Below are 130,419 nucleotides of genomic sequence, written 5' to 3'. Positions count from 1 at the left end.
ATGACCAACAACTGATCGCGCGCGCGCTCTGTTTCTGACGCACTTCAAGCTCTCGATGGGCGGGGGACGATTGGTGAGCCGGACTTTTTTTTTTTTTGGGGGGGTAGTATTTCGAATTAATGGTTTTAAAATAGTATTATATATTTAAAAAAAAAAAATTTGTAAAAAAAAAAAAAAAAAAAAAATTCATTCTGGCGCCCCTATGGATGAGTGGCGCCCCTAGCATTTGCCTATACCGCCTATGCCGCGGGCCGGCCCTGCTCTGTGATAATCTCATTCTTACCAAAACATTTCCCCACAACATAGGCCTATCTGTTTTTGCTCACTCTCTTCATCCAATTCACAGATCACTCATATTTACACAAGGTTTTAAAACAGACAAATTAATGTACCACCTTAAATGATCATGGCACCATAACTATATCCCCAATAGGGAGGCAGATTATAAAATCAGTGTTGCTCCCTGCTGGGAAACTCCACTGTGAGAGAACACTTTGTTGTCTGATCTATTATTCATGCCTGTTCCTCAAAGAAACATCTGCACATCACACAGTGATGTCTGATCTCTGGTTTCCCGTACCTATAGGTTACAACCTTAAAAACTTCAAAGCTAATATGTATACTATACTTACATTTAAATTAATTTAATTTTGAAAGAAATGGTACATAGCACAAATAATCGTCTGATCTGCATTGCTATATTACTTAGCTGGAGTCCATAAAAGAATAAACATTTTTAGGGCTATGCAATGTATTGTGAGGATGGTTTCTGTTTGAAGAAAAGAAAGTATTCATAAACCTTTTTTTTACTTCTTACTAAAATGTTTGTGAATTGTTTATGCTGTCTACATTGGACATGAAATGGAAAAAGCATTTCTACAGGTGCTGGAAGTCTCTAAATCCAGACTCCCAAAAACTAACAAACACAGTCTGCTGAAACTATTAAATTTAAAAATAAAATTGAACAATAAAACATTCACAGTGCAGGATGGAAAGAGTATTGATTACAGCTTCTTCAACATCTTCGAAATCTGGAGTTTAGTGTCAGTTAACATGGATCACATACTTTTTCATATAATTTTAGGGTATAATTCATTCAACTTGTTCACTAATATGGTTTATTAGACAAAATGTGTGAATGAATCCGAGAATGAAAAGTAGTGCGCACTCCTGCTGCGTCGATGGCATGTGAATGTTACACCCCTCTGTAAATAGGTGAGTCATTTTTCAGCCCCTCTCTCTCTCACACACACACACACGCACACGCACACGCACACACACACACACACACACACACACACACACACACACACACACACACACACACACACACACACACACACACACACACACACACACACACACACACACACACACACACACACACACACACTCACAAAGGAGACTACAGACTTTTAAACAGTAAGTGGAGAGTAACACATGAACATAGAGTTGGCAAAATGACAACTTTTATCAAGGAGATATGTTACAAATCCCATAAACCTCATTTTCTACAAGAAACAAGTCAGGACAAAATGTCACCGTGGCTTTCATGAAAGCTTTGGTGTTGCTAGTTGCCTCTTAACTGTTATTCTTAAAGTCGGCATGAAATGAAAATGTCCCTTTCATCTTTTTTTTTTCTAAATGCATGTTATTGATCTTATTATAAACAAATCATCCATGCATATATTTTATTATTATATATTTTTTGACCTCGTAATTTTTTATTAAAATATCCAACCCAATTTCACTCCAAAACATAACTAATTTACAAGGTGATGATTTCGTATGAATTCAAATGATTCGAAAACATAGTAGGCTACATAGTAAAAAAGTAAGCATTAAGTTCCACCCCAAAACATAACAGTTCATACAGAAACGTTTAAATGAGATTTTACAAATTCATGCAAATTAGCCACCAATTTGACAAAAGAAAAATAGTTGAGAATTGACATGAGATTGTGTAATCATAACTCGATCTTTCGGTAAAACAACAGGTTTCTTTCTGGTGATGTATGCCAGACTTCTCCAATCATTTAGCCTGCATAACTTACAATTGACTACAAGGTTGGATTCAGATCTGCCTTATTCGATAGAACCAAGTCCCCATTCTACTTTTCTTCCTTTTATCGATAATGCATTTCACTCGGATGAACATCACAATATAGAAAAAAAGATCTGTCGCTACTTTCATTGCGACTTTAATATCCCATACACCAGCAAAATCATTGGCTATTTTTTTAAATATAGAAAAACAATCCAAAACTGGCTCTTTTTTTGCTTGAGTGCTGATATCCTTGTCAAAGAACCTGCTGTACAGCTTCATTAAACTGAGTGATAGTGCTCTTCATAACCTGAAATTAAACAGGTTGCCATAGCTTTCATCAGCGTTCCACGCGACTTGCTGCAAGGCCACTCTAAATATAGCTCTAAAATGCTTCTATTATATAACAATATGCTCTAAATTCAATTGAAATGGCACCATGCTGCAGTACTGAACGTATCTGCTTCTTCTGTACAATGTAGCCAAAGCAGCTTCACATTTTTGTTGAGTCATAGGCTTTCTGTTCATGAACGTTCATCTTTGACTCATGGTGAGGTTGAACTTTTTTTTGTCTCAGATCGAAAAAGCAGTATGTTATTAATTGACTTTTAATATATTACAGAGCCTTGATCTGCTGCTGTGCTGGGTGTGAGTCACAGTGTTTGTTTTCTTCTTCGGGGAGAGCTAAATTCATTTCACAGTCCCTGGTGTGTCATACTATACAGGATACATCAAACCTGTGATTGCCTGTTACTCCCTGTAATTGAAGGGAACGATTCTCTTTCATTCAAAGCTGTAATTTCGAAAATCTCCCTTTGATTGATGACGGACGAGCGTGGTTATGTGAACGTGTGTAAAGGGATATGGGAGCATTTAATCAAGTAAATGCATCACAAATGTTGAACAGTAAAAATGATTACATTTATGGGACAGATAAAGTCTGGGTGCATCAAAAAAACAAACAAGTAATCAAGTAATCCTATACACTGTAAAAAAGTTTCTGCCTTAAATTGAGTACAATTAACTTGGATGTTTAAGTAATTTCAACTTAAATTACATTAAACTGACTTAAAAAAATGAGTTAAATCTTGTATAACATAAAAAAGTTGAAAATTGCTTAACTGATTTTGGTGAGTTAAAGGGATAGTTCACTTTGAAATAAAATTTTGGTATGTTTTAGCTTACCTCAAGGGCATCCAAGATGTAGGTGTCTTTGTTTCCGCAGTAGTTTCAATTTTGATATTTTTAGGTCAAACCGTTCTTGTCTGTCAGTCATATAATGCAGGTCTGTGGTCACCACCTGAAAGAGCATGCACAGAGTCCAAATTAAAACAATTCCCCATCGTCCAAATTAAACAATCCCCATCGTAAGTACACATTGATGGCCTAAGACACGAAACGAGCGGTTTGTGTGAGAAAACAAACAGTATTTATATAGTTTTTACCTCTTGAACACAGCCACGTCCAAGTGATCTGAGAGCGCGGGCGGGTATAGATATATACACTAGATGTTGCCTTGGCTACGGTTTCCAATGAACTGCAGTAGCCATTGGTATATATCAATCTTTCCCACTGTAGGGCCGAACAGTTCTAAGAACGGTAAGGAACAGTTACAGTTACAGTATATTTCCACTTGAACTTGGTTCGGCAAGGCGTGATTACAGAATTCTCGACTGACGCTTTTGTTATACATTCCAAAGAGCCCCACATTGGAAAATGAAACCATATCCGTACTGATTGGGCCAGATCGACACGGAATGGAGAGGGTTAAGCAATGAGAACGGTTTGGTCCGGCAGTGGCAATGTGGCTATTACGAAGCGCGTAATGGATGTGCAGGAAAGAATAAGCCTATATATACCAATATTGCGCCAATAATGAGAAAATGCGTCATGTCCTATGACCGACACCAGGCACCGTTGGTTACACCGTGCAAAATGACATGCCATAATTCCGTGAACAGCAAAGAGTAATGTCACATGTTGTCATCTGGTAATTAATGTAATTTAAATGCAACATGGCATAAACGTGTCAAGTCTTTGAAAGTATTCTCAAGAACACAATGGTATCTTGTTTGTACAAGATATAAGTTCACATAGACATGGTTGCCAGACTTTCAGAAACCACTGAACGCAAAGGAGACCGCGAGGCATTCATTGTGCACTGTATGTTAATTAAAAAGAAACACATTTGATTGCTGTGCAGTTTTAGTGGCCACAGTTGACACTCTTTATCTATCGCAGACTTGCTTAAATACAGTAAGTGCTGATATACAGTACAACATCACACATCACACTGTCTTTGGCTTAATAATTGTCCTACTGGTAGCTCTCAACAAGGTGAAGAGGGCAGTGGTTTAACCTACATCTTGGATGCCCTTGAGGTAAGCTAAAACATACCAACATTTTATTTCAAAGTGAACTATCCCTTTAAAGCAATGTAAAAACATGTTGTCATAACTTCTTGATCATATCATTTTTATTACAGTGTATCTGTGAAAAATAAAGTTCTGTCATGAAGCTCTAGATAGTGCAGACAGATAGATCCTTAACTCAATCCCATAATTCTCTATAGAGTACAGCTGATTGGTTCTTGCTGTATCATAGCCAATAACGTCGCTGCTCAACCTTCAAATACTTGGTCAGCATTTGCACATTGAATAGCGGTTGCAGCGTGCTTTCAGAAACCCTCCACCTTCCCCAGCTCCACCTGTATAGATCTGCTATGGGTAATTCATGTGTTCATGTATATTTTACAGCAGCAGTGTGTCTTACTTGCTCACAGCAGTATGTACTGGCAGTAGCAAGTCCCGTACTTGCTCTAAAGCAGCAACATAGCAGATCTATTCCGCCAAGACCAATCATATCAACATTGTCCTACCCATTACCATGCCAAACATTCCGAGAGTTGTCATGATAGGAATGTTTTACTTTATGAAAATCCAAAGAATGGAAAGTAAACCTTGCTTAGTATGAATGTTGTTGGCTCTGTGAACAGTTGCTTATGTTCCTCTACTGTAAGTCACTTTGGATAAAAGCATCTGCTAAGTGCATAAGCCTAAAAGCTAAAATTGTATCATTTCATTTGTAATGTCTCGAGCGGTTGAAGTTTTGGCTTAGAGACTTTGTAAAAAGTTTCTTCTATTCTTTCTATTAGTGCAGACATCCCCTCACTTTTTGTCTCTTTTCCTTTCATTCAGGATTTTACATTTCTGTCACATTCATTTAAAACAGAGGAGTTAGAGGAGTTAAGAGGAGTTGCTAAAAGACTCTGAATCAAGCAAATTTATGTTCACTTCTCCGTGATCTTCCGCATTTTCAATGCTTCTGCTCAAGCTCATTTACCACAGCTACAGCTAACACCTACCCACACACCCACTTCTGCAACCTGAACCTCCGAGGATCCTGTAGCCATGGAGATACCTTGGTCATGAGAGAGAGAGGAAAGAGCAAAAGAGAAAGAGAACAGAGCTGACTCACGAAAATACTACATTTTCAAGAGTCAGAGTGACCCACAAAGCAAAAATAGCTTCATGGAGACAAAAGAAATAGCAATCGTTCATAGCAACCTGCAAGAAACACTCCTTTGAAATATATATAAAATACCATTTGTAATTTTTGTAATATAATGCACGTCAGTTTAGTTAAAGAATATAGATGTGTGGGCTTTCTGTGAAAGTTCATCTGCGATGACTAAAATAAACTGCAGGAGACATGTCCTAGTTGTGTCACCACTTAAAATAACTGTGTGGCTCAAAATAACAGTATATATGAAAGCGTAATTCTATTGACTGCCGTTTCCGGGAAGCAGTTATTGTTAAAAACACAATATTTTTCAATGGCCAATACAACCTCTCACTTGTCTATCACTCCAGTTCTGTCTGCCTCTCTTGGACCGGTGATTCAGAGGCGGTCTCTTCACACCATCTCCTTTGTCATGCCTCTATTTGAATCCATTTACACCCTCACCAATGGTCTTGTGTTCGGAGCTGCTGGTTTTCACGCATGCTGATGAAGCCGAGGAGGGCACCGTGTTGGCTGGGGCGGGAGACTGTTGGCTGCCTGGGGGAGGAGTATGAGGTAGGTGTAGGAAATGCAAGTAAACACATTAAGCCCACAGGGCTCCGGCAGTGTTTAAAGTGAGATCAGGAGATCAGGAGCTCAGGAGGGCCAACAGCCACCCCAAAAGAGTTAGAGCCTCTGTAAGAAACATCAACCCCTTCCCCCAAACCTTTGTCCCAAAATGCAGCTGATTGAGTGTGTGGGGACTCAGCTTTGGCTAATAGACTAAACCAAAGTAGGCCAGCTGCCGTGCCGATGTGTTTAAACGACTGCTGTGCCTGCTTGCTTAAAGCAAGCTTCGGGGTAACTGGGGCATAAGAGAGATGGGAGTTCAACACATGCAGACAGACAAAACCACAAATTGTGTTCAAAAAGAAATGTTTAAACATATAGTTCATCCACCTCAGGATGTGAAACTAAATATTATGTGCTGTTTAATTTTATGAGCAGCCATTTTTGCAATCCTGCTACCAAAATGTTGGGACATTAGGAGTCAATATCTTGATTAGTGTGACTTCATTATTCTCTAGAAATAAAAATAAGTAAATCCTAAGTAAGCTCTAATAAATGTGGTAGTTTTAATAAATTCTAAACTTCCTATATTGTGTAACAGGGCTGCAATTAACACAGCTGGCTGAAGATTTGGTATAAATTGTTACTTGTGGTATACTGTAGTTTGAGACCACATATTGGTTTGAAGTTATTGATAAACTTATATTTTTGATTTTATAATTTTCTGTTAACAGGCCTCAATGGTTTAATAAACCTGACGAATGTAGTCATTTCTAAATTTTGAAAATTCATGTTATTTCCTGTGTTACAATGTGATGGAATGTTACATTTTTAAATGTGCCAATAATATGTGTTAAGTGCACAATTAAATGTTTTAATAATTAAAATAACTTATGTTTTATTTTAATTATAAAATAAACTAGGGCAAGAAGGACAAGGGAAGGTAGGGCAGGCAAAAATTACTATTTTTAATGGTTACAGACATTTTAATAGTATTTTAGTATCATCTACTACATCTCTCAAGATGGGTTTTATGCTTTAGTTGCATTTAAAAAGTAAAGGGACACCAACTCGATCGATTTGATTTGATTGCCACGTGTTAGCTATAAGTTATGTGTCTTTCATTTTTGTTGTCTCTCATGTAACAGACACACAGAGTTAAACCACTGCCCTCTTCACCTTGTTGAGAGCTACCAGTAGGACAATTATTAAGCCAAAGACAGTGTGATGTGTGATGTTGTACTGTATATCAGCACTTACTGTATTTAAGCAAGTCTGCGATAGATAAAGAGTGTCAACTGTGGCCACTAAAACTGCACAGCAATCAAATGTGTTTCTTTTTAATTAACATACAGTGCACAATGAATGCCTCGCGGTCTCCTTTGCGTTCAGTGGTTTCTGAAAGTCTGGCAACCATGTCTATGTGAACTTATATCTTGTACAAACAAGATATCATTGTGTTCTTGAGAATACTTTCAAAGACTTGATGCGTTCATGCCATGTTGCATTTAAATTACATTAATTACCAGATGACAACATGTGACATTACTCTTTGCTGTTCACGGAATTATGGCATGTCATTTTGCACGGTGTAACCAACGGTGCCTGGTGTCGGTCATAGGACATGACGCATTTTCTCATTATTGGCGCAATATTGGTATATATAGGCTTATTCTTTCCTGCACATCCATTACGCGCTTCGTAAAAGCCACATTTCCCCTGCTGGACCAAACCGTTCTCATTGCTTAACCACTCCATTCCGTGTCGATCTGGCCCAATCAGTACGGATATGGTTTCATTTTCCAATGTGGGGCTCTTTGGAATGTATAACAAAAGCGTCAGTCGAGAATTCTGTAATCACGCCTTGCCGAACCAAGTTCAAGTGGAAATATACTGTAACTGTAACTGTTCCTTACCGTTCTTAGAACTGTTCGGCCCTACAGTGGGAAAGATTGATATATACCACCGTCACTTTGCAGGTGCAATCCTAGGTACTTAAAGCTGCTCATCTTTGCCAGGCCCTCAGCATTGACCAGGATATTGCCATCAAATTAATTGGTCTTTTCTTTTTAAGGACAGTAATTATACCTATAACTATATTAGTGTCCCCACCAGTGGACAATTGGCCTACTTACTGACCGATGTTACGCTGTGTTTAAACTGGATGCGACCATTGTCAAGTCATGCCACAACAGCTGTCTACACTGGACATGACAAGTCCATTGCAAGTCCGTTTGTCCTTCTTAACAGAAGTAGCGCAAGAGCTTGGAAAATGTCAGAAAATAGTTGAATGTCACAATAGTTTACTGTCAGGGTTTTGTTGTATCGTGTAGCGTCGCGCCAGATCCAGTGTATCACTGACTATAATGTGTTCTGTTGTCATTGTCCAGGCTAGACACAGTGTTGTGAAATAGCAGTTCCCGGCCACAGGTTTTCAGTGTTCTGCCTCTGAATGCCTCAATCTTAACCTGACACACTGGATGTGGATACTGGATCTCGCACAGTGGAAACGCGGTTGAAGACAGCTGGAAATTGAAATCCATGGCTTAGTGTGGATGTCAAAACCAAAATGACATATTATTTACCAATTAGTTAATAGTCATGTGCCTCAACAAGTAAAGTCCTAATGGTCACACTTTAGATTAGGGTTCAGTTCTCACTATTAACTAACTATTAACTACGACTTTGCCTGAATAAACTCCTAATTACTGCTTAGTTAGAAGGTAGTTGTTAAGTTTAGATACTGGGTAGGATTAAGGGATGTAGAATATGCATCATGCAGAATAAGGCATTAATATGTGCTTTATCAGTACTAATAAACAGCCAATATCCTAGTAATATCCATGCTAATAAGCAAACAGTTAATAGTGAGAATTGGACCCTAAACTAAAGTGTTGCCGTCATAACAACGATACCTTTGCAAATCATTAGCTAATGATTAATTAAAGCAGACAACTGGAAGCTGAAGTACAAAGCTTTGACCAATTGTGGTAATTAACACTATTAATTAATACTATATGTTATTAAGGAATTAATACATTTAATTTATAACCAATACTACTTAATCTATTAATCATATATAATTGTTCTTAACTGCTGATGCAGTAATCATTAATAAATGGTTTAGTTCTTCATGAGTCATACATTAACATGTTATTATCTGTGCATTAAGCATGAATTAATGCTTATTAGTGCACCAGTATTGTAAAGTGTTAACAAATTATTTTTTAGAATATAGCCTACTGTTATTGTTATAGTTATGTCTTTATTCCAAACAGTATGCCACATTATCACATTAAGAAGTCTGTTAAATATAATTAGTCACAACTGTTCATTTTGATGAAAGCCATATAACACCTCTGTTAGGAATCTTCTCTTGGCACAGGGCACCTATTACAAGTTCCTCACCACACTCCACCAGTGTGCCCCTGATGACGGATGGCATTTCACAATAACCTGCCAGGGCTCCAGTGACGCAAAGTTGTTTTGATGTTGCTATTTGATCTTTTTACAATGTGGTGGAAGAAACAGAGCAAGTTGCTGAAAATGTCAGCTCCGCATTATTCTCCACACTACGAGAGAAATGAAAAAATAGGAACGTGGATCAGGAAGAAGAGGAGGAACAAAAAGCGAAGAAAAAAAAAATCTAAAATAGAATACTGTCTACAGTTAAGTGACCTTTTCAATGCAGGCGAGAAGTTGTGGTGAGGTGATGTTACCGTCACCTCTGATAAAAGACGGCAGTGATTGGCTTGTAAAGGTCTTAAACATGTTCTACTCACAAAGAACACATTATGTCTGATCGAGTATGTCATGAGTGCTTTGTGTTATAACAAATACTGTTTATTTAAAGTTCACGGAAACTATAACTGGGAATTGAAATATTTCGTTCCCCGTAAGAGATGATAGTGCAGTTCAATGCTGAAAGTTATAACCATTTAAACATTAAAAATAAGGAAACATGTCAATAAAGGAGTACAATAAAAAAAGTAGACATCCTGTCTTAAAAAAAAAAAAAATAGACAGCCATCAGCATGCTGTCAAATTTCCACTGACCTTTAGACCATGCCTTCAGCAAAAACACACGCATACAGATTATGGTTATCCGGGATCAGGGAGTCAACTATTTCAACTTCATCATTGAATATTCAATCACTGTGATGGCTTGCATGGAAGGTCCTATCACCTACTGCAATTAGAGATAAAGATAATCATTGGCTGACACTATACTCGACTACAAGAAAGATTTTATTGTTTGGACTGATTTCAATTTTATCACATCATTGAGTCTAGTGGAAGAATGCATGTTCATTGTCTACCTGCTTCACTGCACATAGGCTTATTATTGACACAGACGCGAAACATGTTAACACAGCAAATTCGAATGGGTGAACTTTAAACTTCATAATATTCATCTATTGCAGGTCTCAGGTTTAGGTTTTAGCCTGTTTTTAACTTAAAGGAAAATACAAGTTAAGCTCAACTGTGGCATAATGTTGATTACCACACAAATATCACTCATTCCCCATTTTCTTTAAAAAAGGAGCAAAATCAAGGTTACAGTGAGGCAATTTCTATGGAAGAACATAAGGCAGATTTTGAAAGGATTTAAAAGCAGAATTGTGAAGCATTTAATGCATCATGTTAAGTTTACAAGAAAAATCTTTGGTTAAAAATGAGCAAAATTTCATTATTGAGTATACATAAATACCAAATTTGTCTTTTTGTCTTATCTAGATTTACTACGGTATACGCCTATAGTTTAATATTAGTAATCTAATATTCTCACAGAAGAAGGTAGTCAGCTTGCTGACAGTTCTGGAATTCTCAAATACATGCTATTTTCGGTGTATAAAACATAGGCTACAATACACTTCAAATGATTAACGACAAGACAAGGTGAAAAAAACCCTTGTGGAAAAAACTAATAAAGCACAGCAGCAATTGCTCTCCCCTCCACCATGTTTAAAGTTATTGCCCACCCAACTCAGGAACTTGGGTATCACAATTATCCCAGAGCTTCCCAGTAGTAAATATGACTTTTCAACTCGGAAACTCATATTTACAATAATTCCGATAGCAGCATGATTCTTCTGTTTAAACGTATATTATTTGAGCTGTAAAGACGTTCTCATCATTTATGGTCATTTAATCCATCGAATCAACATTATGCCTCGATTAAGTTCTGTTGATTAAGTTTAACTTCTATTTTACCCTGTTTGAATGCAAATATTGCTTTGAACGACTGTAATTTTTAGGATTGGATTTTCAAACCTCCACAGGGACTTTAGATATTATGTTTTTTGTTAAGCGTCTTATTCAATCAGATATTTCTCTATCCTTGTGTGCACTGACATCATGTATGCTATAGCCCCGCTATACTACTTGTTACTAGTGTCAATAATTAATGTAATTAATGGGGTTATTATTCAGTATTCCATGAATTAGATGTACATTTCAGACATCTTCGCTTTCATTAAAACCTTTAGGTTAGTTGCATTCATAGTGTTACTATTATGACATATCTTTATTCAAAAAATGGGCAATTAAATATGTAAATGTTCACATGCCTATATAAGTCACAGAATAATACCTTTCAGATGAATCTCTTTTACTGGGATTCTCCTTTGTCTGTCATCGGTTATTCAATTATTCAACTAAATTGTCAAAATTCTAATTTAAAGGTATAGCGGAGGATGTTTTACTTCCTGGTGGGTAGTCTAAACTATTGGTCCTCCTAATTGTCAATCATTCTGGTGAATCAATCAAACTTTTCAAAAAGTGGAGAGGGCGGGTCTTATCTAAAATTTGGAAAGATCCTCCGCTATACCTTTAAATAGAATAGTTGACTTACCCCAGTTGGGGGGTGTAAGAATGGAAGTTCAAAGGCAAAATTCTAAAGATGGCTGCGAGCTTGTTTCTCTGGCGCATACGGTCAATATGACTATATTCTATATTCTTTGTAGAACTCTTGAGCTAAGTAAACCAGAAAAAGAGGCTGGACATGTGGTAACAGGCTTCATTTTTTCACGCTCATGTTGAGGTGACTGGACTCATCATGAAACCCAAATGTGTGACCATCTGTGCTTATGTTGCTGTACTGCCATCTCTCTATTAGAGCCTGTAGGCTCACATAATAGTTTCCATTTATAATAGCATGTATTGTGTAACAGCATTAAAACATACATCCGCTTCACACTGAACCCCACCTCCCATGTTAGACTATATATAATATTGATCAAAAAGATCCATGAAAATCAATCTCTCACTTTTGACTTAATTTTAGAGACCTCAGTGCTAAAAATATCAGATTTCGATGGATCCACGCAGAGCATGTTCCAGTCTGCAGCCCAGTAAGTAAGGCTAGATGTTGTTTGATGATGGATGAGCATTCCCTCGGGCCAATGTCAGTGAGAGGAGGCAACACAGCTTATGTAATGTTTATGCTGTCTTTGCCAACAAAAAAAGAGTTAGTTCTATGTAAGCACCCCTCCATGTTTTGCATGTCATTTGCCAGTTCTAGAATCCTCAAAAACATTTATTATAAAACAAATTTTTCTATAGCATACCAATCTTGTTATACGCCATTAGAAACATCTTTGACCTGTTCACTGTAGCGGATAATTCGTTTTGTTTAGTTGGCAGAATATATACTAGCGTTCAATAGTCTGAAGTTAGAAGTTTATATTTTCAGAAAGGATGCATGAAATTGATTGTAAAGACAATTGAATGATTTCTATAAAAAAAAAAATGCTGTTCTTTTGAACTTTCTATTTATCAAAAAAATCTTGAAAAAATGTAGCATGGGTTGCACAAAACAGCACAACCATTTTCAACATTGATAAATTTAAGAAATATAATATAGCCTATTATAATAATTTCTGAAGGATCATTTGAAACTGAAGCATGAAGTGATGCTGAAAATTCAGCTTTGCCATCACAGGAATAAATTGCATTTTAAAAATATTAAAATAGAAAACAGTTTTTTTAAATTGAGAAAAATATTTCACAATATTACTGTTTTTACTGTATTTTTGACCAAAGAAATGCAGCCTTGGTGAGCATAAGAGAATTCTTTTAAAAACATTGACCCCAAACTTTTGTGTCTTGTAGTGTATATCTGTGAACAGATCTATTGAAAATGTGTCATTATTTATTTCTTTATTTATAATGCAGTAAATGTTTTATAAAAGCAACAAAGGCAAGTGTCGTGAATACAGTAATGGCTAAAGGGCTAGCAGGCATGACATACAGCCATCCATGTACACCTCTCATATGTTGTTATTGTTTACAGTCTCTCATGCACACCTCTCATATGTTGCTATTGTTTAAATATACTTATTTTATGAGGTAAATCAAACACGTTAATTTCTGGTAAAATTTTAATTCATATTTCCCAACACTTTCACCAATGTTATTGCCAATTATTAAAAAAAATTGTGTGTGTGTGTGTGTGTGTGATGCAGCTATTCATGTGGCCATTTCTAATACGAGCACTTAACATCTCATTCATTGAAGAGAGAAAATTAAACGTTGCCTGGCAACCACAAAGAGCACTTTCCTTAAAAAGTAGATGTTGATGTCATCAGTAAAGCCAAAAGTACTTATTTTAAAGTGTTGTGCATTAAACAGCAGATTGTCTACAAAGTGCTTTTGTTATTTTCCTCACACGACTAACCCTATTAAAGAAAATCTGGAGTCAGAGAACTATAATTCGCTTTTAAGCCAGATAACCTCTTCAGCGGGATATCCATAACTGTGCTTTCTGCATTCCCAAAAAGTTGGATTTTTCTGTCAGGCTGACAAACAACAGACTGGATGAACCAAAGTCAATGTTTTTTTTCTTCTTCTGGGTTCTGTGTGAGCCACAGAGGGAACATTCTGTCCTACAGAGTCTCTTTAAAGAATGCTACAACTACAAAGTGCCTTTAATCTAGATTTTAGAGGAAGGGGAGGGAAATAGGTTGAGAGGGAGGAGAAAAGGTTGCTAATAAGGGAGTGGTAGGCTACACCAGTGACATTCGAGACAACACTGCTGCCTACTGTTCGAAACAAGAATGGATTTTTGTGAGAAGTGTGCATGATTTGTTTCGTCAGAAAGCCACTGCTTGTATTAACTTCCAATCCAAAGGTAGGACACACATACTCAATGTTTTATTTTATTTATTTATTTAATATATATTTTCCAACATTTTAGAATAATAATAAAGTCGTCAGAAATGGAAGTTTTGTAGGTATTCAAGTAGTTTAATTCTTACTCAAAGTCGCCATCTTGTGTGTAGATTACAGCTCTGCACACACTGGTCATTCTCTCCCTCCCTCTCTCTCTCTCTCTCTCTCTCTCTCTATATATATATATATATATATATATATATATATACATACATACATACATAGATTCCTATAGATCTACCTATAGAATCCACAGATTATCTAGGGGTCGTTATCTTCTTATACTGTATATGGTCGTTATGCTAAAGCCATCCGCCATATTGGAACGGTCAAATCTGGTCGGTGAACCCTCGAGAGCACTGTGCGTCTGCAACTAGCTATAGCCTACGCATGTATGCATATTTATCTGCAATAGACTTCAGCGGATGCTTTTACTAAACTAACACAATACAACAAGACGACGGCGTTAGCAAACTCGACAATAAAAAGTTACCATAATTTAAAAGCCTGTATATTGAGTTAATAATATGATTCTTGAGGTGCATCCTGGCCTAGATGGTTTCTACGTTGGCTTCTGTCCCTTAACTATCCGTCCCAACATTCAGTTCATTTTTATTTATTTTTGTCGCTGTAGCCTATACAGGAATATAATTTGTAGGCCTATATTAAAGGATTTAATTAGTAAAATGTGCAAATATAAAATGCTAAGACATAGCCTCGTAGGCTATATAAGCATTTTATATTTGCATATTTTACAAAGTATATCCTAATTATTTCTAATTATTTTAGAAAGCATGCAAGTAATAAAAGTCACTTTCCTTGGTTGTTGTGGTCTAACAATACCTGGGGCATTCTACAAAACCCATCTTGTGTTCCTCGATAGTGTAATTGATTTAACTTTTATGTATTTTTAAACGTGGCTTCCTGAAAAAATATTAATTCTGTGAGGCCAATCTCTATTTCTATTAATTTGTGTTTTTGTAAGTTGCAAGCTGTCAATCCTGTTGCAATGATTTTGTACAGTTAACAAATATATAAGTATTAAATCGTTTAAAAAAAAAAAAAACATCACCGTTTTATTAATTTGAGTCCTGTAAACTTTCATATAGCTTATTGTATATTAGTACCTTGAGATGGTACAATGCAGTATTGGCACGTGTTTTAAACCATATAGAAATGTATTTTAAAATAAGCTTTTCAAAATGCACCTGCTTAATAGTCACTCATCATACTATATCCTTACCATGGTATTACCATGTCCTTTGAGATGCCAATAAACCAACGGGTCCAAAATATCTAAAATGAATAAATAAATATGACAGTTTCAAAATGACCATTTATTTTTTCTTCTTTTCTTTTTTGTAAAAGAACTTAAATACTGCTAGATTTGCCTTTTACACAATTATATTCCATAAAACATTTTTTTTCTTTCAAATTTGTAATAAATTAAAATGATATGCATGCAATTTTGCATTTCCATCTTCAATTTTCAACTTTCACCAAAAAAAAAAAAAAGGAAAAAATTACACATTTTTATTCTTTTGTCTGGAGCTCAGATGAAGCTGCTGTGAAACGGGAGAGAGCAGGATGATGGGAAAGGATGAACAACGTTCCGGTTTTACAGAGAAGTTCCATCTGATTGTCTCAGGCAGCAAATTCAGAGATTTCAGATTTTTTGTTTAGTCCATTTTTGGCATCGACTGCCAAATTCCTCATGTTCATTCATCCTCATTATATAATTAACAGAGAAGCATGCTCATAGACAAATGCATACAGAATGTACTCGTTGCGGCCCTTCGTTTTTCAGAGTTTAGTTTTTTCTTTAAAATGTATTCTTTTGAAAATGCACAAACTAGCATAAATCAATAAGGCGAGAATATGCAGGCGAGGAAATCCATGGTTTGCCAAGGCCTTGTGTCTGTAAGTTTCAGGTCTAGGTGTGAACTGCTTCCATTTGAGGATCTACTTGTCCTTGACCAGTCCCTTTCACCCTGAAAACGTATTATCAGAAAAACAACACTTTGCGGGTTTAGTTTGTAAGAATTTGAGATCTGGACGGCAGCTGCTCCAGTTGGCAGGGTGGAGAACAGGGTGCCAGTCACTCCTAAAGAATCAGAGCTAAACTAACCTTTTCATCCTAGAGTTACATTTAGTGTTGAGGTCTTTGATGGTATTTTTTAGAGAAAAGATTGATCTACTTAAATTACAATGTACCAAAGTGCCATCATTTCTGCTTTTAAATGATGAAAATGAATCATAAAAAGTTTTGCTAACTCTACTGAGGACTAGATCACAGCGACATTTTTGTTCTTCAGCATTCCTATGTTATGCATCTCTTTAAGCTGTCTTCCTAACTGGAAATGAATGCCTGGCAAGAAACGAGTCCATGGCACTGGATGCAGTGCGTCATGCTAAACTGCACAGATGAGTGGCTGTCTGTGGCGCAATCTGAGATTCCTGCTGTTTACGGCAGAAGTTATGTGGAAATTCCTCTGCCTAAGATTTCGAGGCTTTGGAAAACTCCAAAGATCATTGTATTTAAGATTCCATTTCTGTAACAAAAAGATAGCTGGCAGTAGGTTTGTGTTACATTATTATTGAAATGTTCCAGTTTGGCAGCCACTTTCTCTGAGTCCTGCTTATTGGTCTGTCCGCTCAAGTTATGCACTAATGACAAGGGTAGCATGCGGTCAGGTAACATGCTGGCAATAATGACATAAAGACTAACTGAGCTCCTTATTCGGTTTTCAGGGATCCTGCATACACCCTTTGAAACTCTCCGATTCTCTGCTATTGCTAGCTTCACAGAATATTTGCTTTTAAGGGCCAACCAATCATTCAATTCCATTTTGAAGTTAAATGGTTGCTTGGAAGAAGGAAAACCTGCCTTTTTTCAACAGAATAGACAAAACGAAAAGTCAACAAGCATATTAACATGTGAAAGCATAACAACTGTCTCCAATTGCATGTTAAAAGGTCCTCTTTCCCCGGGCAGACACATTGAGCCTCGAATAAGCAGGTGGAAATGCAGGCTTTGGTCAGATGGCGAAGGTTCAGGAGGGGCTAAACAGTTTCTGCTTTGTAGCTCACGAGACCCTAACAAAAGGAAAACATAATGGAAGATGTATACAATTGTGGACAGAAGCCATCTTGGCTCGGTGGCTCTGTGGCTCAGGCTTGGAGGACGAAACGGGGCAGGGTGGCTCAGAGCCGGTGTCGTGAGTCCTGGCTGTAGCTGCCTGGGGAACTGCGGTTGCGGTGGGGCTTGTAGGTGTCCTGGTAGGGGTCCTGGTAGCCCTGCTGCTCTTCCATGTAGTGGTGGTCTCGACCGCTGCCCCCGTGCTGCGAGCCTGAGGAGCCCCGGTTACGTCCCTTGTGCGCTCGCTCGTTGTGGTAGTTCTCATCTGAGGTCATCAGGTTGCGCCGTTCGTTGGGGGTGGAGTTGTCCCCGGTGTGGTTGGCGTGCCGTGTTTTTTGTCCCTGTTGATTCTGATGTACAAGTACCAAATAAAGTAAGAGCCAGCATTGATACTAAAAGGGATAGTTCACCCAAAAATGAAAATGGGAGTAGTGAAAAGCACATTTTTCTTGAGGTGTGCCTTTAGCCCCATTGTACCCTATATATAAAAAAAGCTATTTATGCTCACAACACAAAGGGAATTTTTTTCCTCTGCTGAACACAAAAGAAGATCATTTGAAGAATGTCGGTGACCAAACAACCAAAGTTGATGGACATCACTGACTTTTTTATGGATAAAAAAATTCAGACATTCGGTTACCGACATTCTTCAAAATACCTTATTTTGTGTTCAGCAGAAGAAAGCAGGTTTGGAACATCTTGAGGGTGAGTAAATGAAAGGCTCACCAGCATGGGGCAAAAGGCACACATTATTTATAGAAATACATTAGGTAAAATAATATGTTTTGAATAATGTCTAAGTTAATACTTGTTCAAAACGATATTATTTTACTATTTTCTGTTTATTTTGATAAATAAATAAATACATTTTAAATATACTGTCATTAAAATATGTTCATATCAAAATATATTTGTAAAAAATACAGAAACAAAATTATTTCAAAAAGATTCTGAAAGCAGGAATTATTAAGGAGATCTCATAACAATTTAATATAGATTTACAGGAGTAACAATAAATATTTGATTATACGATATGATTAATATCATATTTTTATGGTTTCATTATAAATATGGTGATTACCTCTAAGGTGGACACTCAACTTACTATGATATTTACCATGTGAATCTGAACATGCCATGTCAACAAACAGAAAAGCCAGCCAGCTGTTTATTATCATGTTAATTATTGTGCTTTTCGCCCCGACAGCAGGACTGCCTTTTACCCAAAATACATCGTTTTACATATTCATCCCTTATTGAAAAACTGTTGCTTTAATTAGCATTAATGAAAATCATTAAGAAGATCTTTGTCTCAAAATATATTCAATAATTTTTGTGATTCTCATTTGCTACTTAAATCTACAACATTTTAAAAAACATCAAATATTAGATCAAATTAGCGCAGAATCAACTTTGGGCTGCTGGCCACGATCGCGTCAAGGATCAAAATTTTGGAAAGTGCAAGTGGTTTAGAGGAAAATAAAATCTAAATAAGTGCTGAAAAGGCGTGGACATGGTTATTTTTGCAGCTGACCTTATTGCATATGCATTTATAGAAGTTTCCCTTTAAGATGCTAAATTTATGGGAGGAGAGTATTTAAATTAATCATGCAAGGTGATTTACTAAGGTTTGTGCTAGTCAATTTACTGGTATTTGTGCCATTATTTATATGTCTTAAACCAGACACTAATTGGTATATTGCGTTTGTCATTATGAAAATGATCCAGCTGCATCTGTGTTCTTTAATTTGCACGTCGTCAGTAGATCACATGCAGAACTTTCCACTCCCATCAGCGTTTTTTTCCTTTTGGAATCACTCTCATGATAATTGGCCCTGTTTAGTAAATCTGGCCCCATGTGTTAAAGGGTTATTCCACCCAAAAATGAAAATTCTGTCAGTAATTACTCACCCTCATGTTGTTCCAACCCCGTAAGACTTTCGTTCATCTTCGGAACACAAATTAATATATTTTTGGATGAAATCTGAGAGCTGTCTTACTCCTTCATAGGCTTCTAGGTAATTTAATTCTGCCGGCACAGAAAAGTTAGTAAAAACATTGTTAAAATAGTCCAAGTGACTACAGTGGCTCAACCTTAAGTGTATCAAGCGACGAGAATACTATTTGTGCGCAAAAAAACAAACAAAAATAACGACTTTATTCAACTATTCATTTTCTTCTGTGTGGGCCTCTGAGTGAGTGAAGATGATGCAAATGGGTCTTGATGAAGTGTTTAAAATGGTTCTAAAGTGTGCATTTCCTGGATGTCCGAATCGCGAGAAACCAACGAGAAAACGTAATAGTGCCTTACCAATGCCGCAAAATGAATGGCTTACCTTTCACACTTTCCCAGCGAGCGTCATCTTCTCAGTTCTCGTGCATGCGTTGTGGTGCTCTCGTGAACTCACTCAGAGGCCCACACAGAAGAAAATGAATAGTTGAATAAAGTCGTTATTTTTGTTTTCTTTGCGCACAAAAAGTATTCTCGTCGCTTGATAAACTTAAGGTTGAATCACTGTAGTCACTTGGACTATTTTAACGATGTTTTTACTAACTTTTCTGGGCCGGCAGAATGAAATTGCCTAGCAGAAGGAGTGAGCCAGCTCTCAGATTTCATCCAAAAATATCTTAATTTGTGTTCCGAAGATGAACGAAAGTCTTACGGGGTTGGAACAACATGAGGGTGAGTAATTACTGACAGAATTTTCATTTTTGGGTGGAATAACCCTTTAAGTAGCCATCTGTGTGTGATGTGTGTGTGTGACTGCGCACCTGCAGGCCGGATATGGCAGACGTAGTGTAAGGGGCCAGGGCAGCAGGGCCGAGGTTCCTGCCCAGCAGAGGGTTGAGTGGGGTACTGCTGGAGGTGTGGGTGGCCTTCCAGTACGCCTCAAGATACTCCGCCAGGTGCTCGCATGCGTCTTCCAACTGATTCTCATCCAAGATGATGTCAAACATCTCCTGTTAAAAAGGAAACACATTCAAAAATATTGACAAAGTATTAAAGTGATGGGCAACACTTTATTTCGATAGTCCTCTTTAGACATTTTACTAAATAGAAGTAACTTTGCTACAACATTTCAACTACCAGTCAAGTAGACTTTCTGAAGCACTTTATTTGAATGGTCCCCAACAGACATTCTACTGACTATAAGTATCAACTGTCAACTTATTCAACAAACCCTAACCTAACAGTCTACTAATACTCTAATGAGAGTTAGTTGACATTTAGTTGCAAAGTTACTTATAGTTAGTTAAAGCTAAAGTGGACTATGGAAATAAAGTGTAACCGCCTGAGGTTAAAAATGCATAAAGCTGGAGTCATTTCTGTATTTTCCATCCATGTGTTTCTGGTTTGTACGTAAAGGAAGACGCACCGGAGGACACTGTGCTAGTTTATCTGCTGCTACGAGCTGTACATTGAGATGTTTACTCTGCGACTTTCCTCTGGACTTGATGAGCCGCTGGAGGACCTACAGAACAGAAGAGTTGGTTACACAGCAAGAACAGTAAGCTCAGATTTTGAAGTTTGATCTTTTTCTAGTAAAACACTAAAACCATGACACAAGAGCGTCTCTGAATGTCGCACCTTTGGCGAGGACACTTTGACATGGACGATGATGGGTGCTAGTGAAGTCTTCAACAGCTGAGCAGGATGGTTGATGGTGTCTGCATCCAGCACAACCAGCTGGAGTGAGCGAGCTAGTTCAAATATGCGCTCGATCTCGCTCTGTACCTCAGCTGTACATGCATATAACCGAAAGAGTTAGATATTAGTTTAAAGTTTGCACACTAATAGAAAAAAAAAAGCAGGACTTGAAGGAAGTGATTCATTTTGACACTTGAGAATGTGGTGTATACGATTGTATATTGCATTTGATTGCAGTTTGTTGGATTAAAGTGCCTCTATTATGCTATTTTAAAGGTTCCTAATTTCATTTTGGAGGTTTCCTACAATAGGTTTACATGCATCCAAGGGCAAAAAACACTTTCATTTTCTCATAATATACATTGCAGCATTACCACTTCTCTTACAGTGTCTGAAACGGTTCGATAAAGAATTCAGTTTCTCTAAACCCCTCCTTTCCGAGAGCGTACTCTGCTCTGATTGGTCAGATAGCCAGTCTGTTGTGATTGGTCTACCGCTTACAGCACGTGTTGGAAATTAAATGCCCATTGCTATATCTGAATTTCAGCACCGGAGGCTTGATCAGCACTTATACACAGTGATACGAACACTAACAATGGTGTCGGTTTTACTGTATTAATTCAAGCCTGAGCCTGATGGAAAGTGGATTCACAGTGCAGAAAACAACGTCTTCTCAACATGTCTTCTCGACAACACAAACCAAAATCTTCCAGGCCTCAGCTACAACTACAGTATTTGAGGGCGGGTCAAAGTTAGACGTTCACGGGCAGCCAATGAAGACCATAAGCTGACATTATGCAAATTTGTTACAAACCTACGTAGGTTCGTGCAGGAAGTAAGACTGGAATTACCGACGACTCGTTTAAGGCAGTTCAGAATCAGTTCTTTCTTATGGGAGTCAAGTTAAAGTCAACTTTATTTTTTATAGTGATTTATACAATACAGATCGTTTCAAAGCAGCTTTACAGTGATCAACAGGAAAATAATGATTCAATGATGCAAACAGAGTTTAATTCAGCTGTAAAGCAGCTCTAAAAAGAAAATAGTGTCATTGTTCAGCTGAAGTCAGTTCAGTGTTGGGCAATAACTTCATTTATCATGCACTTTGATCTTTGAAAATTTGCAGAACTTTTATATTTACAAACAGCTACATTACACACGACATGCAAGGAAATATCCGAAAAAGCATAATAGGGGCACTTTAAATTTAACCTGGAATATTTCTTTAACAACCCTTTGTCAGTTATGTTTAGGCTCTCTCTATATCTTACCAAGACTGGATCTGGTATTTGAGCGCTCAATAATGGCTCTCTTGCTGGGATTGTTAAGCACTGATCTCTTTGCCAGTGAGATGTCTGCTGTCACACGTGTGATAGTTATCCTAGGACGATAAATACATGATCTGTAGATAGCTGCAGTGCAAATCTGTAATTATAACATATCAGACACCCTGTTTGTAATCTCCATCTTTTACAAGAGTTGTGCAGGAAGATGATATTTTGATAATCATCTACAAACCACTTTTGTTACTTACCTGCCATCAAACCGGTGTTTCAAGAAGTCAAAAAGAGCTTTCTGCATCATATCAGTGACCTGTACAAAAGATATGAAGCTTATTTTTAAAACATCTAAACTTAAATACTCATTTATATAACAATTTCATATTTAAATAATAACATTTGCTCTGTTCTAAAACAATGTTTGCGTGTGCCTTGTTAATGCTCATTAAGGTATTGTAGCTTATACTGTAGCTGAGCAACATGTTAACGTCAAACTCTATTGAAATAAGAGTGCAACACCTCGCCTACATTTTCAGCAGCCTTGGTTCCTGGCGTATTTTCCCATTCATTTTTCTCATAGGGATTTAAAAAAAGTCTTTGTTTAAGAGTTAAAAGCCATGAAACAAACCAACCAGCTACAAAGTGAATCTCAACACTTAGAATTTAAAGCAAAGAATTATTTGAAAATCAGACAAAATAGACAAAGGTACAAAACTACATAGCTTTATAAGCTTTAAATCCCATGAAGCATTGAAATAAAAACAGAAATATAAAACTATATGGTTTTCTGATTGGTGGAGATTTATTTACAGAATCATGGGTAATGCAGTTTTTCACCAGGAATTCTGCTGTTGAACAATTATTGATCAATTACTTTAAAAGTTGAAATAATGCAGGCTGATGGCTTGAACAAAAGCATACACCATCTATTAACAACCATGTAGCTCACAGTTGGTCTGTCTTTAACGGTTTACGAGTTATCGTTCAAAATCAATCCCCCTATTGAGAAAATGAATGGGTGTTTTTACTCCTAAAACCCGACAGTTGTACTTTATAAATTGCTAGTCTCCTGTGCAATGTGTTATTTGTGTGCCAAATATGTTAAGCGTTTCAAATTGGTCACTTATAAGGGTCCATGACGGTTAAGAATTTGCCTTACAAGTCATTTGCGCATGTAGGCAGCAAGGCAACTTTTGGAACAGACCTAAACATTTAATTTTGTTTTAAGGAAACAACTCCTGTCTCATCAATGCATAAACTGACTTAAAATCACTGTAATTTAAACACCAAGCAGTTGCGTGAATAAATTAAATCATTACAATAAAGCAAACCTGCATCTAGTTACGCCTTATAAAGGAACTTGTTTTTCGTATTCATTTTGCCGTCTTTCTGTCTCTCACAGATTTCCTCCCTCCATCACCATTCCTGTTCTTCTCTCCCTTTTCTGTCTCTTTCTAATTTCAAACCGTGCTCTACTTTCTAGCACTGACGTCTCCTGGACCCCGGAAGGTTGTTGCCGTGGTAACGGAACGGCGGAGAGGAGGAGTATGTTTTTGTTTTCTCTGTGTGAGGAGATGGAGAGACTGGAATAGATATTATATTTTGCTGGTATCAATAACGCAAGATGCGCACACACAGACGCGCAGCAAGTCATAAACAAAGAACGTCAGCTCTACGGCCTTGACGGGGGAATTTTCTGCTCAATGTTATTTTATGATGAATTCGCTGATTCGCCTTGTAAAAACTCTCCAGATTGATCTGGGACAAAAGCATTTTTCTGTTTAATGACGATACACCTCAACATCATTTGAGACAACCAACCTCATATCCTTTCAGGGATGGACCAACCAGCACCACAGGCCTCATGGAAGGCACGACATCATAGGGAGTCACGTGTTCAGTCTGCATATGAGATCATAGGCAAATGACAAAGCACAGCGTAAAGGACAATGCTTACATAATATCAGTTCAATACGTCAACTAGTTTTTAAGCACAATGAGTTTAGTTTAACTTGAGAGGAATTTGTGTTTAAGACAGCGGTGACAGTCTCCTCAGTGACTGGACAGGAAGGTTAGGTGGGGATTCTTCCATTCTGTGGATACACTTACCACTTTCTGTTTCTGCTTCCCTGTACAAAGAGAGGGAAAAAAAGAAAGTCAGAATAAAGTAATGTCAAGTTCTTCAAATTTGAGAATGCCATTCAAGTCATTCATGGTCTACTGTCCCATGCTCACAAGAAGCTGCTCGATTGATCTTTAGCCTTACGCAGGACAGTGTTGAAGTAAAATCATCCACTGACGAATTGCCTACGATTCCGTTTTATTTTCGGGGAGATTCCTGAAACCCCTCCCCCAATTCCTAAAGCCCCACCCCCACCAAATCACTGGCTCACCTGATGACATCACATCCCCCAAACTGGAGGACGAGCTTCCACTGGACTTACTAAAGAGATGAGCAGACAAACAGAGAAAGAGATAGACAATTTTTAGTCTGTGACTCCAAACACACAAGCGGACTACTCTAAATCTTAATATTACATGCTATAATCTCTAAGTTCTAATAGCTAATGCATAAGACCTGGTCAGACCCACACTGATTCTATGTCACTGTCCATGTAGTACTATGACCTAGAACTGATGCTGCATGTAGAATTGTTATCGATAGTCACCTGGGTTTGAGGGTCAGTCATCCGATTTCAAACTGCGAGCTGGTGTCACCTATGTCAAACAATTCCACCGTATTTCAAGTCTCAAGTAAACTGCCTCATAATTTGATGCTGGGTCTCTCATCTGGTAGTCTCAGCATCAGACATCCCACCCATGGACCAGGTCTGATGCATATTTTATACAAAAATGGCAAGAGCTCTCCAAAATTCTAAGCTCAAATCTAAATAGCTTCAATGCAATTTCCACTGTGCAAACATTTGTATCAGTCTTCCTGGAAAAAAGACTTGTTTATATTGTACCAGGCTGCCACAATAAACAAAGTGTGCGAGGTTCATACCTTAAAATCTTTAAAAGATATTCAAGTGAGACACTAAAAAAAGTATATCCTTGTGCACAACAGTATATTCTGTAGTCATGTCCATGGGGAAAGAAAAATCTGTATTTATTACTAATTGTTACCACAACATTTATTTCTTCAGCTCTAGTTCTACAACAACTTGCACAGACTGTGGTACCATTATTTGAAAGGGTTACTATTTTATAACACTCTCTACTATTTTTGTATTATTGATTTATATTTAACACATCAAACAAAACAAAGCAAAATTAAACCAAGACAAAAATCTAACAAAAACAATGACAAAGACAAAAAACAAAACGAAAACAAATGATGATTGAATGCTCTGATTTTTCAAACAGACAGTCTGAGTGGGTGGTTCTTGGCAAGAACATCATTGATTTAACATTTTAAATATTTTCCCCAGGTTTTAAACATCAAACATTAAAAAACAAAACAAAACAAAAAACAGACAAAAAACAAAAACAAATGATGATCGAATGCTCTGCTTTTTCAATCAAACATTCTAAGTCGGTGGTTCTTGGCCAGAATAAACTGTGGACTAGATATCGATGTTGATACTGAAAAGGTTGGCTCTGGTACTGCATTACTGGAGCTAAGACATGCAATGAAAGAACAGTAAACTGTGATTAAATGTATTATCTGGGGTCAAATTCAAGTCATGATGTATTTGGCAAAGATAACAGTCCAGATTACATTGCATAGAACTGGAGAAAAAATAAAAAGGGTACAAATTCAGAACTAGCGTGAAACTGAAATGCAAATCCATAATACCCTCTGGGTTTAAATTTCAATGCTATTCTCCCATATTTACTGCGGCAAAAGTACATTTTCTTTAAAAGGCCACCTCTGTTCTTCAAACCCACAACACTTATTTAATGGTAAGGTGTACAGACTGGGATATATAGAATATATTTAAAAATGTCTATTGTGTCCTAAAAGAAGGCATGCAGTGACTAATATGCAATATTCTGTATCTACAGAATCTATAGTATCTATAGAATAGCAACTATAGAGCATTTGGTTTTCTACAGATTCAAAAGGGCATCAAAAACATGTTTTAATAATGGATCAAATTACATATAAAAATGAGCCTAGAAATATGTAATGGTGCACATTTTTGGAAAATTCTCCAAGATTTCATAGCCAGGTTGATTTAAAAAAAAAAATAAAGATTAAGGACCAAGAGGTTGTGGAAAATCAAATGCTCCGTCAACTAGGTAAGAATGTTCTGTGTCTGCTTACCCTTGTACACGGCTTTTTTTCTGTTCCAGCTGTGCTCTGATATTCTCCAGCTTCAGGGGACTGGGGATAAAACCAATCTCACAGCCTTCTTTCACCAGCCTCCCAATCCACCAGTCATTATTAAACTTCTGCATATGCAACAGAGAAAGGACAAAAGAAATAAAAGCTTGGAAAAACTTTATCCCCTCTTAGCGTTTGACCACTGATACCAGTTTTAGTAATGAATTTTGACTTGATTTTTTTTCTATATTCAAAGTCATCAGTGAGTCAGTAGTGACCCTTTCACTAATGGGCCACCAGACCACAGTACCTCTTTGATGTGCAGGAAGTCTTTTGCATCGAATGAGATGGCAGTTCCTGGCACAGGCACATCTTCATCCAGCGCACCACAGTAACTGACATTCGTCTTCACGGCAAAGGCCACCGCTTTGGCCTGGAAGTCGATGTTTTTAGAATTAGAAACAAAATAAATATATAAAAAATAAGAACACACACACACACACACACACACACACACACACACACACACACGTACATTTTTTAAAAACCTTTAAATTTTATTTTTATACCAGATTTACAAATGAGGATGTCCCTAAAGGGAGGTTTTTGGATATTTTGCCAGGTTTTGGTCACTCCTGGGTACAAATTTGTCCCCAAAATATAATTAAGTAGGTAGCCTACACACGCACGCGCGCGCACGCACGCACGCACGCACGCACGCACACACACACACACACACACACACACACACACACACACACACACACACACACACACACACACACACACACACACACACACACACACACACAGTGTTGGGGTAATGCATTACAATATAAAGTGTGTGTGTTACATATGATAAACTCCACATATTAATATGTAGTAGGTGTGATTTGTGTCTGTCCTGACCTTTGCCCTCTCCAACTGCTGAGCAGCCTGCTGTTCTCGCTCCTGGCGGCCCTGACTACCCCCCTCCGGCCTCTCCTCCTCCAACGACACATCTGAATCAGACGGCCTGCTAGTGTAGGAATCAGCTGAACCCTGCCAACAGAAGGCACATACTAAATTACTTACATGCATGCAGTCTAGTAATGGCTTTACATGGGAAGTTATTAAAATTACATTTTCCTTGCTTAGTCCACCCAGATCACTTATGAAAACCTAAAACATGGGTTGCTCTGAAATATCAGCTCAGTAACATTAACTCTTCCATGTTGATATCTGTTCAGTATTCAGATTATTTGGTGTGCCCTAATGAAAGACAGTCTGAAATACTATGTGGATCCAATCAAAATCAAGGACATTTACATATAGAAGTCTTAAAGGTATAGTATCAAAAACTGTAGCTCAATCAGCAGAACATGGCAGTAGCAATGCCAAGGTCATGGGTTTGACTCCCTAGGGAAATCAAATGTGTACCTTGAATGCAATGCAAGTTGCTTTGGATAAAACCGTCTGCCAAATGTAAAAATGTAAAATGTTTAATTCTATAGGTCAGAGTTAGGATGGAATATTGCCATATAAAACTGAATACTGTTTGTTTTGGGTTTAAGAAACCTTGAATAACCTTGAATTGGACAGCTGTGCAAAAAGTGGAAAAAAATACCACTTTACAAAATGGAGAATGACTGAAAAAAGAGATTTACCTGAAACCATCTTTCCTATTGTAGAAATACATTTTGACATTTGACCACATTTGTGCATCAAAAAACAAGATCAGACCCTTCAGATTATAAAAAATTATTGCAATTTCAATGGTTAAAGACTGTAAAAATGCTACAGTAAAACCTGTTAATTGGCTAATATTAAGTTTCTTTAGTCTATATGGTTCTTATTATTTATGTTGTTAAATGTTTAGTGTCATGTGTGCTACCATGATTGTGTTTTGTGTTTGTGTATGGCACTGTGCACCTTCTATATATTAGTATTTACCGCAGTTCGTGGAAAAGCTATGAACTTTGATTTATTACGTGGCTTTCTCTTTACCACCTGTTTTTAAAGTGGCTGGCACTATGCAGAAATTACAAAAGTAAAAATAAAAACAGATTTTAGTTTCAGTTTTTCAGTTTCAGATTTAGTTCACTGTTAATGAAATCTATTTATTTATTTTTTTACCCAGGTCAATCTATAAAACTTAAAATGTTGCTACTGTATTACAGCAAAGTTCTGTCAATCACAGCTGCTGTTTTTACCGTAAATTTCAGAGATTTTTTATTTATTACAGTGCCTTGAACCATCTTCCTTGGTCATTATGCACATTGGTCTGGTCTGCTGGATTTTCATTACGTCTGTGATTCTCAGGTTTGCCTATTCAGACCACCGCAAACAAAGGTCAGCAAAAAACCCCACCTGTACCTCTATTAACTAGACAGAGCTGTCATCCATAGAGATACACACTCCTTAAGCAAACATCAAATACACCTGTGAGCTGAAGGTGAATTCAGGTAAGATCCTTTTGTTCACAGTCTACATTACATAGTCTTTAAAAATAACAGATACATTTACTAACTGACTAGGTAATAATAAACATGTATTTCATATGTAATTTCTTTTGTTATTGGTATAGCAATTATTTACACAAATGTGTAATGTGTAACATGTAAAATGTCACACCATTTTATGGATGAACATCAGTCATCACATATTTTTGTATATAATAATAATTGAATATGAACATTCACAGTTTAAAACAGTGCATGCATTCAAATGATTTGGACTGTAATTCCCACCTTGAGGCATCTGTCACTGTCTGAGACAAATATAGACATATTGAATCCTAAAATAGAGTAACAGGCTATGAAATGTCATATCTTATCAACAGGATAGAAACCCATTATCTTCAAACCAAAAACTATAAATGTATGAGCTTCCAAAACCTTTTACATTCATTTCAACAACGTGTCTCCTCATCCGTTTCCATCATCCATCAATAAGTTCCTTATTACTTCCGTATCTTTTACAACCAACTACTCTAAATAGTAAAAAGTTTTCAATAGTACAAATACTACTCCAAAGTAAAAACTCAACCCTAGGATATCCTCTCAGCATTCCTATGCGGAAAACATAAGATAGTTTCCTTTAAGAATACATACCTTCACTGCTGGCTTCTCAGGACCATGAAAAACTTCACAATACATAATCTGGACATTTTCACCTGAAATCTCCATAAAGTCCTCAGATGGCTCCATGACATTCAAGAGAGACGCACCTGATCCCTATCGGCTAAATAAAAACATATACCGTAGGCATTCACACTTTCCCCCTTTAAGATAATAAAGAAGATCCAACCAGCAAGTGCATAGTCCTCTAATTAATGAGAGATACTGCTCAAAGCGAAGCGAAGCTGGGAAGCTGTATTCTGTTAATCCAATTTGGAAACAACATTAGCTCAAGTCAGTGAAAAGAATGATCGGGTCAATATCGCATTAGAGAGAGGCAGAGAGAGAGAGCGAAAAAGGCTCACAGTCGGCTAAAAAATTTCAGCACGCTGCCTATGGCGAAACACTTTTTCCCTGAAGGCAGCCGCTCGACACAAGCTTACTTCAGCAGGGACCCAATTGAGGCCGGTGAGTCCAATCACAAAACGCCTGATTCGGGAAACAAAAAATGCACAAGTTTGCTTATCTTCCGCCGCAGAAGTGATGATTGTGAGCAAAAAACGAAAATTCAAATGAATGGCTTTCATCCTCGATTTTGACGAGATAACAGTCTTTTTGCTGAAGAGTGACTTCGGAGGGCCTGTACAGACTCATGTATAACATCATGAAGAGAGATAATGGCCCAAAATGAAGTTAAACAGACAGGTTTCTCTTCAACTAAACTAAGCTTTTTTTAAGCTTAGAGGCTTTATAGCCACAATTCAACTGGGTTTGCAATGCAAAGCGCAGCAAATGTGGTTCAAATGGGTCTGCATTTTATTAGTAAACAAATATATATTCTCCCAGACACCAATTTGGAAGTATGTAGAAAATCAGTCATATGAACACAGATTATGTTACACAACTTCTACAAACAAATTTTTTACAAAATTATGCTTGCTGATTGAAATTTTGGTAACACTAAAGGCCCATTCACACCAAGGACGATAACTATAAGCATAACGATAAAGATATAGTTCTTAAAATCATTCTCAATATTAAAGAATACCAGAGTCCACACCACAGCTATAATGATAACGGCACAGTAAAACGATATTGTTGGAATCACTTTCAGAACTATTCTACCAAGCTGAGAAACCATAAAAACATATACAGCCAATCAGAATCCATCCTGTTGTAACAAGCCCGAGCGTTTGAAGTGACAGACACATGCTAAGAATAAACAGAACGATATCGTCTGCTAATATAGTTATCTTTATAGTTATCGTTCTTAATGTGTTAAGGGTCCAATTCTCACCGTTAACTAGTTACTTATTAGCATGCATTTTACTAGGATATTGGCTGTTTATTAGTACTTATTAAGCACATATTAATGCCTTATTCTGCATGATGAACATATTCTACATCTCTTAATCCTTCCCAATACCTAAACTTTACAACTACCTTACTAACTATTAATAAGCAGTAATTAGGAGTTTATTGACGCAAAAGTTGTAGTAAATAGTGAGAAATAGACACTAATCTAAAGTGTAACTGAAATTTTCAATGATTTTATGTGCCCTAGTTAAAAAGTTACACAACATCATATACCATGTTTATTCAAAAAAGCAAAGGAACCTGTTTATGGATTATAGTCTGTATCTTAAATAGATGGTCTATATACATATAGGACACTGAAATATATACACAGCTGATGGGAATTAAAGTGGGTTCTATGGGCCTCTAACACATACACACACAATTCCTGATGGCTTTTCCAGACTTCTGGCTCGATTTCATTTTAAGGCATTCAAGTGGGGCGCCTAAGCCATGTGACTCATTACATTCTACACATCAGCAAGAAACGGCTCGGCCCCTTTAACAGCCAGACAGTAAATGAAGCTTTACAATTTTACCTATATGATAACACCTGAAACATTTTCAACCTTAAGGAGATCAGGTAGGTCCTACAAAGAAAGCCACGTAATCCTGAAAAAAAATAAAAAAATAAAAAAATAATTAATGAGACGTGTTTTTTTTTTACTGTAGCATTCTTTAAACACGCCGTATGGAATAGGAGTTAATGTTCAATGAGTGTGTTCTATTAACAACACATATAGAAAGACACATACACACACAAGTCTCTGATGAGCATCTCCCAATAGTACACCCACGGAAATTGGTGGGCTGCATCTTAGAAAATCATGGTACACTGAGTCTCGCAGGCCCTGTATGTGCAGCACAGCTGAGCCAGTGTTCGGCACACGCACACGAGCGCGCTCACGCACGCACACATATAGCCAGTGGGAAAACACTATATATAGCCGTAGCCAATTCCGATCAAGAGAAAAATAACTCACCGCCTCCGAGTCTTCAAATCCATGCAGGTACAAATTGTCATACATGGAGGTTTGCTATTCCAAAAAGGTCTTCTTGAAGAATAGAGAAAAAAAAGAGGAGGAGGTGGTGGAGATGGAGAGAGAGGGGGAGGAGGAGGAGGAAGAGGAGGAGGAGGGAGCCACCACCAAAAAAAAAAAAAGAATCGATGGGGGGATGACGATCCCCTTGTTCCACAGAGGAAGAACAAGGAGGGAAAAAAAGGGTGAGAGATGCCTCACGAGAAAGGATGGAGAGAGAGAGAAAGAGGGAAAGCAGGCCTGTGCAGACGGCTCTGCCTGCAGGATGGAGTGGATCCCTCGTTCAGCCTCCAATTCTCTCACATCCTCAGGCAGGGAGAAGCTTCCCAACGGCTCACTGACGCGGACGTTTCATCATCTCTCAGCAACACGCTCACACACACACACACGGCACGGCGCTGCTCCCGCATCAGAGAGAGAGAGAGAGGGTAAGGCAGAAAGAGAGAGAGAGAACCCTTCCTCAATCTCAGGCTGATGACACAGTTGACCAGCTGCATGCTGATTGGTCGAGCAGCCTTCTAGTCAGAGCTGCTGCTGACGTGTGTTCTCCTTGACTGTGAATGATGATGAGAGAGAGAGAGAGAGAGAGAGAGAGAGAGAGCCTCCCTCTGCCTCTTTCATTCTCTCTTTCCTTCTGTCATTTCTTTTGAATGTACAGTCAGTTTTTCTCCAGTATGTTCCCCTTTATTTGCAATGATCATATTTTCTTCATTTAATCATTATTCTGCACTATCTATCCACACACACACACACACACATTTATTTATATATTACATTAATTAATTAAAACAAATCTTTTACTGTTTTTACCACTTTTATTTACATACTCTCTATAGTGGATATTAGTGTGATCTCACATGAGGTCTGGATGATGTAAATATGAATTGTATATATTTAATATTTATGTACACTATATAGAAATGTAATTAATAAATTATAAACGTCACTAAACAAACTTGCATTATGATCTGTGACAAAAGATTATACTGCAATTGGAAGAAAAAGATAAATGTTTTAACAGGCATGCATCACAGCACATTAAGCCTATCTGAACAAAACAAAGAATAAGGACAGTATGTTTGCTACATTAAATGTGTCTGATTACTATTTCTACTGTTTAAGTGACTAATCTCCAAGTAATAATTTAATTGAGCCAAAAAAGGGGAGAATTGCCTTTTACCTGATCACTTCCAGAAATGGACAATTTCTTTACCTGTCTCAGGATAAAACTGGTGGAGGTGGTGCTGCCATCAGACCTCTTCAGTCGACTACGGCGTGAATATGTTCCCCTGTTCACCTGTAGAGGGAGCAATGACAAAAACATGAATGAATTGTTTCAGATATGGTTGTTCTAAAATCCTTTCCCAACCATTTACTTTTGAGAATATAATATTATTATATATGTTAATGGAATCATGTTTCTGATATTTGATATTAACATAAAACTTTAGAATAATGGTCTGGCATTAATAGGTAACTATGCAGGAGGAAGTAATGCAGGACAAATGAGTGGTACTACACTTCAACTACTGGTGGTACTACATTAACACTTCAACTACTACTATTAACTAATTAGTAAGCAAGATTAAATAATCAATACAAAATATCAAATTCAGGACTGAGATAGTTCCCTATTAGTCAGTCACTTTCGACATTACATCAGTGACTGACGAATTGGGATCTCGTCTGAGAGCCCAATCACCTTCAAGTGGTACAGAACAAGCCAATGGACTTTGGTGAGTGAGATTTGCATCACAAACCACACCCTGTGCTATGGGTATATAAGGAAGTATGCGGGACTTTATTAAGCTTTCGCTTCGGAGACGAGCATTTCTGGAGAAGATTCTGCTCTGCTGTCATCTCTTAAAGTGGTTTAACAGAACCAGGAAGAAGCTTCTGCATGTGTTGGTGTGATGGTGCGTCAGTGGTGGTCACCTTCTAAGGAGGATTTTGCACACTGTGCATTCTCTAAAATTAAATTTCTACACGCTGTGCAGGTGACCTTTCCCCTGTGCACTTCAGCCCAAAAGAGATTTTTCCTCTAAAAGAGTAAACACGGGTGTGATGTTGCATCTTTTTCAAGATGTCATTCCACCCATGTGTTTCTTGATGAGGTTGTTACCTGGCCCTTTCTGATAGTCACAATCACTGTCTCACGTGTCTGGGACGTAAGCACGCTGAGACATTGTTAGTGGATGAGTCATGTACAGCAGCATTACGCTCGAGTGCCTTTTTCCCCGAAGTGCATGAGGAGGTCACAAAGTCTTGGAAGGCCCCTTTTTCTGCCCGAAACCATTCTGACACCTCTCACTAACTTCGATGGCGGGGAGGCCAAGGGGTAAGTGGAGATTCCCCAGGTGGAATGTGCAGTTGCGATGCAGCTTTACCCACAAAGTGCTGCCACCTGGCTGCTTCTGCCCTGCACGCCATGGCCCTCCTGCAAGTATACCAGGCCAAGGCACTCAAAGAGCTGCACGAGGGTAGTTCTGATCCAGGGTTGATGCAGGAGCTGCACACAGCTACGGACTGCTACCCTCCGGGCAACGAAAGTCACTGTGCGGTCTGTTGGGTAGACGATGTCCACACTTGTGGCCCAGGAGCACCATCTCTGGCTGAACCTGGCTGAGATGAGGGAAGCTGACAAAGTTCGCTTTATTGACTCTTTGGCGACGCTGTCAAACTTCGCCCAGAAGCTCTCAGCAGTACATAAGCAGACAGAGGCGATAGACACATCCTGCCCCGGCTGTCTGCTGCTGCTTTCACTACCCCGCCGCATGCTCGTCGTCGAGGGCACCCTCTGCCTCCACCTCTGCTCCCGGGCGGCCACAGCAGTGTTCACCCAGGCCACATTGTGAAGCAGACCGCAGGAAGGTGAAGCAGCCCCTCCAGCCAATATGAGATCAGGGTTTTATGCAGAAACGCCTTTTTGAATGCATTCGCCCCCAAGATTGGTTCACAGCGATCGACCTGAAGGACGCATACTTTCATGACTCAATTCTCCATCGACACAGATCATTCCTACGCTTTGCGTTTCAGGAACAAGCATATCAGGAAAAGGACCTCCCCTTCAGGTTGTCCCTATCACCCTGTGTCTTTAAGAAGGTCGCGGAGGCCGCCCTTCTCCCTCTACGGGAGATGGGTGTTTGCATCCTCAACTATCTCTACGACTGGCTGATCCTGGACCACTCGCGAGATCAGTTGTACTAACACAGGGACTTGGTGCTCAGTTACCTCAGCCATCTGGGGCTTCAGGTCAACTGGGAAAAGAAAAATCTCTCCCCCATGCAGAGTATCTCTTTTCTCGGTATGGAGTTGGACTCGGTCACTCAAGTCCAAGTTGGACTTGAGTGCCTTGGCCTGCTACACTTAAACTATTTCAGAGGCTTCTGGGCCATATTATGTCCACAGCCGTGGTGACCGCTTCAACACTGGTTACACGACCGAGTCCCGAGATGGGCATGGCACATTCCGGGTGACAATCACACTGGCCTGTCGCCGAACTTTCAGCCTGTGATCAGACCTTGTTTTTCTGCTAGGAGTCCCCCTAGAACAAGTGTCCTGGCATGTTGTTGTCTCAACAGATGCCTCCACCACCGGCTGGGGTGCCGTGCGACTCAGGTCGCTTCGTGCCATTCACATTCTGGGTGACACATTCAGGTCACATTCTGGGAGACTCCACCTCCAGGTGGTCCAGCTGATGCTCCAGAACTGATGCTCCTCACGACTTATCCCTCCCTGACGCATTCCCCTAAGGAAGGATCTGCTTTTTCAGGGACAGCGCACCATATGGCACCCACGTCCAGACCTCTGGAACCTCCATGTGTGGTCTCTGGATGGACTATGGAGGACTTAAGTAGCCTACCCCCAGCAGTAGTAGACACAATTACTTCAGCTAGAGCCCCCTCTGTGAGGCATGCTTATGCTTTGAAGTAGTCTGTTCATTGCCTGGTGTTTTTCTCACCGAGAAGACCCCCGTAAATGCCCGATCAGAGTCGTCTTTTCCTTCCTGCAAGAAAGGCTGGAGCGAAGGCTGTCTCCCTCCACACTGAAAGTCTATGTGGCCGCTAAAACACAACCTGGTCATCAGGTTCCTGAAAGGCGCAAGGAGGTTGAATCCTCCTCAATCTCGCCTCATCCCCCCTTGGGACCTCTTTCTGGTCTTAACAGCCCTACAGTAAGCTCCCTTTGAGCCTTTGCTGGGTAGGGGACCTGCAGGCGTTTTCGGTGCCTGGACTTCAGCCTAACTGACTCTCACGTAATCCTGAGACCATGTTGTGAACAGTCTGTGGTGTGACAACCATGTCGTGAACAGGCTCTGGTGCAACGGCCATGTTGTGACTGGAAAGCACTGAGAACACAGGACTAGTGACCATCACAACTGGACTTGCTTGAAACCGTGATGTGTCAAGCTTCGTGGCCACCAGAGCTTGGTATGTACTGCCCCCTCCCAAAAAACGTTCAGGGAAAATGTCCTCCTTAACCTCCCCAACAGTGAAGGAGGACCCAGTCAACTGAAGGGCATAATCTAGGAACTCACTCAGTGATCCTTGAGTACCAACACGGATCAGTGTGGATTGTAACGGGTTGTTGAGTCCATAACAAAAGAAGTCAATGATAGTATAGTCTGGGAGGTCAGTGAAATTAGCAATACCATGGAATAGCATGGAATAGCATGGAAACACAAAGGTTGAGGATCCAAATGCAGTATTTATTATAAGGGTAATCCACAATCGTAATCCAAAACCAGGCACAGGTCATACACAAGCAAACAGTCCAAACAATGATTAAGTCCAAAAAGTAGACCAAAACAGAATTCCACAAATCACAGGCAGAAGATAAAAAAACAAGACATGAGAAACCAGGACACAGGAGGAACAGGATACAATGACTCAGAATTTCAGTGTAACCAACATACAAGACTTAGCAAAGAATGACTAAGTTAACAGGGTTAACAAAAATAATGAGACACAGGTGGATGTAATCAGGCATAATGAGTCCGGGAAATGGGTTGTGGGAAATGTAGTCCATGGTGAGATAACCAAGACAGAAGGAGTGCCCTCCGGTGGGAATCAAGGGCACTCCAGCTGGTGGATGTACTGGCACTGTCGTTGTCTTTGTTCCCTCCTTCAGGGAACGGGGGTTCCCTTATCGGTCGGTCACTTCAACGTACGTTGTGACTGACTGATAGGAATCTCGCTAGAGAGGCCAATCTACTTCGAGTGAAACTAAAACGAGCCAATACACATGCAATCATTTGCATCAGCTGTTCAGCCTCGCAGCGCGGCTATAAAATGAGCAGCAGGTGTGACTGCATTTCAGCTTTTTGCTTCGGAGCCAAGCACTTCGATGCTCTCTTTAAACTACAAGAGTTTTGAGAACTATTACGAGCAAGTTTCTTTTTTGGATCTCTCCACTCTGGTGCGGGCATGGCAACACAGCAGCGCGAGCAGTCTTTTTCTCTCTCTTTCTCTCTCTCCCCTTCTCTATTTTTTTGTTTTTGCCCTTGAGCAAACAAAAAGCTGTTCTTACAGCTGGTAAGGTGCGCGGGTGAGAGGCGCCTCTGCCGTGCACGCCATGGCATTGCTGCAGGTCCATCAGGCCAAGGCACTGAAGGAACTGCACGAGGGTGGTAATGACCCACAAGTTCTCCAGGAACTTTGTGCCGCAACGGACCTCGCGCTTCGTGCGACGAAGGTCACCGCGCGGTCAGTGGGTCGTGCGATGTCCACACTAGTGGTCCAGGAATGTCATCTCTGGCTGTGTCTGGCCGACATGAGGGACAAGCTCTGGTTCCTTAACTCCCCCGTGTCCCAGACTGGCCTCTTCGGCGACGCGGTCGAGATCTTCGCCCAGCAGTTCTCGGCTGTACAAAAGCAGACTTAGGCCATCAAGCACATCCTGCCTCAGCTGCTTTCTCCACCCCACCGCCCGCAGCCCCTCAGTCTGCTCGTCGCCTGGGGCGGCCTTCTGCGTCTGCCCTCGCTCCCATGCCACAGCAGCAGCCTCAATCTAAACGGCGCCGTGGAGCTGAATAGGCCCCCCCGAAGGCAGGCCCCCCCACCCATCCAGGCCCCCGCCAAGAAGAGCAGTAAAGCCAAGAGCAAGCGACCCTAGGACGGGCGACCCAGAGATGGATGGGACTGCTCTTCGGGAGACGGTGACCGCATCGCTCCCTCCCCCGGAAGAGGGCTCAATTCTTCCTCAACACAGGACGTTTCTGTGCTTTGCGTTCGAGGGTCGAGCATATCAGTACAAGGTCCTGCCCTTTGGGCTGTCCCTGTCTCCCCGTGTCTTCACGAAAGTCAAGGAGGGGGCCCTTGTTCCCATGAGAGAACAGGGCGTTCACATTCTCAACTATCTCGACGACTGCCTCATTCTAGCACACTCTCGAGATCAGTTATGCGAACCTCATGTTCGTGCTCACAGGGACCTCGTGCCCAGGCACTTCAGCCAGCTGGGCCTTCAGGTACAGAGAGGATCTCTCTTCTCGGTATGGAGTTGGATTCAGTCGCATAGACAGCGCGCCTCACAGAGCAACGCGCCCAGTCAGTGCGGAACTGCTTGAACACGTTCAAAGGCAGGACGGCGGTCCCACTGAAATTCTTTCAGAGGCTCCTGGGCATATGGCAGCGACAGCAGCGGTAACTCCGCTTGGGCTGCTCCATATGAGACCACTTCAGCACTGGCTTCACGGCCGAGTCCCGAGATGGGTGTGGCATCACGGCACTCACCGGGTGACAATCACACCGGCGTGCCACCAGACCTTCAGCCCGTGGTCAGACCCCTCGTTCCTGCGGGCAGGAGTCCCCTTGGAACAGGTGTCCAGGCATGCTGTAGTATTCACAGATGCCTCTGCCACCGGCTGGGGTGATATGTACAATGGGCATGCAGTGTCAGGGGTGTGGACGGGCCCCCAACTGCATTGGCACATCAACTGCCTCGAGTTGCTAGCAGTACGTCTCGCTCTGAGACACTTAAAGAGGCCGCAACAGGGCAGAGACGTGCTGGTCCGTACGGAAAACACTGTGACCGTTGCGTACATTAACCGTCAAGGTGGTCTACGCTCCCGTCGCACGTCACAACTCGCCCACCATCTCCTCCTCTGGAGTCAGAAGCATCTGAGGTCGCTTCGAGCCATGTATGTCCCCAGTGTGCTCAACCATGTGGCCGACGAGCTGTCACGAGCTGTGCTCCCTGGAGAATGGCGACACCACACCCAGGCGTTTCAGCTGATTTGGAGAGAGTTCGGGGAGGCTCAGGTAGACCTGTTTGCCTCCTCAGAGACCTCCCACTGCCAGCAGTTTTACTCCCTGACTGAGGGAACACTTGGCACGGATGCACTGGCTCACAGCTGGCCCCTGGACCTCCGCAAATATTCGTTTCCCCCAGTGAGCCTACTTGCACAGACACTGTGCAAAGTCAGGGAGGACGAGGAGCAGGTCCTTCTGGTGGCTCCCTATTGGCCCACCTTGACCTGGTTCTCAGAACTCATGCTCCTCATGACAGTCCCTCCCTGGCCCATTCCTCTGAGGAAGGACCTTCTGACTCAGAGACGGGGCACCCTATGGCACCCGCGTCCGGACCTCTGGAAACTCCATGTCTGGTCCCTGGACGGGACACGGAGGTTCTAGGTGACTTACCCCAAGAGGTACTTAACACCATCACTTCTGCGCGAGCGCCGTCTATGAGACGTGCGTACTCCTTGAAGTGGAACCTGTTTGTAGATTGGTGTTCTTCTCGCAGAAAGGACCCCTGAAGATGTTCGATAGGGTCAGTGCTTTCCTTCTTGCAGCAAGGGTTGGAGCGAAGGCTGTCTCCCTCCACCTTCAAAGTACATTCTGCCACTATTTCAGCTTATCACGACCACATAGATTGCAAATCAGTTGGAAAGCATGACCTGGTCGTCAGGTTCCTTAGGGGGGCGAGATGGTTAAACTCTCCTCGACCCCCCTCCATATCCTCTTGGGACCTTTCCCTGGTGCTTCGAGCACTTCAGGATGCTTGCTTTGATCCTTTGCAGTCAGCGGACTTAAAGCTTCTTTCTTTGAAGACTTTGCTGCTGATTGCACTAGCCTCTATCAAGAGGGTAGGGGACCAGCAAGCATTTTCGGTCGACGAATCGTGTCTAGAGTGCGGGCCGGGTGACAACCATGTTGTACTGAGACCCCGGCCTGGCTATGTGCCCAAGGTTCCTACCACTCCTTTCAGAGACCAGGTAGTGAATCTGCAAGCGCTGCCCGTGGAGGAGGCAGACCCAGTCCTGGCTTTGCTCTTTGTCCCATTCGCGCTCTGCATGTGTACGTGGACAGAACTCAAAGCATCAGGATGGATGGTAAGGTTACGCTTTGGTAAGGATTCCTATCAGTCGGTCACGACGAACGTTGAAGTGACCGACCGATAAGGGAACGTCTCGCTACATATGGTAACCCTCGTTCCCTGAGGGAGGGAACGGAGACGTACGTCCCGTCGCCACATCTGCTGCTGCCCGCCGGGGTGGCCAGCTTATCAGGCTTGGCTCCTCAGCAAAAAACTGAAATGTAATCACACCTGCTGCTCATTTTCTACCCGCGCTGCGAGGCTGAACAGCTGATGCAAATGATTGCATGCCAATGTGTATTGGCTCGTTTTAGTTTCACTCGAAGTAGATTGGCCTCTCTAGCGAGATTCCTATCAGTCAGTCACGACGTACGTCTCCGTTCCCTCCCTCAGGGAACGAGGGTTACCATATGTAACCGAGACTTTACAAGTAACCTAGACGTTCCTTATTAAGTAATCAATAATTACTGAATGAGATTCTTCTCATTAAGAACTGTTAACTAAATATGACAAATTATAAAGAATTACCAATTAATTACTAATCACAAAACTAACCTGTGTCTGTGTCTTTTTTTACTCTGAACATGTTTTTCACTTTCTAGATCACTAGTAGTTCCTGCAGAGTGATTAGGTAACACTTGAGTAATTGTGATGCAATTTATGAACATATTCGGAGTAAAAAAGTCAAGTGATTATATCTCAGATGCACGGTAATGTTGTGATTGGTTATTAATTGGTAATTCTTTAAAATTTGTCATAGTTGATTATTAATGAGGCTAATCACATTCAGGAATTATTGATTCTTTAAGGAACTATTTTAGTCCTACATATGATATTACTAACCGATTAGTTAAACTTTTTTCCATAATAGTAGTAGCTGAAGTGTTAATGTAGGGCCACTCATTTCATTTGACCTGCATTACTTCCTGCATAGTTACCTATTAAAGGGATAGTTCACCCCAAAATGAAAATTGTGTCATTACTTACTCACCCTCAAGTTATTCCAAGCCTGTATGAGTTTCTTATTTCTGTTGAACAAAGAATGTTGGTGACCAGACAGTTAACGGCACCCATTGACTTCCATAGTATTTTTTTCCTACTATGGAAGTCAAGGGTGCCGTCAAATGTCTGGTCACCAACATTCTTTTTAAAATATCTTCTTTCAGAAGAAATAAACTCATAAAGGTTTGGAACAACATGAGGGTAAGTAAATGATGACAAAATTTTCATTTTTGAGTGAACTATCCCTTAATGACAGACCATTATAAGTGTTACTGATATTAATAGCTCACAATCAGAATAAGGAGCAGGATCAGAATTGAATTTGTTGGACAAAATTATAAAATTTGCTTGCTAGCCGCTATCAAGGTTATAAGAAACGTACAGTACATAATAAATAAATTAGAAAAGGGTAAAATATAACTAAACTATACATTGAGTAGAAACATAGTTAGCCAAATTTGGGTGATGGGAGAGAGTACCAGCAGAAAACATTGCACTGACGCAATTAATGAAGGAAGTTAATTTGGTAATAAGAGCCACCTGCATCAATGTAAATTATCGGTGCAATTTATTAATAGAGTGCTATAACAGTATAGAAGCAGAAAAAGTACAGAGTGGTCATTCTGCTTGAGGTTATCTCAGAATTATTTAAGGGATAGTTCACTCAAAAAAAACAAAAAACTATGGAACAACTATGGAAGTCAATGGGGATTGGTTTGGTTAGCAATATTATTCTAAATATCTTCTTTTGTGTTCAGTATAAAAAATAAACCATACACGTTTGGGACAACTTGAGGGTGAGGAAATTATGACAGAATTTTCATTTTTGGGTGAACTATCCCTTTAACCCTTCCATACCCATGGGAAGAAAAAATTACAGCTGTATAAACAGGAAATTTGAAGGAGCAAGAGAGAGACAGGGGGTGGGCTGACAAAAAATAGTCACTACAGGGACACATTAATTAGTCAGTTCTGATTTGTTTCTATTTCTAGGCGTCTCTAGAGTTCAATAGTAGTGTTGAGGATAGACATAGAGCTTGTTCTTTTTAAAGGCTGTTTAATAGGGCCACCAAAAAGTAGGTCAATGTGCTCATTTCACACCATTAAGGTTGTTCTTCATGTAGTCAGGTGATCTAAGTTAGTTTCCCTTCATTATACTCTCTATATAGCCTACTACATCTATAGGTATTTACTTGTGCTTCAAATATTTCACGTGATTTGATAAAGTTTAGCGTACACTCTTTAAAGCAAAGGTTCTTTATTTTACGGAACCTTTCCATTCTACGTTCTTTTAAGAACTGTTCACTTAAAGTAATTTTTTTTGGTAGTGGAACCAAAAATGGTTCTTTGTGGCATCGCTGCGTAAACCCTTTTCGAACCTTGTATTCACAAGAGCGTAGTAAAAATGTCTCAACGCTTCAATTCATACAAGTGCCCTTGACGCCCCAATCCAAACAATAAAAACAACAAAATTGCCGAAGCCACTTAAAACAAAGTGTAGGCTACTTCAGTTAAAACTCCTTCACAACAGTTCTACTGAGAGTAGGCTACTTACAAGCACTAGAGCAAATACGTACCAAAAACGATTATATTCATATTATAGCCTATAAAGTTATCCAATAAAATGAACAAAGTAGGCTACTTTAAAATGTGTATCTTATCTCAAGTCTTAACATGGTCACCTGAAATATAGGCGCTTGGATTCCCTCGCCGATCTTATTCCTAATATAAATGTGTCGAGACATCTCGGCCAGCACATCGGTCCAGATCGGGGGTTGCTGGCCTGCTGGCCCGGCCCAGTGGAAGTTTGGAGGGGTACGGACGGCTTGATCCAGCTTCGGTGATGTGTGTGAGTGTTACCCCGCGCTCGTGAAGATCCGCTCTGCTCCCGTGCATCAGAAGAGCAAGAAACTCGTCACAGTGTGACAGGTGTCAGGTGCGCGCGCACCACGGCACTGCGCACTCCTGTGGGCGCAATGAGCGTCAGTTAATGTTTTTGGTTAGAATTAAATGAATGGTGACTCTCCCAAAAAAAATAAAAAAAAATAAAAACCTTACAAGTCTACTTCACCAAACTAATAAAACAAAAACTGATAGAGCACAAGGTTTACTATGATAAAATAGCTGTTTTGATGAAGTTTTTTGTTACTCTGTTAATAAAACCATAAAGAAAAATAAATTATGATAGAACAACAGCAGCATAGCGCCGCCACCCTGTTTCCACACAGTGGCGCTATTGCTGGAACAAACTCGTAAATCATAATTATGCACAATAATGTGATTCACACTCACATTGTGTTATAATCTTTATTAAAGAATTGTGGACGCCCTTTTAGATTTATCTTGATGGGTAACCTATCTTAGACATATCTTGAGAAGCGCTGCAGAGATTTATGTAAGTATTTATTATATTAAAGGGATAGTTCACCTAAAAATGAACATTTTGTCATTACTTACCCTCAAGTTGTTCCAAACATGTACGAGTTTCTTTCTTCTGTTGAACACAAAAGAATAGATTTAGAAGAATGTTGGTAACTACAGTTGACAGCACCCATTGACTTCCATAGGAAAAAAAATTCTATGGAATTCAATGGCTGCCGTCAACTGTAGTTACCAACATTCTTCAAAATCTCTTATTTTTGTGTTCAACAGAAGAAAGAAACTTATAGAGGTTTGGAACAACATAAGGGTGAGTAAATAATGACAACATTTTCCCTTTAACTTGAAAAAAATACATAGCGGTGATTCTTAGGCAATTTAATGCCAATTTTAATTGAAAATATGACAAGCTACAAACACAAGTCAACCAAAGATAAACATTGTAAAAGCTATTATAAAATAATTTTTTCAATTTTTTGGTGTGATTGTAATAACAGCAGCTTTGAGGATAGCAATTCCTTGTTCATGATAGATAAGTTAAAAAGTCTGGGTAACAGTGGTTGGATATAGTCTCAAAAGAAAAAGTGTTGAAGTGTTTTTTATAATTAAAAAAGATTTACGCATAAAGGAATTGGATAAAACCTTAGAAAAATATTGAAATTTTTATTCACATGGAATATGGACTCTTGACATTAGCTCTTTAGAAATACATTGTTTTAGAAATACTGGCTCTTAATGGGTGCTGTAATGCTGATATGTAACACAACCATTTATGTCCTTCAAAGGGTGCATGCTATTGTCACTTTAAGTAAATAATAAATGACTATTTATGATCATGTGAACGTACAATTTTGTCTCCCGCCGTTGAGCTACAATCAAAGAGGACATGGAACAGATCATCCTGCAGATATATCTTGCTGTAATTTAATGTGCTAAAAAAAAAAGAAGACATTTGGAACCAGTAATGGAACCAGAATAATCAGTTCCAATTTGATGATGTCACACTGTATCTGTACAGAAATCAAAATATTTATATTGAAGGATATTAAACAAACAAAACTGATTCCACAACTATCAACAAATTAATTAGGGAAATATAGCCTACATAAAAAATAAAAATAAAATAAAAAACTGGACAAAAAAGTTCAGTAAGAAGTAATCTTGGCTCAGGATTTCAGTCTGAATTTAATCACACATGTAATGGAGTATTGATTTTAATATTTTTAAAGGTCCCATGACATGAAAATTTCACTTAATGAGTTTTTTTTAACATTAATATGAGTTCCCCTAGCCTGCCTATGGTCCCCCAGTGGCTAGACATTTTGATAGGTGTAAACCAAGCCCTGGGTATTTTTGAGAAAATGAAAGCTCAGACGGGCGAATCTAGAAATCTTCCCCTTATGTCATCATAAGGAGAAAGGTCACCTCCCCTTTCTCTTCTTTGCCCGCAAAGAGAATTTGGCCCGCCCATGAGAAAATGAGTTTCGCGAGCACGATATGGGTTTTTCATCGAGAGACATCATGGCTTGCAAACGAGCGAAGCATGGCAGTTGCTCAGTGTTTGGATGTACAAATGAACACAAAAGTATTTTTTTTGTTCCTTCATCCGAGCCTCTGAAGATCCAGTGGGTTATGTGAATTTCTGATGTGTAATTGTTCAAGTTCAGACAGATAATCTTTCTCTCAAAATCGTTCAATACTGTTTGTGCATCAGTAAATCAAGCCAGTGACTAAACAATCAACTTCACATCGTTTCTCTTGGTAGGATGAAAATAATTTCAAACTTTCAAACTTTGATTAAAATATATACAGAAAGAGATCAAAGAACCTTTCCAATCACCCAAGCTGTCAATCACACAGCGCATGTTTATCTGGACACTTGCCAAAACTCGTTATGAAATCAATGACGGTGTTACACTGCACAACGAAGCTCTTGCTGTACTTACCTCATGTTTGCATTGGTGAAATCATTAGTGAGAGTACAGAAACTGCGTTGCAATGATAAGATCTTCATTAACGCGATCAACAGGCTGTCATCTGCTCAATGCTCATCACTGCAACCTTTTATGTGATGGGAATAGATCTAAATACTTAAACTTCTCACAATTCGTTTATCTCAATAGCTGTAATAGTAAAAACGTATAATAGCTGTAATAGTAAAAGTATTCGAGAGAGTTCCACATGTAATGCTAGCTATTTCATATGCAAGCATGTCAGCCAATCACAGCAGTGGGCTTTTACACTGAAGTCTCACAGCAGACACGCCCCTTCAAACAGAGCGTTCAAATCAGAGGCTAAAATCAGGCTAGGAAAAATGCCTTTTATTTTTAAATTATTAAAAATGTTGATCTTAAAAACATACTAATATTATAAGGGCACCCCAGGAAACATTATAAAATAATAAAATAATCCATGTCACGGGACCTTTAAGTTTATTTTCCCAATAAATGCCTATTAAATGTAAAAATGGCATACTCTTGTATACTTTCCAAAACAAACACTTTAAACTGTCTAAAAATCTGATTTCATATACCAACTTTTGGATTTTATTTATATATATGTATTTGTTCTTTTTTTTGTGTGCATAATATCTTGTGTACAATATCACTGGTCTTATAGGAGAAACTTGCATATGCTTACAGAAGCCAAATAAATGTACAGTATTGAATGCACTGTTAGTAGCCTAAATGCATTAGAATTGCTGTTATCTCCTCTGAGGTTTTATTTCAGATTTATTTTATTTTATTATACAGTAAGTCTCTTTTTGCTACAGGTAACTTGTCTTTTAAGTGTCACTTTTATTATATCCAAATGATTTTTTATGTTTTATTTTGTCCTGTGTAGTCAACAGGATAAAGCTCATGCCACTTTATCTGCACTTCTACTTGTTTCCTATACTTTCTGAGGTACATGAAGTGTGCGACTCCTCTTAAGACACTTATCAGAAGTATAGCATTGATATTTGATCAATTTTAAGTTTATTACTTCCATGTTCATCCTTTCTCTTCTCTACCATAGTAATGTGAATTGTTTATTGAATGAAGCTACAAACACAATACTCATACTTAAATACTTTCTATAGAAGTAGATTTAGTTTGTTGTAAATGTAATCTGTGTCTGATCTGACGCCTACAGAACACAAGAGGGCAGCAGTAGCTCATCAGGGGAGCGCTGAAAGGGAATCGTGTTGTGATTGGCTGGTCAGCATGTCCCCCCTCTTGCTGGCAGATACTGATACTACACCACAGTATGGTGCCAAAAACCAGGTCTCCTTATTAATGGCCTTACAAAAACAAGAACAAAGTAAAAGATAAATAAATAAATTCCTAGAAATATTTTGTTACTCTGTAGTGGTAGTTTATTTTTGCTGGGCACCTTAAAGCATAAAAATGTACTTATTTATATATATTAAGACAATATGCTTTAAGGTGCCCAGAAAAAATTAACTACCACTACAGAGTAACACAATATTTGTGCATATATATATACACTCACCTAAAGGATTATTAGGAACACCATACTAATACTGTGTTTGACCCCCTTTCGCCTTCAGAACTGCCTTAATTCTACGTGGCATTGATTCAACAAGGTGCTGAAAGCATTCTTTAGAAATGTTGGCCCATATTGATAGGATAGCATCTTGCAGTTGATGGAGATTTGTGGGATGCACATCCAGGGCACGAAGCTCCCGTTCCACCACATCCCAAAGATGCTCTATTGGGTTGAGATCTGGTGACTGTGGGGGCCATTTTAGTTCAGTGAACTCAATGTCATGTTCAAGAAACCAATTTGAAATGATTCAAGCTTTGTGACATGGTGCATTATCCTGCTGGAAGTAGCCATCAGAGGATGGGTACATGGTGGTCATAAAGGGATGGACATGGTCAGAAACAATGCTCAGGTAGGCCGTGGCATTTAAACGATGCCCAATTGGCACTACGGGGCCTAAAGTGTGCCAAGAAAACATCCCCCACACCATTACACCACCACCAGCCTGCACAGTGGTAACAAGGCATGATGGATCCATGTTCTCATTCTGTTTACGCCAAATTCTGACTCTACCATCTGAATGTCTCAACAGAAATCGAGACTCATCAGACCAGGCAACATTTTTCCAGTCTTCAACTGTCCAAATTTGGTGAGCTCGTGCAAATTGTAGCCTCTTTTTCCTATTTGTAGTGGAGATGAGTGGTACCCGGTGGGGTCTTCTGCTGTTGTAGCCCATCCGCCTAAAGGTTGTGCGTGTTGTGGTTTCACAAATGCTTTGCTGCATACCTCGGTTGTAACAAGTGGTTATTTCAGTCAAAGTTGCTCTTCTATCAGCTTGAATCAGTCGGCCCATTCTCCTCTGACCTCTAGCATCAACAAGGCATTTTCGCCCACAGGACTGCCGCATACTGGATGTTTTTCCCTTTGCACGCCATTCTTTGTAAACCCTAGAAATGGTTGTGCGTGAAAATCCCAGTAACTGAGCAGATTGTGAAATACTCAGACCGGCCCGTCTGGCACCAACAACCATGCCACGCTCAAAATAGCTTAAATCACCTTTCTTTCCCATTCTGACATTCAGTTTGGAGTTCAGGAGATTGTCTTGACCAGGACCACACCCCTAAATGCATTGAAGCAACTGCCATGTGATTGATTGATTAGATAATTGCATTAATGAGAAATTGAACAGGTGTTCCTAATAATCCTTTAGGTGAGTGTGTATATATATATATATACATAGTGTAACAGTTCACAATAAGGTCCCATTAGTTAACATTAATGTGCAAAACATTCGTTACAGTATTTGTGAATCTTTGTTAACACTAATAAAAATACAACTGTTCATTTCCACGATAGTGTCTATGTTACAGTGTAATTATACATTTAAGTACCGAGTAACAGTAATTAACGTACTTATTACACATTACATTACGGGTGTGGTTTAGGGTTAGATGCACAATTTATAGTAACAACTATATAACTACATGTAACGTGTAACAAGGACACTAAAATAAAGTGTTACCCAACTTTAATAATCTATTACCATATGTTGAAATTAATATTAACTTCTTAGACTAATAAATGCTTTAAAAGTATTTTTCATTGTTAGTTCATGTTAACTAATGGAACCTTATTGTGATAACCTGCAATTGTTACATTAAAGAACTATTTCTGCCTGATCTTACCCTTACATTTAGTTTTGTTGGTGTAACCTAATATATTTAGGTTAATTCGATAATGTTAAAGTCCCCCTGTGGTGAAAATCTAGCTTTTAATGTTGTTTACATGTCAATGTGGTGTTTTTAATATGCTTTAAGACAAACCATGTGCAAATTCATAAGTCAACACCATTGCTGAGTATTTTCTCTTTAAAACTGCAGTGAACCAAAGACAGTCTCAAAAACACGGTTTGAAATCGCTAGTGTTTCTGACATCACAAAGTACCTTGTAACCAATCACGTCAACCTGTGATCGTCAACGAGTGGATCTCTGAGCTAGTGTGAGTGAGTGGAGGTGGGGCTAATTTGCATATTCATAGAACCTCATATACTAAATAAGGCAATGTAGAGTTACATTCAAGCTATTTTAAGGCATGAATAATTTATTTTTTCAAGGAAAAATGTTTAAATATGTCATTTTGGTGATCAAAGAAGAGTTTTAAGGAATCAAATTATTGACTACAGGGGGACTTTAAATAGCATTTAAAAAAAATCTATTAATTTAGATTTTACCACATGAAGCAGATTTTTAGGCTACCATTTTCCCCCCAGTGTTTCAATTTATTGTCATTTATTTAAATCCCTTAAATGTATTGTTTTAAGTATTTTTCAGGTACTCAGATAAGCATTATTATTATTAGTAGTAGTAGTAGCAGTAGCAGCAGCAGTAGTAGTAGTAGTAGTAGTAGTATTATAACACCATTATGAGCAGAAAGCATCTTTCCCCATTGATGACCATAGAAAAATAACCATGCATTCTGACTAACATCCCAAAATGAACAAAGACAGAAAAGTTTTATCATGATAAAAAGAACACAATCGACGTGAATGGTCTTATATTCTCTCTTTAATGGCATCAGATATTGATGACAGCATTTTAATACAGCAGAACTCTGTTCTAGACAGACATAATATATCTAAGAGGGCATCATAAAAGACACAAGGTCATTACCATAAAAAGAAATAAATACAAATCAACATCAATCCAAAAATCTGAGCTCTTAAATAACGTTGTATAAGCATACAATAATTGAATCAACATCAGTGTCAAAAACAGAATCAAAAACAACAGAGATATGCACATGACAAAAGAATAACCTTCAACAAATAATCTGCATGACTGCAACAGATTCACATTTCAGTCAATTTCATGAGTGCTTAGCACTGTACTCTCTTAATGTATCGAAATTCCATTTATGAATGTACCTCTTGTTAAAAACAAGTACAGCACAAAACAACAGCATCATCTATTAGAAAGATGTCATAAAGTTGTCAGAGTCATTGCTGCCAGCTGAACACAGTGATACACTGATCTCACTTTTTTTGCTTTTATCATTTTCTACGTTGGCCCATTGAAGAAACTTGCCAGTAGTTCATTTCTTTTATTGAATAGGACATTGTTTTCTTGAAGAACAACCTCAGAGTTGAAGAAACTGAGAGGATGGACTATGCATGATCAGTTTGGATAAATGTATGAGGTTTAAAAATGAACAACTCGAACCTGGTTTATTTCCCTGAAAGTTCCTCCGCTGGTCAATGGGAGGAACGGGAAATGACTCTTGAAAATGGTGGAGCCTAAACATATGAACACAAGGCAAGAAGAGTCATGTGACTCTAAGCCATGAGACTGATAACTATAATGCTGCAGCAGGTGTAGCTTAACATACTAAACACACAACAGTTTGCGATAGACAGTCAAGGCTACAGTATGAAATACAACATAAAGGACTAAATCCTCCATTATGCACTACAAAGGGCCAGGATTACGAAATACACAGCGAAAATGACTAAATCCTTCATTGTGCACTACAGAGGGCCAATATGATAAAATACAACATTACATGTAATACATATGTGTTTGATGATATTGAGCTTATGAAAGAGAACTGATCAGATATGTAGTCTGCATCTACTCATTGCAGTCAACATTTCCACTTCAAGTTCATGCTTGATATGTAAATGTGCGATAACCATCGGAACAAATTGAAACAGCATTTGCGTGGAGCAGATTTACTGTAGCTTAGCTTGAATTTCTAATGTGCAGGACTTGTGTAACATCATAATTAATAATCTTTCTGTATTACACCCAAACAAGAGCCATTTCGTTAAGTCTCCACTTTTCCGAAAGTGCCATCGGGAGGTCTGTAATATTTAGGAAAGGCCTTCAGCTGTAGACAGTTAAAGGCATACTTGCGACATCCAATGTTCTTCGTGGTGTTCTCACGGCGGCAGCCCTCACTGGCAGGGGAATGGGGCGGGATTGAGTGTGTAAAAACAAGTAGAAAACAAACAGAACATGAAGCCATGTTTAGAAAAATCACAAGCAAAAATTATCACAGCCACAAAAGATGGCAGCAGACATTTCAGCAGTGTTATGAGCATGAGTGTTATGGGCGAACAGAGAATGAGGGTGGCCACCATCAAAAAAGCAGCATAAACAAACCACGTCACAATACAGTTCATTCAAGCTGAAAATGCTAATGCAACATCCCTCTGGGGATGAGAAAAGCGGGTCACTAAAAGTTCTTTAGGAATTTCTTTTAGGTAGCACATAGGAAGTCAATGCTCTGAAGCAAACTTGACGAAAATGTAAAGAAATCTTTAGGATCAGCATGCTACATTGGCTGTGTAATAAGGGTATGGTAAACAATTATTTATGGAAAATAATTAAATTTGATCAGGGCGACTATAACACGTGTCCCTCTTATTGCGATTCCAAAAATTCTGTTTCACAACCGTCTTTTATATATACATAGAAATTGTTGCTACTTTCAAAAATGTGCTTTCACATAAATATCTTAATGATATTCATAATATTAATTCCTTTAAACTTCTTCAATGAGTTGCAAACAGTCGCAATGTAAATGATATCAGTAAGCATGATATGGTACAATTTATTTAAAGTGCAGGCCTTTGTCGAACTGTTCAATTAGAAATGAAACATCGGTGCAATCTGTCATTCTCATGTCGTTCCAAAACATTTGACTTACTGGGCCCGATTTTAACGATTTTAACTTTTGCTAGTTTAACGGCGGGAAAAATGGTCGGCACACCCAGCGCATGGTCTAAAACTAAACGGTTGTCCCTATTCTCTTAATGAGTAATGGGTGTGTTTTGGGTGTAACGTGCAATAAACCAATCAGAGTCTCATCTCCCATTCCCTTAAAAAGCCAGTTGCGCTCGCGCCATGGCGGATTCGCTATTCAAATGGCGGAATTTGCAAGCGGAAAAGACTGAACGCTTCTCCAGAGAGGAAACGGATCTGCTCGTGTGTGAGGTTAAAGCACGCGAGCAGACCATCTACGGGATAAGCCGGATTCCACCATATCTTTATGTACACAATAATAATCTTTTACATTGTAATCCTTTTACTTTTAATATTTGGCATGTTTGTTTACTGTCCCTGTGTATGTAATAAGCAGAATGTACGTGCGTTTTGGACCCGCCGATAGGCGCACATTACTAACGGGCTCTTTAAATAACAAAAAATAAATAAAAAACTGCGCCATAGACTTTAGACCAGGTTTTTGTTGGTCAATGGCGCAGTCTATTTCAGTTGCCTCAAAATAGCAACTCACCAACAATGCGCCTGAACACAACTTTTACAGACCCATGGGCGCAAATGCATTTGCTATTTAAACAACGTGGCGCAGGATGTGAAAATGATAACTGCGTCGGGCTGAAACTAGCAGACACTTGCGTCGCGCCTGGCGCTGCGTTGCACCGGGTGTATGATAGGGCCCACTTTCTTCCATGGAACTTATGGTAAATGTTCAATAAAAGTAGATTGGCAGCAGAGGCTATCAAGCTCTGAAAAAAAGCACCATAAGAGTAGTCTATATGACTTATCCACTCTTAAGACCAGGGTATACTTCATTTTCCGTGTTCTGTTCTGTCTCGCGCACAGATGTGTCCACACAACTTTCAAAGTATACGTGTGCAGTACAATATATATATATATATATATATATATATATATATATTTTTTTTTTTAATTTTTTTTTTTTTTTACAGACGTCAGAGGGCAGCAATGAGTCATGTCATTTACAGGGCATTCACTCGGAAGGATAGAAGAAGCATATCCGCCATTGCATGCAAAGTTTAGAACAAGAACCAAAACAAACGTATTGGCAGCTAGTGGACTCTTCTGTCTCAGCATTTACCTTGCGCATGCGCTGTTGCACACACACTGTCCACACAGTGACTATCGATGATGAAAATTACATCACACGGACAGTGACCGGACCATAGCGGGAAGCGGACGGCTGAAGTGTACTCTGGGCTTAAAGGGTTTTAATTTAAAATTAACATTTTAATTCGGTCATCATTTACTCACACTCATGTTATTCCAAACCTGTATGAGTTTGTTTCTTCTGTTGAACTAAAAAGAAGATATTTTGAAGAATGTTGGTAATCAGACAGTTAAAAAAGGATAAAAAAGATACTATGGAAGTCAATGACTTCCGAAATCAATGGCAACAGTCAACTGTCTGGTTATCAACATTCTTCAAAATATCTTCTTCTGTGTTCAACAGAAAAAAGACAACAGGTGAGTACATAATGAAGAATTTTTTGGTGAACTATCCCTTTAAGTCTACTAAACCTCTATACAGCAGCTTTGTGTGATAAACACAATGAAATTTAAGCTGTTCACTGAAAAAGCGTATGAGAAAATTGTCTGGAAAAGAGCAATTTGAACTCTCTGCTAAATATCTCCTTTTAAGTTTCACTGAAGAAAGAAACATACAAAGGAGAGTAAATAATAAAAGAATTCCAATTATGGGTGAATTCACCACTTAACAGCTAAAAAAAAAATCCATGCGTTCATGAATATCCATTCTAATAACTTCCAAATCAAACCTGTTCCTCGCTATGCAGAGACCTTTTAGTTAGACTAAATGAGCCTGTATGCTCAATTCATACGCTTTAAGTGTAAAACGAGGTAGAACTAAGAAATCTATTTTGATCTTTGAGTAAAAGGTTATATTTGTCAAATATTGATTCAAAATATTGAAATAATATTTAAAAATGTACAAATGTTGTAAGAGGAAGCATAAAAACAACACTGCATATTATCTTTATAAAATATGATTCTCTGAGCATGAAAGCCCAATAAATCAAAAGAGCTGTGCTCTACGCCTATTTATTAATCAAACAAATTCATTAAATCAGTCCACAAAACTATTCCCTAATCTAAGATACTCATTAAAAAACACAATTCCCAAAACATTCACCAATACAGCTTCAAACCTAGAACTGATTCTTAGGGCTGCACACTCAATCCAATTTTTTTTATTGTTTATTATGAGTATAGCTGACAAACTAGTATGTTGTGTGATTTTGAGGCATTTAAGTCTATAGGGCCTATCAATGATGACAACAGATCCTAATGAACAAGTTATTTGTGTGTAATTTGCAGAAGCATATGAACCCAGGCAAAAAACACAGTTAATAATTCGCAATTATTTGGATAGATGTTGCGCAGCTTGTTCGTAATGTAGACAGAGTAACATCAAATTTACACTGCAACCTGTATGCAATAACATGCAGCTGTTTTAATATAAATATAAATAAGAGTTTTAATAAAAATTTGATTAAATTAAAAAATAATTAATAAAACTAATAATAAAATAAGTATTACAATATCAAGGGATAATCATATCCTTGATATTGTCATAATCATGCAGCCCTACTTAAAACCAATGATCAAACTTTAAAGCTATCAAACTTAACCTGAGACCTATCCTTAAATTCTATTCGTTAAAACCTACCAATGACATTCAGCCAAACCCTGCAGTATCTTAGACTGTCACTGTCTAAACAGACTTCATAATCAGTCACCAAAACCTTTCTCCAATTTACTGTATAAGATGTAATCATTCACAGAATACAGCTAGTAACATTATCCAACATGATTTAAAACGAACAGGAAAAAGTCTGGAAGTCATCTCTGACTTTAAGCAAACTGAGCAAAAAATAGACTCACAGAGCCGCAACATCATTACAAAATGAACCCCTCAATATCTTTAGTGGGTCAGTTGAAAGCCTGGTAAATGTACATTTCTTTTTTTTCTTTTAAATATAACGTTCTTGTAACAGGAAGCTCTTTAGAGCATGTAAACTCAAGCAGTGCTAACTTGTAAACAGCAGATGTACTGGCCGTGGCATGTGGCCAGACAAATTTTACAAAGCACAGAGAGGCCATTTCGAACTTGGCACAGAGGGAAGCACGATTAAACCGGGAATCCTTTAAAATGATGTAATTTCTAATCATTAAGGTAAATATTTACATATAAAATATTTATTTACATATAAATAAGGGAAGAATTTTGAAGATTTGCAGCCTGTACGTCATGATTAGTTTTGGCAAAAGAACACATTCTCTCCATTAGTCCTGCATAAGGACACTTTACTTATAGCAACACGTGGATGATCTAGTCATCTAAACATACATCTTAAAAGGACTGTTTCAGGTTCAATCCAAGTTTAAATGAATCTGACGCCATCTAGCAAACATTGATTACGTCTCTCAATTTGTAAAAAGAAGCAGTCGTTGTACTTTCAAAATTGCGTATTTTAATGTTAGTGCCTTGCACCATAGACTTTTATTGTTACTGCATTAATGTTAAGAAGGTTGTTTGTTTTTACAAATTGAGTGAAAATTGCCCGTGGTAATCGTTCGCATGCCTCGGATGTGTTTAAAAGAACTTGTGTGAACCTGGAACATTCCTTTACACAAAATTCCTTTTAAACCGGTTTGCTTCCTGTCAGCGGACAGTGAAAAAGTAATTCTCAAGTGCATATTTATATTTCCCTGACTGAAAATACAATCTTATATGGCCAAATTTAACAGTTTCATTGGAAAGGCTGCAAACGGGTAAGTGCAGACCAAACATGGTAAAAGAACCAAATGTTATCTTCCTGCAAAACATGGGAAGACATTGACACACTCAACACCCTAAAGTGCAATACATTTCTAAAGCAAGTGCGATGATAGTTGAAATTAGCTTTGGCCTGGCCTTAGCTCTGCATTTAGATAGAAATACATGGAAGACAAAATCGACCACAAAAATCCACTGGAAAATTCCATGATACTGTTACAGAAACAATATCTCATTATTATAAATATTGTACGGACCACCAGCACACTATATGCATGTGCTGAATAATAATTTGCTATAATAACATAAATAAAACAGTTTTATATTATAAGAATATTTAGTATTGAATAAATAAATCAGTCTTAAATATATATGTTCAATGTACCCTCTAAAATAATTCTGAATATTTGTAATATGTCACAAATTAATATACAAACTTTTATCTTATGTCATCCAAGATTACTTAAAAAAAAGAGAGAAAGAGAGAGAGAGAGAGATAGAGATAGAGAGATAGAGATATAGATATAGATAGAGATAGAGATAGAGATAGAGATAGATAGAGAGAGAGAGAGATACTAAGACCTCTAGACTGGCTGTTATGGCCCCGATATACTTCAAGCGAAATCAAAGAATGAACTGGCATCAACAAAATCTTATATAACTAAGTCAGGTCAAAACGAAGTTGGTTTCAAAAGTTCGAAAAAGCTTTGCAAAGAAAAGTTTACTCTGGCTGGTAAACACCTTCGAATTAATATTTGATCGTGATACATAATTGGTATGATTGCTCTGAGGCTCCGCCTTCTTTGATGTGGAATTCTTCTCTGGTTAATTTCCTCTGTTCAGTTTGTCGAGCTCAGACACGAGTGAAAACATGAACACACTGGAGAGCTGCTTTATCATATTGAAGCTGTTGTTCTAATTGAAAGTGACACTGACTGATACTGTAAAGATGCTTGCTTTGAAGCAATCTATTGTATAAAGTGCTATATAAATATACATGACTTGTCAGGAGTGCCGAATTGCAGAGCTGATGCAAACATAACCAAAACCACAATAATCAGATGCTTTCTTAACTGCTATTTTCTCACTGCAATAATTTTCTGTTGTGTATTTAATTTTGTAAGTGAAATTCTTTGGCATGAGTATATCGGTGCCTTTAGAGAGAAAAGCTGAAATAAACCAGAGAGAATTCAGCGTTGTCTGCAAACAGCTCCTCACGCACAGGAGGGAAAAGTGAAAAACAGAAAAAGGAGGTGCTGAGATAGCTGGAGTGAGGCAGAGAGAGAGAGAGAGAGAGAGAGAGAGAGAGAGAGAGAGAGAGAGAGAGAGAGAGAGAGAGAGAGAGAGAAAGTAAAATGAAAAAGGGGGGTCTCAGGCTCAGCTGCAGCGGAGTTTGGCCAGCAGGTAGGCTATGCTGAGGAACACCCAGACGACGAGCAGGTTTGGGCTCAGGGCCAGAAGGGGCAGAGAGTAGAGCAGACTGGGGTCCAGCCTGAAGTCACGTACGGGCAATAAGCCGCTCAGGTTCTTCTGAATTACCCCCTCCCTGGTCCCAATGCTGCAGAGATGGGCAGGGACGGAGGGAGCGGCGGCAAAGGCCAGAGAGGACAAACACAATGTGGTGACATGCATAGGATGGGGTGACGTGACCATGGAGGTGGTTCCAACATTAATGTAAAGTAATCATGAAATGAAACATTGAAGAGAAGATTAAGTGGAGACATGTTGAACAGGAGTTGAATCCATCCGTCGGATATGGATGCAAAACGAAAAGTAATTCCAAAAGACATAATACAGACAACGTGAAGTAGGAAAAGAAATACAGACAAAGAGAAGGGAAGGAGAGAGAATAAAGAAAGAGAAAATTAAGAGTGATGTTCTGCATCTTTGCCATTTAAAGTAAAGAAACGGCTCCATGTTGGACAGAAGTGGGCGTATGGGGGCTGCTGCTGCTGCCAGTACTGGGCCATGCAAATCAGCATGCAACAGGCCAACAGAGCCATCATTACAAACCGACTGTAAACATAAAAGCAATCTTGTGTGCAGCGCCTCTGCATCTATAAGGAAATCCAACTGTGAATAATATATAAAAATATATATAGGTATAGAGAGACTGCTGGCTTTCTTTGAGATGCATTTACAATCACTCAATCTCACACGCACACAAGAGACAGCAGCACAGCGCAGTGGCAGATCATGCACAGTGCATTGTGGGTAATACTTTACCTTAACATACAATTCATTAACATTAGTTAATTAATTAAATATTATGAAATAACAATGAGGAACACTTGTTTTTTATCTACTCTAGGTGAATGTTAATTTATAAATATAAAGTTGATATGAAAATTTATAATTTACACAAATTGAAATGTAGTAGTATACATTAACATTCAATTGTTAAGGGGTTGAGAAGATAAAAATAAAATAAAGTATTTTATGCTCACCAAGGTTGCATTTATTTGAACAAACAGTAAAACAGTAATACTGTGAAATATTAAAATACTATTATTATTTTAAATAGCTTCTATGCTGATTTGGTGCTCAATTTGGTGCTGATTAATATTTTTGTGTAAATCATGATATTTTTAACAGGATTGTTTGATTAATTGAAAGTTCAAAAGAATACAACATTTACAAGAGGTTTCTCTGTCACTTTTGATCAATGCTTTAGTTCTTGATGAATAATTTTTTTTTTTCTACAAAAAAGCTCATCTAACATAATTTTCCCAAATTTTTTAACAGCAGTGTATATAGAAAGTAACATTATCTAGATTAACTAATGCTGTAAAAGTAATGGCCAAGGCATTAACTAATGTTAATGAATTAAACCTTCTTGTAAAGTGTTACAATTGAGTGTTTACAGAGACTCTCTAAAACTAACAAAACATTCCTGTGCTCATCTTGCCTCTTTCATCAGTTTTCATAGGACAGATAAACAGTTTTCAGTACTAATTCAACAACATAAGTTTGTTTAGATCTGTCCTCAGATTGCACAGGAGACAAGAGGAGAAAATTATGGGACAAACCTGACAGTTCTACACTCTTATTTAAAAGCACAGAACATCTGGCAAGCAGACAGCCAAACAAATCAGCCAATTCAAGTTTGAGTTTCCTCACTCTACAGGAGCGATTTAGTTGTGTTTACGTCTCTCGTAGAGCGTGGATGAAAGATGGAAAGGTGGAGTGGGAAGGAATAAACACTCTATGTCCCTAAACAAGTGAGCAAATATAAAAGTAATGAACATATTAGGCCACATAAGCCACAAAGCAATAAATGTTAGTGCAAACACCAAGAAGCCACAAGCAATGAGGGATGAAGCACTGGAGGGATTCTTGAGGCAGAAGGAGAAAGAAAGGAAGAAAAGAGAAAGAGAAAGAGAGGAAAAAACAGAGGCATATCCCCAAAAGCGTGCAGTGCTTATTAACGGGCAGTTGTTCAGGTGTTACCTGCGCATGCAGTCAAGGGCCTGGGTGAAGACCTGCGGGGCCATGCCGTGCTCGTGCTGCAGGATCAGACACTGCTCCAGAGTCACTGACATAGCAGTGCGATCCTTCGCACTTTTACAGCTGGTAAAGCGCACTCCATTCAGTCGCCGGCAAATCTGAGGGGGGAAAAGTCAACCACACATTTACACATACTTTACAGTTCAGGATTAAAGTGTCCGTTGAAATGGAACACTTAAATGCAAACTCTGTTGGTACTGTGCAGAACTGTAAGAAATCAGTTTATCTTAAAAGTTCTCAATTTTTTTATTTTTTATGAAACATTACAGTATTTATTCTAAATGATTTATCAGTGGACATAATTATTTATTTATTTGTGCCCTCATAATCTTAAATCAAAATAACTTCCCCTCCTTCTTGCAACAACATCTCTTTTCACAAAGGCGGGGCAACCTGAACTGCAACGATACAATCAATTCCTGATGGACAAAATCATGTCCCGACCTACATTTTAAAAGTTACATTTTAGTTGGACTTCAACAATGTTTTTATTAAATTGTCATGTAAACATGAAATCATAACTATCTGATTTTAGTAAAATCACACTACAATTGACCTTGATAATGTGTGCTTGTGCCGAAAAACAGAGGATGTGAAACCTCAAACAGAGGATGTAGCTCAACTACACGATCAATTATAGAATGCAAAAGTTCCCACCCCCATTTTCAACAGTGCTGGTCCTGGAATAATTTTTCTAATAAATTTTTCCCCCTAAGGATTTTAAAATGAGTCTTCATTAAAGAGTTATAAGCCATGAACCAAGCCAATCAGCAAAGAGGTGAATCACAACACTACAATTTTGATTTGAAGCAAAAATGTTTAGGAAAATCTGGGAAAAAAAAGACCAAAGTACAAGACTGTGTACTTAACGGCTTTAGTGAAGAAAAAATTACAATCCCATGAAGCATTGCGAACAGCATACTCAAATAAAAAATTATGGAGGAATACAAAACTTCTCATTTACAAATGATGATCAAATATACTGTATCAAACAATATATTTTAAATTTAGTGAAAAATATGCATATATATATACACACACACAGTATGTATACAGTTATACAGTTTTTATATATATATATAAACATTTATGTATTTTGAGAGCGTAGAGATCGACATCATTCGCAGTGCTTCATGGGAGTGGGAAAAGAGCTAAAGAGCTATTTTGGCACGTTTTGCTTTTTTGACTTTCTGATTGGCGTAATTTTCTGTGCTGCATCATGCATAATGTAGTTTTTCACCAAGAATTCTGTTGTTAGAAAAACGTATGTTTTTGTACTTAAATATGGACTGTACTGCATTTCAGACAAGAAAACTATGGGTGGTAAATGTTTCTTTTATTCTAAGAATTGCTGAAACACTCTTTTACTAGACCCATTTCAGTTATTTCACCCTTTAATAAGTAGGGGAATTGTTACCTCTGCTGCCTGCCACAAGATGTCAACATTTTTATTTTTCCTGGCATGAACATTTTGACCAAGGAACCGCAACAGCTCTGGGACACACGTCTGACTACGAGAGCGAGGAAGACCTGAGAGAGACAGAAAATTAAAACCAGAGTGACTTGTGTAATTCAAATCTTGCTATTATTTCTTTTTGATATGTAGAGAGAGAAAAACAGAACATGAGAGAGTGTGCTAACTTACAGTCCTCTGGTAAAACCTCCTTGAACTGCTGGTAGTAAGAGTTAAGACGTGCCAGGCTCTCCCCGTTGATGAACTCCTGAAGTGATGTGTCTCCAAATCTACAACACAAAACAATTTGATGTCCCCTTAGATATTTTCAATATGGACACAAGTGTAAGCCAAACTGAAAAAGAGATCAGATTAAACAATTATGGTATAATGTTATTTGTTGATGCACTCCTGAGGGCTGTTTTACATAATCAAGACTCACTTCTCGGCGAGCGTTTGCTGCTCGTTGATGCCCACGTTGAACAGCACCGGCTGTACCCGCAGCAGCATGCCGTTCTGGATCTCCCTTGGCAATGCATCAAACATGCTACCTGGGAGCGGGATGCGAACGTTGAACCCGTCTCGATTTCCTGTGATCACCGGCAGCATGTCGGGGGAAGAGGTTGAGATGGCCTGCGTCACCTTGAACGTAACGTTCCGAAGGTCCATTATTCCTATGCTCATGTCCTCTAACATGGCCAACTCCTCTCCTGTGATACACACACACACACACACACACCAGGGCAAATGCAATGTGATTCAAAACAGAACGCTTCACTCACGTAGAAATAATGAGTTTACTTAACATAAATGCTTTGATTTAGTGGTTTGATTCAGGAGCAAAGTATGGACATGCTGCATGTGCGTAAGTGTGTGTTTACCGTAAGTACTTAATAGACACTCGAACTGAGCGAGCAGACCGATGGTGTAAAGCTGTCTCAGGAAACCGTCGTCACGGAGACAGTTCCTCAGTTTGATGATGAAGCCACAAATTAGTGCAGTGAGCTAAAGAGAATAGAAAAATAGAGAGCAAGAAGACGTGTCAGAAAATGGGTTTAAAGGAATAGCTCTCCCAAAATGATTTAATTGTCATTATGTCATTTTAAACCTAAATGACCTGTAATTTTATAGAAAGTCTGTGAACATGAAAACTCAAAAGGAAAATTCAATGGAAAAGGTAACAAAATTCAGGTTAGGGATGATGTTTTATTATGATGATCCTTTATTAATGAAAGGCTATCTTAAAACCGGTTAAGGGTTAGTTCACCCTAAAAAATAAAATTCTGTCATTTACTCAAAATCCATAATTTACTCAATACCCAAATCCATAAGACGTTTATTTTTTAAACACAAGTAAAGATATTTTTTTCAAACCTGAGAGATTTCTGTCCCTCTATTGAAGGTCCATTCACCCAAAATGTTGACGCTTCAAAACATTCATTAAGAGATCATAAAAAAAAATAAAAAATCCAGTCTTCAAGATCACTTTATATGATGAACGGATTTAATTGATGCTTTTATTCACATATAAAGCCTCATCAAGACAACGCACGTACAATGAGCACATGAAATATGATAAACAGCAGCTTTAACGTTGAGTCTTTACTTGAGTTAAACTGCTCGATTCAAATGGATCTCTTTTATATTAGAACTCTTTACAAACTTTTTGATTCATCAAAGTTTTGGGTAAATTGACTATTAAAAATATCTTCATTTGTCTTTTGAAGATGAATGAAAGTTTCATGGGTTTGGAAAGACACATGAGGGTGATTAATTGATGACGATTTAAAATTTTGGGTGAACCAACCCTGTAACGTCATGGAGTTGTTCACTAATGTGTGTGCTTGAGAACTAACTGTCTGGCAGAAGACCACATCTCGGCGGTACTGCAGGTTGAGGTCCATCACAATGGTGGGTGCGCTGTCTTGCATGAGCAAGAAAACCATCGACTTCTTGGCTTTGTCACTCATCATGGCCACACACTCCGTTAGGGTCGTCAAGAGGGGATACAGGGCCTCGCTCCACTCACCTGACACACACAGAATCTACTGCTATTATCAAATATCACATTTTCGAATGCTCATGTTTCACTTTAAAGATCCCATGAAATTAAAATGTAAGTTGTAACTTTTAATCTGTTTACTAGCCCAAAAAATTTAAATTCTGTCATCATTCCCTCACCCTCATTTTGTTCCAAACTCATAAAACTTACATTCATCTTTAAAAACACAAATGAAGATATCTTTAATGAAACCTAAAAGATTTCTGTCTCTCCATTGAAAGTTCATTCAATGTTCACATATAAACATTGATCATAACACATACATAGGGCTCATCAAATTGAAGCTCAAACATGCTTGCTTGAGCCAAGTACGTTTGAGTTTACATTTACCATATCTGATATGCTCTATGTATGAGCATTGATCAACGTGTATATGTGAATAAAAGCCTAAATTAAATCTGCTCATCATATAAAGCAATCGTGTCTTTTCAGAAGACTTGGATTGAACTGCTTGATTCATATGGATTTATTTTACAATGTTTTATGAACTTTTTGAAGCATCAAAATTTTAGGGGAATAGACTTTCAATGGAGGGACAGAAATCTCTTAAGTTTTATTAAAAAAATATCTTCATTTGTGCAGCAAAGACGAATGAAAGTCTTATGGAGCAACATGAGTGTGAGTAACTGATTTTCATATTTTGGATGACATATCCCTTTAAGTTAATTGTATACACTAACAAATTTTTAGTAGACATATGCCAATCCCAGTCACAATTTACAATCCCTCTCTTCCAGGAATACAGACCCAAAAAGCAGAATTTAGTCTAATCAAATGCTTTCTAGAACTGGAACGTCCCCCCACTAAATTATAAGAAAAACACTAGACTAAATATGCTTCTCATCAGAGTGAATGAAGCCTTGACATGTTGATAGCCAATGGTGTTTAGTTTATACAAAAAAAAAATGATGTCCCGACAGGACTTCCTTTTCAATCAAAAATATCACAAGAGGAAAACTGTGCTCAACAGGCCAATTCACGGGGCCTTTAAAATAAACATGGATGCAACAGCAATGACAGTTTTACATTTAACAAGAATGAAAGACAACAGATGTGACATAAAAGTGAACACCTATTTAGCATAAGCGCATAAGCTTAAGGGAGGGGGGTGGGCTCTTACCTGGGTAACTCTCCTCTCCGCTGCTGCTGCTGCCATCTAGAGGGATGGAGGTGCAACTTGCAACAGTTATTTAGCGAGTGCAACAAGCACAGCAAACGCAGCTCACACAGACACTGAGACAGCATTAACAATGTTAAAACAAGTCAAGCAGATTTAACAACTACTACTTTCCAACTCAAGTGCAAACTGGAATGTTGAAAAGGTTTGTCTAGAAAGAAATATGTGATAAAGTAATGTTAACAGCTGCCTTGAAAACTAGTGATTTCATAGTCATTATATAATGCAAAAGAGTAAGACTACTGTAAATCACAGCATGCTGGCACTGCCAAGTGACTAACTGGCACAGACAGTCAGCACCAGACAGACAGCCTGCGAGCGTGTTAGTCAGTCAGCCAATCAAAAGAGAGCACCCGGTCACATGTTCACAGTAGGCAAATATGCTGGGTCAAACAACAGATTGTTCCAGAAACATATTCCAGATACATGGCACATCAACAGAGAGTCACACGGAGTCAACACACACTCATTAACATAAAGTGTGGCATTGAATCCACTTGGATGTCAGTTTTTCCATTCACTAACATTGCTTGTTTTGGCACTGATAAATGAAAACAGATAAACAAATATACACATATTACAAGACTCTTTAAAATCAGACAACATACACAATGATGAACCATAGATACAAATGTAAAAAAAATTAAATACAGATGATGAGATGGATTAGAAACAGTGGGAGAAGAAATTTAAGCCACAAAAAAACAATTTAAAAGCTTGTTGCTATGGCAGCATTCAAACCTGTCTGATAAACAGGTGACAGGGTGTTTGAGAAATAGATACAGGGTGATGGGTTAGGGTGATAACTAGATAAAAGAGATAAGTATGTACATGTGGTAGTGTTTGTACTACCATGTAGATGCAATAAACAAGCAGCAGGGAATGTGACGCTGAATGCAGAAAGGCAGAAAAACAAATGAAATGGACTCTGCCTACTAGAGAGGGAGAGAGAGAGAGAGAGAGAGAGAGAGAGAGAGAGAGAGAGAGAGAGAGAGAGAGAGAGTTGTGAACGAGATAGTGAATGGCACCTACAGGCATGCATTTCTGCATTAACGGGGCATGCAGGGTTCAGATCGGGTGCTGAGGATGAAGGTGGTGATGATGATGGTGAAGGTGACTGCTGTTCTGGTTCAGGGGCTGAGGAAGACTCTTCCATGCAGACAGGGTTGATCCAGAAGGCTTTCGTTTTCCCATTACCTTTCTTACTGGCGCCGCCGCCGCCCTGCTGGTCAGTCTGGAACATGTCCTCACTGCTGCTACTGCTGTTCAAACGCTCCCTCTGCAGCAGTTTGTCCACTCGCTGGATTATACACTCCAGACTTTTGTCAACATTCCCCCACACCTTTTCCTGTAACGAACAAACTATTTGTACAAATTGCTAATTTTCGGCACAAAAACCATGGACAAAAACTTTTGGTTGCACTATTTTGAGATGTCCTTGTTACAGTGTAACTATATTTAAGTAATATTAATGAACTACATGTACTACTTACTATAGGGTTAGGGTTAGGATTAGTTGCATGTAATTATTGCATAATTTATAGTTATTATTATTATTGTAACTACATGTTCAAAGACACTGTCAAATAAAGTGTTACCAACATTTCAAAAAAAGTTATACAAATTCCTGCACAATGAGTGAATTATTATACTAACTATACTATGATAATGCATTGTTATTATAATTTTTTTTTATTCTGAAGAGAGGCTGAATCTGTAAATTAAACAAGAGGTTTAAAGTTGTGTATGTGCTGTATGTGAAGCAAGACAGTGAAAGCATGATTTTTTTTTTTTAATAATACAATTATATTATAAAAAAATATTGTTTTAAGGAAAACAGTTAATTTAGGGCTTTTAAGCAATATTTTTGTGGTAAGTTTGGGGTCAGTAAGAGGTTTAAAAAAAAAAAGTAATCAGCAAGGACACATTAATACATCAAAAGTAACAGTAAAACTTTTATTTTGTTACAATAAAATTAATTTTAAACACTGAAATCATTTAATCGTAATAATTTCGACAAAAAGAATAATTAAGCAGAATAACTGTTTTCAAAAATAATAATAAGAAATGTTTATTGAGTACCAAATCAGCATTTTAGAATGATTTCTGAAGGATCATGTGACAATGAAGACTGGAGTAATGATGCTGAAAGTTCAGCTTTGCCATCAGAGGAATAAATTACATTTAAAAAAATATTAAAATAGAAAACATTACAATTTTAAAAATATTTCACAATATTAATATTTTAACTGTTTTTTTAAGGATTATTTTTTTTTTTTTTACCTTGGTTGGTATAAGATACTTCAAAAAACATAAAAAAAAATGTCAGCCCCAAACTTTTGAATGTTAGTTTAGATGTGTTCATTTACACTAGATCTGAGCACATTTACATCAGATTTTAAATCAGGTAACCAAACCCCTGTCAGAGAATGGTGAAAATCCCAAAACAACAAAAGTGTAAATATTGTTCGTAAATATTTTAAACTTCAGTTACAAGTATTTTAGATGTGTTATAGTTTAGTTTCAATGGATTTGCTGTGAACAGGCCTCTAAAGCTTTCTTACCCACTCTTCCTCGTGCCAGTCAACGTGGAGGGATGAACGACTGTTCCTGCCGCTCCATTTGGCCAGCAGTGTGTCCTGATCATTCCTCAGCACCACCTGCTCTGAGTCAGCAGAGGGTGAGTTTTTAGAGGCTATGTACTCGGGTCTAGCTGCGTTCAGAGCCTGCACTGCAGATGCCAGCAGTTTACAGTCACACACCATCACCAGCTGTCGTGTCTGAAAGTGAGAGAGAAAAAGAGGTTATAGTTTCAGCCACAGACCATATACTGGGGACAAGATAGAAAATTAAATATGGTAATTTGTAACTTCAAATGGATCTAAAAGTAGTACTAAATGGGCAGGAGCTATATTTACTCTGACACCCACCTTATCCGCTAAGATGGCGAGGGTTCTCTCCATGCCGTTAGCGGAGCGTTCTTTAGCGGCGCGAGACAGGCGCTCAGCGTAGTAGCTGACCTGAGTCTTGAGTGTGTTGATATGGGAAATTATCTCTTTGGCACGGACAATATCCTGAGGGATGTAGACGATGGACTGGGAGCTGGACAGAGCACTGCTGCTGGACCAGAGAGAGCTTGATTACTTACATACCATGCAAGCAATAAACACACACATGCACATTAGTGCACAACAACAGACAGATAATGATTGTGCATTTCATTCAAACAGTGACGCTCTAGAGACTTTGACAGGCACCAGACACTTCAGGTCCTCAATCATGATTTTTCAGAGCTAAGAGGAGATTAGTGCCATCGGTCCTTTGAATGGCAGAACTGTTAGTGCTTCTGTGCATTACAAGGTACAGCAACAGTAGAGTGTGTTTGTACATCATCATTGAGCGGATAGCATCATTTTGAGAAACACATGTGGTTGGGTGAATCTCCCAAACCTGTAAAGAAATGGGACATATTCCACCTCTATTTTAAATGTAATATATAAGACATTACATTTAGCATAAAATCTGTTTTTAGGGAACATTAATTTAAGCCTTTTTTGCACTGTTGTATTGTCCCTGCAAAATCTGGCAAAAAGAATCTTATTGATTATTGTTGTTTAAATTATTGACACATGACACTGTGGTACTGAACTTAATTTAAGCTGAGAATGAGATTTATTAATTGTCACTTTGGGGGGAAATGTGTCGCATTTTCATGAACATTTTGTCACAAGGAAAAAAATAATAATCGAAATGACCCTAAAATAGGATTAAATGTCTTTATGCAAAATACATTTTCTTTTTGTTTTGGGGATGAAATACGGGGACCTGGACATTTCTATGTGCAATTTCCCCAGTAATTGCAGTAAATCAGCCTAGAAAAATAACTGACCTGAGATTCTGACTGACAAGGAAAGATAAAACAGGAAGCACATTTATATATATATGTGTGTGCTCAACAAAAGACAATAATCTGAACAACTTTATTCCAACACACACACACACACGCACGCACGCACGCCTCTTTTGTTGCGACCACAGAGAAAGGATGATGAAATCACAGAATAATATATATCATTCTGTTCCAAAACAGAGTGAGGCAGTCTAAGCATCATAGGTGCTCATCGCATGAAGGCTGTTCCAAAACATAGTTTTATGTTGTTTATACAAATTTTAAGGCAGCATTGAGGGCATTCCCACAATACATTAGATGAGCTCTGTTTATATCACTGCAGCTCACTAGGTTTTGGATCAGAGATGTCATGCATAAAATGCTAACAAACCACAAACAAACAAATAAAAATAAAGTTCCAACAAACTCACCATTCCTCTTCATAAATGCTGATTAGAAAGCAAAAATGCAATTAAAACATATGAAAAATAAACTAAGATAAATAAACTATCTTAAAAGAAAACTGCTACTAATATAACATTAGCAAAACAACACATAACCAAAAGCAGCCCAGAGATGGTGATATACACTAATGAAAGCAATGATTTTGAAAATAGAATATCCATTCTACATTATTAAAGGGAAAATACAGTTATAAATACAATAGTTTGTGCGAAATGAAATGATAAAGCTAGCAAAACTCTAGTGTGATTTTAAAGGGCCCCTATTATACACATTTACAGGTTCATAATTTTGTTCAGGGGCTCTACTAGAACAGGTTTACATGATTCTATGAATGTTCAAAAACTATTTTGTTTTATAATTTGCATTATTGCACCATCTGCTTTCACACTCTGTCTGTCTGCTCTGTTTTAGTTTTGGTTTTTTTAAATCATCCTTCCGAAAAGTATTTACAGACATTGTAAATATTACTGTAACTACGGTTCACTAAATATAGCATCAGTTTGAGCCCAATTCTGATAATGACAGTTAAGAAGAACAAGCTGATCGACTCAAACCACCTTTGCAAGTGTGACTTGTGCAGGACACAGTAGTAATTTTTTATTTTATATTTTTTCGTGGTGAGAACACAACAAAAAGTTGTGGATGTACTGCTGGGGAATAGTGTTAAAAATTAATTTGAATTTTCTTAAATTCCTCTGCCTTTGGATGTCCATGTAATAATGTCTTGCCTTTGGCCCTTAAGAACCAGATTGTTTACTTGTACAAACAGTTATATTACACACTAAAGGAAAGGTAAAATAAATAAAAAACATAATAGGTCCCCTTTAAATGTTCCTACATGCTCTCTCAGTAAGATGTTTGTGAAATGTTTTATCCTTAATAAGTGAAGCATCACACATTTTTTTCTTGTACACATACTACAGCATAAAGGAAATAGATAAAATCTAGTTATGTGAAACTACCAGATGGCTGATTAGCAAAAAGGTATATGGAAACTAAACTGCTGTCTGTGCCTTAGGCCATTACAGCAAAAATCTACATGATAGCTCTTCCTTTACATGCAACACATGCACGTACATACAGACACACACATACACTACACTCAATTGGCATCTTTTCAAAACCAGGCAATGAAAAACCTAACTTACACTTTCTTTGCCTCCTCAAATTTCTGTAGGAGCTTCCGCAAACCACCGTTTTTGAAGCCCTGGCAGTGAGCTGCAGGGGCCCCAATCGTCACCAAATCATAGGTGTGATCTAGAAACACAAACACACACATCCATTTCATGTTAGGCAAGGCAAGTCAAGTTTATTTATATAGCACATTTCATACACTATGGCAATTCAAAGTGCTTTACATAGAAAGGAATTCAAATTTCAAACTACGGCAATTCAAAGTGCTTTGCATAGAAAATAAGCACAAAATAAAAGGAAGGGAAATTTAAACCGTTATAAAAGGAATGAATTAGAGTAAAATGAATTAAAGTAGTAAAAATATGATACATAGTATAAACTTCTCATCTGGCAAAACACCGGTGTATCTTATTTTGCATCTTTCAATTTCCCCAATTAAGTGGTTTATGTCTCTCTCTTACCCAATTCTCAGTGCCATTTGAGTTCAGTTTAGAATCAAAAGGAAGAATACAGTGCAGTCAGTCGGACGTACAGTGGATACTCTGATATTTTCCCATGATGGTCAGTCTTTTCTGTGGTTTTTCCCTCGGCGCGCCTATATAACTCTAGACGTCTCTAGAGAGATACATTTTCACCTCAATTGAAAAAGGTGAGCACTCACAACTTGCTCACAAATTTGATCATACAGACCCTCGGGGTTTCTCCCACTACAATACTGTGGATTAACTAAACCCACCAGACTAGTATCCCCATACTAATCTGGACTAGTATCCCCGTAATAGTCACCACAGTGTTCCTTTGTCCATCATGAATAAATCCCCCTCAGGTACCTTTTAACAATTTAGACAGTTATAATTAAAAGAGATGAACTGGCAAAACACTGGTTTATCATATTTTGTACAGCTGCTTGTTATACTGTGAGATTATCCCATGTAGATTGTACTGTGTCTGTGGTGATCTTTCGACGCGCCTAAAAAATCTATTTGACGTCTCCAATAGACCCGATTTTTCCCTAAAATCGGACAGGAGGAGCTCTAGGACTGGAGTCCTGAAAAAAACAACAACAAAAAAAAAACATTTGTTCGGAAGCTCTAGGAATGGAGTCGATCCAGTCTGCACCCCACAGAACCTTGAGTTTAATTGACACATCAAACTCACTACTCGTCATCAGCATGGTTTCATCTCTCAATTTCTCCAATTAAGTCATTTATGTTTGTCTCATCCAATTTTCAGCGCCATTTGACTTTAGAATCAAAAGGAGGATGCAGAAATAAAATACAGTGTAATCAGTCGGACGCACAGTGGCACAGTACTCATTCAGTAAATGCACAGCTAAACAGATGTGGCCATTAAGTGATTTATATACCAGTAATAATACTTCAAAATCAATCCTAAATGTAACTGGGAGCCAATGTAAAGACCTGAGGACTGGTGTGATGTGTTCATATGCTCAGAATCCTAGCGGCAGCGTTCTGTATGAGCTGCAACTGTCTTATGGTCTTTTTGGGAAGGCCAGTGAGGAGTCCTTTACAATAATCCACCCTGCTGGTGTCGAAAGCATGAACAAGTTTTTCTTGTCTTGTCTGGAAACAAAGCATCTAATTCTTGCAATATTTTTGAGATGATAGTATGCTGATTTAGTTATTGCTTTGACATGACTACTGAAACTAAGGTCTGACTCCAGAATCACACCGAGATTCCTGACTTGATTTTTAGTTGTTTGACTCCTAGCATCACGGTATGCGTTCACCTTGAGAACTTCATCTTTGTTTCCAAATGCAATGACTTCAGTTTTGTCTTTGTTTAACTAAAGAACGTTTTGGCACATCCAACTGTTTACTTCATCAATGCATTGGCACAGGAAGTCAATGGGGCTGTAATCGTTAGGCGATAGGGCTAAGTACAGCTGTGTGTCATCTGCATAGCTGTGGTAAGCAATTAGTTTTTTTTTCATTATTTGGCTCAGTGGGAGCATGTACAGGTTGAACAGGAGCGGCGCAAGAATTGAGCCTTGAGGGACTCCGCATGTCATGGATGTCCATTCAGACTTATGGTCTCCTATACTCACATAATAACCTCTCCTTCTAAGTATGACTTGAACCACTTTAGGACCATCCCAGAAAGCATGACCCAGTTTTCCAGCCTGTCAAGAAGTATGTTATGATCAACAGTGTCAAATGCAGCACTGAGGTCGAGTAGTACCAGAATTGTTTTGCCTGTATCAGTATTTAAACGAATATCGTTTATTATCTTTATGAGCGCTGTCTTTGTGTTACACTTAAAATAAACAGTCATGTTACTGTGTTACATAAGTACTAAGAAATACCGATGAACAACAAGTTCTTAATATATAATTAGCATTATAAAGATATAAAGTTGCACTCTGAGATATAAATGTGCAATTACAAGAAATAAAATCGCATTGTGAAATATAAAGTTGCATGTAACATAAGAAGTCGCAAATATGAGAAATAATATTGCTCTGCGATATAAAAAGTTTACGTGTTCACGTACGTGTAAAAATTTGTATTATGAGATATTCGTATTGTGTAGTCACAAGAATGAGATATAGTCACACTGTGAGATATAAATTCTAAATATGTGAATTGAAGTTGCACTGTGAAATGAAAAGTTACACAGCACGATAAAAAGTTGCAATTATGTGAAGAAAAAAAAAAACTAGATTGTGAGATAAATTCACAATGTGAGATATGTCGCAATTACAAAAAAAAAAATGAAGTTGTAGGCTTACACACACTGCTGCTCATTCCAGTGATGAATTTTCTCTGCTTTTATCAATTAATACTGATTATTATTTTTTCTAGCTTTACTCGAGACAGATGAAATGCTACAATTCTCTTTCTACATTTTTTATTTTATTTTAAACTTCGCACTATAGCCTGGTACGTATAAATTCAAGACTGGGGGTCAAAACTAAAAGAGTGTGTGTTTGTGTTGAGTGCATGAAAACTTCTGTACGAGAGACTATTTACATGTGCTAAGTGCTCTAAATATATACACCTACTGCCTGGTGGGATTTACACAGTGAAGAGCACATACACTAGACTGGACAGGAATATATAGAGCAGTAACAAAAACCTTTCAAACGAAGGGAAACAAAGAAAAGAGGAATGGGATGACTAATGAAATAAGTACACAGAATGAAAGAAAGAGATCTAACCACAGCCAGACTCATCCTGAACCCTCATTCTTTGCACATGGAGGTTGGTGGGCATAAATTCCAACTTCCTTTCTGCTTTCAGATTACTGGCTTTAAATGATGGACCTGTAAGAGACAGACAGATAGAAAATAAATCTCTTGATACCCCTTAATCATTCAAATAGGGAGGTAGACATGCCTACTATTATTAGTCTTCCAGGTCACTGGAGAATCTTTCACAGAATTCTGGGTCATTAAGTTTAACCCTATAAAGCCTCATGTTTAATACTTGAATTTCTAATGAAAATCTACTGAAAAACCAGTTGTACACAATCTAATACATGCCTTCTGTCGTCTGTCATCTTTACAAATTAGTGTAAAATAAATGCAAGAATAAATGTTATATTGTAAGTTATATTTAAAGATGAACTGGACTGAATCAACTTAGGTTTACTTGATTATCATTACATCATTTAGAAAAATCATGTTAAAATGTTAGTATCAACTATGATACAACAGGCTTTTGATGAATGTTTATTTGTACATCTCCTAATCATCATTGTATTGCATTGCATTATAAGGTTTCCCATATTTTTAAATTATATTTTCAATCCCAGACTATCAATGTGGTCTCACATCTTTGGACCCCACTGTATCATCATTTGTTTCTTTTGAACAACTTACATGTGCTAAAGTACTGAACGTCTGAAAGTCCTGAAATAAAGTAATACAACAGGAACACCTCCTACAACCTCAAAGTGCAGACTGACCTTTGTAGTCCTGCAGGTCTGTGATTGTATCCTGATAGGTCAGAAGGATGCTCTGGTACTGCGTTACGATTTGCCGCCGGAGATTCTCCCAACAAGGTGATAACTCCCCCAACTCCTCCAGCTCACATACTCTACGAGCATCAAAACACACAATCATGTAAAGAACGGCTCTTTTTATATATACACACCGTTAAAAAGGTCAAAGTGTGCATGCTGAGGTTATGATGTACACCTGGAGGAATCCTCTTCCAGTAAGAGTTTGACAAACTGTCGTGGGATGTTAAGTGACAGGACGCTCTCAGCCATCTGTTCCAGGATTTGTAAATGATTCCCATCAGTGGTTGGAAAACGGTACATACGCGACATGGTGCCACCAAACACTGAGATGCAGAAACAGGATTAAACCATTAAGAGAAATCAATTGTGCAAGGCTGTAGCATTAAAACTGAATTAGTGAGCATTTATGATATTATGACCAGGCCTTGGATTTCACTTCTGTCAATAAAAATGCAACTAAGTGCCCTTGATCTTGGGAAAAGCACTATTACAACAATAAAATATTATGTACTATTATGTTATTCTTAGTACCAGCAATGTTTCAGTCAATATTTCCCATAGAGCCATTAAGCAACATGTATCCAGAGATGGTCTCTGCATTTCAAGAGTGGGGAAGATGTCACTCGTCATCACTTCTTAAGGCAAAATATGCATTAAGGTTAAGATCTCAACTCAGGACAAGACAATGGCGGAGGATTTGGTACGCAACAGATCCTGAGCGTCCACCCCATCCCCCGGTGTTATCGTTAATGTTGCCGCAAGTTTATTTAAAGGTGTGAAAACGTACTCACTGTGACGTCCCTAATTTCCGTCACAATGGATAATTTATAGAGTGTGAAAAATAAGCCATTCTTCTAGTGAATGATATTCTTACCGGATCGTAGAAAGGAGTCTTTCCACAGAGAGGCGTATTTCACTCGGACTCCCACAGATTCTGTCAGACTCTCATCCACGGGGAGGACTGTCTGCAGCAATGGCACATGAAAGAACGAAAACACTCACATCAGAATAAGTTAACTAGTATACAAACATGCTGATAGTTGAGTCATTAAGGGCATAGTCACGCTCACCCTGCCATTGATGGTGTCTTGCAGATGTTTGATCGGTGTATGCTGCTCTCTCTTCTCCTCAAGCTGCCAGGCAATGACTGTAATACTACCCACATGCTTGTTTTCTGCTGACCTGAGGAAAAGGGATAACAAATGCCGATACATTCAAACTGCATATGCTTGCGGTCGTTTTCAGCAATGAAGCAGACTGTTCTAGATACACCATTTAGGAGATTGCTCAAACAAACTATCCAGACTTCTAAAAAAGATGGGTTGGATCACCTGAGAGGTAAGTTAAGTCTGTGGTTCTTTTCCTGCAGAAGGTCCTTCACTGGGAACATCGCTGAGCCAAGAAGGTACATCTGGAAAGAGAGGAAAAAGTATTAAAAAGACAAAAAGAAAAAGACAAAGCAGCATAGTCTGAGCTGTTTTTTTTATATTAGAGACCTTCTCATTTGATGTGCGTGGTATGTATCTCACCGTTCCTTGTGAGCGATCTTTTACATCGTACACAGAGAGCTTGACCTGTGTGTGCTGGTTAATGTAGGAGTCTTGGAAGAAAGCCACACTGCTGAGGAACATGGGACTATTTGTGCCCTGCAAAACAGAGGTCAAACCATTTGTTTTGGTTAGTCATCCAAATCAGTCCACATTGTTCCATAAATGGCAGAAAATTAACAACCATCTTGGGTGATCACAAATGTTTCTAAGGCTGGATAAAAAAAAAAAAATTGATTAATTGTGACCTTCGTTTGAACTTGATAATTCTTAAAATTCCACAACCAATCTTTTATTATATGCCTAGCTTCCTCTACAGCCTTTCGGCATCGCCCAACAATATGTGCAACCAGAGTATCTTGTCAAATCGAATCAGGAAAATATATTGATTCTCTGCCCTAACCTAACTTAAAGGGGTCCTTGATTATGATTTCACTTTTTTAACTGAAGTTAGTGTGTAATGTTGCTGTTTGAGCATAAACAACATCTGCAAAGTTACAACGCTCAAAGTTCAATGCAAAAGGACTGGAGACATTTTCTTTTACAGAAATAGCTTTTTGAGGACTACAAAGAGCTTCTTCCTGGGTTGGTGACATCACAAACCCTAAAATTTACATAAACCCGGCCCCTGGGAACACGCAACAAAGGGGGTGAGGCCATGTTGGGCTGCTTTAGAGAAAAGGAAGAGTTGTTGTCGCTGTTTTTTACACCCTGGAAAAAGTTTGTCCAAAAGTTTGTCCTACAAATATGATTAAATGGTGGATAACATCATATCTATAAAAAAAGGAAAAAAAACACACTCTGAAACATCCTGTAAAATCCGTACTTGCAAAGTCCATGTTTAAAATCCGTTCAGCACAATCCTCTTGTTCGTTAACATTGTCAGGGTCTGAATCGGGCTCGAAATGATTTGAAATTGACGTCACCATTAATATTTACATCTGAGTAGAGGTCGCGGTTATGAAGGGGCGTGACATTTCCCAAACACGCGCTAAGCGCTGCCAATCACAACACATTGGGCCAGCTAACCAATCACAGCACATTTCTTATTTCGGAAGGAGGGGCTTCATTGAAAATGACACGTTCAAAGAGACTGGGAGAGAGAAGCTGTAATAATGAAAAAATAAGTGAAAAATAATGCGTTTTTTGAACAATCAAGCATGAAAACATATTCTAGTACACCCCAAAAACAAGGGGGTCTAAACTGTTTTGTGATCACTGAAACAAAATTCAGAGTTATAAACCAGGAGTTACCATCTGTCTCGGCTGACCACTTGTGATTAGATCATGCAAGACAGATATTAAAGGGATAGTTCACCCAAAAAGGAAAATTCTGTCATCATAGTTGTTTCAAACCTGTATGAATTTATTTCTTCTGCTGAACACAAAAGAAGATATTTTGACGAATATGGGTAACCAAACAGTTGATGGACTCTATTGACTTCATATATATATTTTAAATGTTTTTTTCCTCCATACTATGAAAGTCAATGGGGTCCATCAACTGTTTGGTTACCAATATTCTTCAAAATATCTTCTATTGTGTTCAGTAGAAGAAAGAAATGTACATATTTGGGTGAACTATCCCTTTAATACCAGGTGGGAATAGTTTGGGTTTTGGGTAAAAGTGTTAGCCTGGGCTGACAATAAAACAGGAACATTTGTGTCCATCTCACCTCAATGATCTCTGTCTGTGCATGCTTGGTCCAGAAAGCCTGAGGAGGTGTGGTACAGCTCACAGCAACAAAACAGTTGGGTTTTCGGTCCAGAGACGGTGTGGTCAGCTCACTGCAGACTACAAAACACATACAAATGCATTTATGCTGAGGGTCATAACAGTGTAAAGATTTTCCACAAGAAGCATTGTATACATGAATGAGCTACAGTGCACCTCAAGTGTTATTTGCTAAGACTTGCTGATTCTCTGAGATATAATCAGACCTCCCCTGTTAAACCACATTATTTACAACTGATGAAAGATAGAGGCAGTCACTTAATCCAAACGCAGCTGCATAAGCGGTTATCTTCACGTAAGCATACAGTAGGACACAGAGCTCTCACAGAAATATTTACACTCCTGTTCAGTGTCATTTTCAGTCTAAAGATCAGACCCGATTGTCAGCTGAACCTTTATATCCCCATCAATATTGGCTACTAATGGAGAGCACGTAATTTCTGGTGCCATTTCTGCTGCTTTAGAAAATTTTGAGTGTGTGATCATTAAAAAAACAAGACTGACCAAGACTGAACTCCAGTACTGGCTCATCTGGATCTTGACTGTTTCCTACAAAGAGGAGAAAGAGAGAGACTGGACATAATTCATATGTAAAGTAAAATGCAAGAGAACAATCAAAATGCAAAAGTAAAATACAAGAGAACATCAAAACACAAGTTCATGGGTACTACTGTATACCTTCCAATGCTAGTCCAAGCATCTCTGAAGAAAGCTCTAATGTATTTGCCCTGTACACTGACCATGGCCGTTCCCTCCGTGACATTGTGGCAGGATGTTTGTGTGTGTTGACGCTGGAGTAACAGGAGTGGTGGAAATCCACACACAGCCAGGCACACTCCTGTGTGGCCGTTTCCTCCTCTGTTATCTGAGAGAGAGAAAGACAAATCAGATTTTTCCAGATTTGGCTGTAGCACCTCAATGCAGTACACGAGATCCAGGGGGCGGAGTTGGATCCAGATATAAGGGGTGGAGATTGGTAAGTTTAGGGGTGGGTTTAGGGATTATGGGGTGGAGATGGGTAGGTTTAGGTATATGTAAGGTGGGAGGAGTTAGATCTGGATCCAACTCCTCCCCCTGGATTTCATGTGCTGCAGTGAGGACCATCTCAGATTTGGTAGAAACACAGAAACTTTGGAGTAACTTGCATATAATTTTTTCGTATGGGCAGTACTGGAGTGTTCTAGAGTACAATAGAAGCTTTCAGAAATTAAATAGAAACAATCCTTGTGGGGCTTTCTGGAACTTCATCAATTCTGAATCTTCAGAATCGGTTGTAAGTTTAGTTTAGTGTGCACTACAGACAGCCGTATTATGCATTCCAAAAAAACATTGTTTCTCATTATTTCGAAATAAAGAAATCGCCACTGCTTTTTTTCTTTTCCTGAATATGCACATTTAAATTAACTAGATCTGAAAGAGGACTGGAGACTCTTAAATTGATGTAGAAGAGGACCTGTGTTTACTGAGAGCCGTTTTAAAAGTGACCATTAGCTATTAGACTATATAGGAAAATATGCCTATACTATTCTATACTGTATATCTGCTTATCCATTTATATTTTTGAAGCATTTGAGAGACCTTTTATGAATCATTTGCAGCTCTAGTAGGCATACAACCTGATAATGTTAACAGACTTGGTTGATGAACAGAACCTCGCCTGCCCACATCATCCTCTATGAGTCAAACAAGAACAAGAGGAGCTGATGTTAAAGTGAACACACACAGATGCATCAAATCTCAACAAATACCCCGTATATAAATCCACATAGTGTGGTCCAAAGGTCTGAGACTACATACTATATCTGGGATTTATTTCCTGTAGACATGGACATAAATTCAGGTAGACAATACCGTAGGCAATAAAGTAAATTTCAAGATTTCACTGCATTTTAGGTAATGCCATGCAATGTCATGCCAGCTCGAGTGATGTCGTTATTAAAGCAAAAGCGGAATATACCAAATTTAAGAAATTAAGAATTTCTTGAAATTCATGCACATTTCTCAATGTTTCCCTAATATTGAGATGCTGGACACATAATTTAATACAACATTTTTCAATATAAATGAAGAAAATTGTTAAATAGAAGCTTTTTCACGAGTGGAATCAGACGTAAGGACCCCACAGTATGTACTCTCTCAAGTTCAACTACAGATTCAACAAGAATAATGATGGTACAGTATGTGAATAGTGACTACATTCTACCTTTATTTACTATCCTTTCTTTAAATATAAGAAACCTGTATATAAGATACCATGACAAAATAAGTTAAGTATTTGTGTTACTTTTTATAGAAATATGACAGAAAATGTATGCCCAGCTGGCTGTCTCCATGGAGATAGCGTTTAATGGTAATGTCACTCTATGTGGGATTGTTCTTTCATTGCTGCTGAAACACACAAAAAAAAAAAAAAAAAAAAAAAACCAAGACCTGCTGTGGGAGATTATTAAAGCAAGTGGGATGCAAACTTTCACTTGCTATTGACATAACCTCAATGACACATCTCTGCAGCTTCTGCAAAAGCCACAAGAAAAACAAGTTGAAGTAGTGATACATCAAAATTGAAAATTCTTGACCAAAAATCTTGGATTTAATTTAAAATGAATATTTCAGAGTAGACTTTGTTTAGAACAAATTCACTATTGTTATTATTAACAACAACAGTATTAATAATAATAATAATTCTTCAAATTAATTACATTTAAAAAAATATTCAAATAGAAAACTGGTATTTTAATGTGTAATTCTATTTCGCAATATTACTGTTTTACTGTATTTTTTTATCAAATAAATGCAGCCTTAAAATAAATAAAAAAAGAAGAAAAAAAATCTAAACTTTTGACAGGTATTGTATTCTGTATATAGTTGCTAGGGTGTTCTGGGTGACCTTCCATAACATCCATTCAGATATTCCTACCTTGGTTCATAACAAAGTCAAACATTGTTTGCAAAACTGATCCAGTCTCAGTGCTTTGATATTTTGATAGGCTATTTCTTTCTAATGTTAGCAAATTCAAATATTTGTGCCGCTCTTAAACTTTTGATTTATATCTATATTATATATAATATTAAAATAACTTGTCTTCTCTATTTAGTACACTAAAAATTGCCAGGAATTTACAGGATTAAAGAGTATTATTTTACAATAAATTGCTGTAGTCAGAGATTTACTGTAAAATCAATGCATGCTGGGTAATTTTCTTACAAATTACTGTGAAACAACAGCAGAATGATGCTAATATCACCTCACAGTAATTCATTGCTCTCGTTTTACTGTGAATTCACATTATAAAGTTGTCTTTAACCTGCAAGAAATTCTATTATTTACCACTGTAATGGTTTTGAAGTCACCATGATGGAGATTAGTGTTTCATTTGCTTGGGATCTTTAATTTATGATCTAGCCAGAAGTATGACAAAAGAAAAACATTTGTTGAAACGATGACAAGCTAGAGCACAAAATAAGCTAATTGGCCGATTTTAAGTTATGGCGCTTTTCCACTGCATAGTACGGCTTGGTACGACTCGGCGCGGTTTGGCACGGCTCGGCTCGCCTCGCTTTGCTTTTCCACTGCGTGGCACGATTCGGCTCGGCACGGGCTCGACTCGGCTCGGATTGCTTTTCCACTGCAGTTTAGTACCGCTTCAAAGTGGGTGGGATTATAGACTGCTCGTTAAAGTTGTTAAAAAATATATTAATTCCTGGTCGGAATATCCGCTCCTCGGCTACCAACGAGATGAATGTCTGCACCTAATCTACTGACCAGTCACCACGATTCAGCCATATCTTTTTTCAAGTTTCTTTTTTCAAGCAAGTTGTTAAAAAAAAATATTGTGCGAAAAAATATACTGCGGTGGCTGTTACTGACTATTTAAATCTAACAGGTTTGGTGTCTCGTGTTGCAAATCCAATGACGCTGTTAGTGATGCTTCTCTCTGACCAATCAGTGAGCTGTAGTGTTTTCACGTCACATTTTAGTATCGGTACGGTACACTTGAAACCTCAACAGAGGTGGTACCTCTTTAAAGCGAGCCATACCAAGCTGTACCATGCAGTGGAAAAGCGCCACAAAGTGAGCCGAGCAGTACCGTAACATGCAGTGGAAAAGCGCCATTAGTCAAACTATTCTTAGCATGAATATAAAGATTATATTTTAGCATTATTGCAGCATGAAAACTTAACAATATTTTATTTCAAATTCATATATTTTTGTAGATGGATCTTTCACAATAGTAACGGTGTGACATCTTGTAACAATATTAATTTTTTATACTGTAAGGATCACCTGATGCACAGACATCAATACTCGACATCAAAAAACTCTACAGCATGATCTATTCATGCTACATTGGATGCTGGGTACCTTCATAATACACACTGTTAAAAATTGCTGTAGTTTTTACAGTAAATATTTACAATAGACTACTGTATTTTAAAATTTACAGTATTACTGTATTTTGCCATGTGGGAGCATGCATGTTCCTATGACTTGTGGAAACATGGTTATGCAGTAAATGCTACTGGATATCATGCATACCACTGTAATTATTTTTTTTATTTTTTTTTAAGAAAAAAAAACGGTTGCAAAAGTTTTGGCGCTTCACAAGTCAATAACACTAAAGTAATAGTCAACTGTAATAAATACAGCCTTTTTTAGCGAATTATTTACACCATTTAAACTCTGACATTTGATTATAACGTACACCTCTAGTACTTTAAAACTGTTGGCTTTTAAAAACTCCCATGATTAAACAACGACATCGGCGTAGCGCAGTGCGTGTGATGTCATTTCGTCAATCGTCATCTTCAGTGGACATCTTGGGAGTTGGGACCGTTGGGACTTTCCACGTGGCACGCGCTGCATCATCATCACAACTCAATTTTCGCGCTCACCTCATGCGCGCTACGTTTACCGGAGGAGGACGAGGACCTCGAATGAGAGTGAGACGAAGAGGTTCAGAAAGGTAGGGAAGGGCGAAAAATTTATTAATTTTCTCCTCCAACTTCAAAATCGTCCGACATCTTTGTTTAATTTTTTTCGTGACCTTTCCATCGTGATGAAGTAATACGTAGCGCATCTCGGAGATGGTACAAGATGGGCATTTGTGGTTAAAAAGTATATATGTGTGTGTGTGTGTGTATATATATATATATATATATATATATATATAAATTATTTTTTTTAATGACCGACCGTTTCGCTATACAAGACCCTATTCCTCCGCTGGGATCGTGCAGAGCCGTTTGAAGCACTTTAAAGCCCTTTGAAACTGCATTGATTTGGACTTCAACATGTTGGTTGCGATTGAAATCCATTGTGTGGATACAAATCCTGAAATGTTTTCCTCAAAAAACTTTATTTATTTTCCACTGAAGAAAGAAAGACATGAACATCTTGGATGGCATTGGGGTGAGTAAATTATCAGGAAATTTTCATTTTGAGGTGAACTAATCCTTTAAGTGCTGCTGTTCTCAGTGGTTCTTTCCAAGGCTAAAGCCTTTCATTTAATCTCCATTTTTGTTTCTCCCAATATATTTTGGAATCTGGTGCTTATGTTAAATAGCCATTATTGCACAATAAATTTGTTATATTAATGAAAACCTGTTATTGTGAGTTTTATTTGACAAAAAGGCTGAAACAGCAAACGTATACACACAGCAGTGAAAAATCTCAAATGTAGTTAGTGAATTGATTTCCACAGCAAATGCTCTAATTTACTGTAAAATGTATAGCAGTACATGTAAGTTCATTGTTGCTCTTGTAATTTCACTTGCATTCATAAACATTATTTCGACTGTAATTTTAACATTATTTCGACTGTAAGACTGTAAAAACAATTTTACAGCATATGTAAGGCAGTGTGCTGTGTTTTTTACGGTACAATTGTAGTTAATGATTTACAGTGCTCTTGTAAATTTTACAGTCTTACTGGCAACCAAAGTTGCCAGTAAGTTACTGTAAATTTTACAGTACAATTGTAGTTAGTGATTTACAGGACTCTTGTAAATTTTACAGTCTTACTGGCAACCAAAGTTGCCAGTAAGTTGCTGTAAATTTTACAGTAAATTTTTTACAGTGCATGCACTGTAGAAATACAGTAAGATATTCTTTGTTTACAATAATTTTTGGATTTTACAATACTGTAAACTCATAGTAAAACCAAGCTTTTTTACAGTACAATTTAGGGCTAAGCGCTAAAACAAAACAATTTTCCTTGATAAAACGATAACAAGAGTTCGATAAATGTTTGATATAATGTTTATGTGGTAAAAGCGGAATTAAACAGCGCTACTCATTTGAACAGTGCCACACAGACCATTTATCCGCTCTGCTCAAAGTTCAATTACAGTTATTAGTTACGAATTAAACATGGGTGAACACCAGAAGGTATGTTAAAAGATCCATTACAACGTACCGAAATGAATCCTGTCTCATGTGATCGCTCAATCAGTGTTTCAACCTGAAAAAGACATCAAGATAACAGCTTGTAGGCTATAGAATGTCACTTAACGGTACATTTTCCTTAAGAAAGCTATTCAATGTCCAATAACTCATTAGTTTGCTAGAAAAATAACTCTAAAGAAGAGCATTTTGCTAGAAAAATAACTCTAAAGAAGAGCATTTTGCTAAATATATGCACTGTATTACATATTCATTATGTTTTGACTAAACCGGTTAATGATGTCTTCATTATCTAATGTATGTTAGAATAAATCTGTCATGAAAACTATTACACAGTTTATTGTCGTTTAAATTTTAATATTTCACCAACAATTTTGTTATTTATAAAACTGCCTAATATGCAATTTCAGTTTTCGGGGCAAGTGAATCCTGAATTTTCGGTTTCATTTCGGTGCATCCCTTAAAAATAATATTTTTAAACTCTAGAAATGGACAGTCTGACTTTAGACTAACATAAGCACATTTGTACCTTCTTAAGCCAACTATAGACAATGGTCCATTTTACAAGAAAGGTGACAGGTTGTTTAGAAACAGAAGTGTCTCTGCCACATGAGAGATGATTCCTCTTCTCATATATTACACAAGATTTTGTGCTCAATAGCCTTACGCAAACATGGGTAAACTTTTTTTAATGCGCTAATAGTCAAGTCAAGTCAAGTCAAGTTTATTTGTATAGCGCTTTTCACAATACAGATCGTATCAAAGCAGCTTCACAGTATTAAATTAAAATAATACAACAAAGTTTGTTTCAAGAGGAATTTATTGATTGATAAAATTAGATTAAATATCCCCAAAATATCCCCAACTGAGCAAGCCAAAGGCAACAGTGGCAAGGAACCGAAAAACTAATAGTCAAGATATTGATCGCTTCTGGGCATGAGGACTTTTATGCACAGCTGGAAAATGCAAACAATGTAATGCTTCCTTAGAATTAGAAAGTTTTCTTATGCTGTTAGTGTTTGCCCATTTGGATTTCTTTACCAAAGTCTCACCACACAAACAAAGAGGTGACACCTATTGTATCATGTGGAAACTTTTTTTTCCATGTCAAAAATGATGTTACCATATCATCAAATATTAGCCTAGCTTCTGGTCAAATTTTGGCCACAATTTTAGGCCTTTTTTTCTGTTTTCGGAAACTAGTTATGTTAATCGATAAAGTTTTAAATATGGATATTTTTGGAGTGTGGAGCACTTTTATCATGGATGGATGCACTTTGATGGACTTCAAAACAGAAACTGCTATTATAAAGCCTGGAAGAGCCAGGACATTTTTTAATATAACTCCGATCGTATTCGTCTGAAAAAAAAGAATGTCATATACACCTAGGATGGCTTGAGGGGGAGTAAATACTGGGGTAAATTAAATTTTTGGGTGAACTATTCCTTTAATCTCGGTGGATCAGAAAGAGACATTAACACCAACATCGAGTGCCATTTATAGGTCCTGGAGACCTCACCGGATTTATGAGTCACATGAACTGGAACAGGAGAGCTTTTTCAGATAATCCCTATGGACTACCTGACACACTTTTTCTTCATGTGCAGAGAAAATGGACACAAATTCTAACAGATTCCTCCAAGCAAGTATGTAATACTGAAGGAGTCCAGTGTCATTTCAAACAGCAAGAAATGCTTCAACAGGCACTGGTTTGAGTAGATGCCTTCTTTGAGTGTGTTGCAGAGGGCAAGGAGAGTTAAAGTGAACGCACTTTTCACTTCTCTCTTGCTGGTAACAGCATTTCTCATGTGTAACAGACAGGAACCTGGTATAAGATGCAACTGGTTTCCCTAAACGGCCTTAAATGGCCAGATATTTCCTTTACTTGTTCAAACCGCCTGAGGTGACAGCAGCAGGCTTTAATTAAAGGGTTAGTTCACCCAAAGATTCTGTCATCATTTACTTCCTCATGTTGTCTCATCTTAAAACCATAAGACACTCATTTTCGAAACACAAATAAAGATAGGCTATTTTTAGTGGAAGCTGAGATTTCTGTCCTTCTACTGAAAGTCCATTCCACCAAAACTATGACGCTTCAAAATGTCATAAAGGCGTAAAAGTAATCCATATGAATCGAGTGCTTTAATCGAAATCTTCTGAAGAGACACGATCGCTTGATATGATGAACATTTTTAATTTGAGCTTTTATATAAAAATGTATAACCACACATATATTAAGCACATCAAATATGGTTAACTAAAGCTAAAAAAACTTGCTTGATGCATGGGAACCATAGACAAAAAAAAAAAAATGATGTCCATTTTTCCAGTTTAGAAAAATTAAGCCAAAATATCCCAGAAACAGTCGTTGCCAATTACGTCATTTGGAGCCTGATTCTGTGCAGTAGTTATTCTGATGTGGAGCCGCGGTATAAAGGTCTCACCCACATGAAATACCCACTATGTCATACTGACAAAATGCATCCATCATAAAAGTAATCCATACAACAATGGCGGTATGTAAGGTCACGAGAGAATTGAGTTCCAGTGGAAGGATGACTTTTGACCCGACATATGACGTAAATCCTTTTCTCTTATATTGAAGTCCTCCAAATTTTCTTTAAAGGCACACTATGCAAGATTTGTACCTTAATATAACGCCTTCTAAATCATTTTGATGGCAAACAAACTCGTAGTAGGGCAAATCATCCCGATAGCAAAGCAGGGGGGGGACGCCGCTGGCAAAACCAGCAATGCAAGTTTGAGAGGTGGCGCCCCGCCAACTCTTGCGAGAATCACGACTTGCTTTGACGTCGTGCCGTATTTACATCAACAATAGGGCTGAACGATTAATCGCACTTTACATGTAATCGCACTTAAATCGAGATGGCTTATCGTGATTTTAAAATCACAAAGGCTGCGATAATTTTTTATGCGCAGCTTGTCATTGATGATCGGCTCTGTAAACGCTGCTCACTCTGAAAGCACTGTGAGTTTGAGTCACTTATAACGTGCATTTGAAAAAACAACACGCGTCAAACATCTTTCCAAAACATGAGAAGCATTTATGAACCTCTTGTCCAACAACAGACAACATTTAATAACATGCATTTACTCCAAACTCACTTCATAACGACAGAGCATCCTTCTGTGAGATGATGTGCCTTCTTACACAGAATAAAGCAGTTGTGTATTTTTAAGTCATGTTTAATCAAAGCGTTTCAATCTTCTGTTTATTCAGCTACAGCGATAGGGATTTCCTGGAATGATGGGCATTATTGTACTTCTGCGGCGGGGCATATTTATCGTGTTTGCATGAGAGCGTCTTCAAATGGGGCAGTATTTACTACCAATCAGCCGCATTCCACTGACAAGCTGCGCATAAAATAATCGCAGCCTTTGCCAAATCGCATGCGGTTTTATTGCGATTAATTGTTCAGCCCTAATCAACAACATATGAAGCAGTCTCTATGGAAGACACTAGCACGCATTTCAGACGTGAATCATGGCAGAGTCGACGAAGAAAACAAAGAAAGAGCGGTCGGAAGAGTGCAGAGACGGCTCTGCGTGAGTGGTATTTAGGACAGTACAGACATCCCAACCTGCAAAAAGTCATTTCAGGGAGGATTCGGGAGAAAAGATAAAAGCCCGCCCACACTGACAATTGATTGGTTGATTTACCGAAACAGGCCAATCAGGATGGTCTCTGTCTTACATGCGCTTCATGAGGCACACACGCACACTAGCACACACACGCAAAGTCTCTCGCTCCCTCACCCTCTCTGCCGTGCGCGCGCTACACGGTTTGGAGCAGTCTCTTTCTCGCATGCGCGCTCTTGCTCGCTCGCTCTAGATTACGGGAGATTTTAACTAATTTGTGGGCATCAGGGAGCCGCTATCAATATGCGGGAGACTCCCGGAACTTCCGGGAGACTTGGGATGTCTGACAGTAACGTTAAATACCAGTACTCCACAGCGGCTCTAGGGGTCGCTGTTTGAGAAAAATGGAAACTACATAGTGTGCCTTTAAAACTTCAAATTTTTTACTTCTAATTCGTGACCAGCATTTTGTTTTGCTCTATCCTCTGCGCTTCCGCACTCGTCAATTAAGCTTACGCTACGCCTACGTCATACATCCTATGTCGGGTCAGAGGTCACCCTTCCACCAGTACTTGACTCTCATGAAGGTGCATACAGCCGTTACCGGATGCCAGTTATTATAGTTTATAAAGTTTTAAATATGGATTTTCTTTTTTCGCTTCGCTTCAGGGTTTTTATTAACCCACTGGAGTTGAATGGAGGATTACTTTTATAATGGATGGATGTGCTTTTTGGAGCTTCAAAAACTCGGGCTCTACTCAATGCCATTACAAAGCTGGGAAGAGCCAGAATATTATTTGAAGGCCCACTGAAGTGCCTTGGAACGTGCAAGCTTTGTATGATGTTGACGTAATTTCCACTGAAACAGGAAGCTAAGGCGGGACATATTGAATGGCTCTTCCCTGTTTTCAAATAGCCAATAGCGTTTAGATTACCTCACAGATTGCACATCGTACTTGACAGCACCAAGGAAGCGAATCCGAGCACTGATGATACGTTGGATTCAATAGTAGAGGTGTGAATAAATTCTAGCCATTTCATTCTTAAACAACGTACAGTTGGAAAACGGAATAAAACTCGAGTATTTGAGTAACCGAACACACATCTCCAACCCATATTGCTCCGTGACGTGTCAACGGTAGTGATGTCCAATTCATGAGCAAATCGTTCTTTTGAACCGTTTCTTTTTAGTGAACCGGTCGAACCAGTTTACCAAAGCGAACTGAATCGTTCAAAACAGTTTGTGTCTTGAGTCAGCGCTGATCCACAGTTTTCTAAAGTTGTTCGCTTTCGGACGTGCCTGACAGTCACTCCGACTACAACCAAATCCTGGAGTATTTGTTACTCCAGTAACTCCGACAGTTCACTGAACTGAGACATGTTGTGCTGAGAGAACTAATGAGCATGAACAGCTGATACTAAGCATGCGTGTACTACCGAACGTACAGGTACAGCCACGGTCGCTTTAGCCAGGTGGTATTTATAGCATATGGGGCAGGATGCTTTAGATTCTAGAGAGCATTTGATTGGACAGAAGATGTGATGAGAAACGGAAGTCCGCGGTGACGTCATAAAAATCTGTGATCCCATTTTAATTTTGGGGTGAACTATTCCTTTTAGTACAATTTAAATGTACAATTATATGACTTTGTACATCAGTAATTATTATTTTAATGGCCTTGCAATGCAATGCAATGCAAAAAAAAAAAAGTGAATATAGTGATATGGTACAGTTTGCAAATTGTTATCCCAAGTTTAAAATGTAAAAATGTTATACAACATACAAAAGGGGTCCCTGTTCTGCCTTATGCAGTCAAAACAAAGCCACTCTTTTCAAATATCCATGAGAGAGAGAGAGAGAGAGAGAGAGAAAGAGTGAAGAAAAAAATGAGTGTGTTTGTTTTAGATGACTCTTTTTCCACAGGCATTGAGTCAGGAGGACAGCAGAGACTGGAGACCGTAAATGGGCAAACCTAGTTCCCCAGTTTTCACTTTCTGTCTGACTGCCAAACCTCAAACCCATAGTCCTCCTCCTCTTACACTCACAAGCTCTCTCTCTCTCGCTCTCTCTCTCACACACACACACACACTATAATGACATTAAGGAATTAAGCAGGTGAGTGGCCTGAACCTTCTCAGATGTTCTGTATCTCTAGTTAAACTTCCCACACACTCAGAGGGAGAGTTAACAAACCAAGCTCCAAAACTGATCATCTCTATAACACATCAGTGTCTCCTTTCCTCTTCCCACACACCTCTCATTTACAGCTGCATCACTTCCTCCCACACACACACTCAGGTAAAACTTTCTCAGTTTTAAACTGTCATTTTTACCCTATCTCAAGCGCTGTCAACTCCAAACCATCCATTTGATTTAAAATGTTCAACAATGGACCAGTTCACCAAATATACCACTATTTGTCAAACCAAAAAACAACCCAATTTTCTCCCGCTTTTCATACAAGTTCCTTGTAATTCAGTTGTGTTTCCAGTCATACTAGTCTTATACATTAGGGATACAAAATATTAAGGATGTCCCTATCAAGTTTTTTGTGCCCCAGAACCATTGGATATTGAGTATCTGCCAATACCGAATCCAGATGAAATACTTGTATTTTCCTAGAGCTTGGTGCACAGTTCAAGTTCAGTGTATATTGTGGGATTGGGTTAAGAATGTTCCCTTTTTTCTTTTCTTTTTTGCATAAGGAATTTTCTATATTTGTTATAAATGGCAATTAATAAAGGTGTTTACAAAAAACAATCCAATGTATGCAGGGCCATGCAGACACAGTCCCTTTAAGAACAAATGCACAGATCTAATATACTTCCGATCTGCTCCCAACTGTTTACGTTCACGTAGGACATAACAGACCGTGTTCATGTGAATACTCCAAACGATGAGCATTTTGACAAAATTGTGGGTATTTGACCATTCAAGCACAATAAGCTGTGAAAGAAAACTGAATTCGGGATCACATGCATCTGAGAGGACGGCATCTGTGCTTGAGCTTTGGCTGTGTGTCCTTCAGCGCGAGCACCGCATTGAGTCCTTTTTCACGGCTTATTGTGATTAATAACACTCTAACGGGTCAATAACTTTAAGTAGTACAGCGAAGTTTAAGAAATCTAACACTTTAGAATGTTGACTTTTTAAAATTTGTCAATCGATATGAATCGGCAGAAGATAGAATTGCAATTCATTTGTGAATCGATTTTTCCCCCACCCCAAATATCGCTGGTCACGTACATTGAACAACTTTTTACCCCTAAGCAAAGAACGAAAAAGACCATTGCTGTGAGTATATTGTGGCCTTCAGTGTATCAAAGCTTTTATCCTAATGCATATTATTCTACATATTAGCAGTTCATGTTTACATAACATACAAGCATCATTGAAGCGTTATTAAATAAAATAAATTAATAAACCTTGGACAGCCAATAGGCAGTGTCATACACATGGCACAGCACATTAAATCCTCAAAACAGTCATGGATACTGGACACTGTACAATAAATGTGGGTAGTATATTTAGAACCAGGGCACAAAGGCTTAGTCATTTAATTGTTTTTGGTGTGCAAATGATTATGCAACAAGATACAATGCTAAACAAGCACACTCACTATCTTGCATGGTTTACTAACTCAAAGTCCAGCAGACTTCCTCTTTTCCATCAAATCACTGCTCGATCTTTTAGGGTGCGTTCACACTTGGCATGTTTGGTTAGATTAAATCGAACACTGGTGCGATTGTTCTGTTACTGCTGTTTATTTGAATAAATGTGAACGTTGCCATCCGAACCCTGGTGCGCACAAAACAAGTGGACCAAGACCCCTGAAAAGATTCCAAATAAACTCTGGTGCGGTCTGAATGAAATTTGAACGCAACATGGACCAAAGACTTGTAAACGAACCACGAACAAGACATGATGTCACAAGATGCGACCCTATAAAAGGACAGAATGCTCAAACATACCTGTTTTTTCTTGTCATAGCCACAATTTTGCCTATCACAGTTCGGTACAGGCATCAGAACCGTGTCTCCTCGCAGCAGATCTTCGTTTGTGCATGTGATGGAGGGATACCTGCCACAATCATATGTACGCACATTGCATATGTACGAGCGCATTTAACCCAGCACGCATCATTGTTTTGGATGTTTGACAAGTTATGTTGCAAAATATGTCAAAAAATACTTTTTTTTTTATCTTTAGGTTCAGTGTTAAAAATTGCAGTGTGAACGCTAAGTGAACCAGGACTAAATCATTTTCTTTTTTTGGTCCGGAACAAAACAACCTAGAGTACCGAACTACAAGTGTAAACGCCCTTAGACTCCTCTAGAATCGAGTTCTAGTGTCATAACTATTACATGTGCATAAAAAAAAAGGTTTAAGCTTAAAGCTGTTATTCAAGGCATTAAATTTGCCTCAAGCTTTTAAATGCAGTGTCAAAGTAAACCAGTGTGTTAAACTGTGGTACTGGAGGAAGATAAAATAAAAACACGGGAGGACAGTAAGTTTATAGGGGTAATAATAGTCCTCTCCTAATGTTTTCTGTCAGAGGGACGTCCTGAGAAACTTCCAGTATGTAAAATCTCCAGATGGTCTCACTAGCATTAGGGAGACACTGATCTATGAGCTGGAGCAGCAAACACTGCACTAAGAATTATGTGTGATGGAGAGATAAATAGGGAGAAAGAGAGAGGGAGAGAGAGAGCCCTTGTGTGAGCGTCGAGTGTGTATGTGTTTTTGTGCTCAAGAACAAAAAAAATGCCCATCCTTTTAGGTGGTCTGTTCATCCACTTGGAGCTTGCATAATTTCTTTAGAGGACAACCACAGATGTTTCTCTTTGAGATGAAAATGAGCAACAGCCATCTTTCCCCCAGCATGAGCTCATAAACACAAATATAAAGCATACTCATTATTCTTTTTTCATGTATAACAGGCTTTTTTACAGTTTTATGGAACCCATGCCTCTATAAAGGTTTTGGTTTTATTATGATAACAACCTAAGCCAACAAATAAATAACCCCAGGCGACTGACAGTCAGCAGATTCAAAAATGTAGTGTAAATAATGTGTAATTAATGAATTAGCATATTTATAGTAAATAATAATAAAAATAATAATAATATAATTTGTTTATCTAAAACTAATAAAAATCATTTTTGTTATTTTTTAAATATAGCTGAAATAAAATAAAATAATATATTAAAAGGAACAATATAAAATGGAATAAAAATAAAACCAAACAAAATGTAGGAATGTTGCATTTAGGGCTGGGTTGACTCTCAGTAGCACCTCTGATGTATAAAAATGTTTCCACTTTCTAATTCAATTCAATTTTAAACACAATATAAAACAATAAATGTTGTTTTGATGCTTTTTAATGTGGCATGACAGATTTCTGTCGGTGTCTGCCTAAAAAGTTCAAGCAGTAGCGAGGAGCACACATGAACCAATCATCCCTTCAACAATACTACTAGCTATATAGAGCACTCAATAAAAATGAAAAAAATCAGAAGTATGGTGAAAGATGGAGTAAAACTTGATGAAAACTTATTGCTCAATCAGTGTTTCAACCATGGAAAGACGTCAAACATTGTGTAAAACAATATGTCATGTAACATTGCATTTACCTCAGGAGCTATAGCATGGTACTTAAAAAATAACTCTAGAGAGGAACATTTTGCTAAATATATGCACTATATAATTCATTATAGTTTTGACTTAATTTATGATAGGGGTGGGAATCACAGGGTACCTCACAATACGATACACGATAACGATAATATCACGATACAGCTATTCTGTGATAATCAATATATTGCTAGACAATCTTATAATGATACATCACGATGTATCATAATACATCACTGTAGTCACTTGGACTATTTTAACTATGTCTTACTAACTTTTCTGGGCCGGCAGAATGAAATTATCTAAAAGCCTACGAAGGAGTGAGCCAGCTCTCAAGATTTCTTCAAAAATATCTTAATTTGTGTTCTGAAGATGAATGAATGTCTTACGGGGGTTGGAACAACATGAGGGTGAGTAATAACTGATAACTGACTCATTTTTGGGTGAACTAACCCTTTCTAACCCAAGTGCAGGTTTTCTCTTTAATCTAGTCCAAACTCAGTTTTTCAGTCTGTAAATTAAATTGAACATTTTAAGTAAATTAAACATTTTAAATGTGATCAGGGTGATGGCATTGCAAAGTGGCTTTGCATGTTCGTGGTATTACCAGTGCACTTTACTTTTACCAGGTAGTTCTTGGCATTCGCTCCTCTCAGAACATGCTTCTAACCGTCCCACGGTCTCGCTTGAGGCGTAGTGGAGATCGCGCTTTTTCTGTTGCGGCTCCTGCACTTTGGAATGTGTTGCCATTATCTTTAAAATCCTCGTCAGGCATGGATATTTTTAAAAAGGAATTGAAGACTTACTTATTTTATCAAGCTTTGATTAGGTCTGAGAACTGTGAGTGATTTGTTGTTTGATTCTCTTGGTGTTTTAATGTAATTTTATGTTTCTATGTATTTTAGAGTTATTTACTACTTATGGACAGCACTTTGGTCCATTCTAATGGTTTTGAAAGTGCTTTATAAATAAAAGTTGAGTTGAGTTGTGGTAGTATATGTGACCCCACAAAACCAGTCACATGGGTCAATTTTTTGAAATTGAGATTCATGCATCACCTGAAAGTTGAATAAATAAACTTTCCATTGATGTATGGTAGGACAGGACAATACGTATTTGACTGAGATAGAACTATTTGAAAATCTGGAATCTGAGGGTGTAAAAAACACAAAAAAAAAAAAAAAAAAAAAAAATCGAAACATTGAGAAAATTGCCTTTAAAGTTGTCCATTTATGTTCGCGATCATGCTGCATTCACTCACAAAAATAAATGTTTTATATATTTACGGTAGGAAATTTACTAAATATCTTCATAGAACATGATCTTTACTTAATATCCTAATGATTTTTGGCATAAAACAAAAATCGATCATTTTGACCCATACAATTGTTGGCTATTGCCACAAATATACCCGTGCTACTTGGTTTTGTGATCCAGGGTCACATATCGTGTACTCTTTGACGATATTGTTTGTCCCATCAATGGTATAAAAGCTGAAGTGGGTCCAGACGTGGCTGGGGCATCTATTATTTTACTCACACTGCAGTTCGCCATCCCGTTAAAAAACGATTTTTCTTAGGCTAGTTAACTTGTGTTCACATTTCCCTCATTCATGGTAACAATGCTGGGAGCAAGTAAATCTATTTAGAGCGCCTTGTTTTATTAATTAATATATCGATATTTGGAAAGGAGAAGGACAACGATATATTGACCTTTCGATATTTTGTCCCACCCTTATTTTATGATTTTTTTTTTAGAATGTATGTTTAAATAAATCTGTCATGAAAACAAGTTATAACAGCCACCGTTTAAATGTTTATACTGTCTGCAAATAACAAAATGGAGTAATTATATACAAAAACTGCCTTTAGTGAAATTTAAATGTTTGTATACAACTCAGTTTTTGAATGCTGATTATATAAAACAGAAATAACTAAATAGAAATATTTAAAAGTTTTCAAAATGAAAAAAGCCAAAATTGCTAAAACTTACACTATACAATTAAAATGAAATCTGAATATATAGAAATAAATAGCCAATTCAAAATATTACTAAATATTATAATAGAATACTGTATAAATAATACTTAAATAACACTGTTTTATAGTTAATGAGTAAACACTGAGTTTTTTTAAGAAAAGTAAAGAAAATAATGTGTACCTTTTAGGTTAGGAATGCACCGGGAAATCACAGGGAATGCTCAATGAAATTCCCCACTCTTTACCTATATGTAACAAAAACGTTTTGCAGCTGTTGTCTGATAGTCTCATTAATATTTTCATTTAACAAATTTGAACTACTTTCAGTAAATCGTCAAGTTAAAGAAGTTGCAGCCATAAATGTTTACCATCTCGATCTCTCTATGAAACTGCTTAAGTGTCACAGAGCATGAGATGTTTAAAGCCAATAATAAAAGCTCAATTAGGTGAAGAAGTGTTTACCAAGAAATGAGCAAACAAGAAACGGCGAGTGGAAATGTATGTGTGTAAGTGCAGCTGGAGCAGGTTGTTTTGCAGGTCTTAAGGGAAGTGGTTTGTCACTTGCAGCAAAAACATGACTTTGAGGAAGCACTCTAGATTAAGATGAATCGAGGTATTGAACTAGGATACTCACATTCTCTATTCTGGGCTATGATGAAATGACTTAATACTGAATGCCAAAAAAGCACATGGGACTACAAATATTTAATTAGACCTGAACAAATGGCCTACTCTAATGATAAAACAGAAAAGATGCACTCAAATCTTGTTACCAATCCCTGAATCTAAAACACTCGTTCAGCATGCTTCTCTATGACTAACAAAGAGGACAACTCTGAAGGTCAGCAGGAAATGATGTAGCTGTGCACCAATACACATGTGCTTGTCAGGTATTGAGCTCCTATTTCAGAGAAGTGCATCTAAATGGGGGAAGAGAGAAATATAGAGATTGCTGGGTGCCATTTTTTTTCCAATTCTGGCATCAAATGGAGCAAGCAAACATTACTGTATTAGCCCCTTTATATATTTTTGGTTCTTCAGCATTGATGAACAAAATCTGTGCTGTTTATAATGTATTAAAACAAAACAAAAAATCTCTAGAGTAGAAACATTAAGAGCAACTGTCCCTAAACTATCTAGGAAAACACTAGGAATTCCATCAAGCCCTTAATTTTCCTTGTCCAAAGAAATTTGTAATAAGGAACTACAATTATCTTTCTTGCTGCTAATTCTCATAGAAGCAAAGCACATTATATTTAAATAATTTATCTGCAATTGTGTGTTTATTGATTACACACACACAATAAATTAAAATATCCACGTTAAAGTCATTCCATTTTTACTGTATTCTGTTCTATTTCATTGTGCTCTATCTAGTTGCTTTCAAATGCAAGAACAGGACTTAAACAGACTAGGAATCTGACCACCATAATTATACAGTATATAGATATAGATATAGATATATACGTTTTAAATTTTCCTTTCTAAAAAAGCATATTACTTATAGGCTATACATTCAGAAAGTCTTCTAAATTGAGAGGCCAAAGCATTTGATCACCTTTACAGAAATCCTTTCACTTTTAGCATTTTCTCAACATTGCAAAACTTCTGATGAACATGTTAATTATTATTTTGAATTATCACTCAACAAGTCATTTAACCATCCATTGTTATGTGTTTAAAAGGCTTTTGTCTTTCACACTTTTTATTAGGCCTATCATTTTTATTATTTGAAAATATTTTAGTTTAAAAATGTTATGATTTATTTCATTATTAGCTTTTCATTAAACTCACAAACCCCCTGTTAGTTTCTTCACGGACCCCAGTTTGGGAAACCCTGAAGGAATCTAAAGTTTAATGCACTTCATGCTGATAAAGAATGGAATATATTTTCATTCTCTTTGTATTTTTATATCAATATGGTACAATATTACCTTATTCAATTCAATGTGATAAATGAGTTAGGTCAAAGTAATCTAAAAGTAATCAAAAAGTATTTGTATTATATTACCTAAAATGTGCAATGTAATGGATTACAAAACTAACTAAATTTTTATGTCATGTAATTTGGAATCAGTAACGGTCTACAATTTGTAAGTAATCTACCCAGAACTGTATACTAGCGGTCATTAAAAACAGAGCAGCTGCTTCTGGTAGCAGTTATACATTTATTATTCATCCCAGAATGCATTCAAGACACCATTATCCACATGGCTGGAGAAGGAATGTGTCATGGAAATGGTCTGCATCAGGACCAAAATTACATAACATCTTTGCCTCAACATATAACCCTACCTTTCCACACCATCACGTTTACAACCATATGAGTGCCTTTCCAGGTCAGAAATAGAAGCAGACAGACCTTTTAGCTCCACAATGTCTTATATCCAAGGAAATATCAATAATGCAGGCCTGCATTGCATAACTAGCGGGCAAGTCTTGGGAAGCACCACAGTACAAGTTCAACAACAAATGCTCCACAGATCGGTTCTGATCTGCTCCCAGCCTCCAGGCAGAGTTGAAGAAGCTGAGTCATTATAGATAAAAGACTGAGACAGATCCTAATTTGATTTTATGTGAACCACAGCATGTATCCCAGCATGCATCTCAGCTCAGCAGGAGTTCCTTGCTGTTCAAAATGCAACAGAAACATAGAATAAAATGTTACCAGTTTCATAAGTAAAAAACAACAAAAAAATTAAACTCTTTCATCGAAATGAAGGTGATCAGTCTCTTTACTAGAACAGAAACTTTATCTTTTTTTTAATTTTTTTATGATTTATGAATTTCTTCCTTACATAACATAAGTTACAAAGTGCTTCCCAGTCTGGGCCTAATGGTCTTTGGAAGCCATACAGGAAGAAAAATAAATGCTCTGAAAACCTGGCATAGGGCTACAGAATCTCTTGAGAACACTGCTAATCTATAAGAGAAAAACATGTCTCTGTGATTTAAAACCTCAGGCTCTAAATCTTGTGAAGGTGCTTTTTCAGGTGGTGAAGGGGAATAATCAAACAGCTCACACACTGCCAGAAGAATGTGTTATATCTGACGCACAGACATAACTGACTGTAACATAACACACTGTGACATGAGGCCGAAATACTGATCTCAGCAGAGCTACATGATAATGAGGGTGAAGAGATCATTTTTATCGACCACCTAAAACACAACAGAACGAGCCTTCACAAACACATCTTTCTTTGTCTCATTTATTTATGTGGAAGTTTTGCGTTACTTCACAAATGGATCACAAAACTCACGGTTTGGACCTAATTACGTTTTTTGAGTCACGGATCGGACCATTGTTCGGATCATCAAAAAAAAAAAAAAAGGATAATTATCGGATCGGATCATTGGTGCAATGTAACTTTGCTTTCCATTTATTACTCATTATTAAAGACAAGTGAACAGTCAGTAAAAAATAAGAACAAATACACAACATTCAAGCACATATAAATACAATAGAGCAAAGTTACAAATAAAGTAAGGTCTAACAGTAGTACTCAGGTATAAAAAATTTATAATTAAATGTAAAATAAAACACTATAGTGTTCAGGCACGAATTAAATATAGATTAATCTTTGTTAAAGCGGTTTTGTTGTTTGATTAACATCAATGACATAGACAGCAGCAGGTATTTATAATGTGCACATGCAGATAACAGTGCGCGAATACCGTAGTGAGTTCTCTATCGCTTCTTCTTGCGCTTGAATGGTTTAATTGCTTGGATTTGTACATTGGCAAGACAAAACACGTGCAAACGATAAACATTCACTCTACGATGGTTACACTTTACAATTAATCTGCAAATCATATGCGTTACAAACCGCGGGGCCCTGGTTCGTACGGATCATAGATCAACTACGATTGGTTACACCCCTAGTAACGGAAAAATAAGACCATACAACAAAGAAATCCATCATTTAGAATTTTGCTCTTAAAGGCCTTGAATGCAGTACAGCCCTGATGAAGTATTAATGTAACCACACTTAACACAGGCTGCTGTGTGGTGCCAGCACATGGCCCATGTTTTCCTCTCAGCTGAGTGAAACCAAGCACACTGCATTTGAACCGTGCTTATGCAACAGCCTGCCAGCTTCATGAAATATCAACTCCAATCAGGAGTAAACCAGTGAAACCCTATTAGGTCTGACTTTGTTTATGGAAGGAATGTGTGGGTATCAGACAAAAAATGACCAGCTATTGTGGGCCTATTATTATGTGAACTTGGTTTAATATCTCAAATTTATATTTAGTGTTTTGATTAAAAATACCAGTTATTTTTTACATTACATGCATTGCATCGACACTTCTTATTGAAATTAAAATGCCAAGTTTTAGGTATTGGAAATGTAGGCTAACAGGTTTGAATCCCTGCAGAGTTTGATTTAATAGTCAATATCACTGTACACTTGAGCAAGGGACACTCTCGGACAAGAATTTTTTTCTTTGTTCACTATAAAGTTTTTAATGATCATCTTACACTAACAATAATATTCATAAAAATATTGAAATCTATCAAATTAATAATATTGTTTAATGTAACTTTCTTTACTAAATCACCTGATTTGTTGTAAGTAATATGAATCTATGATGGTTTTGTATTTATTTAAAGTTTACTTAAAACATTACCCATGTATATTATTTAATAACTATTAAATATAATAATTTTTTTAAATATAACTTTTTTAATATAATAATTTAAGCTTGAATTAAGAGATAAAGTATATGGTCATATTTTATATTTTCTTGGAAAATAATTCGTGGCTTGAAAGGTTAAGACATTAAACATCTAATTAATAATGATATGTATTGGGGATGTTTACAAGTTTACAAGGCAATTATAGATTCACTAGGATTTGGGGAACTCATGAACAGCTGACTGGCCCTGTTTCATTTGCATTATTGCATAGTTCAATACAAACGAAAGAGACGCGAACACTGGCTCTTCAGGTCACACCGAATGCATACTTTCACCTTCCTCTGCCTATGAAAGACATTTCAGTAGGCTATAGCTTTCGATTTGACAGGCAGAGTCTGGTGGTTGTGTTTACATACAATACCGAACCCCAATCTCACAAATATGGAAGCGATTATAAAATGGCATCGTAGCCAAGTCATATAAACAGCTTACAAATGTAACTTATCTCCAGTTCGCATCCTTGCGCACTACAGAGCATACAAACAACACAGATAGGCTACTTTATGGCCATTTCTCTGGCGGTGTAATCAAAAAAGAGCCTCGAAGCTGACTCTTCGGAATGTTTCACATATCAAATGTACTTACATCTCAGTAGGCGCTTTGTCAATCCATATTGCCATCAGAAGAGTTTTTGATGCAAGCGAATCTCAGTTGCCAAGTTCCAGCGCGCTGCCTCTTGCTCTTCCTTGCGCTGCTGCATAGTGTGGCCCCGCCCTAATTCTGACGTCAGCCCGACGTGCCCCGCCTTTCCCACGCGCTGTGTCCGCAACTGCACGTGCAAGCAAAAAAAGCAAATTAATGTTTTAACAAGACAACGCAGGACAGGACGATACAGTATTATAGTTTAACAAACTGGCTTGGTTGCAGTTCCTTTAATTATGAATCTTCAGAATTCCAAACATAATCTTTAATATTGTTATTGTATTGTTTATGTGTATAGTCAATTACATTACACTGAAGCTGAACAACATCTCTAACGAAAATCTCCAGGAGCAATAAGCGAAGCAATTATTTAAATTGGACAGTAATTTGGATCATGGTGCATTTGAAAAAAGTCAGTTTTCATATAGCCTATCTCTAATTATGATAATATATAACAATGTAGGCTAACTATCTTAGATTGGAGGGTCTGATTCTCAGATTAATAGTAAACTGCTATAATGTTTCTGCAAACATCAGTTTATTTCGCACCACGCAAAATTAGTGAAATCATGGGTTCTAAGATCTATATTGCCATCATGTGGATGGTTGTAAAAATACAGTCACAGTTTTCATTTTTATTTCACTTTCACAAAAAAGGGCTTTGAATTTGGTGCCAAATTACATATTTTAAATATGTTTTAAAAATAACATAAATATCAGTGCACACATATTATGAACATATTTTCAGGAACTACTAACAAAGTACAACAATATAAGAATGAAATAAGATTAAATTCATTTGCTCTGGAAGAAGAGCATTTGTGCATTGACAAATCTATACAGAAATCTATTAACAGCTGATGCATTTGTACTTATGAACACAAGAGATAACCAAAAAAAGATGATTACGTCAATTAGGTGAATCTACAATGAGCTCGATAACAGACTATTATAGAGAAATATTCCTAATGTCTTTCTTAGCTTCAGGATCAAATTAATACTGTAACCCTATTTTATCTATATATATCCCAAACTGGGTCATTCTTTTTTTTTTCTTTTGTTTTTAGATGGATGGTTTTCATACCACATAGGCTACATTCACATTAGAGAAGACTTAAACTTAAGGATCGGTCAGCAATTATTAATTGATCTAAAACTAGTTTGATTTCAAAGTTGTTCGTAATAAGTGACTAGTTGTAACGTGTGTGTGTAGACAGGCAGAAGAAGACAAGGACGAATAAAGTTCCAACACACGGTTTAATATGAGTCTAAACAGGCAGCAGGGTACACACATAACTTAAACGTAGCCTCAATAGAGAATGAATATGAGGGATGAACTTATAAAGCAAACACAAATGAGGATAATTAATAGAACACAGCTGACAGGGATGGACTAATAATGACTGTAACCAAGGAGACAGATGAGTGGCGGGAATCTGGACAAAGACATGTGACAAATGACAACAAACTGAAAGTCTATGAAAACACTAAACAGAACATAATGTGACACTAGTAATATTAAAATGCATAGTAAGCCTACATGAATGTGTACAGCGATAAAGATAGGCCTACTAGGGTCTCCCCTTTTACTGACACTGAAAAAAATCCTGTAAACTTGCATGGAAATTTAACAGCAAACTGATGTTTTCATGCAATTACAGTAATAATAATAATAATAATTTGCTACATAGGCTATGTATAGCGCTTTTCTGGTTACTTAAACCACGTTACATAGTATGTTCCCTTTCTATCAGTCACTTTTGACATTGACCTTCGACACTAGGGGTCACACTTGGGAGCCCCAAACACCTCTAATACGCTGATTTCACGCATCCGTTATTTTGAAATCGAAAGCGAGGCTCCGGTGGGAAGAAAACCGGAAGTGTCGCCTTTAATCACAGTTACAATTCTAAAAATGTACATACATTTCTTTCATACTTTAGACTATACACAGTGAAATTTATTTATAAATATATATATTTTTTTTATATATATAATTCAGAATGTAAAAAAAGAAGCAGGAATGAACTATATACATATCCTATATTGGATATTAACATCCAATAGTGTAAATCGCGGCAGCAGCTTCAGGTTGGTAATCCAAGGCACTGTTGTTTATCTTTACTTCCGGGGTTCTTCCCACCAGAGCCTCACTTTCGATTTCAAAATGGCGGCTGCGTGAAATCAGCGTATACTTTAAAAAAGGCCAATGAGAATTGGCGAGTGGAATTTGTATGCCACTCCCCCATCATATGGGTATAAAGGATTGGCATGCATCCAATCATTAGGGCCCAAGCACTGATGGTGTGAGGACCCTCTTGGAATTGTTCCGTTTATTATTCAGATTTGTTCTTCGGAGCCGAGAAAATGTTGTCTGTGCTTCTCTCTCCATTAACCTCTGCCTAGAGCAGGGGTCGGCAACCTTTTTGTCATAAAGTGCCATTTTTAAGTTTCCGAGTTCATCACTGTGCCACAACACACACATAGCCTATATACTGTATATACACACACACACACACACACACTCATATAAATACACAAACATTTTACATTTTCATAATGGCTTACACAAATATTACATAAAATTAAATATTTGTTTTAGATTTAGATAGACAATTTAATAGTATTTATAACTCCTAACTAGAGATGCACCGATTGCAATTTTCTAGGCCGATTCCGATTTCCGATTTTTCATTGAGTTTGACCTGCCGATACGGATTTTAGCCGATTCCGATTTCATTTTTTCTAACCACTTTATAGCACACACAAATATTTATTTCCTATATATATATATATATATATTTATAAATTTTTTATAAAATACCATATCCTTTTAGCCAAACTGAATAATAAAAACAAGTTTAAATGGGTAAATTTTATATAAATATTTTGAGTCTTCATTTTCTTTTCTGACATAACCTAATCCAGTTCTTGTTAAAACGCACTAGACATTTTGGGCACTTTTGTTTGAAATCATATTTATTTTGTCCATCAAAAGTGTGCTTTCACTTTAATTGAGCGTGAGCAGCGCAGACAAAATAGACTCGGCGGCGAAACCCCCGCTTCACTGGTGCTCAGTGCGGCGCTCACGCGCTGCTCCTGCTGCCGGTGTGAATGCACTCATTGATTAACATGCACGCCGAAAACAATATGCGTGAAACGGACGTAATTCACGAGGTTTCCTACATGTGCGTTCCGTGTGCACGTGTGATGCTGATGTTGCGCGATGTTAATCATGGGGAGCCCGAGTGCATTTGACCGGCATAAAATCGGCATATGTCAGACTGACCGGCCGGTCGCCGGTCATGGCCGATCACGTGAAAATTGGCCAATTCTGGTCACCAGCGGATCAATCGGTGCAAATCTACTCCTAACTTAATAAAATACGCTTTTTTTACTATGAGGAATTATTACATTAAATCGTAGATCTGTGTGCAGGTAGACTACTTTGTCTGAATGAAATACATACACTTCTCTCGCATTTGCTTGCTTGCCAGCGATTAACCCTGGCACGCGTGCCTTAGGTTGCCGACCCCTGGCCTAGAGGCTTTGTTGGATTCTATTGCTGCATTTCAGTGGCTGTCTCCCATATGCACAGATAAGTGAGAGAGAGTTTCCCCTGGGTGCTTCAACGAGCAATTAGAAAATAGAAATTTCCAAAGGAAAATATTCTCTAATAAGAAGAGAGTTTTCTCTTCTCTGAGAAAAAAGCACATTTCTCTCGGAGAGCGTCTTTTTAAGATATCTTTCCGTCTGTGTTCATGGTTGTGGTCGATATCTTCCGTCCTCGGAAGGCCACAATCGCTGTCTCACGTGCTGGAGCACACACACAATGAGACGGTGTTCGTGGATTGTATATGTTTTCACTGCGAGAGCGTGACCATGCCAACGGTCCTTTTTCTAATAAAAGGAGTCACATCAGCCGCTTCCCGTCCCGGTCCTTCTGCAAAGCCTGAGGCTGCGGCAGCGAATACTCAGGGTGATTAGAGGGCAACAATAGGAGCTTCTCCACAGGGGAAATCCCTGCAGTCCTCCCATTCCTCGTCTTGCACATTGCGTCCGGTGGAGTTTCCAGGGGAGTTTGACGTTACTTCAAAAAATATACAGCGGGGAAAATAAGTATTGAACACGTCATCATTTTTCTCAGTAAATATATTTCCAAAGGTGCTATTGACATGACATTTTCACCAGATGTTGGTAACAACCCAAGTAAGCCATACATACAAACAAACAAACAAAAATAAGTTCAGAAATTAAGTTATGTGTAATGATGTGAAATGACACAGGGAAAAAGTATTGAACACATGAAGAAAGGGAGGCGCAAAAAGACATGGAAAGCCAAGACAACTGCTGAAAACTTACAGTAATTAAAAAGCAATCCAGCCCCCTGTCAGTGGAAATTAATAACCGCTGGTTCAGTCCCAAATGATGGCCTACAAAAAGGTCTCATTGCCAAGGTGTCACACAAGACACATCTCATGATGAGTAAAAGCAAAGAGCTGTCTCAAGACCTTCGCAACCTAATTGTTGCAAAACATAATGATGGCATTGGTTATAGGCACCATTCTAAGCTTCTGAATGGTCCAGTGAGCACTTTTGGGGCCATAATACGGAAGTGGAAAGACAATAATTTCACCATAAATTTGCCTCGACCAGTGCTCCTCGCAAGATTTCTGATAGAGGAGTGAAAAGAATAATCAGAAGAGTTGTCCAAGAGCCAAGGATCACTTGTGGAGAGCTTCAAAAAGACCTACAGATAGCAGGTACTGTTGTCTCAAAGAAAACAGTAAGTAATGCACTCCTCCGCCATGGCCTGTATGCACGCTCACCACGCAAGACTCCATTACTGAAAAAAAAAGCATGTTGAAGCTCATTTAAAGTTTTCTGCACAACATTTGGAAAAGCCAGTGAAATACTGGGAGAATATAGTGTGGTCACATGAGAGCAAAATTTTACTTTTTGGATGCCATAATACACACCATATTTGGAGGAGAAATGGCAGTGCGCATTACCCTAAAAACACCATACAACTTGGTGTTGGCTCTTGGACAACTCTTCTGATTATTCTTTTCACTCCTCTATCAGAAATCTTGCGAGGAGCACTGGTCGAGGCAAATTTATGGTGAAATTATTGTCTTTCCACTTCCGTATTATGGCCCCAAAAGTGCTCACTGGACCATTCAGAAGCTTAGAATGGCGCCTATAACCAATGCCATCATTATGTTTTGCAACAATTAGGTTGCGAAGGTCTTGAGACAGCTCTTTGCTTTTACCCATCATGAGATGTGTCTTGTGTGACACCTTGGCAATGACCTTTTTGTAGGCCATCATTTGGGACTGAACCAGCTGTTATTAATTTCCACTGACAGGGGGCTGGATTGCTTTTTAATTACTGTAAGTTTTCAGCAGTTGTCTTGGCTTTCCATGTCTTTTTGCGCCTCCCTTTCTTCATGTGTTCAATACTTTTTCCCTGTGTCATTTCACATTATTACACATAACTTAATTTCTGAACTTATTTTTGTTTGTTTCTTTGTATGTATGGCTTATTTGGGTTGTTACCAACATCTGGTGAAAATTTCATGTCAATAGCACCTTTGGAAATATATTTACTGAGAAAAATGATGACGTGTTCAATACTTATTTTCCCCGCTGTATATACATATAATGCAACTGACTTCTCATTTGGGGAAAGTACATTTTCTCGATTTCCCCATTTCTCGAGGTGGCTTTGCAAAAAAAGTTCTCTGCAGTAAAAGAAGCAGACACATCTTACCTCGGTGCAGATCGACCACCAGATCCCAGAGGCCCCATGCTTGTCGCAGAGGGTCCCTGAAAATGAGATAGGCCTCACTCCCACTGAAGGGATGGGATAATACTTTTTCCTTTGCATTTTTCTTTGCCGCAAAGGGCAGTTTCTCCTCACCCTGGGTCATCTACTGACACCAGACCTTTAGGGCCCTCGACATTGCGACGGACATACATTAAGTTTCTGCACTAGAACCTCATTGGATGTGAACACTTTGATTTCCTGCATTCTGAAGCCACAGGCCTGTGCAAGGAGACAGGTAAGTGTGACCAGTCACGGGGAAGCCCGCCTTTACCAACTCCCTTTACTGTCACTACACCATACGCCACGGTTTCTTCAGGACACTGGGCCTTCTGATATGGTGGAACTTGCTCTGCCTCACCCGAAGCCTCCCACCATGGGTACCCCAGATGTTGTTCCATTGGTGTCTCTCGTGCAGAGTCTAGATGCATGGACGTTTCTACGGGCAGATGTTCCCCTACAACGAGTGTCCAGGTGTGTTGCTGTCAGAACTGATGCCTCCGATACAGGCTGGGGCGCCGTGTGCAACGAGCATGCAGTCTCAGGACTTTGGATGGGGCCTCGTCTGCACTGGCACATCAACTGATGTTGGCTGTGCTATTAGCCCTGAGGCAGTTGCAGCCTCTGGTCCAGGGCAAGCATGTGTTGATTTTGGACAGACAACACTGTGACGGTGGCATACATCATCTTCCAGGGATATGTCCACTCCCATTTCATGTCACAACCTTCTCACCATCTCCTCCACTGGAGTCACTCTCGCGACAGAACATACTTTGCGGAGGGTGGAGACTTCACTTCCAAGTGGTCCAGCTGATTTGGAGTCGATTTGCCAAGGCTCAGGCAAACCTGTTTGCTTTTCAGGAATCTTCCCATTGCCCTCTGTGGTATTCCCCGACCGAGGCCCGCCTCGGCACGGATGCACTAGCTCACAGCTGGCTCCAGGGCCCTTTTGGCCCAACAAGACTTTTTTTTCTTAGAGCTCATGCTGATGGCATCAGCCCCTCCCTGGTGAATCCACCTGAGGTAGGACCTTCTTTCTCAAGGGCAGGCACAATCTGGCACCCGCGCCCAGACCTCTGGAACATCCATGTCTGGTCCCTATACGGTACGAGGAGGAATTAGAGGTCTACCACCAGCCACGGTAGACATTATCACCTCTACCCGGCGGCTACATGCCTTTAAGTGGCGCCTTTTCGCTATGTGGTGTTCATATCAGGGGGAGGATCCACAAAGGTGCACAGTCGGGTCAGTCCTTTCCTTCCTGCAAGAAGGCCTAGAGAAGCGGCTGTCTGCTTCTACCCTCAAGGTGTACATGGCTGCAATAGCAGCAAACCATGACATGGTGGGTGGCAGGTCCTTAGGGAAGCAAGACCTGATTTTTTGTTTCCTGAGAGGTTGAATCCTCCAAGACCGCACCTCATTCCCTTTTGGGAACTCCCTTTGTTTTACAGGTCTTACAGAGAGATCTGTTTTAGCCCTTGGAGTCAGTCGAGCTCAATGCCCTCTTCATGAAGATAGCCCTCCTGACTGCGCTCACCTTCGTCAAGAGGGTGGGGGACCTGCAAGCTCTCTTCATTAGCGATTCGTGCCTAGAGTTTGGCCTGGCATAGTCTCATGTTGTCCTGAGACACAAGCCCAGCTATGTGCCCAAAGTTCCCACTACTCCATTCAGGGACCAAGTGGTGAACCTGGATGCGCTCTCTCGTGACGAGGGAGACCCAGTCCTGTCTCTGTTGTGCCCAGTGCACACTTTGCACATATACCTGGACTGCATATTATCATAAAGATCTGATCAGCTCTTTGTCTGTTTCTGAGGTCAGCAGAAGTAGAAGGCTGTCTCCAAACAAAGAATACCCTACTGGAGAGTGGATGCCATTCGTCTGACTTAACAAGCCCAATGCGTACATTGTCCCTTGGAGCTCAGAGCTCACTCAACCAAAGGCATTGCAGCCTATTCAGCTCTGGCGAACGGTGCGTCATTGGCAGACATCTGTAGAGTTGTGGGCTGGGCTACACTGGGCTACATTGGGCTAAACTATTTGACTGGAAGAACTCAGTGTGTGTCAATAGATAATTATATACTCCTCTAATAGTATAGACAGGTGTGCCACAATGATCTATTTTTGGGAAATTATATTTGGTACATTTTATTTACTTGGTGTAGGATTAGAACAAGCAAATGTTTTATGCAGATGATACTATCATCTATACCAGTGTTTCCCAACCCTGCTTCTGAAGGACCCCCATCACTGCTCGTTTTCTTTGTCTCCCTAATCAAACACACCTGATTCAACTCATCAGCTCATTAGAAGAAACTCTAGGACCTGAAATGGGTGTGTCAGAAAGAGGAGACTTTTACATTTTAAAAGTCTCCTCTTTCTGACACTGATCAAACATCATTTTTTATTACTTAAGACGTCAATTTTAGAGCCAGGTAGATCTGCCTTTTCCAATTATGCTCCACATGCATGGAATGAGCTTCAGGGTACACATGGAATAAGTATCTCTTGATATGTTTAAAAATATTTTATTGTTATATTATATTATTATATTATATTTTATATTATAGTTTGTTTTTATAAACAATTTCAGTCTTTTAATTAGCTGCGTATGATTTGTATTGTTTATTATTTTAATTTATAGATTTATTAGATTTTGGTGTTTTGTGTTTGTTTATTATGTGGTTTTATGTTGTTTTGTTTTTCGCTGGCCATCTTGACCTGGACTCCCTGGTAGAAGAGATACTGGATCTCAACAGGACTTTTCTGGTTAAAAACTAAAACTAAAAATAGGAACCCCTAGTGTCGGTTTTGACACAATGTTCTACAGAAAGGGGTTGAACGACTTCAAGGGGTTGTCGACTTTTTTTTTTAAGTCTACATTTGTGTGATGAAAATCAAGTTGACGTCGACTAGTCGCTGATGACATCATAAATTAATAATTAAGCCTGAACCTCGAGCTGAGACTCGAACGCAGGTTGCCTTGTGCACAGCTTTGGCATATGACACAGCGCTGCCCACAAGGCTATTTATCCCACATAAGTGCCTATTTTTATCAGTTCTTTTGTCTTTAGGTCGTTTTTCATATTTCTCAAAGATTTCTGCTCGTTCTAAATCAGATACAGATAAAGTAGCACAGCAAAGATTACATTTATATGCATTAGTGCAGTGGTTCTCAACTCTAGTCCTCGGGACCCGCTGCCCTGCACATTTTGTATGTCTCCCTTATTTAACACACCTGAACCAGATCATCAGCTCGTCAGGAGAGACTCCATGAACTGATTTGAGTGCGTCAGATAAGAGAGACATACAAAATGTGCAGAGCAGCGGGTCCCGAGGACTGAGTTTGAGAACCACTGCATTAGTGAGATAGCAATTGCGTTTGTGAATGAATTCTACTTGGCAGCGTCTTTGCATGTGATCTGCATGTGATGTGTGAGCTACTGTCTGTACGTGTGTGAGTTACAAAGCATCAGTGAAAAAGGGCGAATAACTTACATGTACATTAAGCGGTTTAAATAGTGCATTCACCCGGTCAATTTTGAGCATCCAGATGGTAGAATCAAACATATCTTTAGTAGTGCTCTCGGAGTATGCATATATTTGTCATTTTAACTGTTTTGGAAATGGAGCGTAAAAGTGAACTTCAAAGATTTCTTATCCTGTTGTGCCCTCTATAGTTCATGATCAGCGACTAGTTGACGTCAAGCTTTAAGGGTCATGGCAGTGCATTAAAGTCGACAAGTCGACTAGTCTGTGCAACTCTCAACTGCTCCTCAGCACAAACCTGAATGAGTGGATGCAAGTGGCATGCAAGTTTCACTCACCAATTTACATTGGCCTTTTCTGAAGTATCAGAGGTGTTTCAGGGTCCCAAGTGCGACCCCTAGTATTGGTTTCGACACGTCTCTGTTCCCTCTGCCAGGGAACAAGGGTTACACTGTTACTTTTTTGCAGTGCATTATGGGAGAACTTGATCACTTCATTGCATGTTGACCAGCAACAGTATGACATTGTTATTTAACCGTATAATACCATATTTTCCCATGAATATAGGAAGACATTTTAGTTGATCTGTATGAGGTCATTTTGCTGCTCTGCCTATCACTGTTATATTTGAAAATGACCTATTACTTTTAAATATTACATTTTAAACATCCAAATAAGATTTTGTGATTTAAATCAGATGCGTTTTAATCAGCAAGATACCACAGGAATGAGCGTGAGCCCATTGTAGAGAATGCAATTGCACCATCATATCACAAACAAACTGCAAAGAAAGCTGAACTTTTATCCAACCTGCACATTTGTCTAAACTTTATCTGAGTAAAAGATTAGTGTAGAATGATGTTTTTTCTTGTGTTATTACAATTTTAACGTGAGATTCAAACCATCCATTATCTGCTGCTGTTATTTGACTTCTGATTTTATCTGTAAGTGATTTGGAGAGTGAATAGAGCTTTTGCTGGAGAGTTTAGGGCAGAGAGAAAGTGGCTGAGATTGGGATGAACCAGAGCCATAGAGAGAGAGAGTTGCGACACTCCCATAGACCTCCGTTGTAAATAATGGCGGCGCTTTTAACCGCCTACTTCCGGGATATGAAGATCGGAATAGTTCCAAACACTGTCATGTGGGCGTTGGACACCATTCACTTACATTGCTGCGCGTCGAGTTGTTCCAGAGTTAAGTTGCCGAAATATCGACCTCTTTTGAATTGTCAACTGTCTATATTGTATCAGAGGCCCTTTGCGATGCTTATACTGGTCTTCATTTGTACATGCACAGCGTAATTATTTATATTTTATGTTGGTTGTTTCAACCAATTTTCAAGCACTGCCTGCTAGCTAACGTTAGTTAGCTAGCGCGACTTCGTCAGCTAAGAGTTCGGTAATGAATCGCTACCACCTTTATGGCAACTTTTATTTAATTTAATTTTTTGGGATATACTAACTTTTCATTATGTTATTATTGTCTTGAGTGAAGCGGCTTGTGAGAACAATGCTGGACCTTTAGGATTGTTAACTTATGGCCATCACCAGTCCTGTCTGTTTCATGGATCACCTGCCCCTGGTTTTTGTTTTTCTTGTTCACACACACAAGCACACATTTTTGTTGTCTGTCATTGTTTAATAAAAAAATATTTTATTTGAAAACCTTCATTTGTATCAGCCATGCTTAAATTCATTTTTAATCTGTTATAGTTTTGATAATGTGTATGGCCTTAATCTTAAAATAATATTCTTAGTCTTAACATGATCATGTTTCACGTTGTGGTCCTGGGGGTGGCCACTTTCATCAGAAGAAGTGAGCTAGCTTCTAAGCGAATTCTGAACGGACCGCCACGGCAGACCTCTTTGCGTGATCACGAAGGTAGGCTAATGGCTGAATAAAAATTTATAAGCAAAATCACGGGAATCAATAGCCTAATACTGCCCAGTTGTGCTAAAATAAATATCATGAGACGTCCATCATCAGATGAATGATATGGAAAAGTTAAGTTAGAGCCGCTAAAGCCAGTGCTACTACCCATGCGAACATGAACACTAAGCTTTTCCCTCCAAAAATATAGCCTAAAACTTATCTCCAAATGCAAAACTGACATTAACAAAATGCAATAATGCAATAACAGCTGAAAAAGTACTTGGGTGTGTGTTTTATATTATATTTACCGTTCAATAATGCAATCGCTGCTGTCTGTCCCATAGAAGAACATGACAGCCAGCGTACGTTTTGGAACTATTGGGGCTTACATGAACCACGTGACAGCCATAGCGGCGACATCAAAGAGTGTCGCAACTCTCTCTCTCTATGGCTCTGGGATGAACTCTTAACAGGTCAAGTTACCTTCCTGCGTATCATTAAAACATCTTTAGCATTTCACTCGTGTTTCAGGTAAACATAGCCTGCATGATGACGGAACCAAATTCCCATTTTTACAGCATACCTTGTGCATTCAATGGGACAAGTGCTGCATGATCCATCCTAGTCCTTTGCCTATTAAAAATTACTTTATTAGACTATTACAAAATGAGGAAGTCTATACCATACTGAAACTATGGAAATTATATTATGGGAATTATATTATAAATTATATTTATGCTATTCTTGAAGATTCCAGTTCATTTTATAATTGACTTGCAGAGCTTATACGTTACTTTTTATCCATTCTTTTGACCTATTCTTGCTAACAAATCCAGTTATGCAAGCCACTTAAATTACTCAATTTAAACAGTTTTTTTTTAATAATCCAATTTCTAAAAGCCAGACAGATTTTTAAGTTTGTGCTGTTTGTCTTTGTGAATATGTGCAGACAAATGGATGCCTATTTAATATACCTACATGTGTATATATGTAGATCTATTTCACGGTTAAAGTCATACAGCTATTTTTATTAAAGAAGGAAACCAAATACTGACTCAAGTAATGCATGATGACAGATGCTATTTTCTATTCCATTACCTCACCAGACCAGATTACGTTCATGAAAATCCAGTTCTCTGATTACACAGTTTAACTTGATTTCAGAAATGCTACTGTCATTGATGAAACATATCAGTCACACATAGGTCTCTTCAGTTACATAAAAAGATGATTATTTTGATGGATAGGTTTGGATTTATTTAGCTGAACTGGGTCAGACTTATGAGTCCCTACAGACTCTAAGAATAGTGGTGTCTGGTCTTTTTTTATCATTGGTCATTGCAGAGTGGCCACACCGGAGGGAGATTTAACCAAACATTTTGGTTGAAGGACAAGAAATAATGTGGACCGATGATTAACAAAGCAGCTGGACAGTGTTGGTAACACAAACAAACTAGTAATGTGAGCATTTAAATTTGATTAAGAGTCTGACAAGAAAATTGTTTTTCAGCAGCTATGCCTCTTGTAGTTTTACGGTTCTTGGCTGGATTTTTTGGAGCTCTAAGCTCAGTGTTCGTCCTGGGATCTCTTGGGTCCGATTACTGGCTTATGGCATTTGAATCATGTGATCATGCGGCTTTTTTCAGAGTCACAGAGGTAAGGATCGGACATATTTGCCATGTGTTAAAATTATTTGTTCATGTGTTTTATTAGACTTTAACTATACAATCAAGTGACTGAGAATTCAGCAATACAGAGCTTCTGAAAGGCTATCAGACAAACAATGAATACATTAATCCTTCATACCATTAGAATCATAAGCCTACTGTCACATTATGTTCTGTTTAGTGTTGTTTTCATGGACTTTCAGGTTGTCATTTGTCTGTATCCTTGGTTACAGTCATTATTAGTTCATCCGTGTCAGTTGTGTTCTATTAATTATCCTCGTTTGTGTTTGCTTTATAAATTTATCCCTCACATTCATTTTCTGTTTGGTCTACGTTTCAAGTTATGTGTGTGTGTACCCTGCTGACTGTTTATACTCATACCTGTTGGGATTATTCTATTAAACCGTGTGTTGGAACTTTTTTCATCCTTGTCTTTATCTGCCTGTCTACACGCACGCGTTTCACCTACATCGTATTGTAGTTGATATGTTTCATTGAAACAACAAGAAAGAAACTTTTGCCACAGATAAAATATTTTGGGTTCTTCAAAGACAGTTTGTAAGTGGCCCCAAATGCAGTGGTGACTTTTCAGCAAGATAATTATTTTTGAATAATTTACATTTTAAATTGATTTTTATATGTAGTTTTTATTTATCTATTAGGATATCTCTCAAACACAACCAGACATTAAAGCTGAAAACACCCTGTTCTACCATGAGGGCCTCTTTTGGAGATGTTCCTATAGCGGTACAAATGAAGAGCAGGACATGCTGGCTTTTTGGATCAGTAGGTCAACTCCTTTTGTACTTGGCATGCAACTTGGAACTTAAAAACAATAATTGCACAATTGCTTGTTAAATTGCTTGCATTTGAAAAAAAAAAAGTTAATTTTGTTACATTATGATGAGGATGATGATGTGGATCATATAAGTACCAGGAACAGCTGAACTTAAAACAAAAGTGTGATATCTAACACAGAAATAAAACGTAACAGTGTGCTCCATACACAACCAACACAAGACCATGAACTAAGCAACAGAAGTTTATATATGGGCCATTCTAAAGAATTGGTGCAAACTGCTGTCCCACAATCAAAACAACAACAACAACAACAACAACAACAACAACAACAACAACAACAACAGCACACATTTAAAAAGCAATTATCTTTTGAAACCCACAATAATATTTAAGATATCAGTAAGCATAATATAATTTTGCTTATTTTAATTAATTATTTTAACAAGAGGCCAAAATTCATTTTTTGAGTGACATCCGGTTAAGCCTCCGGTTAAACAAAGCCTCCGACATCCGGTTTTAAAGCATATTGTACAACATTTTATACTGCTCATTTGTGGTGTAACTATAGAACATCTAGTTTACAGAAGCTGCCAGTAGCTTATAACGATGCTATGAGAATCCTACTAAGGAGACCTAGATGGCATAGTGCAAGTGAAATGTTTGTGAGTGTACGAGTAATCACTTTTAAAGCACTGTTACGTAATTTTATGTATAGATTTATCTGCCGACTTAATGCTTCTGAAAATGAAATTATTGTGAGTTTATCAAATATAAGGGTTAGTACTACACGGTATCAGTCAAAGCTGTGGAGACACTGGTACTGGTGTATTTTGTAACTCTATGTTTACAAAATTTTATGGGTTGTGATGGATTGTATGGGTTGTATGTTGTTCAATGTCTTTTTTCTTTTTTTAAATTGGACTTTGAGTCTGTAATAAAAGTTTGATATGATATGATATGATATGATATATAAATACAATCATAATTTATTGGACTCTTTCATTTGGGAGGTGGCTGTCCTGAACCCTAACCCCTAAATTTCAAACTATGAAGATGATAATTTTGTTTGCATTTTATACCATTGTTGTTTTTAAAAATATATTTTTGATTTTGAACAAAAAGTAAAAAAAATATATATATAGCCTATATATATATATTTATCAAGAAACATGTAAAAAAAATGTGTCCCGCATTTTCATGTCACAAAAAATGTATATGTTGGCTTTAACTTTTTTTATGTCAAATGGTTCCACATAACTGGGTTACGTTAAACAAACATAATTTGTTCATGTAACTTCAACACCATGGAATTAAGTCATTTTTAGTGACCCATTAAGTAGTCTCAAAGTGAATTTTTAAAAGGCTCCCTGACATGATTCAGGTATTCATATTTTTTATATTCATTCATCCGTTAAGATTGCATTTATTTTAGTGACACAGAATTAAACAAACTAACAAGCACCACCCAGTTTCAGTTAATGCAACACAAATCATTCATGTAACCCAACATAAACGGATTAAGTAAACTTAAATTTTACATATATTTAAGCAGATTGAACACAATCAAATTAAGTTAGGGCAAAATGGCAGTTGGCGTCGCACTGTACTGCCACCCTCTGGATGTAAGAAGCTTTTACTTAACATAAATGGTTTGTGTTTAGACAACGGTTAGGATTTTGTAGGATTTTGTACTGTGAAGTACCATAGTTACGTGGACCTTAATAGAAAAAAAAACATTTCAAGTCAACAAACATAATTATTATAAGTAAACCAAATATAAATATATTATGTAAAGTGCACAACCTTCCGTGTTAATTTTTTTGAACAGTGTTTTAGTCCATTGGCTGAGACGGATTTTAACTACACCCCTATATTTTTGATTAGGAAATTTTCCTGTGTCCCTCTCTCTCATAGCTGATAGGTCCCATCATTTCGAAGTAAATGTGTTAAAAAATCTGAAAATCTGTGTGCATTGCGAAACGTCACTACTAAACACCTTTTTTTCTGCAATTAAGCACACTTTTTGGGGTGTTATTCCATACAATTTAGTTTTTATCTGTGTACAACTGTTCAGAACTGTGCTAGCTAACCATGTGCTGACCATGTGCATCTTTGAGCTAGGCTCAAAAGTATCTAAAATTGCCACTACCGAAACATGTGGTGAAGTTTTGGTTGTGACATCATTGTTTTGGTGGTGACAAAAGGGAACACAACCTTACAACATTAGTATGAATGAGTGGATGCAAGAGGCATGGCAAGTGGCACGGGAACACAGTATGTTTTAGTAGTGTTTAATACGCAAGTTAAAATTCTGTAACGTGATGTGGTTGCAACCAAACATTACTGTCACTATACCTAAAATGTGCAGTCACGACCGAAACATGGGATGTTTTGTCAAAATAAAGTATATTGAAATACCAACTAAGATGTTATGATAGTGTTTGGTTCAATGTATATTCAAAGTAATAAATCCTTAACTTTGAAATCAGTATGATTAACTTTATGCCTTATACAAAGAAAGACTGGATTCAAAATACAAAACATCTCATAAATTACACTTGAAATATTGTTAAAATAATCATTGTTATTGATTTACTTGTGAAAATGTTTTAATTAAATAGCAAAAAAATAAATATAAAATAAATTAATTTATTTAACGTAGATGTAAACGAAATCTTAATAGGTCGATATAACCCTTATTAGATTATACGTATATTATTGTGTTTCGGTAGTGACCAATTTGGGGAGAGGAAAAATATTTAAAAACTTTCTGAAAATACAATATGAGAATTAGCTGCGCAATTAATGTGTAACTTGGATATTACAATTTGCATACATACAAAATTTGTGGAAAAATACATATTTTTCAAGATGTTTCCAACTCTGATTTTGAACCAATTCTGTAGAATGGCCCATATACGCAATGCAATGTAACTAAATACAAGCTGTGAACTACATGACAACAAAGGAACACAAACTAGAAACCAACACTGCGAAATTCGAATACTTCTTTACTGTATAGTATGGGAAAAATAATACGCCAAGAGAGTAGTATGTCTGAATACATAGTATTCGAAAAACAGTAGACAGAAAGTACCCGGATGACTTGGGTCGCAAAGTAAGTTCAAATTAAAATGTACTGTAGTACCTATTTACACCGTATGCGATTTCAGATGCACTGTAAGACAAGGGAAGAAAAACACAGGAAATAAAGCAATACAAACTAAAAGTCCATGAAAAGGAAACCAATACACCAACATAACGTGACACATTGTTTATGTATTTTATTATAGTAGCCTTGTGCTAAAAGGGTTTAAATGCTGTTTTTCCTACACCAGTCTGAATTTCTCTGAAATTGCCATATGGTCTAAATAGGGATACAGTAGGCTACGCAATGTGATATCCCATCACCAGGACCTTCTTTTTGATAAACTTGCACTTGTTTTTAGTGTACACTGTAAAAAATGATCGTGATTTTAACAGTAAAAGACTGTAAAAATGCTACAGTGAAAAACTGTTAATTGGTTAACAGAAAGTTTCCTTACTATATACGGTAAATAACTGTGATAGATCTCATGGTACATTTAATGTCATTTTACTGTAATGTCAAAAACGAACAAGTCATTGAATCATTTACAGTGAAAAAACGTAAATTGACATTCCCACAATTCCCTGCGTGACACTTCACATTTAATGTATTTTTGTTGAAATAACTTTAGTAAATAAAGTTTCGTCATAGTTTTCTTAGTTTTTTTTTTTTATAATCAGTTATGTAGGGTTTTATGTTACATTTAAGGTTGTTAAATTAATGTTTATTGTATTTTTAAAATTTCATGTGTGTTACCATGATGGTGTTTAATGTTTGTGTGAATGACACTGTGCACCTCCTATATATATTAATATTAACTTGCTTGTGGAAGAACCATAGACTGTAAAAAAAACCCACTTGTGATGAGCTTTGATTAATCATGTGACTCTCATTACTCCTGTGATTGTTGGTTTGTCAGTGTAATACTATGGTACAGAACAGATATTAATATTTCAACATGTTGAATGTTGAATTCACATGTTTAAAATGTTAAATTTACATGTAACTCCGTAAGTATGTTTACGGTTTGATGTGTTTTTTTACAGTATTATTCTGGTAACCACAGCTGCCAGTTTTTTTCCATAAAGTTCAAAAGTTTTTTTACAGTGTAGAATTTTTGCATATTAGGCGTAAAAATTTTGAAAAATGTGAAAAAAAAGAGGAAGGTGTCTGAATACTTTCTGAATGCACAGTATACTTTCTTATCTGCGCACATCTGCACTTCACTTCCTCCTTTCTATAGATAGCTAGAATTCCTAAAAGCACTACATTTTTGCTGACACGTATTTTTAAATGAACATGCCTGATGTAACTTGACCTTTTTTCTACAGATGAAGCACAACACCCGACTATTTGCTCTTTCTTGTAAACACACTCCTTCATTTTTCACCAGCCAATCAGCCATCCCAGAAGGTTTGCATGCCAGCCTACTTGTCACATGCTCCCATTTCAGGACTACCAAAGATCCGAATCTCTGACTCTGTTACAGGTGAGATTTCGAGCAGCAGTTTGTTCTACAATAATGTTGACAATGTGATGGAATTCCTTCTCATTTGCTGTGTGGTCAAAGTAATAAAACTCGATTTTCCATTGTCAGTGCAAAGGAGCTTTTGGTGTGTTATATTTGTTCTGGGAGTCCTCTCTGTGATGATTGGTGGGTTTGTCACAATCTGTGCAACCGCAGGGACCAGCCATCGCCTTTATGAGGCTGGAGGGGCTCTCTTTATAACTGGGGGTGAGAAAAAAAATTGTAGTTGAAAGCAAAAAAAAAAAAAAAAAAAACTTACTTTATAGTGATTTAACAGTGATTTTACTCAAATGTTCTCTCTTTTCATATGCAGGTGTCTTAATCATGTCGGTAGTGCTGTTGTTTGTTGTGTGGGTGCAGGTCTCGGACTCTTTAGAGCGGTACGGCCTCCAGCGCAGACACATAGTGTGCCCTCATCTGCAGCTCAGTGTGCACTATGGTCCGTCTTTTATGCTGGCTCCCACTGCTGCCTTCCTCTGCTTGCTCACTGGCCTACTTCTCCTGCTCATTCCATCAGTCAGCAGATCATCAGCCAGGGACACAGAGAATCAGCCATTCTCACTGCGAGAGGAATGTGTGTAGTGTTGTTGTGTAAACATGACAATTCCCAATACACCCATAAAACTGATAATTCTGCCCTTTTATTGTTCTGAATATTTATGGTTTCTGCCTTCTATATATGATAAAAAAATGTTTAGCAGGATATTCATGTAGTGTTTGGAGTTTTCCTGGTAACTTTTCCAGCAAACATTTGTTTAATTATTAAATTGGTTAAAAAGACAATAAACAATAACAATTACTTACATCATCAATATCGTCTTTATTTTGTTATGCAAGTGTATATTTTGTTATGCACGTATTGTTACACAATATGTATATTTATTTTTATTTATAATTAATATTTTGAGTTTGTTCTGTGAGTGACGTCATTGGTAATGGACCGGGCGCGTCTGCTCTCTCACAACAGCCATGTCTCTTCAGTGCTCTGCATTTAAGAGCGAAAATATGCTGTATTAGGTGAAGTTCCAAGTTAATATTAATTATAGAAGTATCATAAAACCGGAAAAAAGTTTATATATGCATTTTTCTGCCTACAGTTTAATGTATTTTTGGATTTTTATAAACGCACGTGTTTGTTTTATATGCCGCCTGCGCGCCAAATTTGAGTGCGGTTTTTCCCTGTTAATACGTTTCTCCACATATAATTTTGGTGGATTGAATCTGTGGAAATGTCGTTTAGTATATTAAAAGTGTGTAGCTTTCATTTGGATGTTTATAGCCATATTTGTGACCTGTGTATTAGATAAATTGCAGTTGCTGTTAGGGAGGATGGTACTTAAAGGTGATCTAAGTAACTTTTTTACCTTAACTGAACAGCTTCGGAGTCATTGGAATGGTTATATTACTTATTTCGGGTTGAATGGTGGTCGTTTCGCACCCACCTGGTGCCCTGTGAGCGGAAAAACCGCACTTGCAACTTTGAGCCGGCGGGCCGCCGGCCGCCGCGTCAGGAAGTACCGCGTGATATCAGGTCTCGCGATGTAAACAATTGCTTTATGGCCAAAAGAAATCTGCTAAAATGCTGTCATTTTTGCGCTCCCTCACGCTGTTCGAATCCAAATGAAGAAGACGTTTTAAAGAATGTCCCATCTGCTTTGATGTCGTTGATCTACTAGCCTCTGGTGTCTGAGAATCGCCAACGAGTTTTTACAACAGTGTTGTCAAATATCTATTCCGAAGCTGTGGGGGGAGCTCTAGAGAGAAACCTGCGAGCAAAAAGCGAGAATACAGCGAAGAAATCCCGAAACTACTGAGCCCTGCTTTAACGTGTCTTTTCTCATACATACTTCAGCTGAAAGAGAGTGAGCCTGAAGGCTAAGGCTTGTGTGTTGATTGTCTGTCCTCTGTCAATAAACTGCAGGTATGTTTAACAACAACAATAACAGAAAAAAAAAAAAAAAAAAAAAAAAAAACTATACGATCTAACAAATTGAGACATATTCGTTACATGTAAAAATTTATGTACTTTTGATGGAATTTAATTTCTTTAATTTGTTTTGTGTGAATGTGAACTTTCATAAGTGAGACACAGAAATAAATTGACTGTTTCAATACAAGACTTTATTGTATAAAATGCTCTCTCAGAACAGCCTGTGACTGGAGAGAGTCAGCTGAAAGAGAGTGAACCTGAAGGCTTGTGTTTTGATTGTCTGTCCTCTGTCAATAAACTGCGTGGTCTACCGAAGCCAGTGGGGTCGAGGAATTCCTTTGTGGTGTGAGATGAAGTTTGCTACATTCATATTGCTACATAAAAAGAAAGCACTTGCTGACTAGCATTCAAAATTACAAAAAACACCATAAAAGTACGGAGGAACAAAGTACAAATAAATCACTATATATATATTAATTTTTTTTTAATTTTTATATTCTACTGACAGACATATTTTTAACATTAAGAAATTAAAAGTGCAGTAAACAATTTCGGAGAAATGCTGTTGAAATTGGATCCTGAACAAGCACCACAACATATTCATAGCCATATATCAACAGTAGGGGGTGTTATACACTCATGATGGGGAGGAGAGTTGAGCAAGAGGCTGATGTGAAGAAAGACTGTTGAAAGAGAGATGGCTGAGAGACATTACAAATGAGAAAAGGTTAGAGGAAAATCACTGGAAAAAGAAGGGTTACCAGGCAAGAGCTTTAGCATCCGCGTTAATATTAGAAAAGCCTTCCAGCGCTGGAGAGACCTCAGCGGGAAGGCCTGAAAAGCCAGAGCCTCTCGCACTGTCTACTGACTTTGCACTCAACAGCGACGACACTGCAACTTGTGACAAGAAGTCGCCTCGGTTACGACTGTAACCTCGGTTCCCTGAAGAGGGAACGAGCGTTGCGTCGAATTGACGCTATGGGGAACGCTTTGCGTGATGACGTCTTGAAGCACATGTAAAATCAGTCCAATGGTGTGGCGGAACGTCAGAGGCGGGTGACGTCACGTACCAGGAAGCTATAAAAGCCGGCCCGAAACAGAAAACGAAAGTTTCTTAGAGTCTGAAGTCGTGCTGACAGGCATGAAGGAGATATGGCAAGGTGACGCAACGCTCGTTCCCTCTTCAGGGAACCGAGGTTACAGTCGTAACCGAGGCGTTCCCTTTCAAGGGAACTCGCGTTGCGTCGAATTGACGCTATGGAGAACGTCTATACCAACTCCACCATAGCTACAAATGTCTGTCCTGTGTGAAATCAATTGCGCAGCACTAGGAAGACAAAACCTGAGACCCTGGAGTAGAGTCTAGGTCTAAAGAGTAGAACCTGACGAAGGTGTGCGGTAAGGACCAGCCTGCCGCATCACAAACGTCCTGTAAAGATACTCCTGATATAAGGGCCTTAGAGGCCGCCATACTCCTAGTAGAGTGCGACCGGACAGCCCAAGGAGAAGGCTGCCCAGCCGCCTCATAAGCAAGTGAGATAGTCTCAACCACCCACTTGCTCATCCTTTGCTTAGACACTGGACCTCCCTTGTTAGGGGAGCAATTAATCACTTTTCCGCCACAGGGCAGCTCTGTGGACATATGCGTCTAACGCCCGAACAGGGCAAAGCAAATTATTCGCCTCCTGGTCCGATTTCGAAAGGGAGGAGGACCTCCAAGTGCCACGAGGGAAACGAGATACCAAAGGGTCTTTCCCCACAGACATTCCACCCAAAGGACTGTGGTAAGCACCTACGGCCACCACATAAACCTTTAAAGTGGACGGGGTCAGACCTGCAGTGAACCGGTCCTGCAGGAACTCCAGAACTGTACCAATTGGGCAGTTGACTGGATCCAACCGACGGTCACTACACAAAGAAGTGAATACTCTCCACTTCCGGGCATAAAGTTTCCTCGTGGAGGGAGCTCTGGACTGTAGAACGGTCTCAACAACCTCAGTTGAGAGACCTGACTCTATGAGCTGGGCCCCCTCAGAGGCCAAGCCCACAGGTTCCACCGTTCTGGCGGGGGTGAAATATTGAGCCCCCTGCTTGGGACAGAAGGTCCCTCCTGACAGGAAGCTCCAGAGGATGCCCGTCGAGGAGGGACACAAGATCGGGAAACCATACTCTGCCCGGCCAGCGCGGGGCTAAAAGAAGCAGGCAAACCCGGTCCCTGCAAACTCTCTCCAGAACTCCCGGGAGCAGAGCCACTGGGGGAAAAGCGTACAGACGTAGCCTCGGCCACGTCTGTACCATAGCATCCAGTCCAGAGGAGCTGGATGCGTGAGGGAGACCAAAGTCCCTCCATATCAGCTCCACCACCTCGGGGTGGAGCCTCCATTCCCCGGGCCTCGGCCCCTGTCTCGACAGAGTGTCTGCTCCTATATTCTGAACCCCGGGCAGGTAGGCTGCCCTGAGTGACAGCAACTTCCCCTGGGACCACAAGAGGATATGGCGTGCCAGATCGGATAATGGGCGCGAGCGCAAACCCCCTTGGTGGTTGATATAGGCGACTACCGACGTGTTGTCCATATGTACTAACACATGGTGTACCCTGAGACCTGTGATAAAGCTCCTCAGAGCCCGGAAGACAGCTAACATCTCTAGGCTATAGAATGCCAGGAACGATGATGGTCTTCCCACAGACCTTGAGATGAGCGACCCGCAGGATCGCTCCCCAACCCGTGAGGGAAGCATCCGTCGTTAGCAGTTTGCGACGACAAGGAGCTCCCAGCACTGGGCCCTGGGACAGGAACCAAGGTTTCTTCCACATAACCAAGGCACGTAGGCATCGCCGCGTGACCTTGATTGTGCGAAATGGGTTGCCCCTCGGGGAAAAACCCTCTGGTCCTGAGCCACCACTGTAGGGGTCTCATGTACAGTAGTCCAAAAGGTATCACGTTGGAAGCTGCTGCCATGAGACCCAACAGTCTCTGGAACTGTTTGACAGTGAGTAGCTGGCCTAGCTTTACACTTTTCACAGCTGCAAGGATGGAATCTATGCGTGGCGGTGATAGGCGCGCCTGCATCGACACTGAATCCCAAACCACGGGGGATGGACACACACTCTAAACTGCTGCTTGCTCGCCATACTGAATATATATATATATATGATATAGACAGACAACACCAAATATACAGACAGATTTCACACAGAGCGCAACTGAAGACTCAGAAAGCTTTCGTTTTCTGTTTCGGGCCGGCTTTTATAGCTTCCTGGTATGTGACGTCACCCGCCTCTGACGTTCCGCCACACCATTGGACTGATTTTACATGTGCTTCAAGACGTCATCACGCAAAGCGTTCCCCATAGCGTCAATTCGACGCAACGCGAGTTCCCTTGAAAGGGAACTGCCAACACAAAGAAACGACGTGCTCCCAGCACAACACAGACGCCAACACAAACTCCACATAATGATAAAAAAACTAAAAAAAGTTTTATCTGCTGAAGCTCGTCAGGCCAAACGTGAATCGGATCAACATCGGCAGGGCTTTTGAATCAAGGAGAAACTTCCGCTTTGTATTGGTTGCAATCTGAAACATCACCGCTAGAGGCCGCTGAAAACTACATATTGCCTCTTTAACTTTCTCATGAGAAAAAAATTCAAACTTCTTAATGCATACAATATGCATGTGACCTCAACAGAACAAAGTTTCTTGTTTTCTTGACTTTCTCATGAGAGAAAAATTAAACGTCACTTACCATTTCTCTGGTCTGCTGCAGACTATTTAATGAGCATCCCTCAAACATTCTGTAATAATTCTCCCAGTCCCTTGATTTGACTGCAATAAATTGACCACATGTTCAGAGTCAATATATCTTCTATAATGTTAAAGTCAAATATCAGACAATGATTTGGAAGTGGTCTATCACTAACAGACACTGAGCTATTTCAGCTTTTCTGTCCCTGTCAGAAAAAAAACAAAAAAACATCTCAGGTTACGACTGTAACCTTTGTTCCCTGAGAAGGGAACGAGATGCTGCGTCGAATGATGACACTTAGAGCAACACCTCTGCATCTGCATCTAAAGCATGTGTGCAACTTGTCCAGTCTTGATTGGTGCTGCATCACCTTGTGACGTGTGATGGTGTACCGCGGAAGCTACAAAGGGATGCCCCCGACAACAATTCTCGTTGCCATACTAGATGCAATACTTTGGGTAGAGGCGAGGACAGCCATAAAAATTGCTTCCACAATCCACTTGCTGATCTGGGGTACGTTTCCCGAACAACGACGTAACTCGCTGCTTAAAGACTGTAGTGCAATTCATCGTTGAAGAAATCAACTAGCTAGTCACGATTGTTTCCCGAAACCATATTGTCACATGGTGGAGTGAGTAATACCTTCTTTTAATGAAACTGTTTGAGTTCGAATTGACGCTAGATGTTTTGATATAAATTACAGACATGGCATTTGAGGACTATTTCTCATTTTTCTCAGTTATTTTGCTTTATTTCCAGATTCAATCATAAGCTCGTTCTTACATAGTCGAGCACGTTCACACATGCGCAGTCTTCAAAAACTGTGCTTTAAATCTCTTGACAAAGTAAAAGACGTAAATTACAGTTTTATGTATTCTAAATTAAAGACACAGATTGTACTGAATGTCAGCTTGCTTATTTGGCTCAAGATAAGGATTTATTAAGTCCACATGTCATGCAAACTAGAAACTATGCTTCTAACCACAGGTGGAGAGCTGTCATTCCAACCACACAATTTCGCGATGCTGTTTACGAATGTTCGTTGGAACGATGGTTTCGGGAAACAAGGACTCGTTGAACTATGCTGATAATGATGGAACTTGCGAACATGGTTGGCCAACGAAGCTTTTGGGAAACGCACCCCAGCCAGGCAGCCCTCTTTTGCCACAAAAACGAGGTGCTTCCCCAGTGGTCCACCGCTTAATTGTGCGTGGAAGGCACATAGAACTTAAGCATGGATGGGGAAAGACCGGCAGAAAAATTATCTTGAAGGAACTCCAGCACAGAAGCCACTGGGCACTTAACTGGGTCCAACTGATGTTCTCTGCACCATAAAGTGAAAACTCTTCACTTTAGGGTATAAAGTTTCCTAGCGGAGGGAGCTCTAGGGTTTAAGATGGTCTCTACAACCTCAGCTGAGACACCAGGATTCAGGAGCTGATTCCCCTCAGGGGTAAGACCCACAATTATAATTTTATAATGTGCCCCCGGCATACAATAGAAGGTCCGAAAACCAAATTGGGAGCAGCGCGATTGGGGGAAAAGCACATAGACATAGCCTTGGTCACGTCTGTACCATGGCATCCAGTCCCAGAGGAGCTAGATGCATGAGGGAAAACCAGAGAAGACAGTGAGTCATCTCTTGCAGACCCACCTCCGCCCAGCCAAACTCCCTCCAAATTAATCGTCTCAGAGTGGAGTCTCCACTCCCCGGGCCTCAGCCCCTGCCTTGACAGGATGTCTGCTCCCACATTGAGGTATCAAGGAATATAAACTGCTCTGTGAAAGAATTTTCCCCTAGGTCCACAAGAGGATCTGGTGTGCCAGTCTGCACTGGGTCGATAGGATGAACACCCGGCCATGATAAGAGTCAGTCAGCGCTGTGCATGTGTTTTGTAATTTGTAAAATTAGTATGAAAAAAGTGTCCGCCGGGAAAAAAGACGACCGACCCCAGCCCTCAGAATCAGAGCGGGCGGAGTTAATGCAAGCGCATGGTGATCATGAGTTTTCCTGTTCCTATTATGTGCAACATTAAATCCAAACAAACTTCAAATCTCCAAGTCTCAAAGCGTGCACACTTTCTTTCTCCCATTTTTATAATAATATTATGAATGAACCGTTTTATTTTATCAAAAGTTTTGGTCAGACTCTGCTCAGAGAGCACAGAGATGATTGCAAATAAATAATACTAAAGTCAGCGGCCATGACACTGAAGGAGCAATCATTATTATAGTTCAAAAGGAATGAACTCGAGATACAAAAGCAATATGATTTGGAATATATGCCAATTGGGTCCAGTCAGGTCGGGTCCAACTTTCAAATAATAGATGGTTCCGTGTCGGTTCCGGGTAGTAGATTTATGGCATTTCTTGGTTCTGCACGGGTCCGGGTCCAATGTTCAAATGATCAACGGGTCTGGGTCGGTTCAGTGTAGCACATTTACGGGTCTCTTCGAGTTCAGGTACAAATTTTGGGCCCGTGAAGACCCCTGTTGATTTCTCGTCTTTTCTACCAAAGGAATCAGCTTCTCGAGGCTGACCTTGGGTGCATTCTGAATACTGAGTTTGGTGCCCTGAAGCGAGTGAACGGCAGAGAGCGACCAAACTAATTCTTCTACAGGCCTCCTTGGGGAGGACGAACCCCTCATGGCCGCAGCGTGGTCGGGTGGACATTGAGGTTGCATTCACTGGAAACCGAGTTGCTGTAGGCGTCAGGGTTGACATATTGATTTTTCTGAGGGCTCCGCAGAGGAGTGGATGGACTTCGCTCCTCCTCGTTATTGCGCCCTCAGAGGCCTGAACCTGATTTTAGGACCTCTTTCTCTAAGCCTTCTTAGAACTCCCAAGCTCACTGAGGGGGCCTCGAGCCACAACACTCTATGTAGGAGACCACCAAATTGTTGTCTGTTCGAATTAGAATAAAGTAGCTCCTGAAGTCTGGGAGGAAGTACTTCAAAGCTAGAAAGACAGCCAACATTTCCAGGCAGTTTATGTGCCATGAGATATGAGGCTCTCCCCACAGGCCCTGAATCGAGCGACCCTCCAAGATCGCTCCCAAGCCTGTGAGCCTTCCAACATGTTACGATGACAGGACGCCCCTAACACAGGTCCCTGGGACAGAAACCAAGGTTTTTTCCACATCACCAAGGTATGAGGGCATCTACGTGTAACCTTGATCCTGTGGAAAGAATTGCCCTTAGGGAAAACCCCTTGGTTCTGACCCACCACTGTAATGATCTCATGTACAGCAGGCCAAAAGGTATCACGTTGGACGCAGCTGCCATGAGTCCCAGCAGTCTCTGAAACTGCTTTATAGTGACATCCTGGCGTAGCCTGATTCTATACACTGCTGTCAGAATAGTCCCAACAACTCCCAGAAAGTTGTCCTTTGCAGAGTAAGAAGCATACTCTTCTTGGCATTTGGTCTCAACCCTGACCGCCATCTCCTGAGACTGTGCTAGAATCAGCCAGTCATCAATATAAGAGGAGCGAGTTCTGCATCCATGCACCAAGAACCCGATACTGGTACGATTCGTCTCTGAAAGCGAACCTCAGAAACGTCCTGTGTTGAAGAAGAATGGAAATTTGGAAATATGCATCCTTAGATAGATCATGACAAAACAGTCCTTGGACCTGATTTGCCTCACAATAAGAGGTATCATCAACATTTTGAATCTGTATCTCCTCAGAGTATAGGAGATCTATAGATGCAGGTCTATAATAGGATGCAACCCCCATCCTTCTTTGGAACCAGCCTCTGGAGGCTGACCTTGGGTATACTTGTAGAGCTAAGCTCAGTCTCCTGAAGTGGCTGACCAGCAGGAAGCAACCAAGCTGAATTTAGTACAATCCTCCTTGAAGGAAGCTAACTCTACAGGGAGCCCCTGAGAACCCCAATAATCCCTCGAGAGGCAACACTCTCCTTTTTCTGTTGGCCTGAAAGATATATCAGTCTCTGGAGACTGACCTCAAGGGTAGACTGAGTAACATATCCAATGCCCTGAAGAGGATGACTGGCAGGAAACAAATCAACCATACTTCTCCAACACCCTCCTAGGAGGGAGTGTATCTCCTCTTAATTCCGCAACATTCCTAAGCGGAAACGGTGCCAACAGCTCACTGGAAACTGCTGCGCCTTGAAGCACCAGAGGTGGTGGGGTTGGCACAAAGCCGAAGCGTGTGCATTCCTAGCCCTATGTCCAAGCCCTGAATCGGTTGACCGGCTGGGAACAACCGGACATGCTCCTCCAAAACCCTCCTCGCTCCGGTAGCAACACACATCTTCTTTAGACGTCATAACAAAATGATCTGCCAGTGGGGTAAGAAAAGTAATCTTGTTTTAAGATTATTTTTCTTACCCCACTGGAAGATAATTTTGCTTGTTTATATCTTATGCTATTTTATCTAGTAAATGCATCTTGATGTAATAACTTTGAGATATTTGGATGGGAAACAAGACAAAAACACTAAGTAAGAAAAGTAAGAAAAAATATAAATTTTTTTGCAGTAATGTTTTTGAAAGTCTCTCACCAAGGCAATTAAATGCATTTTAATAATATTTCACAATATTACTGTTATTACTTGATTTTTGATCAAAATCAAGCAATGGCAATAATGTTGTGAAATATTATTACAAATTACAAGAACTGTTTTCTATTTTAATATATGGTAAAATATAATTTATTCCAGTGATGGCAAAGCTGAATTTTCAGCAGCGATTGGTCCAGTCCGTAGTGTCCTACATGATCGTTCAGAAATCATCTGCTGAATTATGTGCAAATAAATATGCTGATTTGGTACTCAAGAGACATTTCTTATTATTATTATCAATATTGAAAACTAATATATATTTTTGATTACAGCCTACATTATTTTGTGGAAACCTTGATCCATTACAACTTACAAGTTTAAGGTTAGTAATATTTTTAAAAGATAAGTTAGTACATTTATTCAGCAAGGATGCACTAAATTGATCAAAAGTGACAGTAAAGACATTTATAACATTACAAAATATTTCTATTTAAAAGAAATACTGTTATTTTGAACTTTATTTTCATCAAATAAGCCTGGCTTCTTCTTCTTCTTCTTCTTCTTCTTTTTTATCACGGTTTCCACAAAAATATGAAGCAGAAAAAAAACAACAAAGAACAAACAAACAGTTTGACACTGATAATAAGAACCATTGAGTAATGGCTGCTGAAAGTTAATTTTTGTCATCACAGGTATAGATTACACTTTAAAATAACTTAATTTAAAGATTATTTGAAATTAATTTTAATAATATTTCACTTATTATTTTTACTGTTTTTTTTTGTTTGTTTTTTTGTTTTTATCAAATAGGCCTAAATACAGCTTTGATGAGAATAAGAGACTTCTTTCAAAAGCATAAAAAAAAACTTAATTATTCCAATCTTTGACCAGAAGTGTAGGCTACATTTGCAAGACGTTTATGCATTCAATTTCTGTAATGCATAAATATGGACTGTCTTATAGAAAGTATCCACTAGAGAGCAGTGTTGCTTCAGATCTTGATAACTTTGACATTATGGAAGCGGCGCTCACCCTCGGGGACTGAGTCTTATCCAAAAGCTGATCCCAGATAGCTGAAACAACAGTGTTGAGATTGAAAAATAAATCACTGTTTTATGAATAAGACACGGGAGCTCAGATAATAACTGTACATTTGAAATAAACATGAATCAAATTGGCACATTTTGATCTAAACCTCAATGTTCTCCATTTTCCTCTACAGTGATTCTTGCATGAAAGAATTACAATACATTCGTTCGGCCTATTGTCACACCTTTATAATTGGAAAAGGCAAACAGACCCCTGAGATTTTCCGAGAGATGGTGGAGTTTGACTTAGATGAAGTGAAGCGCTTCATCAGCGCAGATCTGTCTTTAATGTTTGACGCAAAGCCCCGCACCGTTAATCTGAGTCGCGAGTTTGGCGCGTATAATTACACCTGGACCTGTCACATCCGCTTCCGCCAACTTAAACATCTCTGTCAGTCTCGACCCTCGTCAAACCACCGCGATGAATTGATGTTTTAAGGTAGGTTTTAATGAATAAGGGGGAGTCGGATTCGGTCATATCACCTCAAATTCATTTTTTTTTTCTTCCACTGCGTCTGTTGGCAGATTCATTACCGGTGCTTGCCCACAACCCCCCGCACGATATTTTCCCGCCTCGACTGTCACTCGCACAGCTCGCGCAGTTGTTCGTCCCCCTCATCACCGAGGGTCTTTGTCCCAGAGAGATAGAACTGTCCAGAACAATTACCTCAGGAGCTTAAACAACAAGCGGAGAAGCATTTTAATCTCTTCGCAGTTTCTCTTGGAGTTACGGATAAAAGAAGCGAGGAGACGCTGTAAACTCACACACACATACAAATAAATAAAACAAATGGATAAAAAAATAAAATAATAAAAAAATACAATGCCAAAGTTTACCGCAAAGCAAGCAAAAAAGCCTCTTAAAGTTGGCATCCCTCATTTCTACTGAATATGAATGAAAAAGTTTAATATTTCGTTAAAATTTTATTTAAAATTGGCCATAATAATTAAATGCTATTTTCCATGAATTTTAATTATTGTTCCTTTTATTTAAAGTAGCTATAAAAACTAAATTTGCACCAAAGATTGT

General features: G+C 38.5%; 3 protein-coding genes across 14 annotated transcripts; 1 reads left to right on the top strand and 2 right to left on the bottom strand.

Moving 5' to 3' along the window:
• Positions 1–15,418: 15,418 nt before the first annotated feature.
• cacnb4b (calcium channel, voltage-dependent, beta 4b subunit) lies at positions 15,419–43,321 on the bottom strand. 2 transcript variants are annotated; one of them, XM_082136905.1, is made up of 14 exons: positions 43,120–43,321; positions 33,333–33,416; positions 27,535–27,666; positions 26,936–27,058; positions 26,626–26,753; positions 24,749–24,798; positions 24,465–24,484; positions 24,177–24,257; positions 22,610–22,668; positions 22,347–22,456; positions 21,016–21,167; positions 20,804–20,899; positions 20,199–20,387; positions 15,419–17,776 (listed from the first exon to the last, which is right to left on the bottom strand). In XM_082136905.1, exons 1-14 carry the CDS (start codon positions 43,180–43,182, stop codon positions 17,492–17,494), a joined length of 1,572 nt encoding a protein of 523 aa, XP_081993031.1. In that variant the 5' UTR covers positions 43,183–43,321; the 3' UTR covers positions 15,419–17,491. The 2 variants fall into 2 exon arrangements, with proteins under 2 accessions (XP_081993031.1, XP_081993032.1); XM_082136906.1 differs by lacking the exons at positions 33,333–33,416; positions 43,120–43,321 and adding an exon at positions 32,063–32,588 and having other exon boundaries at positions 15,420–17,776.
• Positions 43,281–99,897, bottom strand: inpp4ab (inositol polyphosphate-4-phosphatase type I Ab). Of its 11 annotated transcripts, none has more exons than XM_082136733.1 (23): positions 99,769–99,897; positions 77,539–77,725; positions 77,365–77,409; positions 76,802–76,920; positions 75,108–75,224; positions 74,910–74,989; positions 74,649–74,760; positions 74,453–74,543; positions 73,754–73,901; positions 73,522–73,652; positions 72,773–72,877; positions 69,606–69,714; positions 67,034–67,223; positions 66,668–66,883; positions 65,136–65,451; positions 64,047–64,082; positions 62,721–62,893; positions 61,746–61,869; positions 61,307–61,574; positions 61,057–61,154; positions 60,829–60,941; positions 59,355–59,509; positions 52,448–57,462 (listed from the first exon to the last, which is right to left on the bottom strand). In XM_082136733.1, exons 2-23 carry the CDS (start codon positions 77,621–77,623, stop codon positions 57,282–57,284), a joined length of 3,012 nt encoding a protein of 1,003 aa, XP_081992859.1. In that variant the 5' UTR covers positions 77,624–77,725; positions 99,769–99,897; the 3' UTR covers positions 52,448–57,281. The 11 variants fall into 11 exon arrangements, with proteins under 11 accessions (XP_081992858.1, XP_081992857.1, XP_081992854.1 ...); XM_082136734.1 differs by lacking the exon at positions 99,769–99,897 and adding an exon at positions 94,660–96,244; XM_082136726.1 differs by lacking the exon at positions 99,769–99,897 and adding an exon at positions 77,985–78,173 and having other exon boundaries at positions 77,539–77,765.
• A 12,320-nt stretch (positions 99,898–112,217) lies between these two features.
• tmem182b (transmembrane protein 182b) lies at positions 112,218–118,925 on the top strand. The gene is made up of 6 exons (XM_082137010.1): positions 112,218–112,447; positions 112,526–112,668; positions 113,342–113,465; positions 117,962–118,057; positions 118,166–118,303; positions 118,410–118,925. Exons 1-6 carry the CDS (start codon positions 112,423–112,425, stop codon positions 118,676–118,678), a joined length of 795 nt encoding a protein of 264 aa, XP_081993136.1. The 5' UTR covers positions 112,218–112,422; the 3' UTR covers positions 118,679–118,925.
• The last annotated feature ends 11,494 nt before the right edge of the window (positions 118,926–130,419 follow it).

This window comes from Leuciscus leuciscus, assembly GCF_965113295.1.
Source record: "Leuciscus leuciscus genome assembly, chromosome: 14".
NCBI lineage: Eukaryota > Metazoa > Chordata > Actinopteri > Cypriniformes > Leuciscidae > Leuciscus > Leuciscus leuciscus.
This window is presented reverse-complemented; position numbering and strand designations above follow the sequence as displayed.

What these genes read in the sequence shown, in the direction of transcription:
- cacnb4b (XM_082136905.1), bottom strand. Translation starts at nt 43,182, where the DNA reads ATGTCTCGACACATTTATATTAGGAATAAGATCGGCGAGGGAATCCAA. An exon ending in AGCAGTTGGAGAGGGCAAAG is followed by an intron (nt 27,059 to 27,534) that starts GTCAGGACAGAC and finishes ATCGACTTCCAG; the next exon opens with GCCAAAGCGGTGGCCTTTGC. An exon ending in GGAAGCAGAAACAGAAAGTG is followed by an intron (nt 24,258 to 24,464) that starts GTAAGTGTATCC and finishes TCTCATATGCAG; the next exon opens with ACTGAACACGTGACTCCCTA.
- inpp4ab (XM_082136726.1), bottom strand. Translation starts at nt 78,007, where the DNA reads ATGCAAGTTACTCCAAAGTTTCT. An exon ending in CGGAGAGGAGAGTTACCCAG is followed by an intron (nt 62,894 to 64,046) that starts GTAAGAGCCCAC and finishes TGTGTGTGTCAG; the next exon opens with GTGAGTGGAGCGAGGCCCTG. An exon ending in GCCCTTGACTGCATGCGCAG is followed by an intron (nt 57,463 to 59,354) that starts GTAACACCTGAA and finishes CCATCTCTGCAG; the next exon opens with CATTGGGACCAGGGAGGGGG.
- tmem182b (XM_082137010.1), top strand. Translation starts at nt 112,423, where the DNA reads ATGATTAACAAAGCAGCTGGACAGT. An exon ending in TAACAAAGCAGCTGGACAGT is followed by an intron (nt 112,448 to 112,525) that starts GTTGGTAACACA and finishes GTTTTTCAGCAG; the next exon opens with CTATGCCTCTTGTAGTTTTA. An exon ending in CATGCTGGCTTTTTGGATCA is followed by an intron (nt 113,466 to 117,961) that starts GTAGGTCAACTC and finishes ATTTTTCACCAG; the next exon opens with CCAATCAGCCATCCCAGAAG.